The sequence below is a fragment of the Alligator mississippiensis genome, chromosome 2, assembly GCF_030867095.1.
Source record: "Alligator mississippiensis isolate rAllMis1 chromosome 2, rAllMis1, whole genome shotgun sequence".
Lineage (NCBI taxonomy): Eukaryota > Metazoa > Chordata > Crocodylia > Alligatoridae > Alligator > Alligator mississippiensis.
In genome coordinates this window covers 219,251,839-219,355,369 of record NC_081825.1, presented here as the reverse complement: position 1 = coordinate 219,355,369, position 103,531 = coordinate 219,251,839, and the positions used below count along the sequence as shown (strand labels likewise).

Below are 103,531 nucleotides of genomic sequence, written 5' to 3'. Positions count from 1 at the left end.
GACAACAAATTATGGGAAAGTGCTGTCATGCTAGAGGATAGGTTGTCAATTCAGGTCAACCTGGACAGCCTTGCAAGGTGGGTGGATGAAAAGCTGATGACATTCAACACAGAGAAATGCAAGGTGCTCCACCTGGGGAGAAAAAACCCACATCATATTTACAGGCTTGGCTGTGTTACACTCACTAGCACCATGGCCAAAAGAGACTTGGAGGTCATGACTGACCACAAGATGAACATGAGCCATCAATGCGATGCCACAGCCAGCAAAGCAAATAAAACTCTGGCTTCAGTGACGATGTACAGGGAGTGCACAAGGGTCCACATGGAACCCCTGACAGTGTTGGTGCACCCCCTGACAGGATGCGCTCACCATTTAGGCAACGGGCAGCAGGGGCAGGCGGGAGCACCGGTACCCCTCCTGTGAATGCTGCTACCAACCCCATCAGTGAGATTGGCCATGGGGAACCCCCTCCCCCCCCCCCACCTCCAGTCAGCAAGATTGGCCGTAAGGGACCTGCCCCTGGGTAAGCGAGATTGGCCATGGGGAGACCCCTCCTGGTCACTGATTGGTTGCTGGGGGGGCATGTGCCCCCCTGACTAAGGTGGTACCAATCGCCCATGTCTGACTTGCATCTACCAATGCAAGACCCAAGCAAGCATCTCAAGTAAGACCCAAGAAGCCATCCTCCTGCTTTACTCAGTCTCAGTGAGGCCACAGCTGGAGTACTGCATCCAATTCTGGGCTCCCCACTTTAGAAAGGACATGGAGAAGCTTGAAAGAGTCCAGAAGAAAACCACGCACATGATTAGAGGTCAAGAGAGCAGGCTTTATGAGGAAAGGCTAAGAGGCATGGGACTCTTCAGCCTGGAGAAGTGAAGTCTCAGGGGTGACTTGGTGGCAGCCTATAAGTATATAAGAGGTGTGTGTCAGGAACTGGGGAAATGTCTGTTCACCAGGACACCCCAAGGGATGACAAGCTCTAATGGTCACAGACTACTGGAAGACCAGTTTAGACTGAACATAAGGAAAAAAATTCTTTACTGACTGTGTCTCCAGAGTCTGGAATAGACTCCCCCCAGAAGTGGTGCAAGCACCTACTCTGGATACTTTTAAGAAATGCCTGGATGCTTATCTTGCTGGGGTCATCTGACCCCAGCTGACTTCCTGCCTCTTGGGCAGGGGGCTGGACCCGATGATCTCGTGAGGTCCCTTCCAGCCTAATGTCTATGAAATCTATTAAATAGATTCCTTGAAGACCTGCTCCATGACTTTTTCATGATTCATCTGTAATTCCCCAGATACTCATTCTTCCCTTTCTTATAGATATTTGTTCTTTTCTAATTATCTGGGACTTCACCCAGCCTCCATGAGTTCTCTTTGAGGATGGCCAATGGTTCTGAAATTACCTCAGCCAAGTCCATCAGTACGCCAGGGTGTCTCCCATTTGGCCCTGCCAACTTAAAAGCATCTAACCTTTTCCTCTTCTACTGTAGGCTGTTGATCTTGTTCCCTATTTTTCCTGACAACTGCACTTGTAATGTGGTAGCTACTCCTATTTGTGAAGACTGATGTAAAAATGACATTAAATACTTCAGCCTTTTCTGCATAATCCATAAATACACTACCATCCATATTCTGTAAGAGGCCTATGGTTTCTCTGGTCTTCCTCTTACTTTTGACATACTGATAGAATCCCTTTTTATTGCCTTTTTTGTGCCTTGCCAACTGCATCTCAAATTGTGCCTTGGCCATTTGTATTTTCTCCTTGCACACCTGTGCAATACTCTTATAGTCTACTATGGCCAATTTTTCACTTTTTATAAGATTCCTTTTTGAGTTTCTGTTCACCCCTCCAAATAAGCTTTCAAAATAGCTCACAACCAAACTGCACCATCAAGCTCAAATGAGGAAGGTCTTCCTACTCAGCAGTACTTACAAACCTTCTTCCTAGGCAACCACAGCTTCCTGCTTCCCTCCCAAGCAAGACTCCCACTCAAACTCCCCTGTTTGATGGCCTGCCAACTACTCCATATTTCCTTAATAGGAATTCAGTAAACTTCAGTAGGCACTTAACCAAGCTCTCCAGTGTGTGTGCCAGGCATGCATATTTCAGGGTGCCTGGAAGGAGGTAAGTGTTCCCAGAGGCTGGGGGTGTCAAGACAAGGTCAAGTAGAGAGAGAAAATATGCCTGGTTGTTAGAAATATAGCTTTTATTTAACAACAGTACAAGGGTGCTCATTGGTAAAAAAAAAGCCAACAAAAAAGGGGAAAAGGTTAGTGAGGGGTGGAGAGCAGTAAAGTTCTGGTCTCATACCAGAGCAGCTAATTGCAGCCATGGCAGGGGAAGGAGGGTGGTCATTTAATTGTTCAGTCTAAATAAAACAGGATCATAAAATATAGTTGTAGAAGGGACCATTACATCATCTAGTCTTACATTCTGTATATCACAGGTGCTTACGTTTCACCAAGTTCATCTGTACTGAGCCCAATATTTTGTCTTTCACTAAAGCATAACTTGTCTTTTAACTAAACCATTTCTTCCAAAAAGGAATGCAACCATGCATGTGAGGAAATCAAGAGATGAGCAACCTACTATATTCCTTGGTAGTTTGTTTCAAAGGGTGATCTCCGTCATTCTTAAATGTATACCTTATGTCCTTTTTAAATTTGCCTGGTTTCAGCTTCTAGCCATTCTCCTTCCTCAGTTAAATTAAATAGTTAATTATATATTTAATATTCAGTATTTTGTCCTTGTGAAGCTATTTATATTTTGTAATCAATCATCTTTCTGATATGCTAAATAGATTGGGCCATTTAAATCTCTTTTTTCCAGTTCTCAAATAATTTTCTGCACCAACTTCAGTTCTTCAAGATCATTTTAAAATGGGGGAACCAGACTACATACTACTGTCCTGTTTATACACACACAAGGAACTCATTTTTGCTACAGCATTGCACTAGGAGATCATGTTCAGTTGCTGTCGGCTATGATTCCTTGGTCTTTTTTAGAGTCACTGTTTCACTGGGCACATCTACACATTCATTAAAGTGCCATAATTATGGCGCATTAAGTTTAGCACCTGTAATCACAGGTGCTAAACTTAATGCACCGTAATTAGTGCTACTGCACATTAGTGCAGGCACACACTTTTTCAGTGATGCTAATAAACAGTAGACTAATTCTATTGAACAATTCTACTATACACTAATCCTACTGTATTAGCACAGTTTCATTTTTTTCATGCCACACTAATGATCATTAGAATTAGTCTACTGCTCCATTAGCGTCACATGTAGACGTGCCCATTGGGTATAATCTATAAGGTTTGGCTTGTATTCTTTGATCATAGGAGATCTTCCAAGCCTCAGCTCCACCCAAGGAAAATGATAGCTCAACTCCAACTAGGGATCTTAGGACTTCTAGTTCCCAATTGCATAAATGAAGGACAATCCCAAGTTAGAGCTGGGGCAAACAAGGCGTTTAAGACCCCAATTCTTTGGCAGTGAACCTAGAAATTCTGGCTAGACCATCTGCCTGAGAGCTATGGACACTGGAATCCTGGGGACCCTGACTGTGGTCAGTATGTCTGGTGAATATGTCCCAAGAGACTGCCCCAGGCCTAGATAATTTAGGACTTCAGGACCACCACTCTGGGGCAGAACCATCAGCAGAGAGCATCAAGACTAGGAAGTCCAAGATTCCTGGGCTTCTGGCAGTACATTGGGAATGAGAACCCTTTTTAGCTCAGCTAAAACCTGAGCTGTTGCAAGCAAAATATTTCCATTTCAACAAATCAGCATTTTGTCACCAAAAAAAAAAATCACCAGGAAATTTCTCAGTAGCCCTATTTCTTGTTTCTAAATGCAAAACTGTACATTTGGCTATATTTAAATGCATTTTGTTTTGATGGGCCCTCTTAATCAAGCGATGCAAATTATTCTGTATGATTGCCCTACCCTCATTGTTAATAATCCAGCACCATTTTTTGTGTTCATTTGCATGTTGTATAAGGGATGATTTTTACATTTACTTTTGAATCCTTGATAAAAATATTGAATAACATCAGGGTTACTAGCAAGTACCCCAGAACCTCATTAAAAACCTTTGCATTCAGTGAAGATACTACAGTGATGACTACTGGTCTGCCAGTTAGGTGGTTCTCAAATCATTTAACACGCACTTTACTGCTGCAGTATAATTGTACTCTTTTATCACAGTATTGAGCAGTTCTCAGAAGCCTTAAGACATGTAAGTTTGTTTATCTATGATAGAGTCCCTTGGTATGGTTTTAGCTCCTCTTATCATCTGTTGCAATTCAGGAAGCCATGCCAGAGTATTACTCACTACCTACCTTCACCTCCCCTTTGTCTTAATGTCATGAAAATCTGTGTAGAGAAGCTACCACAAGTTCCAAAAGAGAGGACAGGCATCTGCCAGAGCTAGTGCTCCTCTGTATTCAGATATCTTTAAACCCACTTTCTTGTGTGTCTTTCCTATGTTTAATATAAAGAAAAGGGAGTACTAGGTCTGCTGCTGAGACATGACATTGAAGTGTAGACAGGTGTTTCCTGTAGCAAAACAATCTACAGTATTTCAGGTCAAAAGTCTTGGGAAAAACTAAGCAAACTGGTTAACATCATAGAAAGACTAGGTGTAATACTGGGTCAGAATCTTCTCTCTTGATGTCAGGTTCTGCATAGCCCTAGGGTTAATTGTCTCCTATCACTTGACAAGATTAAAATTACAGTGCTTTGACTGACAAGGTTCTTTGGGTGAATCTGATATCTTTTATTAGACCAACTAAATAGCTGGAGAACAATTTTTAAGCAACCTTTCGGGTTCAAAAACCCTTTGTCAGGCTAAGGAAGTTTCAGCAGTTGGTGTGTACTCTTCCTGGATGGAATGAAAAGTAAAGAAGCCAGAGACTGGGCTGGTATGCATACAAGATAGGAAGTCAGTGAAGATGTAGATTGAGGAGTCAATCGGTGAGAGACAGGCTGGATGGGGAGAAAGAAGGGGATGAATAGTGGAGAAGTACCTGGGAAGTCAGCTGTCAGGCAAGTTATAATGTGTCATAAATCCAATGTCTGTATTTAGTCCATGATTTTTAGTATTCAGGAAGTTGATGAAGTGAAGTTCATAGACTCGTCTCTGGGAAGCGTTTTGTCAGTTTCTTTTGAGGAATAGAACTGAGAGACTGGAGAGAGAGTGGTTTTCTTGTGAGAAATGTGCCCCCACCAGTAATTGGGTATTCTTGTCTTTGATAGATTTCCGGTGTGCATTCATTCTGGTGCGCAGTTGTTGTTTGGTGTCTCCTATGTATTTTCCATCAGGGCATTTGGTGCATTGGATGAAATACGTTACATTTCTGGAGCTGCAGCTGTAAGACCCAGGAATGCTGATGGCTCTGTTGTGGGGTATAGTAATTATGGGGGTGGTGGAGATGTGTTGGCAGGTTTTGCATTTCTTGTCATGGCATGGTCTGGATCCATTTGGTGTGTTCTGGGTCATAGTCAGTTTGCTTGTGGTGATGAGGTTGGCGAGGTTTGGTGCTTGTTTGAAAGCTAGGATGGGTGGGAAGATCTCTTTAAGAATAGGGTCTATTTCTAGTATGGGTTGCAATTGTTTGAGGATTTTCTGTACGGGTTTGAGGGAGGAGTGATATGTCATAACCAGCGGTATGCGATTTGTGGGGGGGTTTCTTCTGTACTGCAGCAGTTCTTCACGTGGTATCCAGGTGGCTCTTTCAAACGTGCGATCTATCACTTAAATGCTTTGACTAGCATTCCTTGACAAGTATAAGCACCACACAGTGCCCACATACCACCTTTCTGACAATCAACAAAGTAATTCAGGATCTTTCCATTGCAGAGTCCAAGAATGTGGAGGAATATGTAGTACAAATAAATCCCATATATATGTTTTAGAAGGTCACATCAGAAGGCCTTGCAGTTGACTTCAATACTAACCTCAGATATGTGGTCTCAGCTTATTTCATAGATTTCATAGATTTCATAGACATTAGGGCTGGAAGGGACCTCGGAAGATCATCGAGTCCAGCCCCCTGCCCAAGGGCAGGAAGTCAGCTGGGGTCATAGGATCCCAGCAAGATGAGCATCCAGTTTCATCTTGAAGGTGTTCAATGAAGGGGCTTGAACAACCTCTGGTGGCAGGCTGTTCCAGACCTTGGGGGCTCGGACAGTAAAGAAATTCTTCCTTATGTCCAGCCTGAAACGATCTTGTAGTAGTTTGTGACCATTTGACCTCGTCATCCCTTGGGGCGCTCTGGTGAACAAACGTTCCCCCAGATACTGGTGGTCACCCCTGATAAACTTATAGGTGGCCATCAGATCACCCCTGAGCCTGCGCTTTTCTAGGCTAAAGAGCCCCAGGGCTCTCAGCCTGTCATAGTAAGCAGCTAATTAGAAAAAATTGACATCTCCAAAGCAGACCACAGAGAAGAAACAGAATGTTTTTACCAGTAATAGGAATGATCAGATCTGAGGACCGTCAAATGTGGTCATCCTTCTCTTCTGATATGCAGTCCAGTAATAAAGTTGTTTGTTGAACCCAACCTCTAATATTAAAGTTGTGATTGATAGGTGCAACTGGCTCATCCCAGACCATGCATTCTACTTGTGATGCATGTCTGTGTACTTTAGGTCAAAGATAAAATGTTAATTCATTCAAGAACCTAGCTTAAGGTACATATTATACATATTCTGCACTCAATATGCAATTTTCTGTTACCATACTGCCTTTTCCTTCCCATGTTTCATTCATTTTCCCCTTTCATTAAGCTTGCTTTCCAGATAGTTGGTTAAATTAATGTATTTGCACTTGGCTCATGCATTAATCTCTGCAAACTATAAGACATTTTGCATACTGTACACCTAGCCATAAATTATTACTTAATTCATAATATGTATCACCCTGTAAGTCTTAACCACTCTAAATATAGGTAAAGCAATGCATCGGCTACTAGCAACTCACAAATAAAGAAGTAATGAAGATTTTTTTTTTCCAATCTAATGGGCATTAGGGAAAACATTTTTAAAGTTCAGCAAGTACTTCTGAATTTTAATATACAAGTTTACTAACACAACTCTTAGATGTGGCCTAGAATTTTAAGTAGTTTGGGAAAATGTCAGCACGCTGTGAGATAAGGAGTCATTTAATCTCCTCTGTCTTATTCCTTCCTCTGTTCAATTTTCTTTTATTAACCAGAGAACATCACCAGGTTTCTTCAGGCCCTGCAGTATTATTATTTGTTTCCCAACACTGAGATTCAGCCTGGTAGGGGAAAGATAACTGGTTGAAGTCCGTTCCAAGTCCATGACTTTGTATTACTGGTTAGAGAGGAACTAAATAAAAGGGAAGCTTTTACCATGCTGGAAAAAAGGAGGTGGGTGCACTTCTTACATTATCAATATTCTGTAACCTGAGCAGAGTTGTTTTATCTGCCTTGCAAGGATTTGAAGCTGTAGTTCCAAGGATTTTCTGTATATCAGTAATGATGCTTAACATACAATATATATATATTGTTATCTTAGACATTGCTGCTGTTTCTGCTTCCCATTTTGCTGAATTCCCATGAAAATGTTTCATATAAATAAAGCTCATGTAGAATTCAGCAGCCCTTGTGCTCCTTGGTACTTAGGTGGTTCTGAGCCATATTAATAATACTAGGTTTGAAAGAGGCTGACTAAACCATATTTAGATCTCAGATTTTATTATTAATTTTTTATTATTCCCAGCACTGGTTAGAAATGGTACAGCATGCAGTGCCTCCTGTGTCTGGCAAGCTTGCACAGTTCGAACCCATTGTAAACAGTCTCAGACATTTTCTGGAAAAAGAACACTGCAACACAACAGCCAGCAGTGAAGTGGACTAATAAGCAAGGCAAATATCCAGTCTGGAGTGTACTGATATCACTAAGTTGAAGGCCTAACTAGCTGGCTTGCTAGACAGCTTAAAGAGGGAACTAGAGAGCAAGGTAGAAGTTATGTAGCCCAGTGAATGGGATGGGGCCATGAATTGTAGCCTAGACCTTTGTTCCCAATACAAAAGAAATGTCCATTCCATACTGCTCTCCCTCCTTTCAAATGATTATTATATGGAAAGGGCAGTGTCTCAGCTTCAAAAGGAACACAGAAGAAGGCCTAACCTGTGTCCTGGTGATTAGAGAACTGTGCTTGGTGTGGGGACCGAGGGTCAGTCTAAGGCTATGGCCAGTAGCCCAGACCGTCAGGTGGGGTTTTTCCACGACAGAGTAAAGTTAGGCACGGAAGCGTATTGGTTTTATAAAGAAAGCTTTACTTACACTGCCGAAGGTCACAGTGCAGGGAGGAAACTTGCTTGAGTTGCAGCTGCACACAGACAAACACAAATGAGATCTCTTCCGAATCGCACCGAACCGAGATGAGTCGTCGATATACGACTCCACGAGCGCTTCACACGGGGGATACGTCAAATTTACACTATGAGTTGATCAGGCCTCTATGTCCTCCTCCAAGACACACGTGGAGTTTGCTGGGCTCCACAGCGCACTCAGAGTTCCCCACGAGATGGTTGTGGAGTCCTCCAACTTGGGCAGAAACTGCTCTGACCTTTTGTACGGCTAGCGAGCCAATTGCTAGCCACCACATAGGAATAATTTAGAATCAGTCAATAATGGGACACTAATTTGCATATGTGTGGTGGGAACTCTTTGCACCAGGGATTTCTCTCTGCAGCTGAGAAATCCACCATGCAAAGAAAGCTCCACGTGGCGGGAAAATTCCAATGTGCCGAGGCACTAAAAATCATTGGGTTATGACACTTGGAAGTCAGAGAGATTCAGTTTCAAAGCCCACCATGGGCAAGCGAGGGGGACCTATAATCTACAGATTCACAGATTTATAAAAGTTTAGGGCTGGAAGGGACCTCATGAGATCATTGGGTGCAGCCCCCTGCTCTGGGCAGGAAAGACTGCTGGGGTCAAATAACCCCAGCAAGGTGTGCGTCCAGTCTCCTTTTGAAGATCTCCAGGGTAGGTGCCTGCACCACCCCCACTGGGAGTCTATTCCAGAGTCTGGTCACATGAACCGTGAACAAGTGTTGCCTTATATCCAGGCTGAAAAATTTTCTAGTTTATGACTTTTGCTCCTGGTTTTCCCCTGGGGCTCTTTAGTGAATAGGTGTTTGCCTAGCCCCTGATGTTCACCCCGATATATTTGTAAGACACCATCAATCCAGGCTTCCCATCTTTGGGGTGAGTGCCCTAAGTACTCAGCTATTGAGGCTCAAATATGAGAGGGCCTTCCTAATGTACAGCCAGTATATAGCATACTGTACAGGCTCAGTTTACGTACATACACTTAAGAATTCACAGCGCAAAGGAGAGTGTTAAATACATCCTGGTGCATGGCTGCAAAACCATCATTTAAGCACACAAAGGGAAATGGTGGAATTCTGTCCAAAGTGTCATTCAGCCATTCCTGGATACCGTTTACTTTAAGAAAACTAAAGTATCTGGTCTGTCTTCCTTGATGAGCTGATTGCTCCATATTTACCTAAATTGTCTGTATTGTATAATGATATCAGTAATGATACCTTTGCCTAGCTATAAAAGAATTCAGTTGCCATCTATCACTTCTTGCCTTTACTACAAGAATAACTATCCTAGGGAAAAGGGTTTATTTCTTCCTTTTCCTAGTTAAAATCTGGAATAAAACACAGACTATGTCATTACAGAGCTTTTCCCATATGAATTATGTGATCTTATTAGCCAATTACACTAGTGAATCATAAAGCATCTAAGGACAAAATATGATGTAGGTGAAAGCAATATATAAATGTCAAATCTTGTTGCTGTAAGTTAGAAAAGAAATGTTGGTCCTTGAAAGTTGTGTTAGAAGCTGAAAAGGACAAGAGTATTTCTAGGCCAAAGTTTACTGGCAACTGAAGTACTTTTACCCCTGAAATCCAGCCAGCATAAAAGCTGAAACCAGAGTGGTGACATTTGCAATTATTTTCAAACAAGCAGATGCACCTCAAGGGCTAGCATTTAAAGAAAACAAAAGATGGGTGAGAAGGGTTTTTCCCACACTGACAGTAACCTTTTCTTCCCCTCTTCCTTTCAAATGTCTAGAAAAGCAAGAAATTCTAGGTAGCAGAACTACCATGCAACAGAACTACCTTCCATCATATTAAACAAAATAATGTGTGTATGAATGCCTTGCTTCAAGCCCCCAAACATTCACTTATTCCTCGAAACTAATCACTCAGTCAAGGAGCAAAAAATTTCAGGCATTTGGTCCAATCTTCATTTTGTTTGGACAACTGACTTTAAAATGTTTGGTATGAAAATTGGGATAAAAGAGAGATTTAAGCTTTATATCAAGTGTTCAGGAATTTCTATAGGATTAAACTATCCAAGGTATGTGGGTGGGTAGTTCTTACGATATGACACTGATGATGCTTGTACCGTTGTGATGTGACAGATGTCCAGTTTCACATTTAGGTGCACATGTGCCTCAGAGCTAGTGGTCTAGTCAATCTCACAAAAACACAGAACCAAAAGAAACCTTTTATATCACTAAATCCAGTCCTGTACTAGGACATGACACTTCATCTATGCTAAATTAATCAAGTTCCATCTTAAAAATAGTTAGATTTCTTGCCTCTGCTACTCCTATTGGAAGGCTGTTACAGAACATCACTCCTCTAATGGTTAGACCTTTCTCCTAATTCACGGCCTAAAATGACTCATGGACAGTTTATCCCTATTTATTCTTGTGCCAATATTGTCCTTCAGTTCAAATAGAACTTCTTCCTGGGGTTTATGGGCCTGATATATTTATATAGAGCAGTCATATTTATAAAAAGTAACCATATCTCCTCTCAGCCTTTGTTCCATTAAGCTAAACGAGTTACACTCTTTACATCTTCTCTTGTGAAATAGGCTTTTAGATCATCTCCAGATCATCTTAGTGGCCTTTCTCTGCTATGGTGTGCATCCATCTTTCTGGACCTTTAGAACCAGAATTGCACACAGTATTCCAAATGAATTCTCACCTGTGTCTTCTACAATTGTATTGATAATTCTGCTATTAGTACTAGAAATACATTTCCTGCTGCACCTTAGGATCTTGCCTGATGCATCAGATCCAGCCTGTGTATAGCCCTCGCTCTTTTTCCTCCTCTTTCATTTCCAACTGATGAGTTCCCAGTCTACAGTAGAAAGTCTTGGTATTACTCCTTAAGGCTTGGGACAGAAATTACATATAAACCGGTATAAGTAATCAGAAACAAATTCAAATATGTAACATAACAGAAGTTCAGTGCACATAAACTAGTTTCAAAATGGCCAAAACCAGTTTAAGATAAACCTGGATGGATGTAGTATCAGCTTTAATTGATTTAGGTTAAATCAAGGGTTACCATATTTCCAGTTTTTAAAAAAAGGACACCTGTCAGGGGGGTAATATGATTGGGGGGGACAATAATATGCTGTGCCTGCCCCTTCCCCTCACTCCCAAGCCACCGCACCCCCCATCCCTGCTGCTGCCCCTGACTCCCGACTCACAGCCCCCTTCCCATCCCTTCTGATACCCATCACTCCTGAACCACAACCCCCTGGCACTGCATGTGCCCCACACTGCTGACCCACAGTCCCCCACCCCCTTGGTGCCCCTCACTCCCAAGCAACATCCCCCCCTCAGCCCTGCTAGTGCCCCTCAGTCCCGACCCACAGCCCCCAGGCCAGCAGCATCTCCCAGCTGCCCCATTCCTGTCAGCACAGGCACAGGCCCCAGTGCCACTAGCCTGCCCACACTGCCCCTTGCTGCCCCCAAAGGGCTCCAAGGTAACCATATTAAATCAGTTTATTGAACTTGACTGAATTGGCCACTTGGTCCTATTCAATTTCATCCCATGTCTATTGCTCTGGTTTTGATGGTCATCCAGTTCTTTCTGTACTTTATTCTGATTTTTCTTTGCATTTGCTATGGTTCCTAACTTTTGGTAAGCAGAAAATGTCATTAGCACGCTTGTACTTTTTTGCCATGGTTTTAAGGTAGTGGGGCTATTACACAGTGAAGATGGGTTGGAGATTAAAAATAATCTAGGTATGGTTCAAAAATAAATGAATTTCTTGCCTCAATTTTCAATAAAGATGACAGTGTTGAACATGGGGGCAAAGAAAGGAAAACTACTAGAAATGAGGACATGAAAATGGAGCATGGCCTATCAGAGGACGAAACAAAACTCAAAGCACTTATAGATTCAGACTGAGGACCACATAACCTCCATCCAGAGCTCTGGCATATGAACAAGGACTGAGAGGGGACCTGGTAGTAGCTTACCGCTACACTAGGGGAGTACATCCAGTGCTTGGTAAGCAAGTGTTCACCAGGGCACCTGAAGGGAAAACTAGGAGTAATGGCCACAAACTCCTGGAAGACCGAATCAAGCTCAACACAAACTCCTGGAAGACCGATTCAAGCTGGAAGACCGATTCAAGCGGTTTGTCAGGGAAAACTAGGATCCCTGCTTCTCTCCCAGCCAAAGTCTCATGGTCATGGTGCCTGCGCTGGGAGATCCTTCTCTCCCAGTGCCAGTTCCACAGTTGCAGAGCTGGTGCTAGGAAATTTTTCCCAGAAGGATCTCCCAACCCAAGTCCTGTGACTGCGGGGCTCAGACTGGGAGAGAAGAATCTCCTAGCACCAGCCCAGCAACCACAGAGCTGGTCCTGGGAGATAAGGATCTCTCAGCCTAGGCCCAGCAATCACAGAGCAGGGCCTGGGACCTCCCTCCTGCCGGGGAAGGGGGACATTGTCCCTGCCCCAGCAGCAGTCAGCTCCCAAGGCAGGAACCAATGTCCCAGTCCCCACCAAGAGACAGATGTCTCCTGGTCCCTGGGCTAGAATCCTCTGGCTGCTGCAGGGGCCCGCTGCAGAACCACAGGGAGTTGGGAACAGTCTGCTGCTAGGAGCAGCAAATCTGCTCCCATGCTCCTGCAACTGTAGACACATGCCTGGGAGAGTTTACTCAGGAATAAACTGTTCCCAGATTATTTGCACATGTAGACACACCCAGAGAGATGCCAAGAAATTTTGCTGAAAGCAAACTGTCTGGGATAAAGGATGTTATTAGTGGAAGACCATAAGAATCAATCTACTAATTAAAACATAGTATTTGGTATCTTCACTTGTTTCTCTATATTATGCCTTCTAGAAAGACCAAGGTAAGACATTCTTTGTTGCGTCGTAGGAAAGAGGTCTGTTTGATACCAACGTTGTTCCAAGTGATGCCATGACACCTGATCCAAAAAATAGTTCCTTTGTTTAACCAGTTCCCACCTGCCCTCCCTAATGACCCTGAGAGGATGAGATGTCTTTTCTTAACTTGGTCATGAGGAGAAGGTCCAATCAAAATCACTAATGAAAAACAGCTGCAGAAAATTGTTCTGTTAATAATATTACATTAGTTATCACATATTCACCATGAAGTTCTTTGTTTTCTTAACCCAGAATCAAATTAGCAAATGTAATAAAGTTTCCCACATTGAGTTCCCACCAGGCCATTACATTAGGCAGGGAGAGTTTTACACAGCAGAATAGGAAAAAGTAGTAATCCCCTAAAATTTGCAGGTCTGTGGATCATCAGAGCTGTTCTTTGCTGCCCTCTTCCACCTCCTGTCACAAGGCTTTTATCTTGTCTTGTTATCCAGAAGCGTGTGTAGACGACACGAGAGGTGTGTGTGCACGACACTTTAAAGCGGGTTAAATGCTTTTGCACCGCTTTAATGGCATTGGGGTTTGCATGCATTGGGGGCATATAGCACATTAATTCCAGCCGCTGTAGCACATTCAGCAGCGTAATGCACCTTAAATGACTTTGGGGCACAGCAAACTAAAACACCTCCAAAGAGTTTTAGTTTGCTGCCCTACAGGTGCAGAGCGAAGCACCGGGCTCTGTGCAGCTCAGAGGCTCTGCAGGAAGCCCTACAGACAGCCTGGCAGCAGCCTGGGAAGTCAAGCTCCACCAAAGGAAACAAAAAAAAGCAGTAAGTCTGATCTTTTTTATTTTTCCCCTGGAGTCTGCCTGCCTGCATGAGCTGCACGGAAGCAGTGTTTTTAAAAACCCACCACTTCAATTTAGGGTGAACTAAACCCCCGTTTCATCTATACATGCCCCAGGATTTCAGTGTAGATTGCACCCATCAGAATGTTCCAAAGTACATCACAAAGACACACCAAAGAAAATATAACCTCAGGTGGACTAAATTTCAAGCCAAATTGGTTTCAGGGCCTTGAAGAAGGGTACAGGAAGGATAATTCATATAGTATGGTCATCCCACCACCAGGCCTTTCTTTGCCATCCCCTTCCCTTCCTGTGCCTGGCTCTTCTCAGTGTATGAGAACAAATAGGTGTTTAGGTGGATAACTCAATTTCTCCATCCCTTCCTCATACCAGCTAGGAATTTTCTAAGAGGGAGTATTAATCCCTATGCCTCTGCAAGTGTCTGTATGATTCTCTGAAAAATCAAGTTCTCAGACTAAAGTTGTACAGGCTCAGGAACTCTTTGGTTCCATACAAACAAAATGGTGGATAGGTACTTGCAAATACCTTCCATCAGTTATTTTTAAATTTAAAATGCATGTAAAGCAAATATTATCTTTTTTTTTCCCCAAACAATGGACAAGTGAAATATTATCATTGAGGAGATCATGGCCAGATTCAAATATCACAAACTCTGTAACTTTCTCTTTCTCAGGTATTCCACTGTAAAGCCTGCCCTTAAAGCCAGGCTATCTGTAACTACTATTTTTCTTCAGTATATTTCACACACTGAAGTACATCCAGCTACACAGCAGAAATAAATCTGCACACCAAAAACCCGTGCAAGGCATTCCAGCGACTTGCTGCTGAAATAGGAAATGCACATACACACACATACCATCCTTTAAGCAAGATTGTCATGGGCTACTGCAGAGGATCATCATGCCATTGGTATAAAGCACCTAATACATAATTTGTTCTTTTAATCAATAACAGAGCTACTGATAAATGTTTCTTTTTTTAGTGGTTGCTTAAGACTACATTTTACTGCTATGTGAATGGGGAAAAAAGCAGAACCAAAATCCAGCAGTTTTCTCAGATTTAAAGAAATGGAAGCATTAAGGAATTAATCCTTTTAATGTCCTTTTTGAAAATTAAAAATGTTCAGCCTCGCTTCCACTCTGTACATCATGGATAATAATTTCTACAAAAGGAAAATGCTTATTTCTTACTAATAGGGACAAATGGATTCTATTTCATTTTTACAATCAATGCGAGATCAAATTTAAACAAAAGCGTAAGTCCAGTTGCTTGGGAGATAGAGAGGTTGTATATTACTTTGCCTTGTGCCTGTCCATCCGTGGGTCAACAGTACAAAATGAAACTCTTCCTGATCTCTAACCCTCATAAGACCCATAGAAATGTCTGAGAGACAATAAGTATAGAAAATTGCACAGTATAGTACAATACGAAGGTGGTATTTATGGAGGTATAATGCAGGTGGGAATTTGGCAGAAGTTGCATAGAAGAAATGAAAGAAAAAATATCTATTTTCTTGATTAGGGGACCATAGGGCATGTGTCTGTTTTTCTGAATGAGATGAGGTGGCAAGTTTGAAAGAATGCTTCCAGGCAAATGGATTGGGTCCTCTTGGGAGTGGTAACAATACACAAAGATAGTGACAGGTATCAATCCAGGGCTGGAGAAAATGCCATCTGAAAGCTGCTTTGCACACTAGGCTAAACAATTGCAATGATTTCTGTTCAGTTTCTAGTCTTATTTCTCAAATGTACCTTATTTCAATTAATGTCATTTCAATACCAAAATGACCTTCTTTCCATACACATTTGCAATTCTCCTATTTCTCTTCTGAAAGTTAAGATGCCAGAAATACAGAATCATAAGCTGCATGTTACATAAACTGGTAGCTAAACCAAAAAGTAATATGCCATGACATTTCAAGTTTCCTGCCTGAATTATATCTTTGGACCTTGGCAGGTTGAGAGCTGTGTTTGTACTTGTCATGCAGAACAGAGCACAACAATTGCATGGTTACAGAACTCATGATTAGCAGTAAAAATGGCTTTACCATCCTAGTTTGTTCCATTGCTACTGATGTATTCTACTTGTTCTGTGGATTAGAAGAAGTCTGGAGCTCTATGATCCTTGACCTTCACTTTAGAAAAGCAAGGGGCAAAATATTACCTACTTTTTTGTGAATTGATTGTTCCAAATTCACCACTAGTATCACTTCAGTGAGAGTTTCAATAGTTCTTGACAACTGCTACTTACAGTAGCCCTCTTCAAGAACATGACAATGGTGTTTGTTCATTCCTAAAATGCTTTTCCTCTGGTGTATAATATATTGCTTGCTCGTGACAACCATGCTCTGTGGACCACTTAGTGCAGTAATTCTGAATATGGGCCTATGAATTTGGAGTGTTCTGTTATGGCTAGCTTTTCAATGCATATGTTCTAGACTTTAGTTTTTCTTTTACTTTTTCTTTTTTTATAATTGTGGGGGTGGTAGAAATAGACAGCACGGCATTAGTTTTAAACCAAAGAATCCAACTGTCCTCTTCCCAACCATACAGCTTTGACAGCCTGTCTCCATTGTAACCACCATATTAACGCCTCTCCTGTCCAGCTCTCTGGGTCTCTCCTGGTAAAGGACAATGAGTTATGCCAAACATCCAGATAGTTTTATGAAGAACAGAATGAGGTTTCCTGTCAAATGTATTTCACTCTTCAACCAAATTTAAGTTTGAATTTAATTCTGTAAAAAGGAAGTCTTCCTGTAAAAACTCAGTAATGACAGTACCCTCAGATCATACAGACCTTAAAAATGACCCTAGAAGAAAAGGTGGGCCACAATGACATGGAGGTCAATTTATACAAGGGACAACCAAAACAAAAATCAGGCATCAGAGTAGAATCGGTGGGATAACAACAGAGCACAAGAGCAGAACACTGTAAAAGGTGCCAGACTAACCGTATTGAGGATAAATTCCTCTAGGCAGCACTGACATTTATCAGTACAAACATGCCCCATGCTGTCCCCAATATGCCTCATTTGTGGATTTAGAAGGACCTTAGCTAAGTCCTTCTACAATGATAATATGGATCTACAGCCCAGTGGATGACTGATGGCTTCCTTGACCCAACAAAGAGGCTCACTAATCATACCAAAAGTTCTAGGTTTCATGGTGTAGACAATCATTCACAGGCAATCGGACCAGCAAACTCTTCTAAGTGGCTTCCTCAATCTCTTTCTGTGGAGATGTGCATTTTTTTAACAATGGCACAATTTCTTTAAAAATATCTTAAAGGATTTAAGTTACGGGAAGTTTATATTTGGAAAAGAGAACTTTCTGAAAGGGAGTAAGTTCATGATAAGCATGTTAGAGCAGGAAAGCTTTCTTTTGAGAGGAAGAAAAGAAATTTGCCCTATAATATCAGTGTGATGCAGCTCTTGGTTTCTGTGTGTGCTTGGTTGGTGGTTTGTTTTATTACATTAGATGTTCCTCTCAGGCAGGTGCTGTTGGCTTTGTAGAATAAAACTAATTAGTCAGATCTTTTCTGCAAAACTGGGTATGTTATTGCTGCAGAATTGAACCTGCATCTGTATTTATTATGCATTCGAATTATACAAGTGTGAAAAAAAGGGAAGAAAATATATTATTTTTCCTATACCATACTCTATATTTTAATAGAAAACACAATCAGTGCTACCAAGTACAAGTATAATATTCCCTGGTTAAAGCACTACTGTAATGCATCTGCCTATTTATTGCTTAGTAAATGAATATTGGTTGGGTATGTGTTAGTAGGAAATGTATATGCCAGTGGCAAGGATTATTTTGGGTATTATAGGGACTGTATAGTCAGAAATAGTGCAACATTGCCACCTTGTGGTCTCAAATGAGATTTTTTTTAAATCAATGTTATTTTTATGTTGCCTGTGGTTCAGCGGTTCCTAATAAAGTAATGCCCCTTTACAACTTGGATGCTTATTTTGGAGTTTGAAGTTGGAAATCAGGGTACAGAGATATTGAATTCCAGTGTCTACTCTACACACTTAAATTATGTTAATCAAAGGAGCCTGCTGTCAATTTTGTAATCAAATTTCCCACACTAAAGCTCACATTTTGCTGTCATTCACTTCTTCTTTCTTCCTCATAAACAATAGCTGCCTAGTTAGTGACCATTGTATTCTTCTCTCTTACTTTCCAGGAAAGCCTGTCCATCATTCATTAACCTCTTATACAAATTCAGCAATGCTCAAATTGCACTTCATATTTTCTTTCTCATTTGCTCTATTCATAGGGCACAATTTGGCTTATTAATTTAATGATCCCTGATCCAAGTGGGAATCTCAGAAATTACAACATTTTTATTCCCAGATAAAGGGAATGTCATTAATATAGCTGCTGAAATGATTAACAAATTCTCTCTCTCATGTAAATTCACCAACAGGACATTCAAGTTGCCAAGAAGTTATTTTGGCCTGTGTAACCATATTTATGTTTATTAGAGGTTTTTTATCTCTGATACACTACCTTGTCTGTCAGAAGTTTAGATCTTGCTTAATTGTGCTGTGGATGTCTGATCTAAGTGAGCTTTCAAACAAAAAATCGGTCTTTGTCCTTTGGAAGAAGAGAGAACTCATTTTCTTTCTAATGACCAAAAAAACTAAGTATGGATAGAAACCATATTTGGTCATAAAAGAACAAACATGAATGCATGTTATATTTTATATATTTGTGCGATGGAATGAACCTAAATTAAATTATACAAATACCCTACTGCTGAGATGTAAGCAAGTATAAAAAGAGAACTTGGACCAGTTCACCTCCTTCAGAAAACAAAAACATTATTCTTTGCTTCCTGATTAACTTGAGCAAGCAGTAGTAAATAGGCCTATTAATAGGTCATATATGTTTTTATACAGGCAAACACATGTGTTTGTTTTCTTAAATATATCCACTAACTACACTCGGTCAATCAAGCCTGATTGTTACAGTCAAGTTCACCAAAGCTCAGCACCACAGTTGGTCCAAAAGGCTGTCAACAGCCACAGCCAGCTGGGAGGAAGGTAAGAAAGTTACTGAATCAGCATCTCCATCATGTGGGCTCTTCGGGAAAGCATTAGACAGATTTGAAAACTCAGGTGAATCTCCCTTTGCAGTCAGGATGGCCCAAGTTGCAAATACCTACACTAACGGAATGAAGTCTATTGGAGGCTGTAAGCTACCGGTTGACTACTTTCTGGTACACCCATCCACCAAATGAAAAGAAACTATCCAGCTTTGCTGTTCTAATACATTAGGAGTGAAAAAGATTGATGGAGGGAGTGGGAGCACAGATCATTAACTATGTCTAGTCTAAGTCAAGCCACGAGCTTGCATAACAAAGATGTAACATCCTTCGTTTAGTTTGTGTGTGTGTGTTTAAGCTCACTGAACATGGTGCCCTGATATTTCATGAATATATTTTATCCCAATATATTTATAACAATACTTTTACATTAAATTGAGCATCCAATCAGTCCACAGGGCTCTCTATACTGTGCTAGTATTTTTTTATGAGCAAATAATTTAGGTGCAAGGCATTTGATCAAAAACTAAAGTAATTTCTGTATAGTTATGTTTGTTTGTTTATTTAAAGATGGAGCTAAGCTGCAACATTTAGAACTTTTTTTCTAAGTTATGTACCAGGCTTCATTCCACTCTATTGATAAAGGCCATGTATAAAATTTGGGTCAAATTCCAGGCTCCCTCCAAAAAAGTTTGTCAGCACATGGGCTAGTGGTTTGTATGTAGGTAAAACCAATGAAAGAAACATCACACAGTTGCATCATACATCATGCACCCTATTTTTTACCAGTCCATTTTGGTTGCAGTTCAAGGTCTTGGTCACCACATGAACACTCTAACTAGATTGAATCCACTTTCTCAGAAATGATGGGAAGCATGGGCTGCAACAAGAGTATTGTTCCCTAATTGTGATAGGTTTTATTGTTTTTACCTATATATGGCCCTAATAGGGGTATATATATAATGAATTCTCCAAACGTTGCCTTCTATGGATAATTTCATAAAAGAGACAGATTCTCTGATAGGTTATGTTCCAAATTAAACAGTGACTCCTACTACTTGGTTCTCAGTAGGCATGTCTACACTAGACACTTACTGTGGAGTAGGCTAATTAGCCTCACAGTAAACATCTCAGTATCTACACGTGCAAGGCTATTAGGCCAAAGTAAAGTAATAAGCTCCACACTAGGGTAGTACTTGTAAATACAAGTACTATCCTGCTGCAGAGTTTTTTGCTCCGCAGCAGTGCATGTGTAGACACTGAAGCAGCTGGCTGGGATACAAGGGTGCTTCAGTGCCGGAGCTGCCTGTCAACTAGCCCCACACGGAAGCACCCTTGTGCCCCAGCCAGCCCCTCTGCAGCACATTGAGCCAAGCCGGACCAGCCCCAGGCTGGCAGGCTGATCCCTAGGGCCCCTTGCAGCCAGAGCTGCTCTGACCCAGCTCAAATTTCTTCAGTCCTGGGCACCCAGGAGCAATAAACTCCAGCGTGATAAACGCTGGAGTTTACTGTTTTGCATTAATATGCACATGTAGACACGCCCAGTATATTTCATTCTGCTGTTCACCAGAGGTCACAGAAAACTCAGCTGGCAGTTTAAGAACCACTAAGCAGGTGGTAGTAGTATAAATGTGCATGACTATAAAGAGAAACTGCTGTGCCCAAACTGAAAAGGCATGCAAAAAAATGCAAGAATCATCAATGGAGAAAAATTAAGGATATTCTTAATGTTCTTTTTGCTTTAATACTTTAATAGGGCATTATTACTAACACAAAGACATGACCTTTTCGTACGTTGAGGATTTCATTCTTACAACTGTCTCTTTATAAACGTCACATTTGGAACACAAAGAATTGACAATGCCAAAGCCAAATGGTTTTTCAGCAAAGGTCCTACATGCAGCAACTGTAAATCCATTCATCTTTCAAATAAACACCATAAGGCAGACACCATGCTTTCTGTTGTATTTAGAAACCACTTAACACACAGCAGATACTACGCAAAACAACAACAGCAGAATTCTTTTTTGATTGTCTGTAATGCTAGACCATGCCAAATTTAGAAACCAATTTGGCTTCTCAACTTGAATCATGCACAGCCTCTGATTCACAGATATAAGAGTTGGGATTCAGAGCTTAATATTCCCCAAATTCAAGAGAGCTGAAGTTTAGGGCTGTGGTTCAGCCCCAGCAGTAAGATAAGCCAGCTGTACAGTTCAGTTCCAAACTTCCCCATAATTCAAAGATGATTTCTGTGGAGATTTATTTCAACTTCATCTCAACTAAGGAGGTAATTTATTTACTCCTTTTACTAATACCTTTTATTTTAACATGCACAGCAGTGAGCAGTTAACTGTGTCAATCTAGCAAAAAATGTGATTCACTGAGTGTGCAATATCCATTTTCTACAGGAAATATTGGTGTAGGCCCACTTAATAGTTCCATGATACAATTTAGCATTGCTATAGAATGTATCAAATTAATTAAAAGGGTTTTCTTGCCATCAAAGGTGTAATCAAGGCAATTTTTTCCAAACATAATCAAGAAAGTGTATGAGGAGAGTTTAGCCATATGAGGCATTTTTTCATGTGGAAAGTTAATTGATTTTCTATCATTTTTTTCCTGTGGGATTCAAATGAAATTTTTTAAAAAGTTGTTGCACTTTTATATATAATTGGTCCTCTTGAGCTCTTAGACGTTATTTGAAGTTAGACCAGCAAGCTACCTTTTTCTTCCCTTCTTGTGAAAGATTATAAAAACTATTGCTAAAAAAAAAGTGACCCAAAGGCCACAGACGACTCAGAGTACCTAAAACAATTAACATTTAAAACAGTGAAATCTTCCTGTGAGGTAGCAATCATCACCCTCTCGTATTGACTTCATCAGCAAACATCTTTCTGAATGCTAATAAGATGGTGATGGTTTGAAGGCTCATAGCTTTTTGTTTCCTCTGTGCTCAGGACTACAAAAATCCCACTTGGGAGAAAGGTTAGTAAAAGTGAACTGAAAAGCAAAACTGAAACCTGAGTTAAACCCAGGTATAAATACTAAATAATCTGCACCATTTGGAATTTGCCAAGGGCTGCAACAATGGTCATATCCCCTAACCATGCTTTTGGGGGTGGGGGGCTTAAGTAGGGTGGGACAGACCTGTTCAACTAGCACAGAAATGAGATTAGTCTTTAGCAATTATTTCTCTCTCTGTGAATCATCATGCTCTCTCCTAGTGTAACGACAGTATCCTGGAATTCTTCGTTCCAAGAGATTCTAAATACTACATATTGCAATGACATCCTTGATATTTAGTATGCTGGTTATAGGAAAGCATCAACAAAGCAGGAAGTGGGGAGGAAATCTTGTTTAAAGCTAAACTGAACCTATGTCTGTGCTGAACTACCACCAGTACCACCACCTGGTTGGTGTAGAACAAGAGTAGGCAACCTACAGCAGCATGGGGAGAATGCCCGCAGCTGAAGCCCCCTTCCACTGAATGCATCTAAAGCCCCACACCCACAGGTCCTAGGTTGCTGCCCCCGGTGTAGAATATTAAGCAGACCAACTCAATTTTCACATTCTTAAGATGCAACTCCTTGCAAAGCGGAGAACACTGGAGGTAAAAGACTTCTATTTGAGAGACATCTTTCCTGCTTTCTTTAGAGAAATGTCTCACTCAATTTGTTTCCAAAATGGATAACGATTTCATACTAGATTGACTGGTGTTCAACATAGACATATGGCGGATTGTCAAATAGATGCTGAAATAAACGATAGAGAACTGAGATTAAAGACACATAACACATTTATTCCAGAGAAATGTGACTGCGTTCCATGGTAAAAGTGAAGCTAGTAGATGATGTACAGGCTTGTAACAGCATAGTTCAGTCCATTCTGGAGTAAAGTTACCCTTCATAAAGTGAGAATTAACTATATACCTGTCTGCCAGTCATGCTCAATCTCACCCTGGAGCAGACTTTGCTCAATGCAAACTAGTGACCAGACACTATGTTGGCTCTTTACAAGACTGTCAATTTTGTACGGAATAAAAGCTCAGACATGGTACTCTTAGTATTCCTGCTGTCCATACCCTGAAACTGAAAATCCAAACTTGATTTACACCAACAATTTCTTACTTCTGAAGAAGGCCTGGCCAAGTTAAGCCACTGGTGATGTCCATACATTATATTAGAGATAAAGATGAGTCACAACATTTATTTGGGTTGTACCCCAGGTTTCTCATTAAGATCAATGTTACATGATTCAGCCAGGAAGTCTAGGTCCAAAAGGACGGGGCTCCTCCCAGAGATCTAAGTTGTTCTTATCTAAAGTTCTAGTTCAGGTTCACTTGTAAATTAATCACTACAGTCAATTTAAATTTAGCACTACAGTCAGTTTAATGGTAAAAAATGCCGTCTTCCATTATGTCTTAAGTGGTTATTGTAATGCAACCAAAAGAATCAGATTATTTAAACAGCTGAACCTTTTGATATCTTTGGAGTGGCAAGGGCTGATGTTTCAGGCAATAGATGATGCTGACAGGCATGTAAAAACAAAACAAAACAGTGCTTTACTAGAAGAGGAAGCATGATAGTTTGATCCAGCTCCCCAGTGCCTGTATAGACTGGGTGTTTCAGCGGGGCTTTTTGGTACTTTTACCTAAAGCTGATTCAGTCCAGTGCCAAAAAGCCCAACCTATACAGGCACTGGGTGAGCTGGATCAAACTAATATGACACCTCTTTTGGACGTGCACTGCGCTTGGTTCAGGGGTGTGCAGAGCTGAATGTACAGTGCTGTTTTGTTTTGTTTTTTCAACATCTGTAAGCACCCAGAATGTCAATCCTATATTCAAATAAACACCTCACAGACAGTCCTTGGACTTGACCAAAGAAACAATAAATTCCTCAAAGTGAACCCCAGATCTCCAAATTGAACTATTATCATCACTTCAAATTTCTGGGTGATGAAAATCTTAACAAATAAAAAAGCTTTGTATTTAAAACCACTTAAGCTCTCCTAGGATTGTCAATTAGAGATGGAGAAAGCCTGGTAGTTCATCAAGTCCATTTACTGGCTAGCGAAGCATTGGTCCCTGTAGTATGTTCTCCAGTACTTTGCCCAAGCTAAATTTAATTGACCCTTCCAAATCAGCTTCTACCACTGCCTTTGGGAGACTTCCAGAATTTAGCAGAACTCTGTTTCAGCAAATATTTTTATTTGCTTAACATCGCTAAATTTAGTCCATTACCTCTATTCAACCCAGGTGAAATTGCTCCTTTTCCACCTTACTGTTTCACCTTCCAAAGATGAAAGTGACCTCTCCCTCTATGCAGAGCATTTAATATTTGGTGCCAAGAGATAGGGGACTCACATTTCCAGAATTTCTCACTGTTTTTCAAGGATCAGGTCATTTGATGTGATCCTAGTTGGGATCCTACAAATATCTCCAGATAAAAAAAAATCATGGGCTAGTAGATATCTTGTTGCTGTGGTTGGATAGTACAAATCTGTGAAAATTCTGAAGTCACAAATATTACTATTAATATTCATAAAAAGTGTCTAATTCTATAGGATGCTGAATATGACCAACTGATTCAATGAGAGTTGAAGGAGCTTTGTATCTTGTAGAAAGTGAAGGAATAGCATTACCCAAGAAATATCAGCAAATAGAATTAGGTTTGCTTGCTTGCAAATAAAGTCATGCAGTGTTTGGCAGGGGAGGTTTTTAGTTTTTTGTTTTTCCTTTTCATTATTCAGTCAGCAATGCTGACATCCAGGACCAAGATGCTGATATTCCAAAGGAATCAAAAAACGAGACATCAAACCTTTACAAGTCACATTTCCAACTCAATCAAGATCCTGCCATTCAACTCAGATGCACTCCTTGCTCCTCCAAACTCACAGCAGGAAGATGTCTACTGGTTCATTACTTTTTCATCCAATCTACTTGATGAATGCTTATGAATAACAAATATGTCTGTGGACTCCAGGAACTGTTTGTTAGTGTTTCACAAACCAAAACAAAAAAGCTTAAATTGATCACATTTTTGTTTCAGTGAATACTATTCAACTAGTGCTAGCTGTCAGTATTTTGACAGTCTCAATTTTGAATTATACTAGTTAACAGAACCCTTGGTGGGCAAAGGAACTGAAGTGTAAGCAGCTGACTTAAACAAAGACAATGCTGCATTAATTTTTCATTCTGTAAGCGGGCTGACCATCATTTGTATTTTCCTGATTGTTTGTTTTTTGAAAGCTTTGGAAATGCTAAGCATGTGCATAAAATACTAATACAGTATTGATGCTGCCTGGGACAGACACTAACTTTCCATCTTTTTTACTGTAAAATTTTATCCAGCAAGAAAGTAGCTCACTGGATTAATGTAGTATCTTATCATGTATAGGGATGTTGGTTGTAAATCTGACACAGGCAAGACAAAAACAATAAAAGAAAGAAAAAAAACACTTCTCAACATTCATCTTTTAAAGAATGAATTTGCAATCTGCAGCAGATCTAAATGGCAGAGTCAACATTTCTATGCAATGGGTAGAATTTGTCTTCTAGCTAAGTTATTCTGAAGAACACCAGCAATATGATAAATTACACTTGTATCTTTCTAAGAATTATGCATATAAGATATGCTAAGGTTTTATTCATGGGACCAGAATAGCAAATAAATTCTGCAGTACCTATGAATCTTAAGGCTTACTCGCTGCTAGGGTCAATCGGCATGAAAAAACACAACTTTGATAAAGTGCACAGCTACTATATGGTTCATATTTGTAGCATGGATAGAAACTAACTCTGTTTTACCATATCATGCAACAAAAAGATTTCAGCTTAGCTTAACACAGTAATTCTGTTATGAAAAATAGTTAAGTGCCTGCCCACAAAGTTTGACTTCATTTGAAGGATATCAGGGACAGTTGTTGCAACCACCTACAATCATCATCTTTCTATAGATCTTTGAGCCATTCTATAACATTTCCTAGATCAGCATATTGCAACCCGTGGGTTACAACCCAAAAGTGGGTCAGAAAAATATTTCAAAGGGTCACAAGCTGCACCATGGCAAAGGGGCAGCGGGTAAGTGCCGGCCCCTTCCAATGGCAGAAGGGGGCAGGGAAAAGCTGTATGGCTGGGTTCATAGATTCATAGACGTAGGGTCAGAAGGGACCTAAGTAGATCTTTAAGTCCGACCCCCTGCCCTGGGCAGGAAAGAATACTGGGCTCATATGACCCCAGCTAGGTAATTATCCAGTCTCCTCTTAAAGACCCCCAAGGCAGAAGCCAGCACCACTTCCCTTGGAAGTTGGTTCCACATCCTCCACCGCACCTACTCCAGATGTTGGTGAAGTGCAAGGCTACCTGTGGCCCTGCCTTGGGCAGCTCCTCCCTCAAGTACTTCCTGCGAGACTCATACAGGGAGGGTACCACTGTCCTGCTAAAGGTGATGTGTGCAAGCACTTGGTATGATGGGGCCTGCATGTCTGGTGACAGCGGCTTGCCCCAGCCAGGAACATTGATCCCCTAGAACTTCTCCATTTGGTTCTCAAGTTTCCTCACTATGGGGATCACCTGGCTGAGGAGGGCATCGCCAGTGCTAAGGGTCTTGGCGGCCTCAAGGAAAGGCTTGAGGACCACCAAGATCTGGGAGATGGTACCCCACACAGCTCTATTCTGGGGGCCACGGATCCCAATCTTCCCAAGCAAAGGCATCTAATGGATGGCCTTCCATTGCTCCACCAGCCTTTCAAGCATCGGGTACGTAGAGTTCCACCAAGTCTCCACATCCTGCAGGATTTTGTGCTGTGGGATGTTCAGCTCTGCCTATTTGTCCTGCAGCACCTGCCCCCCTTGATGCTCTGGTGGAAGTAGCCTGCCAACTTCCTGCGTTTGAAAATGAGCTTGCTGGTGGTGCTGGCACTGTCACCGGCAGCCCTGTCCCCTTCCAAGGCATCCCTGACAATGAGGTGGTACTTAAGTGCCACACAGTGGATGCCAACAAAGTTGGCATCACGGACCACCTTGACTATATTGGCCCCACTGTCGGTGACCATGAACCCGCCCATGAGCTCGCCCTGCCCAATAAGCCACTCCTGTACCAAGTGGTTCATGGCCCCCATGATCTCGGTTGCTGTGTGGGACTCCTCCATCACCTCAGCTTGCAGGTTGGTGGCACTGGGGCACTGGGGCTGGTGCCTGTGCTCACAGGGGTGGGGCAGCCAGGAGACACTGCTCAGGAAGCGGAAGGGGCCATGACCAGGCCACCTGGCGTGGTGTGGTAGCCTCAGCCCAGAGCACGGGGTGTGCCACAGGCCTCTCCTCCTCCTCCTTCTAGCCTGTGCCAGAGCAGAACTCACTCTGCTGCCACCCGCGTGAGCCAGAGCCACCGCAGACACCCTGCTCCAGCGCGAGCATGACGGGGGCAGCGGGGGACCTCTGGCGGGGGTGGGGGAGGCAGGAGGGATGCAGGTTGGGATTGAGAGACACCAGCATGGCCCGGGAGGAGCACTGACAGAGCCAGGGGATATGGGTAGGAACAGGCCATGGATCTTTGCCAATGGGTCCCTGTATGAAAAAGGTTGAGAACCACTGTCCTAAATAATTATATCCAAACAACAGATTTTTACAGGATGGCTCAACCTACAGAAAAGATGAAGATTTTATAGATCTTTGCAGTAGTGTCTCTAGAAGTCTATTAGATTTCTATATAAGTGGTGCTGTCACTACTATTACATTGCATAGGACTTTTCCAAGCAGGCAGCTTCCTAAATCCAGTTTTTTTCATAGTATACAAGGATTATTAGATGTGGTTCAGGGAAACATTTGAGCACATTACCAAATATTCACTTCCGCAGAATTTCCAGGTGTTTTGATGTGAGGGTTTTATTGGGGCTGGAACAAAGTGAGAAACCCCCAAAATCACATGCAAGGTTTTTGTTCAGATCCCTCCTCTCTTGCTATTTAGAAACATGATTACATGAATAAGATATATCACACTCTATATAAGATTAGAAATCCCTATTCTGGGCAATTACTATTTTTCCATTGTCTTTTTCCAGGGGTTCTGTAAATGAGAGAAATAGCTTGAATTCTCACAATTGATTTCCAGGTAGGTCAGTGCAATCTCAAGTAAAATAGCCTGCTTATAACTGTACACTTTCACATTTGTTTTTCTTCTTCTAAGTGTTTCATAAACAAGCATTAAAAGTATCTGCAATGTGCTTCCTATGCATCTGAGAGCTCATACACCTGCAAATTGGGCATAAAATAGTCTTGCCAACACAAAACAAGATGTCAGCTGGAGCAATCAAGAATTGCAAATTTACCCAACACACGATCTTTCATGGAGCTTTAGAACTTAATGCCCTTTAAGAGAAAAAGGCCTCTTTTTGGCTTTCATAAAAGAGAGGCAGGCATTTAACACCTGGCAGAATTTCAAATGCCAGGGACTAGCCAAGACTACCAGCCAATGAGTGAAAAAGACACAGTCCCTTCAAGAGAAACTACCAAGACACATGTGGCACCTCACACCCACCTGTTTTAACTGACAGTTCCCCACAAGAAAGCGGGTAGCAGTGGGAATGCCCTTGGTTATCATGAGAGCTGATCTCTGTGGTGCAGGGAACTCATTTTGTCAGGCTGACACAAATCCTCATCAAGGGGTTCCTCATCTTTAATGCAAGACCTGAACTCTCTGAACTTTCGTGATTGATGAACACAGCACAATACACAGCCAGAGAAAATATAGCTGGGGAAAGGTCTGCTGAGATGGGGTCAAGTGAGGCTTTGTCCCACTCAGCTGCAACCAGTAGCATAAATGAGGCAAGGCAACTAGGTCTCCACTTTTTGGGGTTGTAAAAACAGCTGCTGCCACAGCTGGTGGTTAGCTGTGCCCCCCTCCCCTTCCCCCCTACTCCCCCCAGGCACAGAGCTGCCCTGGTACACCTCTGGTTGACATTCTGAATCCAATCCTATAGCTTCAAGGCTGTAATAGCACCAGTGGCTAACCTTTTGCAGGTGGCTTTTGACCAATGGAAGCGAACAGTCCCATTGAGATGTAGGAACCTTTTTGAAGCAATCTGAAGAAAGTAGAAGTCCCTTATGCAGATTTCCCCTGGCAAGTGAAACTGAACTGATTCATTCCATGGTTGGCTTTCAGTAACCTGCTGCTAAAAATGAATGTAAAGGGCAGTGGGGTACATTTCAGTCTGCTAGTCAAGAAGACATTTTGATCTCCAGGCTGCTGTTTAACCAAGCTGTGCCATTCATGAGGCAGTTGGGCACCCTGGGCTCCTATAGACATGCACAGAGCCTGGTTTAATGCACTGGAAATCCAGTGCACCAGAGCAGACTTGATTAACTGAATCTGCTGGAGCTTGGAAATTGAAGTGCTCCACCAGCCTTCTGTATCACATGTCCCTGCACTGAAAAAATAGCGGTGGGGCACTTTGAAATAAAACAAGTTGGATGAGCTTTAGTTCAAAGCGACCCATTGCCATTTTTTCAGCATGGGGATGCATGGGGATGCTGATACACATGACACATAGGCACCTTTATTTACCACAGCTTGCTAATTACAGAGCCCAGTGCCACATATGTAAAGATGCCCCTTGGTTCCAGGTTGATTCCTGCATCAGGAAGATTTGAAACTGAGCCCATGTTTTGAACCTTTTGAAGTCTTTCACTAATTCAGATTATCATCCTCTACAATAAAGTATCATTTTTCAAAGCAAGAAAAAGCTGATGTGGCTTTTTGAAATAGTCTGTGTAAGATTCACATTTTCCCTATATTTTGCTCATCTTTGCATAAAGTTTTTTTTTAAAAACCACACACTTAAAAAGAGATGGACATTATTACTGTATGTTAATGTTTTACCACGTTTCTCCTCACCTCAGGAGCTGTTAATACAACTTACAAGTTATCCTCTCAAAATGTGTATTAATCTGTATTATAAACAATGTTATGTTTATTAGGAAAACAAGTGACCTAAATGGATTGAGGTGTCTTTGTTAAACATAACAAAGCTAATGGTCTGAAGTGGACACACGGTTAGAGAAACAGGGTAGTGTCACATGTTCAACTTAACACTTACTAAGTGCAGTTAAAATGCAAGAAAATGCAAATTCAATCAATTTACTATGTATCTGGAGTCCTTGTAGCATTGCAAAGTTGTTTCCTTTCAGGAAAGGGTGATCATACACTAATTTTAATGGGTCGCTACCATTGCAATGATTTGGAACTGTTGCAAGTGAACATGTGACAAGGCCCTCAGCCCCAGATGGCTTCAGGTGGGACTGGTAATCGAACACTTTAAGATGCTACATTTCCCTTTATTGTTTCTTTTTTGAAATGTTATCACAAAGAGATAACAACAGGTCAAATATATCTCATTGGATTCCATGTAATTACATCAAGAATTAGCTTAGTTCAGTAAGCTGGCAGTTAAGGTTAAATATCAAGGTCCTAGCTGCTTTCTATGAACATAAAGGACCAGATCCTCAATAAAGTCCTGCCAATTTTCAACAGCTGATTGGGCCCAGAAAATCATACGATCCTCTTTCACAAAGGTAAATACTGCCTCATAGCCTTTCTCCTCACGTGGCTCTAAAATACTTGTCTAGTGCCTGTCAGCCTAGAGATGGCTTCATCTTGATACTGTTAGGAACACAGAAATAAGTACAGGCACTCCTCACTTAACGACCGAGTTCCGTTCCTGTGACTAGGTCGTTAAGCGAATTGGTCGATAAGCGAGGAGCCGCCCCTTGATACTGCGTGCCTTGGCTTGAGATGCCGCGCTGCCATTTCCACAATACGTTTCATACAATACTGACTGCTCAGAGAGCTGGTCGTAAGTCCGTGCGGTCGTTAAACAGGTAGGTCGTTAAGTGAGGAGTACCTGTACCCTGAGTTGTTAGATAAAATTACCTTATTGCTAATGCAAAATATGAACCCTATTTTAGACAGAGACTATTCTGCATCTCCTTTTATTGCCTTATTTTTATCCTATTGCTTGACTACCATTACTTCACTGAGCCATTCTGAACAATTCTTCTGCCTCCTCACCCGCCACAAGGAATAACACTAGGCAGTATTATCCACACTGCCTGCAGGAGCAAATTAATATGACCAAAAGAAAGTATAAAAGTGTCCCATAGAAGCCAGGAAGATATTTCCCTTGGATTCAGAATCCATCACTGGGGTAGAAGGGAGAGATAACTAGTCTCTCCACACCATTCTTCCATCATCCCTGCAGCAATGCAAATGCCAAAAAAAGTAAGTCATTGGCTCTTTTTGCACTGCAGACTCCATTGGAGTATGGAGCCTAGTAGGACCCAGCCACAGATTACAAACGTTAAGCACACCTGCAATTAGCTCTGGCTTCTGATGGATCCAACAAGATCTGTGGGTTTTGCAATTCAAAATCCTTGTCAGTTTGAAAGCAAACAACCCCATTCTTTGATGAAACATTTTAGGGGGAAATTCCAAGGAAAACCTTGATGAATTTCTTGTTCCTTTTGTGGTTTTTGTCACAAAGAGGTCAATCCATTCTGGAGGAAAAGAAAACTACCTTTTCTGGAGGAATGGTACAAATAGTCACAAATAAAAGGACCTGAGGAAGAATGTCTTGCATGCAAAAACTTGTCTAACCGTAGCCCAACTACACAGTTGCCATGTCTACATGGGACGCTAACTGCACAGTTGTTACTGAGCAGTCATTTAGTACTCATATACACATGTACTAAATGACTGTGCGGTAACCACAGTTACTGAGCAGTAATTGCTAGATGGCTTTAAGGTGACACTGACTGCGCAGTAGCTCATTACTACTGCGCAGTATTGTCGCATCATGCTTTGTGCCATGCACCACTATTGCACAGTAGTAATGAGCTACTGCACAGTCAGCATCTCATGAAGACATGGCCAGGTGGGCCAATAAAAAATACCACCCCAAGAAATCTTTGCTTCTCACATATAAAAAGGCAATTGTCCCTGATGGAAATGTTTAAGATACTATGGAAAATGCTAATTACTGAGGTAAAATATATCTACCTTTCAGGTCAAAGCCCTTTTTATACAAGTTAAGCAATACTAATTAAGTAATAGATATACAAATGTATCAATATAATGTGTGTCCCATATATTAGATCAAATATAATGTATGTATATATGTATATTGTGTACATCTTCAGTCATATAACATATGACCTGTGGTTCATAATAAAAAAATTAAATGTATAAATGAAATATATATCTAAGAAAGATGCTACTAAAAAGGGAAGGAAAATAGCAACAGTTAACTAAAAAAGCAGTACATAAACAAGTCAACCATATCTACATAGATCAATAAAATGAGCTGACCAGAAAATCAATCATATGGAGCCATCTCCATTATCATATTTATCTCTGTGCATAAAGGGGAAAGTTAACTCACAAAGGACGTGTGTACATGAGACGAGTTCATACACATTAGCCTAATTTAATGAGCATTATGGGCATGCATCTACATGTATGTACCCTTAACGTGTATTAAAAATGGCAGAATTAGGCTAATCATGCCTAAATTTGATACCTGCAAATGCAGGTACCAAAGTTAAGTGTAATTAGTTAAAGCGCATGAATGCACATGTAGATGTGACCCAGCACTAGCTTAGTGCCAGGACTGCCCAGCCACTAAGGGCACATAGCACGACTGCAGGGACTTGGCACTAACTTTAGTGCCACGTGCACTAACTTTAGTGCCAGGTCCCTGCACATGTAGAGACCTGCCAAAAATCACTTACCGCGTATTAAATTTAGTCATGCTTAAATGCACATGTAGGCACACCCAAAGAGTGTAAACAGAAGTGAATTTGCCCATTTCTTAGCAAAAGATTTAGATTTAGCATAAGACTAGCATTAGATTTTAGGTTTGTTGGGAACTATGCAATGAAATGTGTTCTTTTTATACTGAATCATGTCATGACAAGACTGAATAACATTTATAGAACATAATATGTACTCTGAGCATTTGGTAGGAGAACCACTTGTCTGTAAGAAAGGGAACTGTGTAGCTATATTCATCCCTAAAATATAAGCCATATCTATTAATGGAGTTAAAAGTATATACACTGAGAGTTCACTGCTGATTTTGGCCCCCTGAGTCATTATACCTTGGGCAAGAATTACTACTGACTTTAATGGCAACAGGACTGACTCATAATTTTCCTTGCCACAACATTCTCTACCATAAAACAGATTTAGTATTGAAACAAAACCCACAATAAGTGAATCCACCCACAAACCTGCAAGGGTCTGTTTTGTAGTCAAGCTGGTTCTCTGTCTAAAGGCTGAAGAATCTTTGGGCAATGTTTTTCAGTGGTTCAACAGAGGATTATGTACTACAGGTGAGCTTTTTACCACAGCTTCACTGTGCTTACATTCTGAGCCCTAGTTAATGTTTTTAAGGCTTACACAGTTTGATGCAATTCTATTCAACTTTGTCTGTAGTGCAGCCTGTCCAGAATTCCTTTTCATCTAGCTTGAAGACAACCCCCACCTACCCATTTTATACGCAGGCCCATATAAGATACAAAATAAAATGAATGTCCTGCAGTATAGGATGAATTAAGGACTAGATCTTGTCACGTTTTCTGATTAAATGATATTCATATCATCTCAAGTTCAACAAACTTTCAGGGTCATAGGTAGTGTTCTGATTAAACCATCCCTGTAGTTCTAGTAGGTCTGCTAAAGGGCTGCAGACACCGGGGCTAGGGAAAGAAATTACACGTAAACCAGTGTAAGTGACTGGAAACCAGTTCAAATATGTAACACAACAGAAGTTCAGTGCACATAAACCACTTTCAAAATGGCCAAAACTGGTTTAATATAAACCTGGATGGAGCAGACTTAACTAATTTAGGTTACATCAATTCATTGAACTTCTGTCCCAGATTTCCTCCAAATTCAAGTTAACTCAGTCCCTCAACATCCCAGGATGCTTTGCAACCCCCTGAAACCTCCCCAACCTCCCCACCCTTTACAGGGTAGGTGAGCTAACCTTGGCCCAAGCTCTCTGCTCCATCCAAGCAGGGAGGCATGCTCTAGCACCCCCCAGCTTCTGTCTTGGTCCACTGCAGGCATGTGGCTGCATTTCCAGAAGCAGAAGTGAATGCCTGTTCACTTACTTATTGGCTCAATCTGTGCAATTTAGAGTAACCTAAGAAGATTGAATCAATTCAGCCTCAGGCATTTTGACTCTCTGTACTTAGCCTGGAAGCTACGCTTTTCCTTCATCTTCCCAGAAGCTGCTGAATTTCAAAAGGTGCTAATATGCTACTTGTGAAACAGCTCACAACAATTTACTGAATTAAAAAAATATACAAACATAAAATAAATCAGTATTTACAGTCTAAATTCTTGCCAGGCAAGCATCTGTAATGGCTGAGATCACTACGACCTGTTTCTTTTCTCTGAAGACATTTTTCTGGCAAAAAATATGAGTTTTACCAATTTAATTCAGAGAAGCTTCAGGAAGAATTTTACCAAAAGCATAGGAATATTTACTATTCTGTGGAATTGAGGTCACAGTGAGAATCTAAAAATCTTCCTTAGGTTTAATCATTGATCCTGTACCTTTAAATCTTATGTTAGAGAAATAAATTAAAGAATGAATCCTCCGCCAGAACAAACTCTGAGGTAATAGGCGACTCCATCCTGAGAGGTACGGAAGGGCCCATCTGTCGCCAGGACCCCTCAGCACAAGAGGTATACTGCCTCCCTGGAGCAAAGATTCGGGATGTGACGGAGGTAATCCAGGCCAGGATCAAGCCCACCGATTACTACCCCATGGATCTAGTCCATGTGGGTACTAATGATGCGACCAGGAGAACCCCCGATTACCTGATGGCGGACTACAGTGCTCTGGGTGGCGTGCTGAAAGAGTTCGGTGCACAGGTGGTATTCTCTTCCATCCTACCAGTGACCGGATGAGGAAGACGGCATGAGAACTGCATCCGAGAGACCAACTGGCGGCTTCGGCAGTGGTGTCTCGAGGCAGGCTTCGGCTTCCTGGACAATGAACCGCACATCACGACGAGGGACATGCTCAGCTGGGATGGGCTTCACCTGTCCCCCAAAGGTAAGCGTGTGTTTTCTTCTAAGTTGGCGGATCTCCTCCGGCGGGCTTAAAACTAGGCTCGTCGGGGGGAGGGGAGTACGAAGGCAGGGGAAGCTGTGGACCACCAAACCATGTGGCACCCACAAGGACAGACCAGCCTGAAGGAAGAGAGCATTGGAAACCTGAAAGCCATGGGGAGGCCAGCACTACAGAACAGGTAAGAAACAAGAAGGTAAGAAACAATGGGCCCCTTGGGACTCGGAGCGGGTGGGCAGCAAAGGCACCAGTCACAGGGCTCAAGTGCCTATATACTAATGCTAGGAGCATGGGGAACAAGCAGGATGAACTAGCGCTCCTGCTTGCACTAAACACCTATGACTTAGTGGGGCTAACAGAAAACTGGTGGGATTCATCCCATGACTGGGCGGTACATATTGAGGGTTATAGACTGTACAGAAAGGACAGGTCGGGGAAGAAAGGTGGGGGGGGGTTGCACTTTATGTCAGTGAGCAATATACATCAACCCTCATCAAGACAGAATCCAAGGATGAGGAAGTAGAAGGATTGTGGGTTAGGCTACATGGGGGGCAAGGAGAAAGGAATTTGGTGGTAGGGGTCTGCTACAGACCCCCACACCAAGGGGAAGAAATAGATGCGGGGCTCCTGAGGCAACTCTCGGAGACCATAAAAGCTAAAGAGGCAGTAGTCATGGGGGACCTAAACTACCTGACATCTGCTGGGAGACGCAGACAGCAAAGTCCCACCACTCATACAGGTTTCTAACCTGTGTACAGGACCTCCACCTGACACAGGAGGTACATGGTCCCACTAGGGGGAATGCCATACTGGATCTGGTATTGGCAACAGGGGATGACATGGTAGGGGACCTCCAGATCGGTAGCCATTTGGGAGACAGTGATCACCTAATAATAGAATTCAACATAAGACGTCGAGTGGGTAAGGTAACTAGTAGGGTGAAAGTGCTAGACTTTAGGAAAGCTGATCTCAATGAACTCAGGCGATTAGTCAAGGACGCACTGCAGAGTAGGAGTTTTGAAGGGATGGGAGCCCAAGAAGGGTGGCTGTACCTTAAGGAAACGATCCTTCGGGCACAAAGCAAGACGATCCCCGAGCGAGGCAAAAGAGGGAAAGGGGCCAGGAGGCTTCCCTGGCTGACCAGAGAAATCCAGGGCAGCCTACGGGCCAAAAGGGGAGCACATAAAAAGTGGAAACAAGGTGAGATCACGAAAGATGAATATACCTCCTCTGCTCGTGCTTGTAGGGAGGCAGTTAGACAGGCCAAAGCTACCATGGAGCAGAGGATGGCAACCCAAGTAAAAGACAACAAGAAATTGTTTTTTAGATATATAGGGAGTAAAAGGAAGGCCCAGGGAGGAATAGGACCCCTGCCAAATGGGCAGAAACAATTGGTGACAGACAGGGGGGACAAGGCTGAACTCCTCAACGAGTTCTTTGCCTCAGTGTTCCTAAGTGAGGGACACGACAAGTCTCTCACTGGGGTTGTAGAGAGGCAGCAGCAAGGCGCCAGACTTCCACATGTAGATCCTGAGATGGTGCAGAGTCACTTGGAAGAACTGGATGCCTTTAAGTAGGCAGGCCCGGATGAGCTCCATCCAAGGGTGCTGAAGGCACTGGCCGACATCATTGCAGAGCCACTGGTGGGAATATTCGAACGCTCGTGGTGCATGGGCCAAGTCCCGGAGGACTGGAAAAGGGCTAACGTGGTCCCCATTTTCAAAAAGGGGAGGAAGGAGGACCCTGGCAACTATAGGCCAGTCAGTCTCACCTCCATCCTTGGTAAAGTCTTTGAAAAAATTATCAAGGCTCACATTTGTGAGAGCCCAGCAGGACAAATTATGCTGAGGGGAAACCAGCACAGGTTTGTGGCGGGCAGATCATGCCTGACCAATCTAGTCTCCTTCTATGACCAGGTTACGAAACGTCTGGACACAGAAGGAGGGGTGGATGTTGTATACTTAGACTTCAGGAAGGCCTTCGATACGGTATCCCACCCCATACTGGTGAACAAGTTAAGAGGCTGTGACGTGGATGACTACACAGCCCGGTGGGTGGCGAATTGGCTAGAGGGCCGCACCCAGAGAGTCGTGGTGGATGGGTTGGTCTCGACCTGGAAGGGTGTGGGCAGTGGGGTCCCGCAGGGCTCGGTCCTTGGACCGATACTCTTTAATGTCTTCATCAGTGACTTGGACGAGGGAGTTAAATGTACTCTGTCCAAGTTTGCAGATGACACAAAGCTGTGGGGAGAAGTGGTCACACTGGAGGGCAGGGAACAGCTGCAGGCAGACCTGGATAGGTTGGACAAGTGGGCAGAAAACAACAGGATGCAGTTCAACAAGGAGAAATGCAAAGTGCTGCACCTACAGAGGAAAAATGTCCAGCACACCTACAGCCTAGGGAATGACCTGCTGGGTGGCACAGAGGTGGAAAGGGATCTTGGAGTCCTAGTGGACTCCAAGATGAACATGAGCCGACAGTGTGACGAAGCCATCAGAAAAGCCAATGGCACTTTATCGTGCATCAGCAGATGCATGACGAATAGGTCCAAGGAGGTGATAGTTCCCCTCTATCGGGCGCTGGTCAGACCGCAGTTGGAGTACTGCGTGCAATTGTGGGCGCCACACTTCAAGAAGGATGCGGATAACCTGGAGAGGGTCCAGAGAAGGGCAACTCGTATGGTCAAGGGCCTGCAGACCGAGCCCTACGAGGAGAGACGAGAGAAACTGGACCTTTTCAGCCTCCACAAGAGAAGGTTGAGAGGCGACCTTGTGGCTGCCTATAAGTTCATCACGGGGGCACAGAAGGGAATTGGTGAGGATTTATTCACCAAGGCGCCCCCAGGGGTTACAAGAAACAATGGCCACAAGCTAGCAGAGAGCAGATTTAGATTGGACATTAGGAAGAACTTCTTCACAGTTCGAGTGGCCAAGGTCTGGAACGGGCTCCCAAGGGAGGTGGTGCTCTCCCCTACCCTGGGGGTCTTCAAGAGGAGGTTAGATGAGTATCTAGCTGGGGTCATCTAGACCCAGCACTCTTTCCTGCTTATGCAGGGGGTCGGACTCGATGATCTGTTGAGGTCCCTTCCGACCCTAACATCTATGAATCTATGAATCTATGTAACTCTGAAACCATGGAGGGGCTGGCTGAGAGCAAAAGCTAGTACCAAATGTTAGCTGAAGTAGCCTGAGAGCTGCTGTGACTCCCAGCAACCTATAATGGCCCTAAGGAACTATAATTTCAACAAAAATAATTTCGACCAGGGCTGTCTAATTTGCAGCCCACGGGTTCACGCCCAACCATCACTCCCCACATCTCTCTGACTGATGCTGTCACTGGGGTATCTGAGCTCCCTCTCCCTCCTCCAGCTTCCGCAACATGCCCCTTGGAGTTGGGGGTGGCACAGCCCATGAGATTTGGAGGGCTCACAGGATGGAGGGGCCCCCATTGCATAGAGCCCCTGGCTGCTCAGGAGTTGGACAGCTCCAGTTTAGAGCAGTGCAGGTTTCAACAAGGGAATCCTTGGCTGCCCTTATAGGCACTGTTGTGTTTTGTACTGTTAGGTGACAGGAACAAAGCAGCTGCAAGTAGGGCCAAAGACCCAAATGAGTCATTTAAAAGCCATTGATATATGCAGTAATTCTGTACATTTAGGGGTAAATCCAAATTTCAGCATCCAACTGAGGACATAAGCAAGTCTTTATACATAAATGTAAAGGAAAGGAGACAGAAAGGAATCCTCCCTTGTTGTCTGTGCAGCTGCAATGCTGTAATTGTATGCAATTTGGTACAGGGACCATCTTTTTGTTCTCTGTTTGTAGATGGCTTGTCACTATGTGTGGAACTCCTAAGCAGTATGGTAGTATATATAAATAATAATATGTAGCAGCTACTTCAGTGCATCCAGCTGCATAGATTGTATGAACATAGCTCAGGTTCTCTGACAGAACTATGCTGATTCCACAGCCAAAGAGCCTTCTATGAGTACAGAAGGGACCTAGATTTTCTCCTTAAAAAACAATAATCCACAGATGAACAATGCAAAGCATATCTGACTCAGTCTTCAGATAGTACTGACTTGAGGTCTATTCTCCTTTTCTTCTGTTCAGACAGATCTATCATGGACTTCATCTCAGCTTCAGAGAACTTTGGAGTCAATGCCACATTGTCATAGTCAAAATCTTCATCAAGGGAGAATGGATAAACTTCATCCCCAAGTAGCTGGAACTGGAAAAATATAAAGATGCATAAATAAAACGGTTGCAAATGATGACAATGAAGCTCAACATATTAACCTTCAATTAATATTTAATTAAACTATTTTTTTCAGACTCCAGCCCTCTAAGCTGATTAAGCTGTTTTTAAGTAAAAAAATAAATTCAATTATTCAATTTGACCTAATTTAAACCATTTAATGTGCCCCATTTGTACCATACTGTATCTGAATGAATATCATTAACGAATTTTGCTCAAGGCAAGGAATCAAGAAAAAACTCCCTTGCATACATCTATTACATTTCTACCACTTGTAGCAGAAGCATTGTAGGGATACAGATAAGTTATGTAGAGCTATGTTTAATTTCTCACACGTGTAAGATTTTGGTTAGTTTCAGCTGCTGTCTACCTAACAGATACTAACGGCAAACACTCCCCAGGACACATCTTGTAGCAATGAGAATGCTTATAGGGGATAGAGCAGCACAAGCAATCTTCATCTATTCATGAATCTGTTTCATTCAACCATATGTTATGGGATTTGGGGGGGGCTTGATGGGAGAATAGTCTTACTGCATTACTCTATATTTGCTCAGCAGATATGCTATATTGAACTGTTTTACTGTTATTCATTGTAAATGTGTTTAGAAGACACTTCAGTTACAACATTTAAAAGCAGAATTAATAAATCATAATATAGTAAAGGTTTCATATTGATGAGTTACAGAGAGACCATAGTATAAAATATTTTCAATAAATAGAAAACATTCATCCTAGAAATTACAGATGAGAACATCTTGTTAGGACACTTTTTCCATCTTCCCCTGCTACCTAAGCACAGCAGGATCATTCCTGTGCTTTAGCTAATTTAGCTCTCAAACTAATTTAAATATCTCCAGGTTTTCAACAACTATATGTAGTTCAACGTTTAGGGAGGCTTTTTTTCTTGGTCATCAGGGCTCCATGCTTCAAAGTAGAGAGCACTCCCCCCTTATGTAGCAGAGCATTTAAGCACACTTTACTACAAGCAGGCAATTAATCCCCTTGAAGTCAATGAGACTTGCATTTAAAAGTTTGGCACAAATTTAGGCAGACAAGATTCTTTGGGCAAATCCGATATCTTTTATTAGACCAACTAAATAGCTGGAAAAATTCTTCTTAGCAAGCTTTTGGGCACAAACACCCTTCGTCAGGGCCAGACACAGGCACAGGCAAACCAGGTGGCCGCCCCAGGGCCCAGACAAAAGGGAGCCCAAAAATGGCGAAAATAATTATTATTATCATCCCTGGTGAACGGACGATAAACTAAAAGTTTGCCCATGGCTGCCAGGAGTCTAGGTACAGTTCTGCCTTTCATCAGGCTGAGGAAGCACCTGCAGGTGGTTTGTGCTCTTCCTGAATGGAGTGGTAAACCAGCCAGAGGCCAGTAAGTATGCAAGAAAGCCAGCCAGTTAAAATGTAAATTGAGGTGGTTAGCAGGTGAGAGACAGGTGGGGGGGGTGGGGAATGAATGCAGCTGTAGGAAAAGGATGAGAGACAAGAGGGTCTCTCTCTCCAATCTCTCAATTCTAATCCTCAAAGGGAACTTACAAAATACCTTTCACAGGCAAGCCTCTGAACTTCACTTGATAATCTACTGGATACCAAAAATCATGAACTAAATATAGACATTGGATTTATGACACATTATAACCTGCCTAATACCTGACTCCCCAGGTAAACCCTCCACTTTTTACCAGCCATTCTCATTCCCTCTGCCACCCCTCTCCTGTCTCTCATCAGTTGACTACAGCTACATTCATTCCTTTCCCCTTCCCTCCCCCCCATCCAGATTTCTTGCTTTCTTGCATACATATTAGCCTAGGCTCTGGATGTGTTACCACACCCTCCAGTAAGAGCACAGACCACCTGCAGGCACTTTCTCAACCTGAAGATAGGTGTTTGTGCCCAAAAGCTTGCTAAGGAGAATTTTTCCAGCTATTTGAGTTGGTCTAATAAAATATATCAAATTTACCCAAAGAACCTTGTCTGCCTATGTCCTTAGACCAACACAGCTACAATCTACACCCCTGAGACATACTTATGTTCTTTGCTGAGCATCTTGCAAGACCAAGCCTCAAATACTTGGTATGTGATGGGACGCTTCAGAAATCACAAGTCCAAAGTGTTGAGTGTGTGGCACTAAGCAGCATGCTGAACCAAACTGAATGAAGATCAAAGCAAAGCTATGCTTACTATGCTACATTCTTTTGAAAAACTCAGCCTAAACTTAATCTTGAACAATTTTCCTGCAGGAGGTTCAACATGATCTTATTTACTTGAACACCAGAGTTAATTTTTTCCATAAAATAGTTACATTTGCAAGGTTGCTCAGGGGAGAGAGATTAGGGTAGTATAAGAGGGAACAAGAGATATTGGCTGCTGACAGACATGGAAAAAACAAACAAACAGTGCTTTAGTTTGACTGGGCTTCCCAGCGTCTGTATAGACTGGGTGCTCAGTGGGTCTTTGTGGTGCTTTTATCTAATAGCTGATTCAATCCGCTATTAGATAGAAGTGCTAAAAAGCCCCACTGAAGCATCCGATCTATACAGACATAGGGTGAGCTAGGTCAAACTAACATGATGTCTCTTCTGAGCATGTGCTACGCTTGGTGCAGGGGTGCAACAAGCTGAAAGTAAAGCACTAGGGGGATTTTTTTCCCATGGCTGAAGGCAGCCAGTACTGTGATAATTTTAATGAGATTTAGTGCTAGTGCAAGGCTAAGTCCTGAACAGTAGCAGTGTCTAATACATGCACCATCATTATAAAGAATCTTGGATCTTCTTGTTTGAGAATGATGTATAGCCAAAATCATTTATTCTACAGAATGCAAAATCTGCAAGAAAGCAAGCAAAGGAAGTACACAAAATTAAGCATGTCAAAATAGAACCTTGCAGGTTTCAGAAATCCTAGGCATTATAAAACATCACCTTAAGTCTCTTCCATAGACATCTGCATTTTTTCCTTTACCTTTTTGATGCTCTTTCAGACATTCAGCTTTTACATTTCTATTCTATGCAAACTGTTTATCTACTATCTGAACAGATATATAATTAGGTTAGAAGGCTGCACGGGTATTTATATTTAAAGTTATTATACACGTGCTTGTGCCTGCTCTGACGCACCAGAAAAACCAGGGCATCCGAGCACACTCGATTGAGTCTGTGGAGCACACGAGCTGACATGCCCGGCACTGCACTGCGTTCATTTATATAAATGGTGAAATATGCATCAGGGCACAGAAAATGGTGGTGATGCGCTTTTGAACTAAAACAACTTTGATGTGTTTTAGTTCAAAAGTGCACTGCTGCCATTTTCTCAGTGCTGATACACATTTTGCTGTTTATACAAATGCATGCGCCACAGCGCCAGGAGCTTTTAAAAGTGCCCATCAGGGCGCTGCATGCATGTCTACAAATGCCCCATGTGATTAGTCTCACTGACTTCTGTGAGGTCTGTTTACATGAAGTATGGGGTTTGCAAAATCAATTTACAGCTAAGGGATGGAAAAGTCTTTGTAAAAATAGAAAAATATTAATCTAATTCCAAATAAAATTTAATGTAAAAGTACCACACCAAATTTAACTGATATCTATTTGTGTGCGTCATCTCTCAAATAAACACTGAAAGCAGCAGGTTTATGTTTGTTATTCTGTTCTCCGAAGAATTAGTTCATTTCAGTCTTCCATGCTGGAGAGGCCTCTGGATTGCAAAATAAAATTCTGATTTATTTCAAAAGGAAGAGATTTTGCTATGTAACACCAAATCCCTTGCAGCAGAACAAAAACAACCGTGAATCAAGTTATTATCTTGTTATTTTTGCCTAAGGAGCTGAGAGAAATATGTGTACTTCAGGTGTCTAATTTAACATCTAATTGAAATCTTTTTGGAAGCTCTTTGGGATTAGAATATGTGCTCTATTAGACAACTGCCAGTTTCCTTAAGATTGCTCATGTGATTTACCCGAATAGAGACACCACTGAAGAAGTCATTTTCATTCACAGCCACAGCACATTTAAATTAGAGGGGAAAGGATATAATGTTCATATTAATAACTGAAGCATTTTGCTAGAGGCTGCTTTGGAAAATAATGTTGTAAATAAAACATCCTAAATTGAGATTTCAACAGTTGGCAACCTGGTTCTTTTTAATCTGTTTGTAAATACAGTTAACTAAAAGGCTTGATGCAGTGCTTCCTAATTTGTATTTTACAGAACTAAAAGCATTCTACAGATCTCTTGCTTCACTTGAGAGAGTTTTTCACATGCACACACTGCCAAATTTGTATGTTCATGGGAACACGGACCAGTTCAAAAATATCAATAGAGTACATATGAGTTTAAATATGAGCAGAGATGCTTGTGAGAAATGAAAGATTCTCTTGAAGGAAGAGCACTGGCCTAGGATCAAGAGATCTTGGTTCAGTTTCCATTTCTGCTACAGATTTTTCTGAGGAAGCGCAGATAAATCAGTTAATCTCCGAGGGTGCTTGCACACGTGACAAAAATTGGCTGCTTTTGCAACACATACAGGGGGGGTTAACAATTTAAATGAGTTTGTTACATTGCAAACTAAACCACACCCACATGTAGTTTAGCTTGCAATGTAGCTATTTGTAAAGTTGCAACCTTTTGACAGCTCACCTGCCCCATGCTCCCCCCAACCGTGGGAGAGGCAGGCTGAAGGCAGAAGTGGGGAGAGGCCCAATCCTTTTTTTTTTTTTGCAGAGCCTGCCCACGTCTCCTACAGCCGAGGGGCGAGCCGCTGGTAGGCCAAGCAATCCCTGAGCTATGGAGAGCCCCAGTCCTACCTTCTATGGCAGCGGTTCACCCAGGGCTGCCCAAGTGGGCTGCTAGCAGGCAGGTGCTTCCCCAGCTTGGGCTGGAAGAACAGTTGGATGGGGCCAGGTGCTGCTTCCAAGCTGGGGCAGCATCCACCCACTAACAGCCCACCTGGGTGGCCCCACGAGGTGCCGTCACTGTGGAAGGAAGGATCAGGCCCCCCCGCAGCTCAGAGCCTGTAAGCAGCTCGCCCCCCGGATGCAGGAAAGTCAGGCAGGCTCCATGGAAAAAAAAAAAGATCAGGCCCCTAACCACTTTCTATTTTTTCAGCAGAGCCCACCTGCGCAAGCTGCCACTGCGCCACACAACCCCTGAGTGGTGAACGGGCCTGTTCCTTCCCTCCACAGTGATGCCGCCCCATGGGGCCACCTGGATCAGCGCTAGCTGCACAGGTGCTGCCCCTGCCTGCAGGCAGCACCTGCCAGATCCAACTCTTCCCCGAGACCAGGCATTGGAAGCCCACAAAATGCTGCTCCCCACATGGACTCAGGGAGGAGTTGGAGCCAGCAGGTGGTGCCTGCAAGCTGGGGCAGCACCCATGCAGCTAGCGCTGTACCCGGATGGTGCCGCCACTGTGGAGAGAAAGACTGGGCCCCCCCACTGCTCAGATGTTGCACGGCCTGGCGACAGCTCACGCAAGCAGGCTCCACTGGGGTGGAAAAAAAAAGTGGCAAGGGGCCTAATCCTTTTTTTTTTCTGTGAAGCCTGCCTGCTTCTCCTGTGGCCAGGTGGGTGAGCTGCCAGTGGGCCCTTAGCTTCAAGGGGCCCCAGTCCTTTCCTCTGCAGTGGCAGGGCCATTTGGATGGGCTGCTAGAAGGCGGGTCCTGCCTCAGCTCAGAAGCAGCACCCAGCCTGATCCAGCTGCTCCCCCAGCTGGAGCTGGGGCAGAACCTGCCCACTAGGAGCCCACCCGGGCGGCCCTGGGGGGCACTACCACCACAGAAGGAAGTAACGGGGCTCCCCACAGGTCAAAGATGCTCACCCCCTCCCCCCCAGCCCTGGGAGATGTGGGTAGGCTCCACAAAAAAAAATAGGATTGGGCCCATCACCATGACAGTGACAGAATCCCCTAAATTGAAATGGTGGGTTTTTAATCACCAAAATCCTGAGTCTCTGCTGCCCAAGTGTGAAGAGGGACAACAATGCTTCCATTCTCTCTCCTTTGTCTTGTCTTGAGAATTGAACCTCTTCAAGGAAAGGCCTGGCCTTTGATGTATATAGATACAGCACTTAAGAATGGACCTTGATCTTGGTTTGCTTCCATGAGTTAAATTCTGAACTGACTGACTTCAATGGGACTGGCACTTCCTTCTGTGTACTATTAGTATACAGTTAAAATAATCATGTAGTGACATTGATGACAATCGAATTCAACTGAAGAGCATTTAGAGGAAAGAGAGAAAGATGAGGGACTTAACTCTGCTTTGGATGAGCAATTCTACCCATCCAATGCCAGTCCTAAGCCCAGATAAAGAAGGAGGGTTAGCGTCAGTAAGGGCATCCAGCTGGAAAAACCTCTGCCAAATCATCGTCATGCCAAGTAACAGAGCCAAGATCTGCAACAGCAACCCCATTTAGATGGGACAGCAAGGGGAGAAGGAGAAGGAGAAGGAGAAAAGGGACTTGCCTATAGGACAGGAAAGATGAGGGACTTGCGTAGGTAGCAATGAATGCAAAGAATAAAGAAAAAGGATAGCAAAGGAAGAAAAGCACTAACAGGAGTAGAGATGGAGATTAAAGGACCAGATCCGAAAAACCTTGTAGGCCCTTCCTCTTATGCACTTCCTCAAGAGGGAGATTCAAATAGAAGTAAGGCACTTGCATCTGTAAACAGTGAATTAAACAAATGCTGGGGGTTTCTGAAAGGTGGTCCAGAGCACTTAGGCACTGAGCAGGAAGGCACCTACAGCAAAGGTGTGCTTCTGATGTCCTGTCCACTTTACACCTTAGGCATTTGACTCAGGGCTGCACATGGGGTGTCTCAAACCAGACCATCTAGAGGGGGTAACCTACCTCACAGGTGTGAGCTCTTTGGCTCTTAAACAACACGGCTGTCCAACTGTCTAATGGTTAAAGCACTTACCCAGGCAGTGGGAGATCTGAATTACAGACAGTCCTTACACTGAGAGACTCATCTCCCACTTACTAGGAGAGTTCCCTAACAGCCAGGATATGGGTTGGGTGGTTGGAAGTGGCACCCTCTATCCTTCCTGTTAAAGCTGGGCCCCTGAATTATGAAGAACTGAAAGAGGAGATGATTGGAAAAGATTATCAAAATCTGTGCCTCTAGAGATAATTTTCATCTATATCTAAACAAATAGTTCTTGCCCTGAGCAAGTAAGCATGTGTCCTACTATTTACAGGCACACCAGATATGCAGAAGAAAGCAGAATGAAGAAAGAAAGATTTTTCTTTGAAAAGAAGGGTGAGGAAATGAGCAGAGTCTTACTTGCCTCTGCAGACACTGACCATGCAGAGTGGGGGATCCTCTCATCACAGTCAACCCCCCTACCTGGTGGGTGAAGCAACAGCTATGAGGTTAACCCTTTCACTGCCACCGCCTACTTTTATGCAGATCCACAATGTAAAAGTCTTAATCTGACAGTGGCTGAGAGGTTTAAATCAGCTATTGCAGTAGCAGCTACAGGAGAGGAAGTGACAATGTACTAGCTCCATGCTAGCTGAGCCTCCAGCATCTGCAGCAGTTTCCTCATTTAAGACATGTACCCTAACTTTCCACTGCTAATTTTTTGGAGAAAGATGCATGTGGGATGCAAATAAATATGGTATTAACTTCAGCATCCAAAGGCTTTAAATGGACAGCTCTAGAAATTAGACCCTAATTCTATATTATGTGTTATGTTGTATATTGTGCACATATATTACATATATTATAAAATTATACTGAATGGATAGGCATGACCATGTTTATAATTTAAACCTTTCCATTTTGAGTCTTCTAAAGCAGTGTTTCTGAACCTGTGGGTTGCAACCCAAAAGTGGGTCACAAGAATATTTGAAAGGGTCACGAGCAAGCCCCAGAAAAACGTGGGAAAGCACGGGCTTCCCTTGCAGGCTGGCAGCATTCCAGCCTGCAAGGAAATGCTTAAGGTAATTGGAAGCAGCAAGCGAACATGCATTCTCATGCACACACGCATATGGCCGGCATATAGCCAGGCAGGATCATGGGAGAAGCCCCAGCACCTGGGTGCAGATAAATGTATTGGGAGTAGAGGCTGGAGAGCCAGGGCCTTGGGGACTGTGGGTGGGTGTGTGTGGGTGTGTAGGGGATGGGTGTGTGAGAGGGAGGCAGGTACCTGCTGGCACTGGGGGAAGGTGGCTGGGCACCAAGGCTGGGAGTCAGGGCCAGGAAGGCAGGGGTGTCCTTTAGGGGCTGCATGACTGGGCCAGAAGCACTGGGGTCAGTGCCCATACTGGCAAGCCCGGGGCACCTGGGAAACACTGCTCAGGGGGCAGGTGGGGCTGTGACCAGGCTGCCTGGTGTAACACGGGAGCCCCAGCCCAACCCAGGGTGGAGGTGCCACAGGCCTCCCCTCCTCCTCCCTCCAAGCCCTGCTGGGGCCAGGCTCACTCCGCTGCTGCCCACACAAGCCAGAGCCACTGAATCCACTGAGCTCTGGCCTGAGTGGGACATCTGGGGGCCCCCTCTGGCAAGGATGGAGGGGGTAGGGGGCTGCGGGTTGGGGGGGGCACCATCATGTCTCAGGGGACCACAGAACTGTGGGTCACGAGTGAGGGCACCAGCAGGACCAGGGAGCTGTGGCTTGGGAGCGAGGGGCATCAGCATGGCCAGGGAGCTATGGGTCAGGAGTGAGGGGCTGTGGGTTAGGGCCAGGGGGCTGTGGGTCAGGACTGGCCATTGATGTTTATAAATGGGTCCTGGTACAAAAAAGTTTGAGAACCACTGTTCTAAAGCACCCAATATGTTGGAATCAAACATATCATCAGTGATAATATCCTTTCAAAAGGCATGGACTTTTCACTACTATGTCCTACAAATACTGTTTTTCATGCATAAACAAAAATGTTCCTCAAATGAAAATGAATGTTGCAATGGGTGAGATTTTCATGTGCTTTTCATTAACTGTAGCTCCAGATGTCATATGCAAACATTTGTTAACATTGGGGATTTCTGAAAAACAGCCTCCTCTTCATATTGCATTGACTGGAAATGAATACTATATGCATGCACTACAAATTGTGTGGCAACATAACCTGCTATTTTTCTGTATGCAGGGGTATGTTTCTGAGAGTTTAAAAATGGAGTTTAACTGCCCTTCAATATGTCATTCAAAGCTCAGGAAAATGACTCCATTTTTTAATCAGAGAACCACAGCTGTTAGAGCTAGAACACCTAGTCCATGTCCCTACCAATGCAGGACAGTTCTTTAGAGTACATTTTCAATGTTCTTATTGCAAAGAACCAAACACACTTGAGCTCAGAAGGGCAGGTCGCATATGCAATGCAGTAGCATGAATCCTTCAATGGTCACACGTCATTTATAAACTCGATATAAGCCTCAAAGGACATCAATAAACACGTGAAACTAGCAAAACTGTCTGAGTTTAGCCAGAAGCTAATTTCAAATTCTCTCATAATGATTCTTTTAAAAAGCTCCTGTAATAGAAGAATCCTTTAAAGTTAATGATAATGCTGGCTGATTTGTCAGGAAACTTAATGACTTAAAATAAGCCTGCAAGCACTCTAGATCTACCTTTCTGATTTGAGTGGTACTGAAATTTTGAGGCAAAAGGGCAATTTTAAATTAAAATATATATTGATTGCTGCTGATTGAAAGAATGAGCTTCCATAATGCTTGTTCACCTGGTAGACAGCACTAATACTGAACTGAATCTTGCTACCAATCATTTCCAAAGCATAAACTACAACTCTGTGATCAAGATATATTTTGGACCTTTTTCTTTAAAACGTAGCAGTCAACCGTGCTTTGGGGCAATGATTTCTACACTCAGCCCATTCTGCATAGCATTATGGCATGATATTGTGAAAGCCATTAGGAAATTAAATGCCCATCATTCTGCGTAATGTAATGTTTCCTTAAAAGGTTAGGAGTTGTAAAGGTTTATTTGACTAGCCTGCGAGCTGCACTGATTAAAAAAATTGCAATAGCTAAAATTTGAGGTAAGCAAAACAATGATTTACTTCACTGACTGATTTATTATGTAGCAGTGGTATACATCATAAAAAGAAGCTGTTCCATCAAAAAGGATAATTACTTTATCTTGTTTATTTTTCTAATGTATTTAAAAATGAATTTCTCACTCGGTTTAAGCCAATTTCACAAGGATCTTTCCGCATCTCTCTGTTTCTATAGGCAAATAGCATTAAAACCCACCTGGGAAAATAAAAGAAACAATACTTAAATAAAAATGGCCACATACCTCTTGTGTTTTATTATTTGATGGCTGTGTAACTGGTAAGACCTTGACCTTTAAATGAATGGTGTGATCAAAGTAAGGTGTATAGCCTGCCACCGTCTGTTCTACTTCTCCTGGAAGCACCAATGACCCTGTTGAATATAAAATAGTGAACTTGATCCTTTCACTTAATGTATAATTTAGCAAAATCATGCTCTAAAATCCTGCACAGATCAAGCAGAAAAAGAAGTTTGTTAATAAAAGACTGCTATACTCTTCTTACTGTGTAATATATAACACAGGTCCTTAGCTTTAAAGTAGATGCGGTCCTGAGCCAAAATGCAGATCCTAACCATTCCTGTACTTTAGGGAAGTCAAATTGGATCTCAAATTGATGGCTGGGCCCTATTGCCTATTGCCTGGGCCTATTGTCTAAATCAAAACTTAGCTCTGGAAGCCCCCGGCTCTAAGGAAGTTTGGCTCTGGATATACCTCCTTGAAAGAGAAGGCAAGATCCTGTAGAAAGGTTACTGGACTTGAGTGTCAAGAGATCCCAGTTATTCATGTCCCATGTGAAGTTTGGCAAGTTGCTTCATTTTTCTTTGCCATAGTTTTCACCTTCTGTAAAGTAGGCATAACTACAATTACTCCACTTTGTAAAGTATCTGTCTCCACAGCAAACACGTTTCCAGAGAAATGCGTTTCCACTCCTATCCCCACCCACCCCAACACTGCAGCATCTGCTACCTCTATAGTTCCTCTGCCCCTTTAGGTTGGTTTTGTAAAAATGGATTCATGTAGTTAGACTGACTGATGTGGTCCTCTTTCTTCCAAAGCAAGATTTCCAAAAAGCTTGAGAACTTCTCCACAGCTGGGACAAACAGAACAATAACCTTTTCTATGCATGTGTGTTGGAGGGAGAGGTGGGTCACTCCTTTGATCATTGCTCAAGGTGAACTTTCATACTATAGAGAATGTCTGGTTGGCTTTCTATGACGGGCTGGCAACCTTTGCTAGCCATGAGCCAAAACAACACGGCTCTGGTCCAATATGGGCTGGGGAGGCTTCAGCATCATTCCGGAGGTTGGGCAACACCCAGTCACCTGGCTCCACCACAAGGGCAGGAAAGGTCTCTTCCTGACAATGCACTGCTGAAGGCCCCATCATACCAAGCTCCCATGTGCCAGATCAAGTGGCTCCACAGTCTTGATCCAGCCTGTGGACTCTATGTTGCCCGCTCCTGTTCTATGACAACTCAGAAAGATGCGTCTGACAAAGATTTAGGGAATCTTACCTGGCTCAAGAACCACTCTCACTTGTATTATAATACAAATGTACCCACCTTCCTGTGTCTTAAATACTGAACAACAGTAATATCTTAATAGGAAAACCTAACAAGAATACATCCAGTCTCTCAGTTTTGCAAACAGGAGATTAACTTACTTCATCTCTTTGTGCTGACTGAGATACACACATTTTAAAGGGTTTTGTTATAGATTTTTCTGGATGTGATTCTTCTTTAAATAGATCAACTTGAGTTTATGAACCACCAAAATATTGTATAAGTATTAGTAACTAATTAAACAAAGGTGCATTCTGTTTTGGTCATGGATTTCACAGGGTAGCCTAGCATCAATTTATCCCTTTTCAAGAAATTGCATATTGTGGCAGAGTTAGCAAGATTATACACAATGGTTTTCTACAGAGAACTTTTCTTTAACATAAAGCTGAAGCTCATTCCCATAGGATCTCAAATTACACTTTAATCAAAAGCCAGAAGGTTAAAGTCCAGGAATATATAATTTTCAGCCTTATATCCCTTGCAGTTTATTGCTGTCTCTGGACTTTTATGCATCTTGGGGTTTTAAGTATCTGAAAAAATTCCATATCAACAGGATGGCCAAATTTGCTATCAGGTGTATTCCATCCCTTGGTATGCACAGCAACTACTTCTACTTCTGGACATGTCTACGCGAGACGTTTACTGCAGAGCTGCCTAATTAGCTCTGCAATAAAGTCTCCACATCTACATGTATGTACAACCCTCTTAGGCCACAGTAAACTAATTAACACCACGATAGGTGGAGTTGCAGCCAAGCTCCTTAGTGCACAGCAATGCACATGTAGATGTTGATGGGGCTGGTGGGGGCATGAGAGTGCTTCAGTGCAGGGGCTGCCTTCCAGCTAGCCCAGCATAGGAGAACCCTCATGCCCCAAACAGCTCTTCCACAGTAGGTTGAACTAAGTTGGAACAGCCCTGGGCTCCCTGTCCCAGGCTTCCTGCCAGCCAGGGCTGCTCCAGCCCGGCTCAACATGCTGCGGTCCAGGGTATAATTGTAAACATGGCGCCTGGGAGCAACAAACTCTGGAACAATGTGTGCCGGAGTAGTTTGTGTTACATTAATTGCACATGTAGATATGCCCATTCACAACAAAAGAAAAAGGTGAATCCTCATCTATGCACAGTGGATTCATCTCTAGATTGTTTCCATGTTCCCTGTTCAATATGTTTGAAGATGAAGGCACAAGCATCACCTCCTGATGTACATTACTGATCATTTCTGTCCCTGGAACCAATATGTCACTGTTTTTCCCCAACAGGCCAATTTGTGGAGGAAAGAGATGGGTACAACACCATTATGTAACAATCTGGCAACATCTCAAAAAGACAACACTTAAAAATTAGGACAACAGAAGGAAATTTATTTTTGCTTTCAGCAAGAAGTACCTGTCACACTCTGAATGTCAGTTCTAATTTTTTAAGGCTTGTTAGTAATGCAAACAATGTTTCAGATTTCTTTCAATCACCGCCATAAGAATGTGGTAATCAACCTTTGTTTGCCAGTAGACATGTCAAAAATGAGCATTTTCTCTCTACTCTGGCTGCGTGACAACATATGAGAGCCTAATCGGTAAATGCTGCTTTCCCTGATAATGTTTAATCAAGAAACTCCTTCAGACAGAGAAAAATTAGGGAGTCTTGACAGCCTTCCTTCTCAGCAGAAGGGTTCCACAGGAGCTGTAGGGTTTTGTAAGATCTAGCCGGTACCTCACAGCTGGTTTAGACCATGCTGTAGCACTACTGGATGATGATCCTAATTAAGCTACTAATTACATTCTCAGTGGAGGTGATTAATTAGCAACAGGAATGCCTTAGATGCTGCCAATGGCACCATACAGAGAGAGATAATTGAGGAGGAATTGATATCAGAAAACTAAGAAGGATCTGGAGTGCACCTTTCTTAATGCTATGAAGAATCACCTTCCTGAGCGTTGTAGTTGTGAAACTTTGAGCTTCTACTGACATGAAACACAGCACGGCAGGACATATTTGGACACTGGGCAATTCTCTTATCTTTAGTTTGTTTTCTTTTTCATGATGGATCAGCAGCAGGTGGTTGTTAAATCAGTGAATACTGTTAATTGAGCTGATCCTTAGGTAATTTGTAACACTGACATATTAATTAAACTATGGAAAAAATAAGTTAATGTCACAAATCTAATCTGAATTCACAAGAGTAAAGAAATACTGTCTTTTCTGAATCTTCATCCTTATTAAAGCCCATAGTGCCTGGCTGTAAATGGGGTGAAATTGATCTTGCCACTTTCAGGAATATCATTTGACAAAGAAATGTATTTGAGGGGACCAGGTTGGGATTGGTTAATACATAGAAGACTTACATGCTCAGTTTTCTCCTATTCTTGAGCTCCCGGTTGTGTGAAACTGTGCAGTACTAAACTGGGTCGCAGAGACTAGGCACGACAATAAAGATTATTTTCATGTGTTTTTCAATGCTCAAAAAAGCAAGGTATTTAATTCTGAATCCTGTTCCCCATAGGGCTTTTTGCATACAAATGTGGACACAAAAAGTAAATGAGGAATTATGGATTATGTAAAATAATGGATATTGATAATGTTCACCCCCCCCCCCCGAGTAGTTTATATTCACCCCTTGAATAGTGGCCCCTGGCCTGATTTTAAGTGGTGCTGTTCGTATACAGTTCTCACTGACTTCAACTGGAATTCTGGGTCCCCAGCATCTCTGCATATTGAATCTATTATATCTAAAGACCTCAAACCAGATAGACTGTGGTATCTTCACCTATGTGCCTCAGTTTCCTATACTGAACATTAAATATGCGTTGAACAGCTTTATCTGATGCTATACCCCTTACATAGGACTCAAAATTATTTTGTATTTTTATCTACTTGTCTCCTGAAAATAAGGTAATCCTTCATGGGCCTTAGAGAGATACAGATAGAATTTTTTATTTTTTGCACATAGTTTTTTTAATGCTGTATTTCACTAAAAAGAACATATAGTAATTGAACCATTCTTGGAGCAGTGCAGAAAGTGATTTGTCAGCAGTCCTGAAGATGAATCATATTGCCAAAGTGTGGCTACTAGGCATTCCCCATCCATCCCAAGAGAAACCCAAATCATTTGTATTGTTGCCTTAAGCTTCTTATAGTCTCAGATTAAATTTAATGAGAAAGGGAGAATGACTGGCCCACCATGCATGGACTGCCTATACACTGTGGGCTAAAACTATGGTTTAGGGAATTGCATTTACATTGCCAACTAGTGTTTATGGTGCCAAATTCCCACAATGCAAAGTACTCGTTCTAGGCTTTCAGCCAAGTACTGTCTAATAAAAACAGCTAAAACTTATTTGTACACTCGTCACTGTGTTTTTTATGAATTGTTTTGTGAAAGTGCTGTGTCCAGGTTGGTTTGATATAGGCATTAAAAAAGCCAAAAAATTGTGATTCCATCAGGATGTCCCAGAAGAGCACTGGCTCCGCTAGAACATTATAGCACCTGGTTGCAATCATGTTATATGCACTGTCTTGTCTGAGCCAACTTAATCTGATGTGTAAATATTCACTGGGTAAATGTTCAGTAATATTACGCTAAATAACCAGTTGTTAGAGCTGAGAGAAGTATTGAATAGTGTTATCTGTACCAGGTGCTCATAAAAGCCTAGAATAATAATTTATTAATAAAGGTAGGGTATAACATTTTTCACCTGCTTTCCTCCATTATTTTCCATTGTGCACTCTTAAGAAGCTGTCAGCTGAACATGGGACTGGCTTCATTTCAGTGGGGAGTAGCAGGTTCTAAGTTTGTACACCTCAAACTTTTTAGTCCTGGTTAAGTTTGTTATATGGTTGTATATTTCCATCAGTCCATGCTATGAATAATAAAAACCAACATTTTGTTACTACATGCACACTCATACTCTCCAATACCCCAAGAGATATTATAGAACTGCTCTTAGTGTCATTTTCTTTTTCGTTATTTTCCTCCATTTCATAGTTTCATAGTAGCTAGGGTCACGAGGGACCTGAACAGATCATCTAGCCTGACCCCCTGCCACAGGCAGGAATGAATGCTGGGTTCACAAGACCCCAGACAGGTGATCATCCAACCTTCTCTTGAATTTGCCCAAGGCAGGGGCAAGGACCACTTCCCTGGGAAGTTGGTTGCAGATTTTGGCCACCCTAACTGTAAAATATTGTCTTCTGATCTCTAACCTAAACCTATTCTCCATCAGCTTATTACCATTGTTCCTTGTCACCCCAGGTGGTGCTGAGGAGAAAAGGGCTCTGCCTATTTGCTGTTGATCTCCCCTGATGAGTTTGTAGGCAGCCACCAGGTCCCCCCTCAGCCTCCTCTTGCTGAGGCTGAACAGGTTCATAGTTCCCTTTCTCTTCTATTTTCCTATTCGTACCTCTCACGTAGTCACAACATTTTGTCTCATTGCATATTCCAAGTGGTACATATGCCCCAGTTTGACAAACACTGGTATACCACCTTAAAATTTATTTTGGAAGTATTTTAGGATGACTTCTCTATAGAGTGTTATTTTACATTAACTTATTATTAGTAATCTTAATGTTATCAGTGCTATTTATTTATCATTTACATCTAGAACAAGCAAGTATTCTACAGCCTCAAGAACTATAACTCCTTTCTCACTAGGCAAATTGAGTTGATTTTATCATAAAAGATACCAATCACACAAATGAGAGGACTCACGTTTATTAGTCTATGTCGCAGGGCACCTCGGTGCTCTGCTCCTGGAGAGGAGAAACTGCCAGGGAGAGAGCCCTGGCAATGCCTAATGAGCACAGCTGCAAGTTGCCAGAGCAACTAATCAGAAGCAGCTGGCCAGAAGGGGGCAGGGCCTGGCCTTTGTAAAGCCCAGGGCTGAAGCCAGGCTAGCAGTTCTCTGCCAGCAGCCTGGGAGGCAGGAGCTCTGGGAGTGAGGATGTGGAAAGGAGCATGACTTGCAAGTACAGCTCATGATAGCCCTGAGAGGATGGGCACCAGGGTTTAGCCAGGGGGCTTTAGGTTTGTGTTACAGCCAGGAGGCTTGAGTTTGTTTGACTTTGTTATTACACCCGGAGGCTTGGGTGAGGCTGTAGTGGTTGGAGGAGGCCTCAATTATAGGGACCCCAGAGAGTGTGGGGTGCCCTAGTGCCAAGAGGGTACATTATTTTCATAGCGCCAGGGAAGGCGCAGCTCACATGCCAGTACGTGAGCAACTGGCGGCGAGGAGCGCGGCCAGTGGGTCGTGGGCGCAACCGGTAGGTTGCAGACGGGGGACCGAGACCCTGGATTGAGTGTGGGGTACATAGACCCCAGCCCCAGGGAGAGGGGTGATCTGATTGAGAAGCCCCATGGGGGCATGGCGAACCCTAAAGAGGGGGCGCGCCACACTGTGTTATTGAGAAGCCCCGTGGGGGCACGGCAAGCCCCAAAGAGGGGGGAGTGCCATACTGAGGAGCCCTAGAGGGGCCATATCGAGGAGCCCGAGATGGGCATAGCGAGCCTGGCCGCAGGCTAGTGTGACAACACCCCTCAGACCAAGGCAGGGCGCTGCAGTTGCCCCTGAGAAGACAGGGAGTAGCAGCGCGGTGAGCCGGGGTCAGAGAGGGTACCCGTGCGGTTGGCCGGAAGGGCCGGGGTCCGCTAAGGAGTCCCTGAGCGGGACCGCACCATCAGGAGAGTCCCAGTGAGGAGAGCCCAGCGTGGGCTACACTTTAGAGGAGGCCCAGGAAGCGGGCGTACAGACCCAACAACGTCTATTACATCTGCGAGGCTTGGGGCGTGGTATCAGGGGAGGTTGGAGCCACGCACAGCCCATAAGGCTGGGGTGCTTGAGTAGCACCCATCGTACAGGGAGACCCACGAGGGGTCCAGGAGCTTACGTGCCCGAGGAAACACAAGGCAGCCTCCCTATTACATTTTCCTTAAGAGCAAAGACGTGGCGGGCAAGAATGGAGGGTGCCCTCGGGCCGAAGTAGCGCGGTGAGAGGGCCTCAAGGAGATCATGGCCCTCCGAGAGGACCCCGCCGTGACAGTCTAGATTAGCCAAAACCTGCTGTAGCAGCGTACCTTCGGGTGCTTGCCACTTTAAGGGCTGAGTCAAGCAGCCAACAGGTGCCTGATTGGGGCAGCCATTTTAGAACACAGGCTGCCTATATAGAGACAGCAGTTTTAGTGCTGGCAGCAAACAGAGGCATTGCCTGGCTGAACTGCTGTATGGCGCATCTAGCAGGTAAGAGCAAGCAGCTCTTGGTCCTGGCCATGACCTAAAACTACATCCTGCTGGTGAAGGGTGGCCTGGTGGGGCTCCTAGTGGCACAGAAACCCCCCCAGAAATGCCATCTGAAAGGCAGGTAGGGGCTCCTTAACCCTGGTCCCCACCACCTGGTGGCTAATCATGAGAGCTGTGGGAGAAGTGGGGCCAGGTATGCTCATGAGTAGGCACCTGAGCCCAGCAGGGATGTGAGATCCTGGAGACCCCAGAGTGGGTAGCATGGGGAGCGTAGTGTAAGGCTCTGCAGAAAGTAGGGCTGAATCGGGAGTAGGCCTGAAGCGCTGTGCATGTGAGGGGGCTGAGTAGGGTTGAACAAGGAGTAGGCCTGAAGGACAGTCCCAGGGGCATGCTGAGTAGGGCCGAACTGGAGTAAGCTTGAAGGCCAGTGCAAGGGCCAGCCCCGTGAGAAGCTAGTGGCAAGTATGAGAAGGAGACCCCAGGGCGGGGTGTGGTGTAGAGTTACCCGGTGAGGAGCTTGGGGTAGAATCAGCCCAGGGTTTGGCACAAGGCTGGGCCACATAGAGAAGGGGAACTCACAGGAACTGAAGGACTGTGTGGTGAGGCCAACTTGCAAGTAGCAAAGCCTGATGGCCCAAGAGGAGCTGCTCAAGAGAAGCAAGAGCAGTAGAGTGTGGCCCAGTAATGGGCAGTATACTAGAGGCCCCTATGAGAGGGGGGTGGAGTGTAAGAGACCTCCTGTGAGAGGGGAGGAAGGGTGAATGTGAGGATGAATGGAGCCCAACTTTGGACTGGGTTTGCTCCAGTCTCAGACCGGGGAGTAATCCTAATCTGGATGCCATCTGTGAGGCATAGGCTGCAGTGTAGGAGAGGTTCAGACCCACAGATAGTTCCCCTTGCCATCGGGGCTGGGAATGGGCAGCCTCCCACATTATACCACCAGTTTATGGGAACAGCAAAGTCGTGGCAGGCAAGACTGGGTAGACTGCCCCATAGAGACAGGTGGGTGGGCCACCAAGTTCCCAGCCCTGGGTGTGCCCCCTGTCACACCTGAATTTAAATCTCTGCTCTGCAACTGGATCCATTCTATCCTCAGGCAAGATATTAAGCTTCTGTGCCTCAGTTTCCTCATCTATACATCTATATGATACTTTATTCACATGGGGTTCTAAGGAGTAATTATTTGATGTCTGTGCAGTGCCTTGTGGTTAAAAACATTATGTAAATGTTTAATGTTGTTTTTGTGTATGTTGTGGATTATTGAGAGGTTAGTAAGGTTTATTTTTGTATTATGGCATATCGTGTAGAGAAGGCTTTCTCTTGGGATCAACTAAAGACAGAAGACAATGAAAAGTAAATCAAGTGCCACATAAATGGTTAGTAGTTAACAAAGTGATAGTTTGCACTAGCAAGGGTAGAATGTTATGGTAGTTGCTTTTATAATTTGCCAATAACAGCAATAATTGAAAAGTTAGCACAATATGACTCAGATTCCTACAATAAAGTAATATTTAGGCTATAATTTTCAATTTGCTTAAATGCAAGCTGTTTAACCTGGTGTTTTTAAATGCAGATGATTAACATTAATGCTCACAAAAAAGGATGGATAGTGTTTGATAAAGCTAGGCATGGTGTAGGAAGCTGTGATGCAAACCGCACCACACTATAGTTCTGTCAGTATACTTCATTCCTCCTCAGTATCCTTTCTATTCTAGTGCTGAACCTGCCATGAGTTGGTACTGCCAATCATTTCAGATGTACTCCCTTGTAACCTGCTATTAAAATAGGGGTGGGTGCTCCCTTGAGACTAAGTTAAAACTATTAAACTAATTGCATTAATGATATAAACCAGACTTGAATTGAGGCTTCCAAAGTGAAGGGATATCAGATTGGGTAAATTCATCGCATCAGTGAGCTCTAAATTCTCTAATAAACAAGCTTAGCATTTCAGTGATGCCCTACAAATCTATAAAGGGAAAAACGGGGAACTAAATATTGTTACAGTGGAAGGAAAAACAAGTTATTATGGCCTAGGCCCAGTACAGGAATGCATTCTCAAACAATTAAGGACTAGCTATGTTCTGAAATGCCCAGGTTAATGGAAGAAGCATAGTTCTGAATTTGCCTATTTTAATTTTTTTAAAAAGCTAAATAACCTCTTATCCAAACTCTAAATAACCTAAATAAATTGTCCAAAAACCCAGTACTTCAAGTCCTGCAATTCTGCAGACAGGAGAAAGAAAAAATAACCCAGAAGAATTAAGTTCAAGTTCCTGCTCTCTTAAAGGTTCCTTCTAGGCAAAATACTTTGTGTTGCTTTTTCCCATCTTTCCTGCTTCATGGGTATGTTATGAGGCCAAAAGGGTGGTCAACCAACAGGCATTTCATGTAAATGGGTCCAAAGAGCCAAAAAAAATATCTAAGGAAAGGGCCAACTCAAGTTAGATAATTTATCATGCTACTGCTATTCTGGTCGTTAATTCCTATAGAGAATGGCACCCAGAACAGTGATGTGGCTAGCATCACATCCAGCCACCTTTGACTCCTCAGCCTGGGGTGATCAGGTAGGTACCCATTTATAGTTGAATCAACAGAAGGCAATGTTCAGCACAAATCCAGAGGACAGCTTGAACTCATACCTCTGGAACTGTACCAACATAACTTAACCACTCTGCCAGAACGAAGGTTTTAGAGGAGGGTAGAAAATTACTACAGGTATGTGAAATAGCTATAGTACAATAGATGTGGAAATACTTGAAGGTAGGGGGAGAGTGACCACAAGAGCGAAGGAAGCGATTTGGAAATACCATGTTTTAAATCCAAAACAGGTTCAATTTTGTTAAATTTTAACAGTGCAATGAAATAATTTTAGTGAACACCAGTCCACGTTTGAGCAAAATTGTTTTTATTACAGATACACACAGAACTTTATGATTTGGCATTTGGAGAGTCACCATTTCCATTTGGAGAAATTTTATATAATCAAAATGATTTCAGAATAAAAATGCAGAAAAATTTGAGTATACTTACTAAGAAAAATCTACTGCAATTTGGCACACACCTAAAAGTCATTATTCACAAGTATCAAAGGTAATACATCTTACTTGTACTGAACACCTCACAATTTGCATAAAGAAATTATTTTTATATTTTCTTCTAGACAGAAATTGTAAAGTTCAAAGCAAAACCTCTTTCAGGTTCTAAAGACAATGGAACGTTCTTATGCCTGGAAGCGGGCAGGAAGAAATCTTTAAAGTGAAGAAAAATAAACATACCAATGCATTTCTCTTGACCAGATTCTTCATCAGTGTCAAAATCTTCCAAAGCTAAGTAATTATCCACCTACAAAAAAAAAAGTCCCAAAAGCTAAAAAACAAAACAAAACAAAAAACCCTTGGTAATAAAAATAAGCCTAATAATAACATGATTTCCACAGCAAACTGCAATAATGCAAATATTGTCATTTTTGTCTACTTCAGCATTGCCATTCTCCTCTGTAATTTTGCAGGAGTTTATTCAAAGTGGCTGCTGCTATAGAAAGTGTATTAAACAGTATTACTTGAAGGAAAGAAATATGTTTGGTATACTTCAAATACAGTTAAAGAAACACTGCCAAAACAGTTAAGGACCAGCTTTAAAAGAAAGTAGGGGGTGGAGAGAGAGCCATAAAACTTACATAAATTGCAGTAATGGAAGTCTTGCTATTCCAATCAGGATCATAATGGCTGTCAAATTTGGGGCCAGGAAGAAATTTTTCCCTAAGTCAGATTGGCCAGGATGTGGGAGTTTTTCTTTCCTCTTTCATGCGCATGTTTTTGGGGGGTTTTCCTAGGATCTTCTGATTATACACTAACCAACTGTTATCACAGTATCAAGGCATTGGTAGTGTCCTCCTCTACTGTTCTTATACCCTTTTTATCAGGTGCTCTTAGTATTTCAGATATTGTGACTTGTAGTTGAATATGAGGATTTGCATTGGCAATTATGGGGATTCCTTGGGTCAACAATTAGCTGAAAACACAGGTGACTTGATGCAACAGCCTTGAAGGACCCTTCCAATCCTGTTTTCAGGAACTTAAAAAAAAAAAAAAAAAAAGTAATTTCTTTTTCTTCAAGGAAAAGATTAAATGTTCCTCTCCGGTTTTGGAAATCTGTTACAAGGGACCGAGAAAGCAAAATTTTCTTCAAACGAGAGAAGCTGACAGGTCTAATTTCATTTTCCAAGTTGACTGAAGGGTGAAGTGTAACAAACTAACACCTTAATGGAATTTTTTCCAAATTTAAATCATGGCTTTTTAGTATATATATATTTTTATTGTGATAGTGTCCCTTTAAAAAGGCACTAAGGCAGTGGGACTCAACCTGTCTGGCCGATGGGCAGTGCCCAGGCTGTCCACAGTCAGCCCCAATATGGCCCCATGAGGGAAACGGGGAATGACCCGGCCTCATCCAGCCATGGTTGGGCACGGCCGAAATGATTCTGCCTCACCCAAGAAAGAGACTTTCCCCACTGACTCCATTCAGCCAACTGTCTTAGAAAAAAAATCAAGGAAAAAATGGTTATTTCAACATTCCTGCTTCCCACAGCCTGGAGATCAATGAATTTGAGCTCTATTGCAATAAAATGTAGAGGAAACCCTGACAGCTTAGTCCACTGTAAATGCTCATCCCACAAGACAAACATATCTGAGACCTGCAGCATCCCAACTGATCAGAACTGTTGAGCACAAAAATGGACACACACACCAACTATAAAGGGCTCTGTGGATCAAAAGCAGTAGCTTCAAACGAACTGGATGCTAGTGAACATACTGGAGCACAGCTGTGCTCCCTGTAAGTAACACTGCTGTGTAGCAGAGCTGCTACATATGGTGCAAGCCAAAGCATACTGCACAAAACCACAGAAATTAGGCCTGCTGATTACAGACCATCTCTTCCAGTTCAACCCCACACCCAATAACCTGACTTTTGCAATTTATGATGTACTAAAGATGTAAAGATGTGTCATACTGAAGATGACCTGTTAACATTTGATGTGTCATACTGAACCAAGACCTGTTAACATTTGAGAACAAGATAATTTTGGAAGCAAATAAATTGTAAAATGCATGGGACGAAGAGTAGGTGTGTACGATTGCTAATCCCCAATTTGAAGAAAAGCAAAAACACAAACACATACAACCCCCACCAACCACCCTCCTCTTCTTCTTCTACCCACAGAAATGTACCTTCACTCTTCTGGCCAAACTGAGATCACAATTCTTAGAGAAGCCAACTTTCAAGCCTTCACTCATCACTACCTGTAAGTAGCAAGCAGAGTCATTTAGGTAACTATAACAAAAATACAAATCACACTCAAAGCTCCCACAAGTTTACACATAAGAACAGGCCAAAGTTCTGGTCTCTTTAAACGTGTATATAAAATAAGAAAATGAGCAGGTGAAATGATGTGTGAACAGTGGATGGGTAATCCTCTGAAAACCTAAACAGACCCAAAATGAATCCATCACAGAAACAAGTAAGCATTCATAATTATCATAACAGTAGCATTTAGAACAAAAGCAACATTTCCAAAGGCAGTTTTTCCTTCCATTCTTTTCCCTAGCACAGGTGTAAAGATTACAGACACTAATTTATTGCATTACAAACTCTTCCTGCTATTACACCAGCAATTTTTCCAGTGCATCCAATTACTACTGTATTTGTTTCTTAAAGTGCTAATGTGACAAAAATGTGCAATCATGCCTGAAACTTTGTTCCATAGCAACAAAGATAAATATTAGGATGTTCCATTAACTAAAGGATAATGGAAGCCTTATAGTGCTTTATGAGGCAGAAAGCCAGATCCCAAGTGGCTAAAATAAGAGACCAAAAGGCAGTTTATCCCAATGAGGGAATCATATTCTTGATGAGAAAACAGCAAAACACTTTTGTTGTCACTATTATTATACAAGAAACTGAAAAAATGTGATTGTTTTAAAACCCCTGCTTGAGTTTCAACCTCACAGGCATGTGCTAGTGGGGAGGAAAATGATTGTTTTTGCTTTTGATTGAACCCTAGCGGCCACAGCTTTTCAAGTCAGTTAAGCATGTTGCACTATAAATTGCACAAAATGACTTTTTTATACAGAGCTTAATAGAATAAATTCTTGATTACAGGGCCATTCACCCTTTAATCATTTCTTACCCATGAAGGGGTCTGGAGACTTTGTATATGTGGATTCTCATAGTTTTCCATTTCATCGCCTGTCTGATGTTACATCTCTTTCCCAAGACACACATGGGGCCTTCAAGCCCCAAACTTGAAAGTTTCAAGAGATTCCCTATAGCCCAGCAGCTCTCCACTGGTTACTGGCTCATTATGAAAATTTCCATACTGAAGAATTTATTGTACTGTAAATGCACCCAAACTAGCACAAGTAGCAGAAATAATCTAGCTGTAGCATCAGGCAGACTCTACCCCCCAGTCAGTACATACTCTCTTAAAGAGCAACTGGAGCCCTTTAGAACCATAACAGTCTTATGAATGAAGTCAGGGCTTTCTTTCTCTCTGCATATTTTTACCTATCTTTTTTTTAATGCTTGCCTCTATGGACCAAACTAGTCTTGTTACCTGATCTTCCTCCAAAGGCTGTGATGAGAGAGATACTGATGATTCTTTGCTTCTTGCAGGTAAGACGCTCTCTTTATTCCTGTTTGGTAACTCAAGAACGGAAAATGTTTTTTCTAAAGAATCCACTTCGGATTCTTGGGATTTCTTCTCTACTTCATCTGCAGGAAAAAGATCATGCATTACATCAGAGAGCATAAAGCACCCTCCAAAGGAAAAGAAGAGCCTAATTAGGACTCATACTCACCATGTTGCTGGCACAAATATTAAAATTACTGCTCTTTCAGTAGAATTTTCATTCATGTCCTTAGCTTAAGACAGGGATGTCAAACTCAGCTGGCCCCAGAAGGCATGGGGCTGGTCCATGGGCCAGATGAATGGTATGGGGCCAATTCCATTGGCCAGACTGGACTACACCCCCCCACCTCTGCTCACACACCAGATCCAGCACATGCAGCTTCCCTCCAGCTGGTCCAGGACCCACAGAACACACAGCACCTGTCCCAGACTGGCCCAGGCAGGTGCCATGCACAGTGCAGGTCCCAAGCTGGCTGAAACAGATGCCATGTACAGCGTGAACCCTGAGCTCTAAGCACAAGGCCAGTCCAGTTCATGCTGCATGCAGTGTGTAAGTTAACTCTGGAACCAGGGGCAGCACTGGGCATGATGGGGCTCCATGGGCCACATCAGGCCCATGGACCATATCTCAGACCCCCTTGGCTTAAGACTTGTATGTGTCATGTATTTGTACTGAGTGGCTCTTATTAGCATTTTGAGCATTAAAAACAGCCTTCCTCTTGGGTATTCAACATTCAGTGTTACCAGAATGCACAGAAAGATACCTAAAACTAACACAATGGTTAAAAAACAGAAAGACAAAGCTATGTTTATAACAAAGGCTGTTGCTTTGCTCTACATTTTAACGCTTGTTTTCAGATGTTGGCCACTATCTGTATGCTGTGCAAAATAGGATATAGGCATGCCTGGACCTGCAGGTGGTAATACAAACACCTACACATTCAGGGGCAGGATCTACTGTCCCTGACACCAATGTCAATCCACCATATCTGCATATCAAGAGAGCTTCTGAAAATTGATATAGCTGTAACTGAAACCAGAACATGATCCTCATTCCATAATACCAGTGCAAGTTACAACACCTGGATGTCCACTGTAATACCTGTACTTGTGTGGGTGCATCTACATGTGCACTTTACTGCAGAGCAGACTAACCAGCTCTACGGTAATGTGTCGCTGTCTACACATGCACCGCCAGTATCAGGACGCAGTAAACTAATTAACTCCACCGTAGGATAGTACTATCTTACGGCAGAGTACTTTACTGCACCAAAATGCATGTGTACATGGTGACGGGGGGTGTAAGTTCTGCCCAGTCTGCCCAGCCAGCCAGGGGCCTTCTCCACCCTGGCTCAAATAGATGCTGTCCTAGGCACACCTGCAGATGTTGTGCCTGAGAGCAGTTGACTCCAGCTCGAACTGCTGCAGAGTTTATTGTGTCACATTAATTGCACATGTAGATACACTCTGTGAGTATGGATTTGCATTCATGAAACACACTGACCAGTCTTTAGGCTACTCCATGCACCAAAAGGTCACCCTCATCTAATTCAATAGATATCTTTCTTCTCCTGGAGAAAGTGATAGGTGAGGGCAGTTCTTGTACCCATCCTTGTCTCCACACCTAGGCTGAGGATCAAATCAAATTCAAGCCTTTCTGTGTGAGGAATCTGCAGATCATCAGAAAAATCCTATGATATCTAAGAGGGAATGAAGCTCTGCAGTTTATTTGTCAAAAGTGTTGCTGGTACAGGAATTTGAAATCTCCCAGGATAATGAGACATAGAGGTATGCCAGAAATTTGGGTGACAACTGTGCTGGCAGTTTTGATAGTCTAGACTCTAGAGTATAGATAAGAGGCTATACAGAGGTGGACTTATCACCTATTATCACTCATAGAAGCCTGAAGGAAGGAGTTAACTGCTATACAGGAATGGCAGGGTTAGAAGCACCAGTGAGACTGCAGACTATGAACTGAGCTCTGGCTAAGAACCTTTTCTTGCAAGAATGGCCTGAAAAGGAAATTCCAAATATTTGTCCAGAATCGCACCCTGCAATAGGATTTGTTTTCTACCTTGTACTAAACCCCCACCCACAGGGGCTAAATTGTGAATTATTATCTTCATCTTGGACTGTATTTAAGCCATAGTTTATAGCACCCTCCTATTGTTACCAGCCTAGCAAAGAATCCTCTCTTTTGAGCTGAGGATACAAGTGTTTATCAGGATGTATTCATTCACTTAGTCTGCAAGGCCTGAAACACACACTGCACTAGCATATTGTCAATTTGGTTTGCCTCAGCACACCTGCAACTCTGTTGCGTGGGGATGAATACCCTTGGAAACATCTGATGTTTGGCAGACCACAGATTACATCTTGTTACTGAGCTCAAAAATCAAGAAGGTGCACTAAGATAACACCAGCTATTTTACAGGACTTCTCTCACTAGGTCAATTTGGAATAGTATGGCTTTTCTGAGTGCAATTTTGACCATTCTGGATGGGATTTTTGAGAGTGCGTTGTGCTGACCTTACTCTGCCACCTCTGAAGTCTTGGAAGATTTTCTAAGATACAGCTGGAAAGTTAGGTTTGCCTCTCAGTGATAGGTGGCACTTAACAGCTGTTCATGACTGAAAAGCTCCCATCTTCACTAGGTGCAAAATTATGACAACTGTGAGCTCTTAAAAAAAAACTCACCTCCAGTATCTGAGGCACAGAGCTGCCTACTGATCTAGGACTCGATTAGCAGTATCATCAAACTATCTTTCAGCAATGGGTCTAGGAACTACTTAGAGATCAGATGATGTGTGTTAAATCTTATTGACTACTGACCTTGCATTGAGAGGTTTTTTCCCCCTGAACCACAGTAAACAATATTTCAGGAGGTACCAAAAGGAAAACAGGAAAATGTGATTCTAAAAAGTTACATTTGCCATTATAAAATGGCTTTAGAACAAGAGGTACACATGTACTACTCACCACATGCCTAGATCACAGCCATGTTCATAAGGAATAATAAATGCACAAGTCTAACCACCTTTCTTATTTTTAATTTGAAAATTCTATTTCGCAACAATAAGAAACACTCTGTGGGGCATTTCTAAGGGATAATTACATGTCTTGGGCATTTAAAGTCAGTCGTGCATTATAATACCACCTAATGTGTAATGTGAATGGAGCATTTTCTGGGGCCTTAATGACAGCCTCAGGGTTAGTGTCCTCAGCAATCAGCTCTCCCAGTCAGTTATTAATCCCCAGGGACAGCTCTGTGCTCCAGCCATTACTGCATACAAATAGGGGAGGGAAAATATAGCAACATAACAGACAGAGCTCTGCAGTTCTTATTCATATGAGAAAAGATCACAGAAGTAACCCCTACATTAATAGGAATTAATGAAGTTGCACCATGTAGATCAGAGAAAAAAAACAGGTTTGTCTCTCAGATTATATATAGATTCTCAGAATAGTTCCTACCTCCAAGGTCTCCCATTTTGACATTTGGCTTCCTACTACTTTAAAACCATACAGGTTTCCTCTTAAAACTATACAATATCACACAAGAACACTTGCTATTAATGTCCATCCATACATACACCTTTTCCAGCCAATGAAATGTACACACCATGCAACTCTCCTGAGACTCTTTTCTGTGTGTACAGTTCTGGTCTCCACAACCCAAAAAGGATGCAGTGAAATTAGAAAAGGTACAGAGAAAGGCAACATAGATGATCAGGGGTATGGGGCAGCTGGGGGAATGATTTGTTCCCCCAGTCCCCGATCATTCCCCCCAACCCTTGCAGGTTCTCCCAGGGCTCGTCCAGCTGCTCCCCCAGCTGCCCCCACTCCAGGGAGAGGCAGGCAGCGCTGGCAGCCCCAGGAGAAGCCCCAAGAGCCAGGGGGAATGATCGGGGAGCTGGGGGAAAGATTGGGAGCTGAGAGATTGAACTGGAAGCTGGGGGGAAGTCCCTGTTCATTCCACCAGCTCCTGGTCTGATTCCCCAGTTCCCGTTCAAGCTCCTATCTCCCAATCATTTCCCCAGCTCCCCGATCATTCCCCCCCACACCCCACAGCTTCTCCTGGGGCTGCCAGCACTGCCTGCCTCACCCCGGTAGGGGGGCAGCTGGGGGAGCAGCCAGACAAGCCACAGCTTCTTCTGGGGCTGCCAGCTTAAGCCAGGGCTCAGCTGGCTGCTCCCCCAGATGCTCCTGCCGACACTGCCTAGTGCCTGCCTGTACAGTAGGGCTTTGTGAGGCTTTGGGTGATGATTTGATTCAGAGGAGATTCGGCCCGATTTGATGGCCGAAACTCCAAATCCGAATCGAATCAGGGGGCCAATAAAAAGGTCCAAATCAATTCAAAACTTTCTGAATCTTTGTAAAAAATTCGGAGAGCTTTGATGATTTGGGCAGTCCCCACCCGCTGCAGCAGGGAGCTGGAGCTAGACTCGGAGCAGGTAAGTAGAGGTGGGGGAGGGGGGCTGGAGGAGGGGGAGGGGAACATGAGGGGACCCCTGCCAGGCCCCATCCCCTGCCTGCTCCCCCAACCTCAACCTGCTCCCCCAGCCCCCCGTGGCTGCCCCGCCCACCCCAGCTCCAGCCCTTTAATAAGAAAAAAAATGAAAAAAACCCTGAACTCACCAGCCCCTGCAGTGGCCTCAGGGCTTCAGGGGGCTCATGCAGAGCCCCCCACATGACGTGGGGCAGTGGAGGGCAGCAGGGATTGCCCCCCCTCCTCCCCTCCCAGTCAGGCAGGAACTGGTGAGACTGGGGGATTTTGTCTTTTTTTTTCCTTAAAAGACTAGAGCTGGGGCAGGCAAGGCAGCCATGGAGGGGCTGGGATAGCCGGGCGGGGAGGGACTGGGGGGCTCGTGTAGAGACCTCCACACAACGTGGGGCAGTGGGGAGCAACAGGGATCACCCCCTTCCAGGCAGCATCCAGTGATTTGGGGCCTTTTTTTTCCAAGTGCCGGGAGCTGGGGCAGGCGGGCCATCCATTGCCAGGGCTGGGAGAGAGGGCTGGGGATGGGCCTGGGTGATTCAAAGACTTGGAGATTCGGCTGAATCAATTTGGGACAGTGATTCGAATCACCGAATCAAATCACTATCCCCTGAATCAGCCAAATCTGAATCCAAAGCAAATACTAGTCACTTCACACAGGCCTACTATACAGTCTATGGCTGAATCTCCAAATCTCTCCTAATCGATTCGGAGGCTTCCGATTCAATTCAGCGAGATTAATGGGTCTCCCAATTCGATTTGGATTCAGAGGTTCGGCCGCTGAATTGGGCCAAATCTCTTCCAAATCAAATTGTCTACCAAAGCTTTGCACAGCCCTAGTATTAATGAACCTTCCCCCATCCATTTTGATGCGTTTTGATCAACCTCTTTTCTTCTGTTAATTGGTTGTCTGGTACCCCTGGGAATTTCCCTGCCCCCTCCATTTTCACAGCTCTACCTTGGCTTTTTACATTCACTGTTATTCTTTCTCTCCACTCTCACACCTGATGAAGAGTGTCTTGCATTAGAAAGCTTGTCTAACTTTATTCCAGCCATGAAGTTGGTCCAATAAAGATATCACCCCTGCAAAAATCCTTGCTTCTCACCTAATTCCTGAACCATAACAGGCACAACATCACTTTAACACTGTCAACTCTATCAGTGGTACTCACCATTTGCATAATAGGGGATCTCACCCAAGAAATGGGAGATATGGGTTCCAGGCCCTCCTCAGCCTGTGAAGATTCAAACCCATATTTTCCAGTTTCCAGGAGAATGCCTTAAGTATCAGACTATAGAAGTTGGGTGTGTTGAAGTTTGGTCACTGGCAAATCAAGGATGTAAGAGTCATGAGATTAGCAGGTGAACAAGCAAGGTGAAGTTTGAACCTGTAGTGTAGTGGTCAGGGCTTTCAGAGGGGAGAGGGGGAAGAAGAGAATTTCTTGTTCCTAGGGTAATTTCTGTCTAATGTAAATGGTAATGTGTCTACTGGAAACAGGACTGTTTACAAGACAGTATACACAGGAGCCCACAAAATCATTTTATTAGGCTCATTATATATTTTCTGAGGGACAGTTTTTCCCTTGATTGGAATATTTTAACCTATTCAGATTAAATTAAATAATAAGAAATAAAGTGTAATGTTAATATTTTCAGGCCACCAATCTACACAGTAGTATTCCCCAACTCCAAACAATCAAAAATAGACCTATCCCCTTCACCAAACTACAGCTATGGCACTTGGATAAGTCACAAATTGCTGTCAAAAACTTTCTGCAACAAACCTTGCAGGGCTGTTGGGTTATATAAAATTAAGCATTTCATTTGATGAAATGTTCACAGCAGCAATTTGATGCTAGAATCGTAACCGGAAGGGAAGAAAAATTCATATTGAAGGAAAAAATATCTAAGCAGTTGCAAAACGCATGCTGCAAACAGAATGCAAGATAAGCAATCATGTCTGTAATGAATCTACATCACATACTTTGGGTGTTGAGTTCAACTTTACATTGCTAGCCTGGGGCACAGTCCCTCAGGGGTAGTAAGATTCGCTCTAAAGTTATCCAAACTAGCTAGTGCAATCCATAGCTTCCTCACCACATACATCTTGATAACTGGCCTCCCCTGAAGCAATCACAGCGATTATAAATAAATAATTTTAAAACACTCCACCCTAAAGACCACTCTACCTAAAGACCAAGCCTAGAAAAACTGCATCTTGTAGAAAAATGTTTGGACTAAATTCCTTTGTTGGTGTTCTGAATTCCAACTGTTTTGTGTCCTTTTGAGGAGGAAGAGGAATCAGCTAGCAAAAGGATTGTTCTGCCTTCCCCCTGGCTAGGTGATAATTGACTCATTATTTACAGCCACAGTCCTCAACCTGCCGAGACCCAGCATGTAACACTGGCCTTTACAGCCTGTGACAAAAGCCCAAAATAAAGGACACAAGCACAACCAAAAGTTGCAGTGAAGGAAGCTTGAAATGATGTGGCAATTCACTTATTTAACTTGCAGAAAGTTTTCCAGTTTTACTTTTCAAAAAAATGTCCAATGTCTATATCTAAAAGCAACTAACAATGAGCTAACAAGCAAGACTGAGTCATTGGGAAAGGAAATTTGAGCCTTTCTAGAGTAATAAACATGTGTCACTGAAAAGTAGGTTCCAGGCTCTAGCACATTTCTATTAGAAAGCATCTCCAGCTGAATGTGGGCTCTCTGTTCATCTACCAGCCCTCTGTGTTGTTTAAATTTATTTTTGGCTTCCAATTTGGAGTGGAATCTCCTAGAGATGCCCACTGATCACCCACATATTTCAAAGAATAATAGACAGACAAGGTTCTGTGGGTGAATTTGATATCTTTTATTAGACCAACCCAAATAGTTGGAGAATAGTTATTAAGCAAGCTTTCGGGTTCAAAAACCCTTCGTCAGGCTAAGGAAGCTGCAGCAGTCAGTGTGCGCTCTTCCTGGATGGAATGAAAAGTAAAGAAGCCAGGGGCTGGGCTGGGGAGTCAGTTGCCAGGCAGATTATAATGTGTCAAAAATCCAATGTCTATGTTTAGTCCATGATCTCTAGTATCCAGCAGGTTGATGTAGTGGAGTTCATAGGCTCGTCTCTGGGAAGTGTTGTGTAAGTTTCCCTTGAAGATCAGGACTGAGAGATTGGAGAGAAAGTGGCCCTCCTGTGAGAAATGTGCCCCCACCGGTAATTGGGTATTTCCATCTTTGATAGATTTCCGGTGTGCGTTCATTCTGGTGCGCAGTTGTTTGGTCTCTACTATGTATTTTCCATCAGGGTATTTGGTGCACTGGATGAGGCATATTACATTTCTGGAGGTGCAGCTTTAAGATCCTGGGATGCTGATGGCTCTGTTGTGGGGTGTAGTAATTGTGTGGGTGGAGGAGATGTGTTGGCAGGTTCTGCATTTCTTGTCCTGGCATGGTCTGGATCCTTTTGGTGTGTTCTGGGCTTGAGGAACCAACATATATGTCTGCACAGAACCAGCAATCACCCCAAACACCAAAAAAGCTGTGATATACAGCCAAGCCCTCAGATACCACCGCATTTGTACTGAAGAAAACACCCAGGATTGCCACCTCACCAATCTTAAAAAGGCTTTCACCCAACAAGGACACTCCTCCAGAGAGGCAGATCACACGTTTGAAAGAGCCACCCAGATACCACGTGAAGAACTGCTGCAGTATAGAACGCCCCCCCGCCCCCCCCCCCAAAATCGCACACCGCTGGTTATGACATATCACCCCTCCCTTGAACCTGTACGAAAAATCCTCAAACAACTGCAACCCATACTAGAAAGAGACCCTCTTCTTAAAGAGATCTTCCCAGCGCCACCCATCCTAGCCTTCAGACAAGCACTGAACCTCGCCAACCTCATCACCAGAAGCAAACTTCCTCAAGCCCAGAACACACCAAAAGGATAAAGACCATGCCAGGACAAGAAATGCAAAACCTGCCAACACATCTCCACCACCCCCACTATTACATCACCCCACAACAGAGCCATCAGCATCCCAGGATCTTAAAGCTGCACCTCCAGAAATGTAATATGCCTCATCCAGTGCACCAAATACCCTGATGGAAAATACATAGGAGAGACCAAACAACTGCGCACCAGAATGAACGCACACCGGAAATCTATCAAAGACAGAAACACCCAATTACCTGTGGGGGCACATTTCTCACACGAGGGCCACTCTCTCTCTAATCTCTGAGTCCTGATCCTCAAGGGAAACTTACACAACACTTCCCAGAGATGAGCCTATGAACTCCATTTCATCAACCTGCTGGATACTAGAGATCATGGACTAAACATAGACATTGGATTTTTGATACATTACAATCTGCCTGGCAACTGACTCCCCAGCCCAGCCCAGCCCCTGGCTTCTTTACTTTTCATTCAATCCAGGAAGAGCACACACCAACTGCTGCAGCTTCCTTAGCCTGACGAAGGGTTTTTGAACCCGAAAGCTTGCTTAATAACTATTCTCCAACTATTTGGGTTGGTCTAATGAAAGATATCAAATTCACCCAAGGAACCTTGTCTGCCTATGTCCTTAGACCAACACGGCTACAACCTACACCCCTGAATGAATAATAGATGCATTTATTATGAAGCCACAAGACAGATGTATCAAGATAATAAGAAAAAACTTCCTGACAATGAAATCTATTAGATGAAATAGTAGCCCCTAAAGAATTATGAAAGTCCTATGGCATGAGATGTTTTAAAACAAGAAGGGACAAAGCAATCGATAATCTACTATAAAGACTCTCGCTTACCACCAAGTCCTGCATCCAACAATAAAACCTACTAGATCTTTTTTCTCCTCATTTCTATAAAGGAATTTTAATGGCACTGACAAAAGTGAGGTGAGGTAGAAGGTGAAACATTTGACTACATTCTAAACGTTCTTAACACACACACTGTGAAAAGGGTAAGAAAGTGTTTTCATTTAAATGTTTTCAGCTGTATATTTGTATGTGCCTGTGTGCCTACTATTAAAAATAACCCTAACTGTCAAAATACAACTTAAATCATAAGTAACTTAAATAATGTCAGGCCTGACACTCCAGCTCTGATTTTAAAAGCTCTTCTAATTTTTTGTTAATAATCAGGTCAAACTCTGCTTTTAGCTATGATAGTAAGAACTCCAGAATAACTATATTTACCTTATGTAACTGAGAACAAAATGTTCTCCTTCCTTTTACAGTTACAATTATTCTAGGAAAAAATTCTTGTTTGCTTTACACCTTTCTAGGAGAATGTCATTCAATGCAAGGTCAGGCCACTGTAATATTACAAACAAAAACCAAACGTCCCCAACAGCAAAGTCAGCTGCTTGGTCATTTTTGGCTGAATTTATTAGGGATATGCAAGAAAATTAATAACTAATAATTTTAAATGATCTCATTCTGAAAGCTTTGCTCTCACTGATTTGATTTTAAGAACGTAGACTTCCACTGTGGCTTTGGTACATGAAAGGAAAGTCCTTGCCAATGTGACCCCATTTACAAAACAGGCTAACTACCCACTCTTAGAGGGTGTCTATTCAGATATGGAAGGTTTTCAGCAACAACACTATTGAACCATGAAAATAAATAAAATATTTTTAAATAGTCAGATGAGCAAAGAGTGGGGTAAACAGGACATGTGACTTCTGCAGAGTCCTAACACTGACAATAAGTAAAGTAAAATGCTGGCATGGAATTATTTTTTATTTATATAAGTTTCATGGTACAATAGTGTTGTTGCTAAAAACCTTCCATATCTGAATATGCACCCACTCAGTTAAATCACAGGGCTTAAGTTCATCTGACCATTTCAGTTTCCTGCATGGGCAAAATCCTGCTTTTTGCAATCAGCACCAACCAAATATAATCCTATAAAGATTTAAAAGAATCAGGAAAAAATACTGAGTCAGCTCTTCAGCTGGAATAAAACAGAAGAGCTACACCGATTTACTTCACCCAAGAGCTGGACCACATAGTGTCAATGTAATAGGTCAATTCTGTAAATCTGTCTGAAAGATCAGAGCAATAGTAAATGTTTATGTGAAAAGAACAAAAATAGTTCTTAAAAGGCATATATTGTACAGTGTGCATGATATTACAGTGGCATTGGATATGAGAGTATATATGAACATGTAAGTGATAATGGCTATAAAATCCCTCTAGAAGCTGGCAAGGAAGAGTTGGCCTGATACCTTTGGCTACAGGATGATCTACCTTAATATGGCCCGACTACAGGAATTTACAGCGTATCAGAGGTACGCCAGCTGGAAGGAATTAATTAAATCTTTTCCAAATGTACTGTGAGAGACATTCTGTAGAGAAACTGAGCACACATCTGGCAGTGAGTGTCAGGAAGAGGGATCTATAGAAAGAGACTAGAGAACAGCTCAAGGTAATTGTCTCTTCCTCTCTCAGGATTTTGAATGAAATGTGCCACATTTTGGTCCTTTACTTTTACCTTGGTTAAGTGAAACTTGATGTATTTCTGTTTGGTTCTCAGAAAGGCAGGGCATTCATTACATTAACTTTTTTTATTTTACTACCAAACTGTTAAAAATGTGCTTAAACTCTAACTAGGAAACCAGAATCCTTTCTTGCTTTCTCAGCACAGTTTCTAGCACTAAACATTTGTATGCTCTGGGAATTGCTGAGGAGAGACTCAGTAAAAAGGCTGGGTGATACACTAATAATACATAAATGATGACAGAAGTGGTCATAGAAATTTCTAAGCATATCTCGTTACGGCAGAATTCAGCAAACTGGCAGATGCTCATCTGATTCTATTAGCATTACAAAAATGGTTTCAATTTAAAATGGCTTGATATTAATAATTCTGTACAATTTTTTTCTCTCGTAACAATTAACATCACAGAAAAAAGAAAGATGGGGAACAAATCAAAATTACAGGATAAAGAATAGTAATAATCAAGATTTTCAAAAGTGATCAGAGATTTTAGGGTCTGAAGTATGACGGGCCCAACTTGAGACATCTTGAGGGCAGCTGATTATCAAAATACCCACTCTCTTAAAATCAGGAATTTATAAGGTGCTTTAAATTAGGTACCTAAATTACAATTCTCTTTTGAAGGCCTTGGATGGGGTATATGGATAGACTAAGGGTGGGCAATTACTAGGGCTGGAGGGCCAGTAAAATGAATTTTAGTGAGCTGTTGAGGGCCGACGGGGGGGGAGCAGAAAGTACCGACTGATCCCATCTGGCCCACAGGCTGTCAGCAGGAGCCCAAGGAGGGAGGGCTGTGCCCTGCACCACTCCTTTCTGCCGCAGCTGAGGCCGGGCCAGGAAGAGCGCAAATTCTTCCATCCCCACATCCACACTGAGTAACCATTCTGTCTGCACACCCACCGCAATGAGCCACTGCTGGAACATTGCACCAGGAAAGTCAGATGCAGCTATCCTGAGCTGAGTCTCCCCCATGCACGGCAGGTGGGTAGGACAGCTACTCAGTGCACCGCATTGCACCCTGTCCCATGCAGGCCCAGCTGCCAGCAGCCACGGTGCCAGTACTGCATAACCATAGTGCTAACAAGAAGCCAGGGGTGGGGGGATGGATGCAAGAAGTGAAAGAGTCTGCACAATGTGTGTCCCAGCCCTGGCTGCAGCAAAGTGGAGCAGTGCAGGGCGCCACCCTCCCTCCCCAGGCTCCCAACAGCAGCCAGCAGGTCAGATAGGATCAATTGGTGGTCTGGACATGGCCTGCAAGCCATATTTTGCCCATCCCCGAGATCAACTTCAAGACTTGGAGTTAGATCATTTGAATTCTGTTGTTCATCTTCCTACTGAACCTCTATGAGACACAGAGCAATTAACAGACCTGACTATTGCCTCCTTTTTCTCATGTGTAAAAAAAAAGGCATGATGATACTACCCAACCTCACTGGGGCAGTGCAAAACTTAGTTAACTGATGTGTGTAAAGTGCCCTGGTTCCCTTAGTAGGGGTGTGGAATGGCATAGACAGGTATTTTGCACAGCTACACAGTGGACATATCATAGGAAGAGGTACATGCCTAAGATGCATAGTTTAAATTATGCAATGTTAAATTATGTGACAAACCAGAAGTGCTTTATCTTTTGCAATCTTTACATTGCAAACAACCATTTAAAATATGTTTAAATGTAATATTTAGAAACCACAACAAAAAAGCAAGGAAAATTCCTGACAGTGCTTCTAGGAGTCAGTGTTACATGGCTCTTACTGGCACCCAGACTGGAAGTCAAGACACTTAAACTGTTCTCCTGGACCTGCTGCTGACCTGCTGTGCAAATTTGGACTAGCCATTTTCATCTCTTTGAGCCTTAGTTTTTCTGTCTGTGTAATGGAGAGAATGATACTTGCCTTCTTTTATAAAGTACTATCTATCAAACTACGAATCAAAAGTATCCATGAAACAGATGATCTGTTGTTATTTCAGTAAGAATCTTTCACAATGACATTGCCACTCTTATATGAAATTTGATTTTCTTCCATGATGTAAGAAGTTTACACAGAGATAGCCATTGAATTTATGATCAATAGGAAACTGCATACCTTTTATTTCTCTTGAACAGTTCTATGCAATGATCCAGCAAAATATATCAATAAAAAGCTCTGAATTGATGCTGTTTCCCTATTTCATGCCCTGTTTAAGTTCCCTGGGGATGACAGATTAATTTAATTAGTTTTATTGAACTGCCTAGTTGCTTTTATTGGCAAATCCACTCACACGAGGCAGACTACAAATTTCTCTTGGGGTTAACACTATCCTGTTGGTCCATTTTTAAAATTAAAGTAAATTTATTGTCCTTCCATGTGTTCTTTTCAGCCATGCTTTCTGCTGTTTAACTCACATTTTTTAAGTGCCTTCACAGACACTTATGCTGAAGTTTAAAGGGTTTTGGTTTTTTTTCTAAACATGGTTAACGAAAAAAGGAAGCAGGCAGCTATTGCCAAATGGACTGTGAACTAAATACAGCACTCAACATTCACTGGGGAATTAAATTAGTCTGATAACAACAGCACAGAAAATGCCTCTTAAATGCCACCTGGAAGCACAAAAGTGGTCAGCCAGTTTCCAACTTCCTTTGCTACCAAGCCTGCTGCTTGCAAAAGTATCAAAACAAGAGAGTTCAGGGTATCAATCAATGAATGACATGACAGCTTACCTTCCTTAAAGAGGGATATGATTTTAAAAAACAGTCAAAACCCCTATTTGGGAGGTGGAATATGTAATAGCTAGAATGGGTTGAACAACCACCTTCAAACTTGAAACATTCAGAATATGAACACTGATTCAGATAACCGTTTTGTTGCTAGAAGAATCTCCATGTATAACAGACTAAAGCAGAAGCTGGCATTCTTCATTTGTGGGCCTAATTTAAAATTCAGATGAAAATGTAGCTTGGACTACTGCTAATTTTTTCTCCCTGTTTTTGTGGGAGGAAAAAAGAAGAAGTGTTTTGCTCTAATTAACTGCTCATTCCACCTCAGGATTAGAAAAAAAACAACACATGATCTGTTGTTATTTTGTAGCACACTTTTTCTATGACAGATTTTTAAATGTATTTTAAAGCTAAAGAAAGCATTTTTGCACAGTACATCACATGGCGATAAAAGTGGCAGGGTGGAGAATGTTCAAATTCTAAGAGAGACTGGGACATAAACTAGTTCTGTGAATATCCAGTACTGAAAATATGACACAACCTCCATATGTAACGTTATCTCATAAGTTATTTCCTGGGGTTTCAAAGTCATTGAAAGCTAAAACCATTCCATAAGACCCCATTGAGAACTGCCTTGCATATCCATCAACTTATCAAGAGGTCTTGAAAGCCATTAAGCAGATGAAGAACAACAAAGCATGTGGTCCTGGTGGAATACCAGCTGAAATCTGTAAGGTGGGAAAAAGCTCTCACTCCAGATACACATCATTATTTTGAAAATCTGGAAACATGAAAAAAATTGCCAGTGACTTGACAGATGACAGAATCATTCTCATAGACAAAAAGGAGATAAAACAGGTTGCAGCAATGATTGTGGTATTGCATGCCTGTCCAATTCCATAGCTGGAAGATCCTTGCCTACTTTTTCCTCAAACTCCCTTTCCTTGCTTAGGAGATCCCCTCTAAGCCTCAAGGTGGTTTCAGACCACACAAAAGTATAATAGATAAGATGTTTGTTGCTAGACAGCTGTGGGAGAAGTGTTGCAAACAACACCAAGATCTTTACATGGACTTCACTGAACTAAGGCCTTTGATTCAGGCACAAGAGATGCCCTATGGAAGATCCAAATAAGATTTGAATCCCCACTAAAATTGCCATTATCAGACTATTGCCACTATCAGACTCTTTCACTGTGTCCTAAGCAATAGCTTAGAAATGGACTTTTAGAACTGGACTCAAGCAAGGATGTGTGATTGCACCAACAGTCTTTTCTACCTATATCACAGCTAGTCTGCATCTTGTTGTTGACAGACTTCCATCTAGAGTCAATATCCAGTATTGCACGGACGCAGATCTCCTTAATATCAATCAGTTATGTTCCCAATCAAAGACAACAAACCCCTCTATTTCTGATTTTCAATATGCCAGTGACTGTGTTGTGTGTACTACGCAATAAAAGAGCTTCAGCAAGCTCTCGATTGCTTCTGAGAAGCATAGAAAATGTTTGGAGTCACTGTCAGCTTCATGAAAACTAAGACACTTTACCAACCCACCCCAAACCAACCAGCAACTCCTCCACATATTACAATTAGAAGGCAATCCCTGGATAATGTTGAGCATTTCCCCTGCCTAGGTAGCCACCTTTCCCAAAAGCTAAACATAGATGACGATATTCAACACCAGATAAAATCTGCCAGTGCTGCTTTTGGACATCTCCAAAAACATGTCTTTGATGATCATGATATCAGGAGCCAAACCAAACTTCCTGTCTGCCAGGCTGTTGTCATCCTTACTCTGTTGTATGTGGGTGAAACTTGGATGTCAGATTAGAAACATCTGAAAGCTTTGAAATTTTGTCATCGGTAATGTCTTTGGAAAATCCTCCATATCAGTTGGAAGAACAGAAGACATAATTCTGGCTGGTATTGAAGCCATGTTTATATGGTATGGTACCAGTTCTATTAGACAGGACATGTTATAAGGATGCCTGACAACCAGCTCCTTAAACAGGTCCTACACTCCCAACTCACCAATGGTCACTGCTCTAGAGGTAGGCAAAAGAAGAGATTCAAGGACACCTTGAAGGCTAATCTCAACTGCCCATCTACATAAAAGGATCAATAAAAATTAATAAATTCTCCACCAATTATGCATGGAGTACTGTCACATATTTTGAATTTCTGAAAGATGATATATTCAAAATCTGAGTCATTTTTGCAGGACTTCAAATGTTTAAAATGCTGAGTTTACTCTTTCTGAAGTGATGTTTAACAAATTTGAACCATCTACTTACCATCATCGTAAGTTCTGATAGAAGTTAGTTGTGCTAGTCAATTGGTTTTTGAACTCTCATTCTCCCACAAGCAGCAGGTCAATTTTAGTGTTATAGGGCACCTATACATGAGCAGCGAAGCTGCTACAATGTGCTGTAATTAATTAATCAAGTCTGCTGAAGCATGGTAAATACCATGCTCCAGCAGACTCCAGCATCATGTGTATCAGCATCCCCACACTGAAAAATGGTGGCATGGGCGCTTTAACTAAAGCTCGTTTGACAAGCTTTAGCTAAAGCACCCCCGCCACCATTTTCCAGCACAAGGAAACTCATAGATGTGATACTCGGGGCACTTTAATTAAAGTCTAATTAAAGTCCACCCCCACTCCTCACTCCCAGAGCACATGTATAAACACACTCGTAGACTCTGGATTCAAGATGGTTACACTTGGTATTTCCCAAATCAGGAAGATGAATTTCCTGTACTAAAGATATGTTTTATTTTTTTCCCCTAGCAAGGGTTTCATGGGACACTTAAAACAGAATTATTGCTAGATAAACCATACAAAGCTTTTAGGTATAGGATCCTAGCCTTTCCATTCTACAATTTAGCCTAATTATGCTAATAGAAGACTTTTAACTTGGAGTATAATAATAATAATAATAATAATAATAGAATCTCTATCCATTTCTGTATACCGCAGCAGAGGGTAATGTAAAGCACAGACAATATTACATAATTGGTATTCTTTTTTCTTTCTTGGAGACAAATATTTTTAATATAGCCAAAGAAGATAAGAAGTGCTAAATTCCATTAATATTCAGCTTCCTAAACTTAAAAGGAACAGAGGTTTAAAACACTGTCAATAGAAGAGTGTCAACATAAATATAAATATAAACATAATAAAATATTTCAGGGTAGCTCACATCCTCAACACACTGAACACTCTAAGAATCTTTTGGGGTTTCTTTCTATCCTGTTTTTCTAACCATATGACCAGCAAAGACCCTTTAGATAGCAGTAACTTTCAAGGAAAATCATTATTTAAACGAAGTACTAAGTCCTCATGAAGAAATCGGCATATAGAAGCATGTATACCTTTGCACACACAAGAGCATAGCCATATTGGATATTTATGCATATTTATGGTTATTACATGTCTAAAAATGTCTGAGTACAGTGCTTAATACTGCAGTGCCTGGTCTCCAAAGATATAATCATAGAAACTGTGCATTCAGATTTAATCTTGCAAATATCACAGGTCATTTTTTTAAATCTGGTAATAGTTAGGATTTGAACTTGTGACCTGAAAGTGAAAAAGCTGTGCCCTAGTATCAGATACAGCCTGAGCCACCCCATTTTCCTTTTAAATTATTTTCATTAAAATCTGAATGACTATTTTTCAAGATATGTGAGTGCAAAATAAAGAAAATAGGAAAGTGATAGTTTAAAATGCATTTTGCACTGTTCCAACCCTGAAAGGCTTTGTGCTTTAAGTGGAATTTTTGCAGGTCATTAATTTATAATGTAAACCAGTGCCTTTGGGTATTTTGAAAGGGGAAAAAAAAAGCAACCCAAGTTATTTTGTTTAGAAATGCAGTTTTCTGTGCTGGTACAATCATTTATTGCAGCTGGAACTCCAGTTATGTTTTATATGCATATATTTGGAGGCAGATGCTGTACTGAGTATCAATGTGATGGAGATACATCCTGTAGCTTTTTGCAAGGTGATCTGTTCCCTATGCTTGAAGGTCTCAGTTCTCCTCAGTTAAACAAGCTCAACACAAAATAGTAGGATTTGTACCAGAAGCAAATTTTAAATTACCTAATCTTATTTTCCAATGTCTGAATTTCTCCTTTGGTTTTCTGAGTCTGGGAAAGGAAGCCTGCCACAAGAGCCGTTTCCACTCCCCCTGACTGGTTTTCTGCTTCAATGCCTGTGACTGACACTCAGTTCTGCCTGAAGGACAAGGACAGAGCAGGGTTCTGAGTGCCAATCAATGGATCGTGCCACATGGTGTAATTGGAAAATACATTACTTCTGGAATAATATAGGGATATCACTCTTAATAGACAACTGCGGTTGCAAGCAATGTAATTCGGCAATATCAAACTGACATATTCATTTTATAAGACTGATTTAAAGAATCCCTAGGTCTGTGCTCATCAGAGATGAGTCTGAGCTACATATTTTGCACCCAGAGCTGAACTTCCCTATCCAAATCTTGGAGGCTGTTTAAGTTGCACTAATGCTCACTGAATTTAGAAACCATGCAAACCTAAGAAAAAAAACTTAAAATCCTCATTCAGTCTAAGGTCTTCTGCTTTGACCAAACTCATCCCTCACTGACCCAAGTTACTCAGAGGACCAAGTTAGTAAATATCATAGCTTGGACAATACATGTAATCAGTGTTCATAAAATCAGTGTTCACACAACCAGAAGCCACAGGCCATCTTGTATTGCTGCATGTCTTCAAAATAAAAGGATTAATTTTTAATGAATATAATTCTGAGGTTCTGCTCTAATCAACTTGATTTCACTTGATTTCAGTGAAAGGCACTGCAGCAAAAATTCTGAAATATGGGGGGGTGGGGAACAAAATCTATATTGTCAGGTGAATAATGATTACCTGAAGTTGCTCAAAGTAGAAAAATTCTGGCTCAGTGTCTTCCACATTCCTAAACCACAATGAAATGCAGGTCCAGGAAAGATTCCTGACTTCTTACATAATGCTCATCTAGCATTATGTTCAGGCCCTAACAAGCTATTTAAAGTGGTTAATAATGGTGATGCTGTGGATTTCAAAGGTGATCATTAGCTCAAACAACAAAATGAGACAACCGCCAGGTTTCTCAAAGTACCATCTCATTAAAGAAACAGGAAAAAACGAAACAACTAAACACCCACGACTTAACCTATTATCATTCCAGATGTGGTGGCCCCAGTCAAGTCTAAGTACTCACTGTGCTAGGTACTGTACATACACACAGTAACTGCCAGTTTCTGCCCCCAAGATATTATAATCTAAATAGACAACCCAAAAAAAAGCAGCAGGGAAAATGAAAGCGAAGAGAACTGAAATGACCCACTCAAGGTTATGCAGCAGGTTAGTGGTGGTACTAGAAAGAGAATCCATGTCTCTGAGCTTGGCTGGTCAGTACCCTACCCAGTGGACAAGGTTATCTCTCTTTATACTTGAAAAAGATTTCACTTTGCAAACTGAATTTGTTCTGTGAGATTCTGGAAGTTGACATACCTTTCAAAAGATAAGTGAACGTGCCTAGAAACTCTTCATACGTCTGCTCATGGCTATTGATAAACTGATCAAGGATGCTGTTTAACGGTTGCTTTTCCATGATCACAACCCTGACAGTCAAACAGTCATATCCGTTGTGACAGGCTTCATCTGCAATAAAAAAGGAAAGCCGTAAACAGTGTGACTTTAAGACTTCTTTTTTTCTACAGGAAGAAAACAAATTGGAGTTTAGGGAGTTTGAGGACTTGTTTGGGTTTTATTTTTAGACTACAAAAACAAGTTCTCTAATTTGCACAAGGCAGGTTAGCATTACAATGCCAAGAGTCCGTTCTTTCTGATGCTCCTGAACCCTTCAATAGGGCTCTAAACTAGCACAGGAGTTTACCCATGAAAGGCCATTAGCCAGATCAAGGACAGTTATTCCAGCTTTATTTAGGTGACAGGTCCTGGTCTGTCATCCTTAAAGATTAAACACTTGTATCCACAGAACAGGTATTTCCTGGGCATGGGATGACATATGCCTCTCTCAAGACACCTTGGCAATGTGCTTTCTACTTTATTCTTGAGGATCCATGTCTAAGTAGTTTAGTATCACTGCCTAGCCAACCCTGGGGGGGGGGGGGGGTGCTAAAAGGGAGTTGTTTAGTGTATATGTAAAAGGCATAATGCAGTAAGAGATAGATACCCAAGAATTTGACTGGATCTAAAAAGACAGTATAGTCACATTAGGACAGCACTTTGCCTTGGGTTAATCAGCCCTGTTGAAAAGCAGTGCATATCACCCTGGGTGGAGCACCGGTATAACACAGGTATGCTGTTTCTGGGATGCTTACAGCTAGGTTGTTTATCTTTGCTCAGCACTACGCCATGCAACACAGGTATAGCCCAGAAGCTAGTCATTGTGTTGGACTGTATGATAGGTATACCTGTACAGTGGAAATCTGGACTTAATCCACCAGCTCATTTAACAGGTGCATTTTGCACTATATCATCAAAGTCCTATCATCAAAGCACTATATCATCAAAGCCCTATCTTGCACTATATCATCAAAGCATTGTACTATATCATGAAAGAATGTGTTGCTACTATTTTTATGCATACTGAGGAACTAGATAGAGATTGGGGTGCATTATTGAAGGCACTGTATACACCTAGGAAAGCATGGTCTCTATCTGGAAGAGTGAACAAATGCTAAGAGCTAGTGCCCTGTCACCATTTTCTGGTTACCAACTACTACTTCCGAGCCCATCCTGATTGCCTCCACAGAGCATAAGAAAAACAACAGCCTCGAGGGAGCTCTGTTTCAGTGGTGCCCAAATTAATGTGTATAGCACTTCAGAAAGCTATGTAAAGTCCATTAATAATTGTAATAATCATAATAACAACAACATTCAGTATACATAAGGACCTGACTTCCAAAGGATATAAGTCCAAATTAAATAAACAGATGTGTCATTTTGCATACATTTCTACAGTTCTGCATTCAAGAGGTAACTTAGTTGTGTATATATAAATACCATTTGTAGACACAATTGCAATAAAGGTGAATGACTATTAGATATGTTGTTTTTCATGTGGCCCTGGGCATCTTGCCTTTTGTAAATCCAATACCTAATTTACAACAGTAAGAAATAGTTTATCAGACAAAATCTTGTATTCACTGAATCCAGTTGACTTCAAACAAGGTAGGTTTTCAACCATTATCTTGGATTCATAGTTAAAGCAGATTGAACAAGGAACACTCAAACCACAACAACAAAATAAGCCATGTTTTTTATGTCTTATCCTAACTTTGGTATGCTGTTGACTGGCAGAAGAGTTTATTGTTTTGAAGTTAAAAAATACACATGGCCCAAAATACACAACGCTTTTATGAAGTTTCACTAAAAACAAGCTAATATTAATCTCTCTAGGGACTGACCGAGCATATAAGCATTTACCAGACAGTCAAAGTGGTTTATGCAAATTCTAGTGGTTTTCAGAAGGAAGCAATGCCTTTTTTATTTTTCATTACTGTTCAGTTATTAGAGTCATTACTCTAAGTATATTTCTTTGTGCGAAAGACTAGGGGGCATTATAAGGTCTTTGTTAACCAACCTCATTCTTTAACAAGTAACTAAATAATAACTACAATAACTACAACAATGTCCTACCCTACCACAGTACCTAATAGGGAGCTCTCAGGGCTCTGCAAGTATTAATGAATTAAACTTCACAGTAATCCTGCAAGGTAGGTGCCAAAAATTAATATGTCCACATTATATATGGCAAAACAGAGGGTTTAGGTGATGCCAACAAATCACCAGGAATAAAATGCCTGCTGTGTCAGCCAGTGAACTCCCCACTGCCCTCTGCAACTTTAATTATCACCTTGAGATACAGCTTCTGTGTTGGCTTGTAGTGTGATGCCTTTGCCCACCTCATAATCACTTGAGTGCTGCTGCCACCACCAGTGCTGCTGTTACCAGATGAGCCCCACTCCCCACAGAGCCCAGCTGGAACAGGGCAGGAGCAGCTCTGAAGCTCTCCACATCCCAGGGTGAGCCACGGACAGAGGGGACACCAGCAGCAGCAGGCTTAGGGGGTGGGGGGAATGGAAGGGAAGGGAAGAGAGGTACCACTGAGCACACAGGGGAAGGGACAGGGTGCCAAGAGTGCGGGACAGGGTTTTTATCTACTTTGGGGACTTAAAGTCCCCAGCTGCTGTTCCCATGGCATGGTCTAAAAGGAAGGTATGACTGCATCATTGCACCCATTCTGGATCTGCCCAGTGGCGACATGTAGGGTGTGTACAGGGGGGTATGTGCACCCCCTAACAGTCAGCGTTCCTGGGCAGGGGAGACAGGCGAGAGCACTGGTGCCCACCCTGAGAGTGCCAGTCAGGAAGTGGGGGCGCCAGGAGAAGCATTCCCCTCGTGGCAAATCACGCTCATCCAAAAGTAGCAGCGCACCCGAAAGTGTCAGCGGTGCACCGCTGCCACTTGCAGGTCAGCAGGATCAGCCGCAGTGGGACCCCCCTGCTCCCGGTTGCTGACTGCTGGGGGCATGTGCCCCACCCTGACTCAGAAGGCACCAGTCACCCGTGGATCTGGCCCTGAGTGCACGGGGCATTCCACTCTAGGTCTGAACATGTTCTGTAGCAAAAGTTGCAGGGCAGCAGTGGCACAAGGCCTGAACACAAAAACTTAGTTCTGGGTCCATCTTTACAGTTGGAGAGAAGATGTAATACTGACCCCCATGGAAGGATGCCCAGCCAAATACTACTGATAAAGTATCAGACCCCAGCTTCATGAAGAATTAATTGTGGGTGCCAAGGACAAAAAGTGTAATATACTGTGCCTTAAATCTCAGTAAAAAACCTTAACAAGTAAATAACCTCAAAAGACTTAATGCAACCTAGTTTCATTGTCCTGGACCTGACCTATGTATCTCCCATCAGACCTAAGGGCATAACATGCATTCATTACAGGGACAAATACAACTGATTCTAGTCCTGCTTGTTAAAAATGTGAGAGAAAATTTCTCAGTCATTTCCAAGCTTGACAAAAAGGCACTTCTTTCTCAGGTTTCTCTGCAGAAGAATGGACTAGATGCTTACCTTGCTTATAGCCATAAATCTGCAGTAGCTCCACTGAAGCCAACAGTTATTCCAGATTTACAGGAGTGTAAATGTGATCAGTTTTGCTTTACCTACACTAAAGCTTGAAATGTTCATTTTGGCTACAGAAATGAAATATGTAATTTGAACAATTCATAAATCCTGCTGCCTTTACTAGAACTTTGCTATTTTAGTGAAGAATTTAAATCCAGAAACCCAACAATAAAACTAGAGCGGGCCCAAAGATACAATGCTCCAATAAATTTGCACGGGGTTGCCCCCAGTCTCTCTCTCTTGGAAATAGCAGATGATGAGCAAGACGAGTCAAATGGATCCTCATTAAACATTAGATTCCATCAAGTACAATGGACCTCCAGTTTTTCACACAGTGCAAGATACAGATAGTTTTGCACTTGGGTTCAACACCCATGATCTCCTCACCCTAATTCCAGGTGCCTTGCAGAACCGTTGACTTCTATGTCATGTTGGTCTAGATGATGAAAAGCAATGGAGCTGACGCTTTGAGGAATTTCAGCACTCTCACAATTAACAGATTGTTTTTAGCTGATAATTTGTTAGGAAAACTGTGATAACTCTTTTTTCTAATCTGTATGTCTATTTATTAAGATTCTTATATCGGCTCATTTTTATTCCAGTTGACAATCTGTTACATCCTTTCAATTTCACTCCCAAGTGTCTCTCAGTAAAGCCTAGTGGTTGTCAAAATGTGTCAACCTATGCAAAAGTTTTGTGGTGTGAACAAGGGAAACCAGACAAGCCAACATTTTCATTTATGAGATACACTACATTTGAAACTGTTCTAAAAATGAGTAAGTCCAAGACATAAATGCAGTTCACACTATGCAGCAGACATTAGAGATGAACTTTCTACTAACTTCAAATTCTGGACCTCCTGATTCTTGAGAATCACTCCAGATTTATAAGATTGATAGGCTCTATTCTCAGGATATTTCTTTTAAATGATTTATATGCCTTTTGAAAGGCATAACCGGCCCACCTGAAGAACAGACAGTACAAAACAGGAAGTTTGTAGAGTCACAGTTGTCATCCACCCTAACTGATCCCATGCAAAATAAGGAACAACTCCTATTGAACTCAAGACCCTAACTTGCGGGAGGAAAAAAATAGGCTGCAGAAGGAATGGGGCCCATATAGGGCCTTTAAGGCTAGGGACAGACATTACACACAAACTGATTTAAGTGATCAAAAACTGGTTTAAACTGAACAGACGTAAACTGAACTGGTTTAAACTGAACGAACGTTGTAAACTGTTACAACAGAACAGACGTTCAGTGCACATAAACCACCTTGAAAATGGCTGAAACCAGTTTTAGATAAATCTAGTTGAATGTAGTATCAGACTTAAGTGATTTGGGTCAAACCAGTTTATGCAATGTCTGTCCCAGGCCTCTTGCTGATCCACGTTAAACCAGAGACCTCTGGCTGCTGGCACTGCTGCTTGGCCTCTGCTTGGAGCCAGTGGCTGAATAAGCCCACTCCTGCCAGGAGGGGGCTGGCTTGGAGCACAGAGCGGCGGCTGCGGCCGTGCTAGGCAGACCCCAATGCGGTGCCAGAGGCCGGCACCCGAATAAGCCTCCTCCTGCCCAGTGGGGGCTTGCCCCAAGTACAGAGCGGCTGCCAGCATTGAAGCGGGGTCTGCCTGGCACAGCTGCAGCCGCCACTCTGTGCTCTGAGTCAGCATCTGAATAAGCCTCCTCCTGCAGGGAGGGGGCTGACCTAAGCACAGAGCAACAGCAGCAGCCAGGCCAGGCAGACCCCACTCAATGCCAATGGCCGCTCTATGCTTGGGGCAAGCTCCTGCTGGGCAGAATGAGACTTATTCGGATGGCCGCTGGCACCACATCAGGGTCTGCCCGGCCCGGCTGCAGCTCCTGCTGGGCCTGTGGTCAGGGTCAGTGGCTGAATAATCCTCCTCCTGCCTGGAGGAGGTTTGCCCTGCGCACAAACTGAGCAATGGGGGCCAGACCCTTCGCAGCTGGCAGCTGGAGCAGGGAGCAGTGAATGAGTGACGGTGATGGGCAGCACCTGTCACCACTTCACAGAGCATGAGCCCCTTCCCAGCAGTGCCACTCTGCAGGACTGGCAGAGTTGCTAGGGAGTATGGCACCATTGGGGGGGGGGGAGGAGGCAGGCTTGCAAGGCTCTGGCCCGCTCTGGACCTCAATGCCGCTGCAGCTCTGCCAGCCCCGCAGCACAGCACCCCCGCCAGGAAGGGGCTTACTCCCCCACTTTACAACAGAGGCTGCTGCACCCAAGGGCCCTGCCCCCTCCTGCTGCAGCAGCTGGGTGGGGACACAGCCAGGCAGGGCCCCTGGGTGGGGGAAGAGAGCGCGGCAGCAAGGGTGGGCAAACTCAGCTCGGTAGAGGGAAGACTAACTCTTCTCCCTGCTCCGCTCTGCCTCAGAGGCCATGGTGCCTGCTGCTGTAGCAGCGAAGGGGAAGCGCCCAGCAGACCCGGCTCAGGTCCCAGCCGGTAAGATAGAGAAAGGGAATTAAACCCCTCCCCGGCCAGTTCAGCCTGGGTTGGCCATGCCTCCCCCCAAAGCTTCCCTGCAGCCGAGGGCCTGCTCTAGCACCCCCGGCTCCTGGCCTGAGCAACTTCAGGCGTGTGCCTGCTTTGCCTCCATCCAGAACGAATGTTTGTCCTGTTACAAACTGGTTCAGCCTAGGCAGGTTAGACTAACCTGCAAAGGCTGAATCAATTCAAGCTCCAGCTTTTTGAATGTCTGTCCCTAGCCTAAGTGCTAGGGCACCAGATAAAATACGGATCTAGATGATAGTGGCCAAAAATCAGTCACACGACAGTTGTTTGACAGCCTATGTGAAATGCACTGGTGAGTCAGTCCAGTTCCAAGTGGATCAGTGTCCACTATTGCTGACTGTCTTGCCATTGATGTTATTTTTCCTTATTGGAGTTGCAAAGGAGTTCTGAAGTTTTTCATGGTGGGAACAGGATGTCAAAAACTCCTGAATCCTACCCAGGAGTTGGAAGCTCTGCATAGTAAAAGAGAAAAGAGTTTCTGAAAATGGTATGTTTAAGAAGCCGTATTTTCTTCCTTCTTCAAAATTTGCATTTCTTTCCTGCTCATCCATCCACATTACTGTATTTAGGTTTCTTGAGGCTATCACTCATTAAGACTTGCTGATCATCTGCAGATTGTGCAGAATCAATTCTATTTCCCAAAATGTAGTCTTCCTCCCAGCTGTCTAAACCAAACCAAAAATGTCTGCACTGAATCACAGAGGAAGGTCAGCTGAGTATTAGCATGATTTCAATTACACAGTTATTAATTCCATTAAACAATGAAAAATGTAGTAGCTGTGAAACGCTGGCTTCCTATTTTACACTATATTCTTGAGCACTGGTTTGTCACCGTCCTAAATCTAAATGTGAATGTGTTAGACTCATTGCAACTCTTATGCACTATCTAGCACATAATATATTTCCCTGCAGTCACTGTACTATCTTTATCTGACTCAGTCATTGTTTTCTATAGCACCTTGAAATACCCAGTTCCAAAAAACAGCTCATAAAACCAAAATCTATTCTTATCTAGTTTAGGTGACAAAGATAAGCAGCTTATGCTTCTAAAACACATTTCATCCATAAAGCTTATATACTATGGTCTTCCAACAATAAGATCTGAAGTCCAGGGACTCCCTTTGGGCAAGGTAAAGGAAAAAAAGGTTCCACAGGTCTGCTACTTCCCTTCTACATGCAGTTAGGCAGCACAGCGTGGGAAGTAGATAAAGCCTTAGGCATGTGGCAGTGTTGGCAAACTTACTCTATACCAGGTGTAGTATCCAAAAAATGTACTCCCTTCCTAGTGCAGCAGGCTGACCTGAAATTAAACTATACATCCTCAAGTTCCCAAATGCCTCCCCTCCCAGGCTACTGCAGCAGGTTACTTGCCCCCAATAGAGCAATGCCAGCATAATGCCAGTCTGCTCCTAATAACAGTACCATAAAATCCCACAGACTGTTAGACAGACTTGTGTGGGTTTACTGAGAGTGGTGAACACAAACACCATTGCTCACATAGATGTCATGGGCCCTATGCTACCATTAGAACAGATTCTCATTTAACTTAAATAGTTGGAGCCAGCACTTTGGCAACAAAGGTATCTTACCTGAATTCTGTCCCACTGTCATGTTAGTGTTCAACTTACTGATGACCATGAAGTCCTCATTAGGTACAGATTTGCTACATTATAGCAATAAAGAATGAGATGATACTATTGTAGAACATAACTAAACATGGGTCTAAAAAGAAGTGCAATTAGCAGGTAAGACAGAAAAAACATGTGCTATCCATACTATTTCCAGCCTGTGCATGAGCCCAGAAATATCAGGAAAAAACTTCACAGAAAGTAGTGTTCCATCCTGCTTAGCAAGCACAGCAGTCACTATACCATTTAGTTGTCCTACGTCATTCAGCCACTAGATGGTTCTACATGCTGTACAGCAGGGGTGTCCTACAGCCCACAGGCTAGATTCAAAACACAGAACCTCTCTGGCCCACCAGACTACCAGGGGGCATTGGAAGTTGGGCCCTTTGCCCCAGTGGGCATGCAAGCCAAAATTGCTGATGCTGGACGTCACACCACTGCTGCCAGACTATGACCCTCCTGCCCCCTGTGCCATAACCTCCACCCCGAGACCGTGCACCACCCTCGCTGGACCCTGCGCCCCCATTGCCACCAAACCCTCAACCACTCCCACTGATGCCTGCACCACAGCCACTGCCACTGTGGCTACTGCAGCAGCACATATGGTCCAACTTTGATCTGGCCCACAAGGAGTACCATGGTCCAGCTCTAACCTGGGACCCAAGTAAGTCTGACACCCTGCTGTGCAAAATTCAAGACAAGATGTGAAGAAAGGAACCAAAAGTAGAACTCAGATTAAGTGGGCATCTGTGTGTCTGTGCAGCTAACACTGTTTTATTTAATACTTCCTGTTTAAGAAAAGAGTACAGAATCCTACATATCATAGCATGATACTGTACCTTGAGAGGAGGGGATAAAAAGGGTGTAAGTGGGTGATCTTTAAGAATCCCAATTTCCTGAAGAGGAACAAAGTGTTCTTTGAAGACAATGGTAAGAAAATTACATTCCTGTTCTGTGTGTTGACAAGTTGGCTGGATGTTTGCAGACCTGCACTTTTAAAAGGAAACACATCAGAAGGCATAATCATTGTCTTAAGGAGATGATAACCTAAATCTATTAAACATCCCTGCCTTGTAACCTGGCCTTCTCTCCCTATTCTCTCACCCCCATCTCCTCCCCTCCCACCACCTGTAAAGAGACAGCAGCTCCTGGAATTAACTTCAAAGAAGAAAGCTCTGGTTATAAGCAGGTGCAGGTCAACTGAACGGTATGAACAAGATCAAAGCTCAGATGTTTCAGTTACAAATGAGAACTATTTTCAAATGATTCATGGATGTTTTGGATGCTTCTCACAAGAGCTGTCAATTCAAAGTAGTTATCAAGAGTACAGGGCCTGATGTTGATCCCACTTAAGTCACCCGGAAGCTTGCCACTGACTTCAATGGGAGCAGAAGCAGGCCTTTGAATGAACACACGTGCCAATTTGCCTGAATGAGAGCTGTATACAGATACACTACTGCAATATTTGGTCTTAGGTCTGAACTTTATGGTACTGTCAAGACTCTGGGCCCAGCTATCACTGCCTTGTAGATGCACTGCTAACTGCCAAACAGCTTTAGCGGCAAGTAAAATGTATTGAGCTTGCTTGATTAGGGAAATACTGTATGAGTTCAGCGCCTGATAAATTGTAACAAATGGCAGTGACAGTGCTGTTTTAAAGACAATCTAGGGACCTGCTAAGAGGGTAACATTTTCTGTTCACATTTGTTCCTCTAAAAGACAGCAACCACAATCCCTTGGAGTGCAATCTTCTCAGATTATGCAGCTAAAGACAGGTAGAGGTTCTCAGCTTTGGTATGAGGCCTCTAAAGAAAACGCATCTTCTTCTAAAGATGTACTGAATGCCCAGTAAGGCAGTGCTTAAGGTCCCTGTCCTCCTGTCTTTAGATCCTTAGATGAGACACAAAGCTGAAATCCTATTCAGAAGTCACTGAGTCTCCCCATGCTGCCTTTCACCAAAGCTAAAGTGTCAGCCCCAGGGTCCTGGCTAAATTCCAGGGATTTACATTCCAGCTGTCTCCAACAACATACCCTCCCAACTGAATACCTAGCCTTGACTCTGTGCCAGCCTGCCACCACATATTGTGGTGTACACTTAGTGAGCTGAGGAGTTACATCTCAGAAGTGATTGCATGTCAGTGGCTAACAATATGGTTTGTGACATTTGTCATTTGTCCAGTCAAAAGTTTGGAAATATTTGGGATGAAGAAAATTTAAGATGTATGTTAATTTAAATGAATACTAGTGGAAGAAAAAAACAGTTCATTCAATATACTTCCAGATTACTGAGTGAGCAGGATAAGACATGCCACATAAATTACTTCTATTAAACTACAAGATTTAAAGGAATGGATCTCTCAATTGAATACTATCTGTACATAGTTTTGTGCCTTTAACTGTCAAATAAACTGACACAATTTTGTACCTCATTTTTCTGACCTCCCTAGTGGGCAAGTTATTCCAGAACTGCTTACTCCAGGATTTCTTGTCCTTTCCTCTAGAGCCACTGACCACAGTAGGAGAGAGGAGCACTAGATGGACCACTATTCATATCAAATAGAAATTTCTTTTTAGTAGCATTTTGTTGCAGGACAAGTTTAACTTTTCTGTCCTCTGAACCAAAGTAATCATACCAGACAGTCAATTTTCTAAAGATAAGGCACGCTAACTGACAGAGGGAGAATAAGATGAACCTAAAATATCAGGCCAGAGAGAAGGAAAAAAAATCTCAATTTTCTTTTGAAATTTGTATGTGATTTCTGCAGCTTGACTACCTTGTCTTTTGATCACACAAAGTAAAGAGGGTCAGGCTGGGTCAATACTTGAATGGGAAACTGACAAACACCATCTAGGTACTGCTGAAAATAGTTATAAATTTGATGTGTAAGCACCTGAATTTTGGGCGAGTTTGATTCTGGCTCTGAACATTGTGGTACAAATCCCCCATTACCAGAGGGATCTCCTCCGTGTGGCAGAAATAAGCTGCTATGACTGTCAGAGGATACTGTTGTGGGATGTGTCAAATTTCAAGTAAGAACAAAGCCACAGTCCTATCTGCATTACAGTTAATAAAGATTTCATGATGCTTTTCATAAGAGATCAGTATATTTACCCTGAAATATTGACCACATTCCACTTCACACTCTTCCTATTTAAATCCCCATTGCAATTTCAAATACCAGACTGTCCTAACCTATTTTGCAAAGTTACTGTGTGATGTAAAACAGCTGCTGTGTTCCCCTTTCAGAGGTAGTATTTCAGCAGTAGATGTAGCGATGCCCTGCCAACCACAGAAGGGGGCTGAGGCAGCTGTGAATTCTGTTTCTTCTTCTTCCACTTACTCACTATGTGACCCTCTCTTTGCCCTGAAGCTCCCTCCCTCACTTCCCCCTGTAAAAGCAATAGTCTCAGAGGAGCTAAGAGGCTAATTAGTGTTTGCTGGAAAAGTGCTCTGAGCAAGTCTGATGAAAGATGCAAGAAAAGTGTACAAAGCAGTATTCTTCTTTTAGGCCCTAATCAAAGAGATCATTGAAGTCAATTGAAAAGCTTCCTTTTACTTCAGTGGGCTTTGAATCAGACCTCCAGCCAGACCTCACTCCTTGGGTTGCATGCATTTACTGCTTCCTTTGTTCAGGTTCAATGTCATAATCTAATTGTAGCCTGTGAATTCAAAGGAAAAAAATAATATGCGGGTCAAAGTGGGTTTTCTACTGAGTCTGTAGAAATTCAACTTCCCATATTTTTTTTTGAACTCAGCAGTGACTTTAGTTTTTTATTATTTTTTTTTACCAAAATGTCAGTTCAAAACCCCTGCTAAAGGTGAAGAACCCACCAAGCTGAGTACTGTACAAATATCAAAGAAAAATTAGTACCTGACCAACAGATTTTACAATCTAAACTAGCAAACGTGTACTATTAGTATGGCCAGAAAGGGTTAAAGCTTCTAAAGGTACAAGCTTTTGGGCTGCTTTTTTGTACCATCTGAAGTGAAAAAAAAAAACAAAACAAAAAAAAAACGGTCACAGCCAGTTAGCCACATTAAATGAGTGCTCAGGAGCACATCTGCAAGCTAAGCATATAGAGCCCCCCTCCCCTTTGCCTGGTTGCTTCTCTATGCCACAGCCCCCTGTGCAGTCAGAGAAGATTCCATAAAGTGCTGATATTTGATTCCCTGTTACAAAGAAAGATTTCAGGAGAAAGAGAAACCCTCCATCAGCCAGGTAGGTCTGATACGTTCATTGTCTTGCCCAAGTAAACTTGGGTGCTGAAGTTAGGAAACTTTGAGTCTGCACACTTCATTTACTGGGTGGTTTACAGTTGCCTGGATATCCAGATGGGAATCTGATCAGTCAGAATTTGGGAACTACATTTGTTTTTCAACCTAGAAGTCTTGGGGGTGTGATTTGGGCACTAGTTCCATCAGGATGAAGGCTGTGGGGGGGCAGCATACACACAAATGCTGCATTGGCAGAACCACTGGAGAGGAAAACAAATATAATCTTGCAAATAGCTTTTTAATTCCTGCACTAAACATCTATGTTTGTGCCAAGTTACCAATGCCTGCAGACTGATGGGAGAATTTGATAAGCAGCAGTGAGCTTTGACTAGTAAGACGTATTGTTACCCTGGCATCTTTTTTTCTTAGGGAGTCAAATCTTAGCTATGCAATTAGCAAACACACTGGTTTCCAAACCTTCTCATGACTAAAAGATTAGTCAGAATGCTTTGCTAGCATTTCTGGAATCAAATCATTTGTTATTTGTTAATATCCTGACAGTTGCCATATATTTGTGAATAAGGGTGTGGATACTGGAATTTTCTGAATGTTGGCATAAATCATTACTCACACTGAAAAGTCATGTTAAATAATGATGTTTGTTTTCCTTTATTCTCTATTTAAAATGTGTCAGTTGCCTAATCAGAAGGCAGAAACAAAACCATGTGACTTAGATGACTGATCAATTAGCATATATAGTCAAAGAGAACAATCAGAAAAACACTGTTGTCCAAAACTTGTTCATCCCAAACTTTCCATTTTTTCCTTAGAGCCATCTCTATGTTTCTCCCACCCTTCTTCTCTCTAGGGAATATTTCTATGGAGCATTCCTAATCCATTACCCTCTCCCCTGTCAGAATCTAATCCGAATCCATTGTCTCAACCGGCTTTCGATCCAGCCACTCAGTCCTTCCTACAAGAAACCTGTCTGTCACTTACTTATGGAACTGCTCACTTATGTGTAGTGGAAGAGATCTAATGTTGGCATGTGAGATCTCTGAAACCAAACCTAGGAACTGCTGTTGGGAGATAACAAAAGATAATTTAAGGTAAGTAACAGAAAAGAAACATGTAGCTAATATACTTTGTGCCCACCAAGATGTGCATCTATCACCACCTTCAATTCATTTCAGTCATGTCTTTCCTCAAATTCCTAATCTAGGTTTGTCTGTAACATACACTCTTCAGAACAGAGATGTGTACTGTTCTATATTTGGAAAGTAATTTGCAAGACTGTGGATGCTATAATAATAAGATTTTTAAGGTATAGGTATTTTTAAGGTGCATATATGAAGGTAAAATTAATGGCAAGACCATGATTAAATCACTTTGGCAGAGAATTTTCAGAGAATTTTCTCCCTCCTCCCCAAAATGTGCCTAAGAAATGCAGTGTGGAAGATCTACCACTTTTCTGAGGCCCCCGAAATAACGAGGCAAAGAAACCACAAAGCAAAAGGCAGAAAAAATATTAGCCAGTAAACCTAAGTTACAGCTTCCTCTTTTAAAAACATTGTCCTTTGAGTAGTCAGAGACAGGCAGGGAGGATCTTTGTTTAACCTCCAGTGTGAAGGCTGCCAATTCTAATATGGGAAGATTCACCTTTGTACAAAGTCCAGTCAGGGCTAACTGCATTCATGTAAGCCATCAAAAGAAAGATCACCAGCTCAAATGATGCATAGGGTCCATGGCTGAATTTCACCTACAGTACAAGGCCTTGATCTTTTTGCACAGTCGTATCAGCTTTGAGAAGGCTGTCAAATTCAGCGAAATCTACAACCTTCAAGCTAAGGCAAGAGTTACCCAGCAAACAAAAACAGGTTTTGAACTCTATCTAGGACTGTGCTACAGAAATCCCAAAGGAGATGGTGGACGTCCCACTCAGCATGGCCACTCCTCATAGTTTTAGAGTGAGTCTCCTACTATGTAGTTTTTTCCTTAAGGCCTTAACACCCACAGTTGTGTGACAACAGAAGGAAGTCAGCTTTCAGTGAGGTTGTTTTATCAGTGCCAGTAAGGTCTGAAACCACGAACCCTAAAACTTTCAGCACTAAAAAAAACCTAGCAGTTCCTCCCCTTTCCTCCCCACAAATCTCACGACTTTTAAATTGAATTTCATGACTTTTTTCATCTCCTGTTTTCTGAACTGTCAGAACAAGCAACATAACTTAAGGAACAATTTGGAAACATATAGCACAATCCTGCTATAGCAAAAGGGAGCCACAATCCCAAGGGGGGAAACGCACTATTTAGCACCATTTCCCACACTGGTTTATTATTATCATTAGTTATCATCATCATCATCAGAGAAGTAGACCTAATAGAGAATGCCTTGCCTTGCCTTGCCTTGTCTGATTAAAAGACATCGCCTGAAGAAATCCTTGCCACTCGCATCATTTCTGGACCACCACCACCACCACCACATCACTCTCACGCTGCTCGCATTGCCATCATCATTTAAAAGTTATTCTCATTTAAAATGATGGTTAACATGTCAGAGTTATGGTTACACTCATTTTAAAGTTATGATCACTATAATATTATCTAATAATAATAGCATTACTAGTAGTACTAAAAACCATAACAATAATAATGATGAACATAAAATAACATCAATAATAATAGGAATAATATAATACTGGCAATGTCCGCAATAATATAAATAATACCTACAATAATATCAATAATATCCACAATATGCCTATCACTAATAATAATGATTAAAAAAATAATAGTAATAATATCAAACACCCCAATAATATCTATAATATGGATATCAATAATATCAGAACCACCAATAATATGCACAATACGCAGATCAATAATAATAATGTTGATAACACCAATAATATCAATAATAATAATATTGGAAACACCAATACTATCCATAATATACATATTTATAAGTCATAATGAATATTATTGGAAACACCAATAATATCCATAATACATTATTGTTATTATTATTAATAATAATAATAACAATAATATCAGAAACACCAATAGTATGTGTATCAATAACAATAATGTTGGAAACACCAATAATAATACTAATAATATTGGAAACACCATAATATGCATATTATACATATTATACTTAATATGCATATTAATATGCATATACGTAATATACATAATACCAAAAGCACAAATAATATCAATAATATGCATATTGTTATTAATAATAATAATGTTGGAAACACCAGTAATATCCATGATGTGCATATTATTATTGTTGTTGTTGTTGTTAATAATAATAATAATTTTGGAAACACCCGTAATATCCATAACATGCCTATCAGTATTGGAAACACCAATAATATTCATAATATGCATATCAATAGTAATCGTATTGGAAATGCCAATGCTAATATTCATAATAATGTCAGTAATGATGTCAATAGCATCAATAACAGCACGCATGATCATAGTAATAATGACAATAACAATTATGATGATGCTGATCAAGACAAGGGAGACTTCAGCGGCTGTCAGTGCCACAGCCCAGTGCCTGGCCGCCACCGGGCTCCAGGCCGCCGCCTGCCCCTCGGCGCAGCGCGGCAGCAGGGCCCCTGACCCCCACCCCCGCGAGGCCCAGCCAGACCCGCACCCCCCCTTTGCACCCCGAGCCAACCTGTTCCCCCGCCCGGAGCCGCTCGGCCAGGCCCAGGGCAACCCCGGGGGCTGCTGGGAGCTGTAGTCCTTCCCGGCACGGCCCGCTTGGAGAGGGCCCCGCGTCCCGAGCGATAGAACTACCCTTCCCAGAAGGCCGCGGGGCCGGCGTCCAGTGCAGCGCTGGGGCCGACCCATGTAGGGCGGGGGGTGAGACACGGGCCTCGTGGGCGTAGCGCGAGGCCAGGCCCGAGGGCAAGGTGCAGGGGCACTAGGGGCCTCATTCAGCCCCCTGGGCTCGTGGCTGGGCCTGTGGTTCTCAGCCAGGGGGTTGACAGCACCCCGGAGTGCATGGAGGTCCTTGGCACGGTTCGGAGCGCAAACCAGACTGGCAAGAGAAACCCGGAGATTTCACATAGGAATCCGCAGCCACGGGGCTCTCTTGAGCTCTTGGCGGCAGCAGTCGCCGCCGAATTGCTCTCTTATTTTGAAAAATCTTGAGTTTAGAGAACCCAGGCCCTGCTGGAGCCCAGCATCTCGCTGCCACGTCGCTCAGAAACCAAGAGCTGGCCTTTTCCAAGCAGCCCCTCCAGTGTATGGAGGGGCTCCTGGAGCCTAAGAAAAAGGTTGAAAACCGCCAGCCTACCTCTTGACATCAGTGTTGACACCGACTGGTCTACAAGGCAGACTTGAAGTAACTCATTCTGCTATTAAAGGCACGAGGAAACAGGCCCTTGGGAATTGACGAGAGCCGGCTATTCCTATAATCACTGAGCATTGCCTGGTGTTATGTACAGGGTAAGCGCGTAGCTCTTTGTCAGTCCTGTGGCTACGCACTCCAAGGTAGTACACCTCCATGTAGATTGAAATACACTGCTCACGGAAGACTGGATTTTGCCACCATTACCGGTACGAACTGCATTAGTTCCAGGATATAATCCTAATTAATGCAGTCAACGTTACCCAGCATCTGTAGAAATTTAATAATACTGTTCACAGTTGTTATCTTACGTTGCATTCAATCTGAATATACTTTAAGGAAATATTTACCTGCTCAGTTCACTCATGTTAAATTGTGAGGCAACTTGTAGTTGTGCCACAGAGAAGCTGATGTAGACAAATGTGATATGGTAGCTAGAAACCAGCAAAAAAAATCATAAATCATTTTGCAGGGGATTAGTTGTTTTTTTTTTTCCATTCATGAACTACCTGTAGATTGTAGCTTGCTTTACTGTGATTTTCAAAATGTTGTGTTAAATAATTTCTATGGCTAATTCCTGGTCTACAGTTCATCCATAAATAATTTAAAATGCAAACTTTTGATCAAGCCCCATGATATGTTTCCTTTCCCTGCCAGCACAAAGGAATTCTAACAGGACTGTTAGAATCAGGTTTCTGATTTGAACAGTCACAATTATATATTCAATACTTGCTTTCCATGAATAACCTTCAGTATTCACCTTTCAGTGAGCATTCTTCCCATCTCCAGTACACCTCTTCTGCAATACATTCACAGAGGAGAGTCATTGTTAAAGTTCGAATACATTTTTTTTTTAAAGCATCATTGATTTTTGCAGTATTTTTCCCAGCTCTGGCACTACAATAGAAATGTAATATCTTATTTGGTTCTTAACTTAGCTGTCATAATATATTGCATTTTTTATTTCTAGATCTCAAAGCACTTTACAAAGCTGAGTGAATGTCACTATTGTACAGAAGGGGAAACAGAGGTGCAGGATTGACATGACTAACCCAAGGTCACATAGCCAATTGGTTGCTGATTTAATCACGCTGACCCTGTTTAAGCAATGCCTCATGTGGTTTTCTGTGTCTCTTTTTTTCCAGATTCTGACCATAAAATGAGCCAGTCACCTGACATAATGTCCCTACAGATTATATCAACTGTTAATAATTCAACTTTGATTCAACCAGGCTTTTCTCTTCTGAATTTTGATGGGCAAGTCTTCTTTTTTGGACAGAAAGGCTGGCCAAAGAGATCCTGTCCCACAGGCGTTTTCCTCCTTGATTTAAAAAAGAATGAGATGAAACTGAAGCCTGCTTTTTTTTCTAAGGAGTCCTGCTACCTTCCCCCTCTCCGCTACCCTGCCACCTGCATTCTTGAAGACAGTGAAGAGTCTGAGAAATGTCAATACGTCATCCATGGTGGGAAAACACCAAATAATGACCTTTCCAATAAGATCTATGTTATAAGTATAGTAAGTAAGTCCAGCAAGAAGTGCACTTTTAAATGCACTGAGAAAGAGTTAGTTGGTGATGTCCCTGAAGCTAGGTATGGCCATACAGTTAATACAGTTCATAGCCGAGGTAAAAGCATGACTGTTATATTTGGAGGAAGATCATATGTCCCTTTTGGACAAAGGACCACTGAAAAATGGAATAGTGTGGTAGACTGTATGCCTCATGTGTTTTTGGTGGATTTGGGGTTTGGATGCTGTACCTCGTATGTCCTTCCTGAGCTTCAGGATGGACTTTCTTTCCATGTTTCCATTACTAGAAATGATACTATCTATATCTTAGGAGGTCATTCCCTTGAAAATAACATTAGACCTCCCAACCTGTACAGATTAAAAATTGACCTCCCACTAGGAAGCCCTGCTGTGAGCTGCACCATCTTGCCCGGGGGAATTTCTGTATCCAGTGCTATTGTTACACAGACAAGCAACAAAGAGTTTGTCATTGTCGGGGGCTACATGGCTGACAACCAGAAAAGGATGGTTTGCAATACAGTCACTGTAGAAGACAACAAAATAGAGATTGAGGAAAGGGAAGCCCCAGATTGGACACCAGATATTAAGCACTGCAAGATATGGTTTGGTAGTAATATGGGTAATGGGGCTATCTTGCTGGGCATACCAGGGGACAACAGGCAGCTGATTTCAGATGCAAACTACTTTTACATTTTGAGATGTAAAGCAGAAGGTGAGGAAGAAGAAGAACAGGCGGCACAAACTTTTAGCCAGACATCTACAGAAGACCCAGGGGACTCCACTCCATTTGAAGATTCAGAAGAGTTCTGTTTTAGCACTGAAGCCAACAGGTTTGATGATGATGATATTGACACCTACAATGAGGATGATGAAGATGATGAATCAGAAACAGGCTACTGGATAAACTGCTCTGCCAAATGTGATATAGACATTAACACCTGGGTGCCATTCTATTCAACTGAACTGAACAAACCAGCTATGATCCTCTGTTCCAATGGAGATGGCCACTGGGTCCATGCTCAGTGTATGGACCTGTCTGAAGACATGCTTTTACACCTTTCAGAAGCTAATGTCAAGTACTTCTGCAATGAGCATGTGGATTTTGCTAAGGGGCTGCAAACCCCTAAGAAGGTGCTGCCTTTGAAAAAACAACCCATGAAGCCATTACGGAGAAAAACAACCATGAGGATAACGGCACCAGTGAAAAAATCCTTTCTTCGGCGGTTATTTGAATAGATTTGCACCAATGATTAATGTTTTGTTCAGATGAAATAAGGTCACAGGCCAAAGATAGTCAATGATGGTTGCAAGTATATTGGATATTAGAGATCCTAGTAGTGTGCTCTTTATTATTATTTTTAATTGTAATTATTAGACAATTTTAATCTAATTTAAAAGCTCAAGCTAATATATATTATAGTAGCATCCAGGGGTTACAATCAGAATTAAAGCTCAATTGTGCAGGAGCTATAAAAAAACACAAAAGGCCAGATTCTGAAAGTCTTGCTCAATTTACATAACCTTAGTCCACAATAACCCACTGACTTTAATAGAATTTAATAGAATGAAGAGTAAGGCCCTATCTGGTGTGAAGAATAGAGTTAGAATCTGGAACATGATGTCACACATTTTGTTTTGGTATCTCAGTCAGTAGAACTAGAAACACAGGGCATAAATTCCTGGCTTCATTAATCTAGTTTTATGCTAGTCTATTGAACTACAATCAAATAAATTATGCTGGCATTAAACTGAAATGATGCAGTGGTGGCTCAGGTCTGTTGTATCTAATTTGGGAATCCTTCATTTTAGGGTGCTTAATTTTGGTACCTGATCTTTGATTTTCAGAGGTGATCAGCAGCTGAAGTTAGCTTGTGGGAGGTCTGCTTGTCCAAAAATCAGACTACCTATTTTATTTCCTTTTCAAAGATGGTATTCATGGCTAACACATTAGTGATTTCAAGTAGCTCAATATGTAACTTGTTTGTGTCTGTTAAAGCATATACTGAATTAATAAAGCAATAATAAAAAGAGCTTTCTATGTTTTTCCACCTACTCTGTTGATGATTAAATACTATAAATTGCAAGTTGGAAATAGCTGTCTTCATTTGCCTACAAAGGCTAAAAGTTGTTTATCACGCCTATCAGGTCTAATAAAGGCCTGATTCAGCAGCTCCCTCATGCCTAGAATTCTCATTGATTTCAAAAGGATTTGCTTACTTTGAGCAGGACTTTGATAATTTCCTTTGAGTCCCATGCCACAGAGTTATCTCATCCTTCTCATCCTTTAGGAAGGCCTTCAACACTGTCTCTCACCCCATTCTCATTAAGAAATTAGGCGACT

General features: G+C 42.4%; 2 protein-coding genes and 1 long non-coding RNA gene across 5 annotated transcripts; 2 read left to right on the top strand and 1 right to left on the bottom strand.

The window, feature by feature from the left end:
- Nucleotides 1–32,517: 32,517 nt before the first annotated feature.
- Nucleotides 32,518–99,048, bottom strand: IFTAP (intraflagellar transport associated protein). Its single transcript, XM_019477208.2, has 7 exons — nucleotides 98,985–99,048; nucleotides 83,267–83,416; nucleotides 63,967–64,124; nucleotides 62,582–62,653; nucleotides 60,629–60,695; nucleotides 49,809–49,936; nucleotides 32,518–39,513 (listed from the first exon to the last, which is right to left on the bottom strand). Exons 2-7 carry the CDS (start codon nucleotides 83,364–83,366, stop codon nucleotides 39,343–39,345), a joined length of 696 nt encoding a protein of 231 aa, XP_019332753.1. The 5' UTR covers nucleotides 83,367–83,416; nucleotides 98,985–99,048; the 3' UTR covers nucleotides 32,518–39,342.
- LOC132248742 (uncharacterized) lies at nucleotides 62,573–64,588 on the top strand. The gene is made up of 3 exons (XR_009460094.1): nucleotides 62,573–62,655; nucleotides 63,958–64,025; nucleotides 64,131–64,588. It is a non-coding gene; the product is annotated as an uncharacterized LOC132248742 (long non-coding RNA).
- RAG2 (recombination activating 2) lies at nucleotides 96,160–103,238 on the top strand. 3 transcript variants are annotated; one of them, XM_006275932.4, is made up of 3 exons: nucleotides 99,159–99,760; nucleotides 100,633–100,719; nucleotides 100,808–103,238. In XM_006275932.4, the coding sequence occupies exon 3, from the start codon at nucleotides 100,822–100,824 to the stop codon at nucleotides 102,424–102,426; it is 1,605 nt and encodes a 534-aa protein (XP_006275994.1). In that variant the 5' UTR covers nucleotides 99,159–99,760; nucleotides 100,633–100,719; nucleotides 100,808–100,821; the 3' UTR covers nucleotides 102,427–103,238. The 3 variants fall into 3 exon arrangements, with proteins under 3 accessions (XP_019332747.1, XP_006275994.1, XP_006275995.1); XM_019477202.2 differs by lacking the exons at nucleotides 99,159–99,760; nucleotides 100,633–100,719 and adding an exon at nucleotides 96,160–96,402; XM_006275933.4 differs by lacking the exon at nucleotides 100,633–100,719.
- Nucleotides 103,239–103,531: the final 293 nt, after the last annotated feature.

Coding starts and splice junctions, on each gene's coding strand:
- IFTAP (XM_019477208.2), bottom strand. CDS start 83,366: ATGGAAAAGCAACCGTTAAACAGCATCCTTGATCAGTTTATCAATAGC. Junction 62,654..63,966: donor AGCCTTTGGAGGAAGATCAG/GTAACAAGACTA, acceptor TGCTACTTACAG/GTAGTGATGAGTGAAGGCTT. Junction 39,514..49,808: donor CAAATAATAAAACACAAGAG/GTATGTGGCCAT, acceptor ATATTTTTCCAG/TTCCAGCTACTTGGGGATGA.
- RAG2 (XM_019477202.2), top strand. CDS start 100,822: ATGAGCCAGTCACCTGACATAATGTCCCTACAGATTATATCAACTGTT.